We start from the raw sequence: 144,179 nt of genomic DNA, 5'->3' as shown, positions 1-144,179 counted from the left end.
AAATTCACACAGACTACAGAAGTCCTATGGAGAAAAAGGCACAGCATGGCCACTCTCTAAGTGAGAGAAGGCTCCAACACTTGCCTGGACAAGCTTTTATTGTTTTCTGGGCACATTACATCAAGGATGGTCCTCATTTACTATGCACAGGTACACTTTAGGTGATTTACCTTTTATAGGCAACAAAGGAAAGAATGTTGCTAATTACTTCAAAGAAAAGGATGTTGCAGATGTGAGGGGAAAAGTAGTTGAACTGGTTACACTCCATACTTGGGAGGTTTAGCACAGATTTTAGGAAGTTACTTTAGAGATATGCAATAAACATTTGCTGCCTCCATTCAGGGTGAGGGAGTTTTAGCAAAAAGCAAGCCTCAGAGTACAATGCAGACCTGATTCCCCACGGGAGAACTGATCTGTGGGCTTGGTTCCTGTGTGCCAACTTGCTTCCCATTGGTTTTCCCAATCAAAAACTGGGCTACATTCACCACTGCCACATGGAACAGTTCCCTATAATAGAGTACTTTTCAGCAGATGAAAAGAACAAACTATGGATACAGGCTAAGCAGGAGAAGTGAGACACAACAAATCACATGCTTCCATTTACATGACATTTTTATAAAAGGCAAACTTAAAGAGATAGAAAAGAGATCAGTGGTTGATGGAGGCTAGCTGTGAGAGTGAGGATTGGTCACAGTCTGGCATGAGAGACCCTTTTAGGAAATGTTCCCTCATTTGGAACATTTGGAACTTTTAAAACATTTGGAAATGTTCTAAAATGGATTGTGGTGATGTGTACAACTGTGTAAATTTATTGGAAATCATGTAATTGTTCTCTTATAATGGATGTAATTTATAATATGTGTTTTAATAAAGCTGGTTAAAAAGAAAGCATTTTGAAACACAAGTGTGCCTTGGCAAAGAATAAAAACATATCATGAATGAAAAAAAATGTTGTCAGGCAAATTGCCAAGGACCCAATGTTTGATATAATATTAGTTGCTCAGCAATGTGGAAGCTGGGTACTGAAAACTCGGTCTTTGAATACATCCCCACTATGGCTGGGAACATGACCTTCCCAAGAGCCTCCTCTTGACCCATTGTCTCTTGGCTTTCTTGGCTTTTATCACACAGAATTGTGCTGGTAGGCATGTCAGGTACCTGGTCTTTGGGGTCTAATAGACTTGGATTTGAACTCTGGCTCTGTCACTTAGCAGCTATGTGACATGGGACACATAATTTGATCTCTCCAACCTTTGGTTCTCTTACACATAAATTGGGACTAGTAATTTACATCTCACAGAGCAGTTATGAGGACTAATGGGATTGTTCCAATTATCTATTGCTATGTAACAAACTACCCCAACCTACTAGATAAAAACAACTATTTTATCACATCTAACAATTCTGTGGGTCAGAAATTCTGGAAGGACATGTTTGAGTGTTCAGTGTCTGATCCACATGTGTCAAAGGGGGCAAGTGGGGCTAGAGCATCTACTTCCAAATTGCTTCTCCACTCGCCTGTACAGTGCCTCCCTGACCCTTGTTCTCTCTCTCCACATGGCTTTTCACCTTCCAGGGCCTTTCCATGAAATTTGAGTTTCTCACAACATGGTGGTTTCAGGTAGTTGTACTTCTTATGTGGCAGCTGGCTTCTAATAGACAGAGAGCAAAAGCTGCCAGGCAAGTGAGACTGTCCCTGTAATGGTACAGCATTACTTCTACTCTGTTATTGATCAAGGAAGCCACAGAGCACACCCACCAGACACAAGTATGGGGGTAGGGTAAGAAGTTTCACATACTTCTCTTGATGGGGATGGGGTAAGAAGTTCACATTTTCACCAGAGCATGTGGATTGGGAGATACTATGTGGAAATATTTGGAAAATAGTTTAATGACCACATGGCACACTTTTACAGTAAGGGCCAGATAGTAAATATTTGGACTCCACAAACCAAGTGGTCTCTGTCATGATTACTCAACTCTGCTGATGTTGCACAAAGATAGTCATAGGAAATACCTAAATAAATAGTTACAGCTGTTTTCCAAGGAAACTTTATTTACAAAACAGGGAGCAGGCCAGATTTGGTCCGTGGGTCATAGTTTGTGACTTTAGACATATGTGTGACAAATGATAAGTGCTCAGTAATAGCATAAGGTATTATTGTCACCGTTATTAAGAACCTTGGGAAATCACCAAATGACTATTCACCTCCACTTCTATTTACAAATGGAACCTGACTTAGCCAACATTCACGGTTTGGTACCAGTAGTGACCCAGTGTTCACTCTTTTCAATTGACTGCATAACTTGCGCCTACACTTCAAGTCCTAGTAAATACCACCCTCCTCCTTCCTGACTCCCCATCAGCCTTTGTCTCTCGCACTGCTGAAGAGCAGCAGGTTTGGTGGGACCTGAAGCCTATTAAATATGGTCAGGTCCTCTTTAAGAAAGATAATAAAAATTATGAGCAAAAGTGAATATTTATTTAGGATGAAAAAAGAAATCACAGCAAATAACAAATTTTAAAATGCTAATAGATGCCACAAAGTCCAGAAAAATGACATAGCCTGACATCTCTGTAATACTTTTCCCTAAGATCTGATCAAATTTTTAATTTGATTTTGTAATATTTACTATAGAAAGACTAGAAAAATAATATAGTTTTCTTCTGACATGGTTAATCAAATTTTTGAAAATTTATTAATAGTTAAAGAACTCATTAATGATGCCACAAAAAATTTTAGAACTATTGTGAAATAAAAAAAATACTTTATCAAATTTCTTTAATATGTGAGTAAGAAGTTTTCAGGGCATTTCAGGTTCCTTGTGCAGTGACTCATCTTAGATACTCTGAATCAAACCACCCAGTGAGCCTGTTATTGGTGTTCTTATTGTAGTTTCTATTATTAATTTTACATTCTTTCATTAATATTATCATTTCATGTCAAGTAGACAAAATATTTTAAAAATGTCCAGTGTGTTTATATGACTCACTTTACTTCATTGATTATCAAACCATACAGAAACTTACTCACTAATTTTATTGGAAAGTTATCTCTTCCTTCTTATTAATTACTTCCTTTGGTAGTTTTTGTTTTTGGTGTAATTTGCCTTTCAATATCCGAAAATTTCTATTAATTTCCTTAGTTTTCTTGATCACTTGTTCTATATTCCATTAATTTTTTAAAAAGTCCCTGAATCTTTATTATGAAAAAAATTTAATACAAAAAGTTTTAAAAATGCTATAATAGCCACCAATTTTCTGAAAATTTTGTTTTTAAAAAATAATTTTAAAGCATAAAACAAGGTATCTTTCATGTATATTCAAAACAATACATTCTCACTTGATTTATTGAAATCTTTATCAATTTGTCTTTTCAAATGGCAGTTAAAATGGTATACTCAAATGTTACCAATTTTTTTGCATAACATTTTGCATTTCATTCACGTTCAGATACATGAAATGCACAAACATGTCCCTCCTCAATACAGACTAAATCTCCAATTTAATTTCCTCATAGCTGAACCCAAAAACCTACCAGCCTATCTGCTGCCACCTGATACTAGTAAATGTGAGATGAAAGCACAGTGAGAGTGAGAAAATATCATAACCTTAACTCAAGGTAATTAAAGTACCTTTCTTTGGAAAATTTACAAGAACAAGTGAATACATTGCTAACCTCTCCCATGCCTTTGTTTTGTTTTGCAGGTGTGGGGGAGGTTCTTTAAAGGAGTGCAGAAATGGCAGGCAATATAAGTACAGCAAAAATCATGGGCTAGGGTAAGCTACCTTTTTTGCTAACCAAACCAGTAAGACTCACTGCAAATCTCTTTTCCTCTCTGAGCCTGGCTGTATACCCCAGCTCAGTAAGAATCCATTTTAGCCCACATATGGTTATAAGGACTGAGGAGGAATCCACATACTCAAGCTAGTGATGAGAAATATTTTGTTTAAATGATTCTTTTAGCAAAAGGTAAAAAGGACTCCTGGACATGGACCACGGTGTGGTGATTGCCAGGGGGAGGTGGGGAATAAGGGGACTAGAGGTAATGGAAAAAATATAATAAAGATGAAATAAAAAAATAAAAATAAATTTAAGAAATGATTCTTTTGAGTTTCATTCTTTGGGATTATTTTTCTCTAAACTTTATCTTTCTTCAAAACAAAGGATTAGAAAGTTTATACAAAGTCTCCATTTTCTACATCATAAATATAATCAAAACATACCCTTTAGCTAGAAATATGTTATCCCAGATGCCAAAAAAAAAAAAAAGCCCATAATTTTCTACACAATGGCTCCACAGAACCCTTTGTAAAAGACAATTGATTTTCATCAGCACACTCATTAATTTTCATGTCATTCTAAGTTTTGGAAACAAATGAAGTTATTAATATTTGAATACACTGGGCAGTATTTCCTGGCCACCCCATTGAAAAGGTCTCACAGTTGACTAAAGGCAAGTAGGTTCTAGACCTAAAATCTAGAATGAGAGCTAGGCTGACAAAAAGCCAGGGCTCGGCCACTGTGAGGGAAGTTGAGGTTTGGAACCACCACAGGCATCAAACTGGTTTGCAGAACTCGTGATTCGCAGTCTCAGGTGAGCAGAGAGGAGAGTGTGTGGGAGCAGGCCAAGGGAGATGGCATTCCAGACCTGAATCTGAAGTGTGGCCCTGGATAGGCTAGACTGTGTCTATCTTTCTGAAATAAAAACAGCAATCCCTACTTCCAGAAAACAATGTTAAAGGAGACCAGGCTATAAAAATGCTTTTTAAACTATAGAGAAATGTGAGTGAAGATTGCTTTTAAAATGGCTGCTTATTTAGAAAGCAAAGAAGAACCATCAAATTACCCAGCTTTTTAGCGATAAAGAGACATCAGAAATAAGTAAGAGGCACATTTAAGAAAACAATGGGACAGGTTGCTCAGGTTTTCCCATCCATTCAAGGGTGATTGTTTAAATGTCACTTTAACAGGAAATCCTTGGATGGGTTCCTGCTTCCTCTGCCTGGGTTTTCCTCTTTCTCTGCCTTTTCCCCTGCTGAAAGGAAAATGTGGCTCTGTGACCTTTAACTTTCTTCAGCTCTCATATTCCACGGTTCCAAAACTTGATGAGGTAAAGTGGCTTCTGTTGTCCTTACCCTCTCCCACCATTTCTAAGAACTTCTCTATGAGCCAGGGCTGTGGTCTTTCTCAGCACAGCCTGAGAGTGGAAGAGGGGTCCTCCCCTTGAACGGAGCTGTGTGACAGCCCAGTATGACCAAGCACCAGATGGAGGAAGAGGGGGTGGGGAGCACTCAGAATCCAGGCTGACAGGATTTCACTATGAACACTAAGATGTATTCACTAGTGAACTTTAGCACACTATCATGTGTAAACATATTTACTTTCTTGTGATTTCTGGGAATAATTCTGGGATCAGTTCCATGAGAGAGGAAACATGGAAGCATACTACATCATTTGTCCTTGAAAGATAACACTCTCATCCAAGGATGCATAGAGCCTGTGCCTGAGAGATGGCCTGTAGAGAGGAGAGGTCCCCAGGAAGTCAGAAGAGGGAAGAAACAAGACCCAGTGCTAAAGCAAAGCCTTCCTGTGGGGGGTCAACTTTGAGCCAGGGTGTGAAGGATGGGTGGGATTTGGACTGAGACAAGAAAAAAAGAGAACCTCAGGAGTCAAAATCAGCCAATATTTATCAGATTAGTTGCTCAACAAACAGTCCCAGGAAAAATGCACCAGATTCTCAAAATTTCCGGAGGTTTTGTTTCAGATTTTCCATTCCCAGCACCTCCCTTTGTACTGGTATGTTCAGTTTCCCTCCTGTTGTTTTGCAGAGTGTTCTTCCCTCCCTATCTCTTTTGTTTTACTTTTATTTATTTTTTATTTTATTTATTTTTAGAGAGAGGAGAAGGGAAGGAGAAAGAGAGGAAGAGAAACATTAATGAGAGAGAGAAAGAGCAATTGGTTTCTTCATGAATGTACTCTGACTGGGAATGAACCTGCAACCTAGGCATGTGCCCTCACTGGGAATTGAACCAGTGACCTTTTGCTTTTCTGGGCCACATCCAACCAACTGAGCCACACTGGCCAGGGCCATACTCAGTTCTTTCAGATTGATATTTCCATTGGATTGTCTATTTGACTCTTTTATTCTCCCCTGGATGAGCTAAAACATTTTTTTAATTTTTAAATTACAGTTGACATTCAACATTATATTAGTTTCAGGTGTACAGCCTAGTGTTTAGGTATTTATATAACTTATGAAGTGTTCCCCCCATGAATCCAGCACCCACCTAACACTGTACATCATCTTAACCCCTAGATTCCATGTGGCTTAAACAGACAGGGTGCTATGACAAAGTCCAGCATAAGGCAAACTTAGAGTTCACACAGGCTGATAGCCCCAGCTCTGCCTTCCTCTGAGGGTTCATCATCAGCCCACTAGTGAGATAGCTATGGACATTCCAGACTTAATTCTGGGCACAGGCTTTCCACAAAAAAATGGAAATTCTATTGGAAAAGTGAGGAAGGACTTTCCCAGAAGCCCTCTGCAAAAATCCTCCTTGCATCTCATTGACCATCTTTATATCAGATGCTTGTTTATGAACCAGTCACTGGCAGGAGAATGTGATTTCACTTGGGTAAACCAGGCCTTTCTTGGGAGCTGGAAGTGAAGCATGTGAGCTTTGTGAGACAAAAGTGGATCCCTATCAACAAAACAAACAAGCAAAATATAACCAAAGACACTGAAACAGAGAACAGGCTGACAGTGACCGGAGGGGAGAGGGGAGGAAATTTCAGGGGAAAAAGGGAAGGGTTTACAGGAACCAGTATAAAGGACACATGGACAAAAACAAGGCGGGGGGCGTTGAAAAGGGAGGGAGGTGGGGAGGGCTGGGGGGTGGGCTGGGATGGGAGTAAAAGGCAGAAAACTGTACTTGAACAACAATGAAAATTTTTTAAAAAGAAAAAACTATTAATAAAAAAAAGTGGATCCCTAAAATAAATCGATGCTCTGTCAGGGAGAAAGTGGAGAACAAATGCTGGGCAGAAACCCACAATGTCCACGAACTCAGAAGTTTAGGTCTCTCTTGACTCTGAACTCGTTCCATTCCCTTTTCTGTTGTTACAGAACAGAAAGAGTTCATCCACCCAGCACTAGACACAGCCAAACACTAAACATGGAGAATTTCACTGGAGAAAGACTGGCTATTTTATTATGAATGGCACCACCCAGGAGAACTCAAAGCTAAAGCACAAAACCCACACTCCTGATTCAAGTTTGGGGTGGGTTTTTAAGGGTATAAAAAACAGGAGAGAAAAGTTTCATTGGAGAACTTGGAGCTTGGCCATTTATGGTAAAAGAAGTCAACACAGAGTCTTCCTGGACAAAGAACCCTTTGCTTCTGAAAGAGGTCAGGTGTTCAAATTCAGTTATATTCTGGTCCTTTGCTTCTGTGGGGTGGGGTTGGACATTGGGGAGATTTAGGTTACAGGTGCAACTAGAGGTCAAAGTTCTCTCCTCTGTGCATGCTTCAGCTGCATGACTTGCACTTTCGTTCTGTTGTCTCTGAAAAGCAACTTAGTATCTCTTTAAACAGGATAGGACCAGTTTCAGCTGGTTCTGTGGTAACAGTGTTTCAGATTTTTCTGATTCCAACTTGGATCCAATGAAAATGGTCCCACTTATCTGGAAGTGGAATTCAGTCACTAGGGAGGAAAGCCAGGTGAGGGAAGGGGTGGTCTTGAGAAGACAGTATTGAGTGTGGGAGACTGCAAACCACAGCACTTAAGAGCAGAGCTTAGGAGTAAGATACCCAGCTATTCTGTCAACAGCTGTGGGATCTTGGGGACTCAATCTCAGTGCCCAATGAGCCTCAGTTTCACTATTTCTAAGTGAGAATAACAGTACTACTCAGTGTTGTTGTGAAGATTAATTGAGATACTAGAAGTGGAATGCTCTGAGCTTGCCACATCCATGGGCATTCGATAAAAATGGCTACTTTGTTATTATTTCTGAGGAGAAGAGAGGAAACAGCCCATGGGGAAACTTAGGAATGGGTCAGCAGGAGACCACAGTGGGTCCTGGGGGACTGTGAGCAAAATCTTTGGAGTGAGGAGAAAAAGATTTGATTTGAGAAGAGAGGAAAAGGGCTGTAATCACTCCTTTCAGTGTGTTTTATTTTATAGCTCAGGCCTCAGAGAAATATCCCTCACCAGTGGCACAGTTCAATAGACACGGTACTAGCCCATACATCTTAGAGCATTGTTCCTTCTGCCACATCCCCTATAAATCACAAAAAACAAATACCTTAACACAGCTGTGTGAACTTGGGGAAATTATGTTTCTTCTGTGGGTCTTCATTTCTCAACCTACATAATGCTGATCTCTCATTCCTTTGGCCCTAATGTACTGTGAGCCAAAGAACAAAATTAGAATTTCGGCACAGCATTTCCAAAAGGTTCCCATTTCTGTCCCAGACTTGTGGTCTAAGTATTATGATGGTTTTACTAGGCATAAGGAACGTATCCTTAGAGTTTCTCTCTTTATTTAGAGGATACAAGGAATGTAAAACCAGCCTAAGAATTGGGGCATACAGATAGATGATTCATTCTCATCATATTATCTTTTGAATAGTTAATAGCTACCCCTGCACTACACTCATTCCTTATCTACCTGAATTTCATTTCAGACAAACAAACAAAATAATTACCCAAAAAAGAGGACAATTTTAGAGAGACACTGGCAAGTCTGATGGACTCTGGTGATGACATTATTTCTAACTCTGCCACCCACAGGGGGTGTTCGTGCAGATGCCCTGCCATAGTCGGCGAGCAGCACAGGGTCACTCGCCTCAGGGCCCCGAATCTCTTGGCAAATAGAAAAACTCCATCACTTCAGAGCCCTCTCAGAAGGGGGGCATTAGTATTCACTTTCACGAGAAGCCAAGAAATTAGAGTTTTACTAAAACCAAAAATTGCTGGCAGCTTTGCCAACCCACCTGAGGCCTCCTAGCTTCCAGGTAGGTAGGTGTACCTTGTTTTACTGCGCTTCGCTTTACTGCACCCCACCGGTGTTGTGCTTTTTTATAAACTGAAAGCAAGACCCCACCAGCAAAAAGATTACAACTCGATTTATTGCGATACTGCTTTACTGTGGTGTTCTGGAACCGAACCCACAACGTCTCTGAGGTGTGCCTCTACGAAAGTTCTCACTCCCATTTGGGAAGTAAACTCTTACAGAATTCTTTAATTTAAGAACTGGGAGGACTTTAACAGATCTTTATGCCAACCCAGCACATTCAGAACTTAAATCCCTGTAGTTAATGTCTCTATCTGCCAAGGTGTCATCTAGCCTCGCTTGAATGCCTCTAATGAAGGTTCCAACAGAGAATATGCAGAAAAGGAGCCCAGAAAGACTGGATTATGAGAACTAAGTGTGTGGAGGTGGTGATGGGGTGATTAAGGAATCCTGCTGCAGGGAAGGAGGGTGTTGAGACCTCACCTTGGGTCTGGCGCCTGTGGAGACAAGGACCCAGGGCGGGCTTCCTCACAGGTCAGCGTTTGCATATGCAGCCTGCTAAGGGGAGTGGAATGGATGGGATGGGCAGGTTCGGAGGGGGAAAAAAACTACTTACTTCCCTAAGCAGCACTTTCTCCAAGTAACAGTTTGGCACTTGTACATCTTGGTCTTTCTGAATTGTGTTGCAAGGACAAAAATATTGGGTCGGACATAATGAGACTTCGGTTACTATCCTACATCTGCCAGCAATTACCAGTTCATCTTGGACATGTTCAAAATATTATCTGAAACTTAGAAATAGGTGAAAGAGATTATTGGGTGTTCCTTCAATGCTGGACTTTTTGGACTGTCTTACCTCACCTTAAGGCAGAGCCTCATTTGGAGAATTTTGTTCAGTAGAAATGCAAATAATTTCTTCCCGGTGAAACTAATAGCTTCGACATTTACAGTTTATGATCCTGTTAAACATAACCCAGTTTTTGAATAGCTTATAACCCAGCAAGCCATTCAACTGCCTATTTGTACAAAGCTCTTCATATGCTCTTTGGGCCAGTCTTAAATCTCACTACTTTCCTCATTAATTAATGAGCTCAGTAAAAACTTTGAAACCTGTTCATTTAACATCTGTATGGGGGACACAATTTTACTTTTCTGAAAATGAATCTTTAACAGGCAACTCACTGACTCCTGCTTCCAAAGATCTGGTTTCTGTATTTGTTAAAAAATGCATTAGGACTAGGGGATCTCTAAAGGCCCAGTCTAAGGTGTCTGAACCACTAAGCTACCTGGGACCCTCTTTCCCAGATTCCCAGGGTCTCCAGAGAAAGGGTCACTCCAACTCTTTGCTGCAGAGAATTGGAGCCTGACAGTGCCACTCCTTGCCACTCAGCCCCCAGAAAAGTGGTCAGATCACACTAGAACACTGCTCTGCTCACCTGCAGCAGGTCTACGATTGTTTAGAAGTTCCTAGGAACCAGACTACAATGTTTTGCTTGATTTACTTCCATTCCCCTGCCTCTCTCTTCCCTAACTACCACCTACTCCCCACTAAAAGCCTCAAAAATTTCAAGCTCTGCATTCCCAGGCTTTTAGTTAAATCTGGAGGGTAAGGCATCCCCACTGAGTGCTCACCTCCTTGACATTCTAAATGGAAATCAGTGTATTTTGGCCTCCGCTGAGGCAGCAGGGGTCAAATTGCTTCTCTCTTCACTCCCAGGGCTCTAAACCCACTTCCGGCTCTGACATCTGAGGAATCTGCCCTTCCAAACCTCCAGAGGCTTCTCTTCCTCTGCATCCTTGGCCTGAGGATGTTCAGCCATTATACTCCAGCTAGAAGTACCTTGAATTCACCAGGGCTGAGGAAGTGAAGGGTAGACAGAGGCATAGCATATGAAAGAAGAGGCAAGAAAGGCCACTGGATGTAGTTAGCATTTCTTGAAATCCATAGCTTTTGGTCTTGGCCTATAATTAGTAATCAACACATAGAAAAAAAATCCATTTTAGAGGATAATGGCTTTGTTAACAGGAGTTTTTTGTTTTTTGTTTTTCCTGCATCTTCCCAGGTCAGATCTTCATTTGCCTGAGAATCATCTCAGGGCTTACAGTGTTCATAAAATAAATATGGTTCTCTTCTGATCCCAGCTTGCCTGTGTGACCTGACTGATAATACTCGCTCATGGCTTGGTGAAGTACTGCTGTACTTCTCTCCACTCCTTTCTTGTTTTCAGCAATATTCTAGTCTTCTATATCAGGATTTAGGCTAATTCTTAGCAAGGGAATGAAGTCATGATTCCCAGGCTCCCAGGCACATCTGGCCTCCCTACTCCTCAACTATACAGTTTGTGGAAGGTGCTGGAAAAGGGGTGTTGGGGGATAGATGGTTGTAATTTGGTATCAACAAATTAAATAATATTTATTTGGTGCTGACAAGGTGCCATAGAAACAAAAGCATCAAATGCTTGGATGTGGTTATCCTGGAAATGCAATTTTAAATCAATTAGCAATATACCTATTTGACATCTGGAATGGGTCTATTTTTTTAAACGCCTTCCTCCTTTACCTAGCAAAGAGTTTGGGGATCCTCTTCTCCAGTTAAAGACAAATTTCTCCAAGAACTTTTGGGGACAAGAGCATTTGTATTCCTGAGAAGAAAGGCCAACTCCAAATGGGTCACATACCTCTTTATAAAACCCTTGAATCTTAGGGACATGTTTCTCTCCAGGGTCAAATTCCAGGCAAGAAAAAGAGCCAAAGGAAGGGCCAGGGTGGATACTCCTGCTTCACTCCACAGCAGGAAGAGAGGAAATGCAGGAGGAGGAGCAGGGGACAGGGGTGTGGAGGGCCCAGCCTGGCCTGTTGTCCCCTCTGGACCTGCCATCCTAGTGAATCCAGACCCCAACCTCCCTGGAGCCCAACCCCTTAATATAATAATGACAAAATTAGAGCCACCCTTAAAATTTAAAAGATACAGAGGTAGTGATCTCCAGCACATCCTTGTTTAATTCACCAGTCTGGCCCTTCAGAAACCAATCAAATCCTAGAGAGTGACATTGGACTATCTCAAACTCAACCAAGAAGAGGTCCCAATTATGACTGCTGTGCCAGAGTGATATTTCTGCTAGAGCAAATGCACATTGCTTCAGATACATGGTATATGGAGATTAATCTAATGAATGTATTCATTTTTAACCCTATCAAAGATAATCAGAAGTACTTTGTATTCACATAGAGAGGATAGCAGCTTGCATTTACACTTTTGTCCCAGGGCCATGTTAACTCCCTCATCCTGCATCATAATGTAATCTGCAGAATCTGAACCATCTGGACATTCTGCAGAACATCACATTGGTCCACTGTATCAATGACATCATGTCAATCAGAGCAGATCAGTAAGAAGTGGAAAATGCATCAGAGACCTTGGTAAGACACATGTGCTCCAAAGGGTGGAAAATAAAACTGAAAATGATCCCTTGCCACATCCTAAAAGTTGTAGAGGTACATTAATTTGGAACTGCCAGGATAACACTTTCAAAGTAAAGGTCAGTTATTGCATCTTGACCCTCCCATCACTAAAATGAAGCACAGTACCTGGTAGTCCACACTTTGATTCATTTACTAAATGATAGAGAAAGCTTCCAATTTAGAGTGGTCTGAATAGGAAAGGGCTCTGCAGCAGGTCCACAATGCTATGCAAGCATTTTTGTCATATGGGCCATGTGGTATTTATGACCCAGCAGATACTTTGATATTACAGTTGTCTGTACTGGGAAACAGTGCCATGTGGTATTTATGGCAATACCAAGTTGGAGAAACACAATTTATAACATTTGTATTCTGAAGCAAGGCCATGCCATCTGCATCCGAGAATTACATGCCATTTAAAACACAATTCTTAAATGCTATTTGGTGGTAATAGAGGTAAAACTCCTGATCAAGAGATATCAAAAGATGATGTGGCCAGAGATGCCCATCATGCTCTAGGTTCTGAAAGGTCCATTAAGATAAAAGGTTGAGCAAGTCCAACACAATTTATCAGAATATGGAAGTGTTGTAGCCAGAATGACCACAAGTCAAGGCTAGAGATACAAGTGAACTGGGTAAACTGGTGGCCCAGCTCCCATGATGACCACCACTGGTACACTAGTGCCTCTCCTTCATCTCATAGCTGATTGCATGGTGGTCGGGCAGAGGTGAGGGTGGGGTTCTATCACCTAACACAAGCCAACAGGGGAAGGAGAAGGTCAATCTTGGTTCCCCAATGGTTTTGTGGTAAAAGCTGAAAACAGACTGTGGCTACACTACAGCCTCAGTCAAGGATGGTATAATGCATTATACTCCTTTCATTCTTAAAGGGATAGTAATGCATTTTTACTAGAATCAGCACATATTCTGATATGGGCTTGCATTTCTTGCTGGTAGGACTTCAGCCAGCATGAGTCTCCAAGGGCTTATGGAGTATTTGATCCACAAACCCAGGATCCCACATGTTGTGATCAAATTGTGTCCCCTCAAAACTCATCTATTGAAGTGCTACCCACTAGTATCTCAGAATGTGACCTTATTTGGAAATAGGATTGTTGAAGATGTAATTAGTTAAGATGAGGTCTTACTGGAGTAGGGTAGGCTCTAATCCAATTTGACTGGTATCCTTATAAAAGGGGGAAATTTGGAACACAGATATACACATGTGAAGAATGACCTTTGATGGGTAAAGGAGATATCAGGGTAGTGTTTCTACATGCCAAGGAACTCCAAAGATTGTCAGCAAACCACCAGAAGCTAGGTGAGAGGCATGGAACAGATTCTTTCACAGACTTAACAAACTAATAAAACACATAATATCACATTAGATAAATGATCAAATTTGTAGCAGAAGAGTTACAGCAGAGGTGATAGGCCAGAGGATTTCCTGGTCTTGTCAAATACAACATCACCCAGAAGCTGCCAGCCTGGAAAATTAATGATATAACCTCTTAAAGATGCAGTTTGGTACAGCTCAGAGATGCTGTCTTGTGAAATGAGTCACCATCCACCAGGATGTAGTACATCCCAAATTAATGACCATTATATGATCTGTCACCCATAATAGGTGAAATATATAGGCCTGGAAATCAAGAGGTGAAAGTAGGAGTGAGTTTGTTTACCATTACCCATGTTAAATCTGTTGTCATTTTTGTGGGTCCTATAGTCAGAATTCAAAGTTCGGCAGGTCTGGAGATCCTAGATAGGGAATGCTTCCACTAAGGAACTCAGTAAGAATCTCATGACTAGCTATGACTGGTCTTTTCAGAGATCTTTTGCCAAGAGATCAACAGGCAAGAAAAAGAGTCACTGTCCTGATTATCAAAGGGAAATAGACTGCTGTTACACAGTGTGGGTAAGAAGAACACATTTGACACCCAAGTGTTCCACTAGGGCACTTTCCTGTCCAAGTTTGATAGCAGATGGACAAATGTAGATGTCACAAACTGAGAAAAGCCTTGTGACCAAGGGCTCAAATTCCTCATGGGTGAAGGTCTGGATAATCCCATTAGTTAAGCCACCTAAACAGCAGAGGTACCAAGGTAAGGAGAATCAAGAATGGGTAGTAAAGGGAGATCAGGAGTAAACAGTTGCCATCCCAAGACCAGATGTAGTGGTGGGGTTGGGGGCTTTGATTGCCCACTAAATTTCTCTCTTCATTGTTTTTTTTAAGACAAATAAAAATACTGGAGAATCTTTTCCCAGATGCAGAACTTTTTATACCTAGGAAATAGATTCAAGTGGTCCAAGGCTTGAGTTGCAGTGGATGGAGGCTGTGGTGTGCTCCCCTGATTCCTCTTTCAGGACTAGAGCACTTATCTCCCCAGCTTCTGGAAGCATAGCCTGCTGTAGGCTTGTAGCTGAGACCCTCCCAAGGACTTGCTTCAGCCACCGGGAGATGTCCCACCTAAGGCTAACCCAGAGGATCATGTCCAATTAGTTTTTCATAAATATTATACCTTCTCTTATCTTTCTGAGGTACCAATACTAGTTTTACTTTTTAAATATTTTTGTCTTCTTATCCTTGAATTATCTCTTTTTAGTCGGATTTCCCATTTTTAACCTTTATTTCTTCTTCTTTACCTTCACATTAGGGGATTTATCAAATATTTGATACTCCCTTGGCTCTGTCCAAATGCAATTGTGAGACACTAAAAAGCTGACTGGAGGCTCTGCAGGGTCTTAGCATCTGATGGGTTTACTCTGGAGCTGAGTTGATCAGTCCATTGGAGGAATCTCCCTATGATCTCCCATTTCACTATATGTACTTTTTTTCTCTTGAACTGATCAGTTTTCCCCAAGAGGTACCATTCATTCTCCCGTGGGTTTGAGAGTTGGGTGGGTAGGACACAAAGTTGGCTCCTAGGTTTGGTAGTGGGCCAAGGGATTCCCACTAGACAGCATGTAGACCTTCAAGATGTTTCTGATTGTTGAACCATGCCTGGGTCCATGTGCCCAGAATCCCTCTGTGTCAATGTCTTCAGAGTATAAACCCCCAAACTCCCTAGAGTAAGTTAAGAGTGATGACTAGGCTACTTAGAAATGGGGGAAAGAAACTTGGCATACAGCGTTCAGCCAGTACTCCTACTTCAGCCTTCCTAGGTCCCACCTTCAGAGCTTTTGTTGCCTACTATTTTTAAGCCCTCTGAAACTGTGCAGCATGAATTGCCTTGTACCTCAGTTTTCCCTTACCTAACTTATCTTTCAGATCTCTCTACTCTGCTAAGTCACTTGCCTATCATTAGTCCATCAGCTTTCTAGCTTCGACCCATTCTCTTTGACCTTGTGTATTGATGCCTTTTTTCCCCTTTTAGGGACAGTGGAGTTTCCAGAGAGATCAGTGGGAAATACATGTGTTTAGTCCTCTATATTTCTTTGGAAGATGTTAATTTGTTTTACGGGTGGAAAAACTGAGGCCCAGGAAGGGATAATGACTAGTTCCAGGTCATAAGCATAACAAGGCTAGAAATAAAGTGTCTAGTCCCCAGGCCAGTGTTTTTTGTGAAAGAACCAAAAAGTATGAAAACAAAAGGAATGCAGAAATCCAGTAGGGTGGTTAGGGCAGAGTGGCATTTTAAAAAAGGGAGTGCTGGTGAGAATGACCTAAGAGAAAATGAAAAGAGAGCCTTGTCAAAATACCTAGTAGACAGATGGAAATAAGGAGCGAAAGATGTCACCATACATCTCACCATCTCAGGATTAGCAAGTTCTTACATTCTTCACAATCCAATTCTGGAAGTAGTGAGAGCATATGATAGATCCAAATTAAAAAATCTAAGGTAATCTCTTTAGGGTGGAAATATTGGATGGCTTTAAGTAGGAGAAAAAGAAGAACAAGGGGATGGATATACAAATTTTATATATTTATTTTATTTTACTATTTTTTTAGCAACGAAGAGAGAGAGACATCAATGTGAGAGAGAAACATCAATTGGTTACCTCCTGTACACTCCCTAACTGGGGATTGAACTCACAACCTAGGTGTGTGCCATGACGGGAATTGAACCTGCAACCTTTCGGTTTGTAGGATGATGCTCCAAGCTCCAGGCAACTGAGCCACCCAGCCAGGGAAATATTATTCATTTATAAAATGCTCTTTTTCTTGTTAAAACTGGAGCATATTCCAAACATAATAGCCTGATCCCTGCAGTACTGTTGGTAACTGTATTTGCTTCTTATTGTTGTAAAAGATTACCACAAATTTAGTGTCTTAAAACAACATAAATTTATTATCTTATAATTCTGGAGGTCAGAAGTTTAAAATCAGTCCCACTGGACTAAAGTCATGTGTCAGAAGAGCTGGCTCCTCCTGGAGGTTCTAAGGGAGAATCTGTGACTTTGAGTTCATGAGCTTCTAGAGGCTGCCTGCATTCCTTGGCTCATGGCTCCTTCCTCCATCCTCAAAACACATCTTTCCAGCCTCTTGTTCCATCATTACATCTCCTCTTTCTAACTTTGATCCTCTTGTTTCCTTCCTATAAGGTCCCTTGTGGTTGCATTGGGCCCATCTAGATAACACAGGATAATTTCCCAGTTTGGGGATCCTTAACTTAATCACATCTGCAAAGTTCTTTTTGCTATGCAAAGTAATACATTTGTAGGTTCTGAAGAACATTAGAACATGAACTTTGGGGGACCATTATTCAGCCTACACAGTAACTTTCTAATAACACTCATGACCCCAAATTCTTGTGAAAATACAGTCTATATATATTGATAGCAATGAATAAATGAGTGAATAAATGAACAAACACCTTTAGTTATTCCACAGATATTTATTATTGGGCTTATTATCTGCTAAGTCATGTTTTCGGCTACCTTCAAAGGAAATCCAGAAAATCAGGGATGAGTCTACAAACTTGACCCTGCTTGGTCTCAAAGCAAATTCTTTGTCATAGTAGTTCATTGATTGCCATGAAATTAAGACAAGAGGAAAAAACAAGCTTATTTACATCATTCTATTTAAATTATCTGCCTAGAACCAAGGCACAAAGAGCAGCAACACAGATGATACAGCCCCACTTGAGTAAGTTATCCTGGCCACGGGTGTTACGTGGCATCATTGGGGTAAAGGATCTGGAAGAGCTGTCTGGAACAGGTGGTCTGTGTGAATACCTGTCCTGGCTTCCCCAGGTGGCTGGAGTTCTCCTGAAACTCCCACATCCATTTGTAGCTGCCCCCACTGAAGGTAATGGGCCTACTGCCCGTGTGGGCTGTAGGTCTGTCCACCCTGGGGGAAGTGATCCTGCTGCTTGGATGGGCTGAGACCCTGTTCCACGTGCAGCCTGCCGGTCTGCCCCTGGTGTAGGCTGTCGGCCTATGTCCTGTTTGGACTGAGGGCCTGCCCCAGGCACTTGAGTTCCAGCAGTGGCATGGCTGGGCCCCTGACATCTTATGCTCAAAGGAACGCCCACTCCCCTGAGCTTCCTTTGCTCCAGCTGAATGGTCCCTACAGCTACTTGCTCTCCTTGTGGGCTGTGGGTCTGTCCCCTTTGTAGCCTGGAAGACCTGCTCCTGGTGTGGCTTGTGAACCTGTCTCCTGTTTTGACTGTTGGCCAGACCTCCTTAGAGCCTGAGAGTATGTCCTCTGAGGGATCTGTTGTCCTGTCCCCAGGGTGGATTTTGAATCTGTCCCCACTGAAGGTAATGGGCCTACTGCCCGTGTGGGCTGTAGGTCTGTCCATCCTTGGGGAAGTGATCCTGCTGCTTGGATGGGCTGAGACCCTGTTCCACGTGCAGCCTGCCGGTCTGCCCCTGGTGTGGGTTGTCGGCCTATCTCCTGTTTGGACTGAGGGCCTGCCCCAGGCACTTGGGTTCTAGCAGTGGCATGGCTGGGCCCTGACATCTTATGCTCAAAGGAACGCCCACTCCCCTGAGCTTCCTTTGCTCCAGCTGACTGGTTCCTAGCTTGTTTTTGTCCACAAATGTCACCAGTGTGAGGCAGGGAGCTCCCAATCTCCATGTAGGGGAGAGGGGATTTGGATGGTTTTGTCATGCAGTTTTGCAAGCTCTGAACACAGAAGCCCAAAACACATGCCTCACAATTGGCAGTGTCATGGGACCCTTCCAAAGGCAACTCCGGGATCACTGGTATCTCTGAATACTTCTTGACACCGTCTCCGTAGTATCTCTCCCGAATACGCTGCACCAGGTTGTTCAAAATCCTCATGGTGCTATCTGAGGAGAACTTGGGCTTCTCAAATCGAGACCGGGAACACTTCTGGCACCTCTGACCAAAGAGCCGCATAAGCACCTGACCCTGGGACTTCCGGGGCTCCAGGTGCATGTGACACAGGATCTGCACTTGGGCAGAAGCCCAGTTTCGCTTGCATGAGGAACACCAGAACCTGCAGATAGAAGGAAGAAGCCCATTGTTCCCTCAGTTGATTGTTGACCTAGGGAAATGTCCAGCCTTGGCCTCTAAGACCCCTTTCAATTTGAAAAAGTATATGTGATATTGACTAATTGACCAACGAGAATAAGAGAAACTGTGTTTCCAATAAAGCTTTTTTTCTGTGACCTGTTGAGCTTCCACCCATACATGATTCTAAGTCTGCCTCTTTGCCAGTAAGACATCTCTGGGAAAAATATTTCTGCCATCTGCCAGCAAAATTTAGTCCTCACAATGGTCAAGGCAAACTCTTATGCAGTATGGTGGTCCTCACTTATCCACAGGCACATATGACCTCCCACAGTGGGTACCTGAAACTGTGCATGGTACCAAGCCATGAATGGACTTTTTTCCTGTATATACATACCTATGATAAAGTTTAATTTATAAATTTGACACAGCAAGAGATTAACAACAATAACTAGTAACAGAATAGAACAATTATAACTAATACCTTCAGCAATTATAACTAATACCTTCAGCAATTTTTACATTGGTTAGCCCAAACCTATTCTTGAATCTGTATGACCATCCCTTACTCATAGTAAATGTCCGCTGTTTCAGGGATCTGTTGCTGGAGTCTTCCTCCAGGCTCAAAGCTTTCTGGCACAATACATTGCAGTCAATTGTGGTATAATTTTGTTTATGTCTCTTAACCACAGATGTAATGCCTTTTCCATATTAACTTAGCACTTACCAGGCACTGTGGCTGTAAGTTTTGCAGTTGGAGATGTGACAGCAAAACTCGCACAAATTTCTTTTTCCTTCCTCACAATTTCATGGATAGGAGATTCATTCTTACCTTAAGTCGTAGCAACCTCAGCATATAATTTTTTTCTTATTAAGCCAAGAACTTTCACCATTTCACTTAAAGGAAGCACTTTGGCATATCCAAATTGCCAGCATCACTACTCTGGCACTTTGGGGCCATGATGAACTAAAATAAGGGTCTCTCGAACACAAGCTCTGTGAGAAGGCTACTAAGTGACTGATGGGTGGGGAGTATATCCCATGTGAAGACACAGGACAAGGGGATAATTCACATCCTGGGCAGGTTGGAGTGGGACTTCATGAGATTTTATCAGGCTACTCAGAACAGCATATGATTTAAAGCTTTGGAATTATGTATTTCTGGAATTTAACATTTAATATTTTGGACCAAGTTGGCTGTGGTCAACTAAAACCACAGAAAGTGAAACCATGCATAAGGACGAACTACGTGCCTATTTTGAAGCAGGCACTGTAATTGGTGCTTTACGATGCTATATGATTTCATCTCTAAAGCCCTCCTCCAACAAAGGTATCATTGAGCCCAATATCTAGATGAGGAAATTGAGTCATAAGGGTGATAAAGCTTGCTCAAAAACATACAAGGTAAATAATAGTATAGTCATGTTTTAGTTCCCAGCCATTTTGCAGACAACCTTGTTTACTTACCTACTCTACAGCATCACCTCTACTGAGCAATGTGGCTACTTTTGCACCTAGAAAAACTGACTTAGGACCTGGGGTCATAATACTTGGCTTGGACACCCTAGTCCAGAGTTTACCTCAGGGGGACCTTGGAGAAAGCACTTCCCTACTCAAAGCCTCAGTTTTTATATCCATCAAGTGAAAAATATTCAAAGATTATATTGGCATCATTAAAGGAGATGGCACATGTAAAAGCACTTTGTAAACAACAAAATGCGTTTCAAAAACAGGTTGATACTTTTCAATGGTATGTTGGTAAGTTGCTTACCCCATCTCAGAATGACTATCAAATCAATTCATCTGAACAAGAGAAGCACCTTCCTGTTGGGAGAAGTGCCTCAAGCAGCCCTGGCTGGTTAGAGACACTTGCACAGCTCATTGGCTTAAAAAGCAGAGCAGAAGGACTGCTGCATGGGCTCGGGCCAGTGCCTTGAAAACTGTTCTGCAGTGCCCCAGGGGCTTCATTTGGATAATGGATTCTGCCACTAAAAATATTACATACATTCTCTGTATTTTGTATATGCTCTATAATATGTGACACATATATATATGTTATCGATACATTTATTATAAATAAATTAAGTGTGTGTGTGTATATATATATATATATATGCATTGTCATATGGGAATGGAGAGGGAAACATTGCTCTGCTTTAGGAGGAGCAGAAAATGCTTTAAGGAGCAGGTGGCACTTGAGTTGGTTCTTAAAGGATGAATAAAGAAGGAGAAAGGGAAGGGTCTTCCAAACAAGCAGAAATCATGGACAAGGGAATAGAAGCCTGAAAATGCATGGCATGGCTAATAATTCTTAAGGAATGGAGCAGAGGATACCTGAGGCAGGATAGGGCCAGGCAGGGGAGCAGGTGAGGTGGGAAGTAGAGGGAAGGGCCCTGAGTGCCATATCAAAAGAAAAGACTTGATTGTCCATGTCAGCAATTCTCACCCTCCTGACATGGGCAAGGAAGCTGGTTCCTGCCACCTGGAGTCTCACTAGAGGCTGAAGAGAAAGATGGCCAGTAAGAGAAAGGCATTGGTTAGGGACTCCTGGCACTAGGGTTTATATTTCATTCTTGTAGCATATTTCGCTTTTATTGTCCCAGGTTTTTTAGTAAAGCAATGTTCAAAGTGACTGCTTGGCATTCATCAATTCTTGGGGCTTTAATGGAAGGCCCCAGCCCAGGGCTGTTCCTGAACAAGCCCAGCAGGGCTGCTGCAGCCTGGGAAAGCCAGTCAGAACTGACAGGGGAGATAGCAGAAGGTACTAGATAGAGGCAGTCTGGAACAAATGAGGTGGTGTGGAAATAGGAGGACAGATTTACAGAATATGGAAATATTCCTCTGGGTTTCAAGAAATATTTAGGGAGGAAACCTAATAAAAGAAGAAACTTCCTCAGGTAAGCAAAAAATGGAGGCTTGAAAGTCTAATTTAGATTTTAAAGAACACTGTGACCACAAAAGGATGAAAAGCTTAGTGGTATTTATTCTTCTGCTTCTTTTTTTAAAAAAAAATCTGCATCAGAAGATATGTTTATTGATTTGGGACAGAGGGGAAGGTAAAGAGAAAGAGAGAGAGAGAGAGAGACATCAATCGATTACCTTCCATATGTGCCCTGACCAGGGATTGAACCCACAGCTGGGCTATGTGCTCTGACTGAGTATCAAACCCACAGCCTTTTGGAGTATGGGACAATACTCCAACCAAATGTGCCACCAGGCCAGGGCATGACATTGTCCTTTTAACAAGCTCTCAAAGGAATCAATCAATGCTAAGCTGAGCCCCTTTGCCTAGGAAGGTTCACTACCAAGCAAACTCTCACCTACCTGCCAAATGCTCTTTGCTGGTATTGTTTCCACCCTTGGGCCACACAGTCTGGCTGAAGAGTCTCATGCAACTTCAGGGTCCATCTGGCCCGGGGTTTTACCTGCTGGATCAGTTCTTGAAATGTCTTTTCCCATGTCGCAACATCCAAAATTATTTCCTCTTGAGGTTTGGAGTTCATGTTTAGTGAGTAGCTCCCTCTTTTACTTGATGTGCAGCAGGAAATAAAAGCAGTTTCAGTTTCCCCAACCACAACACATCACTAAGTTTCGTTTTAGACTGAGTACACAGGACAAGTCTTTTTCCTGAAGACAGGGGGCAGCAGAGTTTTGCTAGTTTGTAAACAGGCAAATATCTGAGAGACATCCAAGTACAGAACTCTGTTCCAGTTTCTGGGGGGCACCAATGTTAGCTTTTATTTAATTTTTCTTTTATTTCACATCATGCAAAGCACTATGCTCAGCACTGAGGCAAGTACCATTGACTAAGACACAGTTCCTACCCCTAGTGATGCTCAAACCCTTACGCAGACTCAGGCAGTGGGTGGGGGGAACATGTGTCCCCCACTTGTCTCATGCACCCAGTGAACTCTCACCGGTGTTAGGAGAACCATCTTGATTGAAATCCTTAGCTAGTGTTTTGGTCTTGTGAAATCTCTGGGGTCCAAGGGCAGGACACCGGGTAGAATGAAAGGACTATTTAACCCTGCCTTTCACTATGTAAATTATCTCGGGGGCAGTATACAATCACATGTGGGAGGCATATTTTAGTGGCAAGATAGACAGAATTCTTGTTCATGAGGTGAAGGATTGAGACCAGATGTGCTTTAAAGTCAGTTCTAACTCAAAGAGTCTGAAATTCTAGTAAGTAAGCTCTGTCCCTCTGAAGTTTAAATTCAAATGGGGGAGATAAGACAAGAGGACACTTATGTCCTTGGAAGCCTGATTACAGTTACTGCATCCCAGATATGACTGGCCTGTGTTCTTAGGCTTTTTAGACTTTAATGTGCTCTGGAGGCAGCAGCACCCTCCCCTTCTTCCCTCCCTCCTGGGATACTCTGTTCTAAACAAATTCTTGCTGCTTTCACAACTGTGCACATTGAGGGCACCTATGTCTATACAGATAATTATAGGAGCTTGGAATTGACCCCACAGAGTATTAGAACTGAAAAGCCCTTAGGAACCAACTTGTTCTATTTCCCCCCTGATTAGTATGTGTAAAGAAAACTGAGACCCAGAGGAAAGATGTTTCTGGTCCAAGGTCACACAGCAAATTAGTGCCAATACTGGGTCAGAACCCAGACATCGGGTGTCCTACCTCTGAGTTCTGCTCATCTGCCCCAACTGTACATAGGTCCTTTCCCCACCCTTTTCTTCTACTGTCTGCTGGATCTAAGAACCCAATTTCATTCTTTTTATTAGTTATCTTCAGAGCATGACCACATACCCTGCCTCCTGACTCCTCCAATAGTCATTTTTCCCAAAATGTAGCCTTGACTGACCCATTGCACTCCCTGCCCATTGCCCTGTGCCTCTGCTTTGTGAGTTTCTTTCAACATGCACAACAGCTCCGGGCCAGCCTGATTCAATGGACAGGGAAGGGGGGAGACTATGGGTATGAGCTGAGATTTGAGGGCTGAAAGAAGCCCATTACCTTCCCTGTTACTACAAGGAAAAAGAAGAGAAGAAAGTTATGGCCCTTCTAAAACCCCATGGATGTACTGTAAAGCACTGGTTTCTTTGTACCAAGGAACTGTGACTCCAGTATAATAGAACCATAGATTTGCTTTTTTGGAAGAGACCTGAAATAGTATCCTGTGACCCTTCCCCCCATGTCACTGAGAAACAAGGTATAGAAGTGACTCACCCAAGTCACACAGTGTGATGGCAGTGACCTCTAGGCTCTCACCAACTGTTGGTGCCTTATCATAGGTTGGTCAAAGAGTTCTTAAAATGACAGTAGGAATAGAGGAAGGATCCCCAAAGCAACAAAGCTCAGGTCAATTCTGTGAAAGGAGGCCATGGGAAAATTTAAATTTTCAGCAGTTCAGAGCTGGAATACATCTACAGGATAATCTAATCCTGGGGTGGCCAGTGATTTTCTCTCCCATTCTTGCCCAAGACCAACCTTGCTAATCGATGCTTGAATACTCTCTGGGTCTGGATGTTACTTCAGAATCCCCTTCATCTCAGTTCTGGATAGCCACTACCGAGCAATTGTTAAATAAAAAAATTTTTTTTTTGCCATTTTTGCAATAGCGCAGATCCCTTATTTTACAAGTTTCAGAAACCAAAGCCAAGACAGATTTGCAATAACTAGAGCTAAATCAGTTTTGTAATCTTAGATATGCACCCATTTACACAATATCACATGATCTTTCACAGATAAGTCTAACACAAAGCTTACCACAAGCAGATGTGTTTTTCTTGGGGATATTTTAGGCTTGGGAATAAAGCAGGGTAGGCATGAATGAGAGGGACTGAGGGTGTGAGACTGAAAGAGGAGGTAGAGGCTCTGCCTGTTGTGATCATCCACTTGTTAACTTATTTCTATAGTTACTTTAGTTTGCAAGTGATAGGAAATGAATGGAGGGACTTGATTTAATTGAAGGAGAAAAACAAGAAACAAGAACGTAGTCCTTAATGTAGCAAGAATTTTACTTATATTTTAAACATCTCTTCAACCAGTTAGCATAAGTTCTGGAGGTATATGTGGAACAGATACAGAAAATTTCATGGTGATTGATCTGGAGAACAAGGAGGCAAGGTGGTTCCTAACCTAAGTCCATTTTTTCCCACTTCAATCAAGGTTTCAGAATAGGGAGAAATAAATTCTGGACTCAGAGTCCCTGCTGTGTTGGTGATGTCAGATACATCTTCAACTCCCAGACCCTGAGGTGGCCTTTCTCATACGTAGCTGAGCAAGGACTCAAATTTCTGATACCACGCTAAAACCCATGAAAGCATGCACATGTCTAATGAAGGAGTGTATTGCAAATGGTAGAAGAACAGGCGGGAGGCACAGGGAGCTATTTTGGGTAATCTGAGTGGGGTCTTCATGCTGCTCCTCTAAAGTTCTTCTTTCTGGGCTGAGGCCCCTGAGCACATCAGAAGAACCACTGATCCAGTTAGGACTATCTCTCAGCATAAGGTCAGTCTGGAGGAGAAGGGTGGTAGTAGGATCACAGCACTCTAGAATGTAATAGAAGGGGTCTGGTTCCCCTACACTGCACAGTATGGATAATCACAACTAATTACAACAAGGAGCAGTGAAGTTTAAGGAAAAGCAGGTGTCTTGCAGTTGTCTTACAAATATCAAAGATCAGTGGGGTCTGGTCAAGATGGCAGAGTAGGTAGACATTGCACTCAACTCCTTCCATGAACACACCAAAACAACTAAATTATAGGTCAATCAACCTGGATAATCATCTAAATAAAGACTAGCTGGACAGCAGTCCTATAATGATGGATATAAAAAAGAAGTCACATTGAGATTAGAAGGAGCAGAGATGCAAAAGGGGCTGACCTCCTACCCATGTGTGGCAGTTGAGAATCTGGATGGATATCTCAGCTGCAGAGGTCCCCTGAGAAGCTAGGGGTCTCAGCTCCACACGGAGCTCCCCACAGAGCTCCCCAGTCTGCTACACCAGAGCTGAGAAGAGGATCCCACATAACATCTGGCTGTGAAAATCAGCAGATTCCTCTTCCTTCCTGGTGAGACAGTGAGAGGGTGAGACAGAAGGCTGCTGGAAACCCAAGCTCTCTCTTAAAGGGCCAGCACACAAACTCTTGCTTGCAAGCACTCACCTTAGGTTCTGGAGGAGAGATGGTGGCTATTGGGGGGAAGGGCACCAGAGACATAAGGGGAAAGACTGAGTTGTGTGACTTTGATGCAAGGGCTGGAAGGATAGCTACAACCGTCCCTGTGTTGAATCTTCCCACATTGCTGACTGGAGCCATCTTTGCTGTTTTGAGCCCTCTCCATACACAGCCAAATATGAACTTGTTTTAGCCTGGTGATTTCCATTAGTTCCCTGAGACCCTACCCCATCCACTTGTCCATGGCTAAGTCTCTTTTGGGGGCAACCAGCCTGGGCCCACATTAAAGTTTTTCTTTAAAACACTCCAGTCAAGCTTTGTGTATGCCAGATATATAGGCTGAAACTGAAGTGTGTGGCTGCAGTGAGAGGGCTAACAAGACAGCTGCCATTGTCCCTCCTTTGAGACCTCCCACTACACAGCCTAACCTAATTCTGCATTGGCCTGGTGAACTCCATTAGCTCCACAATGATGACTCAAGACCCTGACTCACCCAAGTTGTGTTCCACCTGAGGCTCTTGCAGTGGCTGAGCCTTATGGGTAACTGTGTGACAGAGATGGGTCTGACTTGCTCCAGGGCAGCCGGCGTTGGTTCTCAGTGTAACCCTTCCCACATGCATCCAAGCCCAACACAGGCAGCTACCAATTGCATATTGCTCTGTAGCTCCTCACGGGTAACCCTGGGGCAGTCTTAGGCAGCATCTGACATGAACATGCAGCAGAATCTCTCCAAAGAGGCCCCAGAACGAACCCACTGGGTGGCCAGCTTCAGACCGCAGCACAACACCACTCCATTCGCTCCGCAAGTGGCACACCCAAAGGAAGTTTTCAGTAGGCACCAGAACCCACTGACTTAACAAAAAATAATGTAAAGATCAATGAAACGAAGCTGCTTCTTTGAAAAGATAAACCGGCTTGAATTTGTTAATTCCTTAACAAGACTCATCAAGGGAAAAAAAGAGAGGACCAAAATAAATAAGATCAGAAATGAAAGAGGACAAATGACAACTGACACCATAGAAATACAAAAGATGGAAAGAAAATATTATGAACAACTATATACCAATAATTGGAGAATATGGAAGAACTGGACAAATTCCTAAAAACATACAATTTTCTTTTTTAAAAATGTATTTTATTGATTATGCTATTACAGTTGTCCCATTTTCCCCCTTCACTCCCCTCCACCCTGCCCACCCCCTCCCACCCACATTCCTCCCCTTTAGTTCATGTCCATGTGTCATAAGTTCTTTAGCTTCTACATTTCCTATACTATTCTTGCCCTCCCCCTGTCTATTTTCTCCCTACCATCTATGCTACTTATTCTCTATATCTTCTCCCCCTCTCTCCTCCTCCCACTTCCCTGTTGCTAAGCTTCCATGTGATCTCCATTTCTGTGGTTCTGTTCCTGTTCTAGTAGTTTGCTTAGTTTGCTTTTGTTTTAGGTGTGGTTGTTACTAACTGTGAGTTTGATGTCTTTTTTTACTGTTCATATTTTTTTATCTTCTTTTTTCTTAGATAAGTCCCTTTAACATTTCATATAATAAGGGCTTGGTGATGATGAACTCCTTTAACTTGACCTTATCTGAGAAGCACTTTATCTTCCCTTCCATTCTAAATGAAAGCTTTGCTGGATAGAGCAATCTTGGATGTAGGTCCTTGCCTTTCATGACTTGGAATGCTTCTTTCCAGCCCCTTCTTGCACGCAAGGTCTCTTTTGAGAAATCAGCTGACAGTCTGATGGGAACTCCTTTGTAGGTAACTGTCCCCTTATCTCTTGCTGCTTCTAGAATTCTCTCCTTCATTTGTACCTTGGCTAATGTAATTATGATGTGCCTTGGAGTGTTCCTCCTTGGGTCCAACCTCTTTGGGACTCTCTGAGCTTCCTGGACTTCCTGGAAGTCTATTTCCCTTGCCAGATTGGGGAAGTTCTCCTTTATTATTTGTTCAAATAACTTTTCCATTTGTTGCTTTTCCTGTTCTTCTTCTGGTACCACTATAATTTGGATGTTGGAATGTTTAAAGATGTCCTGGAGGTCCCTAAGCCTCTCCTCATTTTTTTGAATTCTTGTTTCTTCATTCTTTTCTGTTTGGTTGTTCCCTTCCTTCTGGTCCCTTCCATTGATTTGAAACCCAGTTTTCTTTCTACCACTATTGGTTCCTTGTGCATTTTCTTCATTTCTCTTATCGTAGCCTTCATTTGTTTATCTAATTTATGAACAAAGTCAACCAATTCTGTGAGCTCCTGATCACCAGTGCTTTGAACTATGCATCTGATAGGTTGGCTATCTTTTGGTCACTTAAAAAAACTGGCTCTGGGGCTTTTAACTCTAATTGAGCCATCTTTTTTATTTTATTTTATTTTTTTCCTTTGGTCTGGTAGTGCCTGTTACGTATGAGGGGTGGAGCCTTAGGTGTTCACCAGGGCAAGGCACCCGGGTCGCTGGGTTGTGACATTGTGTGTGGGGGCGGGTCTGAGAGGGAACAATGGCACCTGCTCTGCTCTCTCTAGGACTTCAGTCCCCTTTGCTGCTTCCCACAAGCAAATTGGGCCCTTCTGGTGCTGGCTCCTGGGCGGGTGGGCTTGTGTACTTTCTCGGACTCTGTAGGTTTCCCCAAGGAGCCTCCTGTGAGGCTAAGAGAATCTCCCAGCCTCAACTCCCACAGGTGTTTTCAGTCGGTGCCTTTAGGCTTTGTTTCCTGGCGCTGGGTCCCTGGGTTGTGCAGTCTGTGTCGCTGCCCATTTTTGCTTAGTTTGTCTGTGCGTAAATGTGTGGCTGTGGACAGCCAGCTGCCTTGCGTGCCTCACTGGGTCTGCCACCGGTCAGTCAGCTGCCCCTGAAATTCTGGGGTCCACCAACTGCCGTCTACGCCCTGCATGCCTGCATCTGCCAGCCACTGCTTTTTCCTGCCGGGACCCCTTGACCCCTTTCCATCGGCCTCTGACTCTGCCCCTCCTTACCGGTCTGGATGTATGGTAGTCAGACTTCCATTCAGCTCATTTCTCTCTGTTTGTAAATTTTTGTTGTCCTTAGTTTGGTTGCATGAGGAGGCACAGTGCAACTACCTATGCCTCCATCTTGGCCGGAAGTCAAAACATACAATTTTCCAAAGCTGAATCAAGAGGAACTAGAAAATCTGAACAGACCAGTTACTACCAACAAAATCAAATCAGTAATCAAAATACTTCCAACAAACAAAATTCCTGGACCAGATGGCTTCACAGTGAATTTTGCCAAACATTCAAAGAAGAATTACCACCTATCTTTCTCAAATTATTCCAAAAAATTCAAGAGGAGGGAAGATTTTCAAACTCATTTTAAGGGAACAACATTTTTCCAACTCCAAAACCAGACAAAGACATTACAAAAAAAATTATAGGCCAATATCCCTGATGAGCATAAATGCAAAAACCATCAATAAAATATTAGCAAACCACATTCAATATATTAAAAAGACCATACAGCACAATCAGGTTGGCTTTATTCCTGGGATACAAGTTTGGTTCAATATCAACAAACCAATTAATATGATATATTACAATAGTGAAATGAAGGATAAAAGGCATATGATCATATCAATAAACACACAAAAAGCATTTAACAAAATCCAATATCCATTTATGATAAAAACTCTCAGCAGAGTTTAAGTAGAGAACACACACTTCAACCTAATACAGGCCATATATGACAAACCCACAGTTAACATACTCAGTGGGGAAAAGCTGAAAACATCTTCCTTAAGACCAGGAACAAGACAAGATTGTTCATTTTCATCCCTTTTATTCAACATAGTATTGGAAGCTCTAGCTACAGCAATCAGAGAAGAAGAAATAAAAGGCATACAAATTGAAAAGGAAGAAGTAAAACTGTCATTATTTGCTATATAGAGAAAACCCTAGAGATTTGGCCAAAAAACTACTAGACTGACAAATTAATTCAGTGAAATGGCAGGAAACCAAATGAACATTCATAAATTGGTTGTAATTTTATATACCAATAATAAACTACCAGAAAGAAAAATTAATAAAACAATCTCATTTACAACTGGATCAAAAGCAATAAAATATCCTCGGAGTAAATTTAACTAAGGAGATAAAAGACCTATGCTCAAAAAGTTATAAGACACTGAAGACACTGAAAAACTGAAGAAGATACAAATAAATGGAAACATATGCCATGCTTATGGATAAGAAGAATTAAGATCATTAAAAAGTCCATACTACGCAAAGCAATGTACAGAGGTTCAATGTAATTCTTATAAAAATACCAGTGGCATTTTTCACAGAACTAGAACAAATAGCCTTAAAATTTATATGGAACCACAAAAGGACCCAAATAACCATAGCAATCTTAAGAAAGAAGGACAAAGTTGGAGGAATCATGCTGATATCAAACTACATTATAAGGCTATAGTAACCAAAACACCATGGTATTGGCATAAAAACAGACATATAAACCAATGAAATAGAATAAAGAGCCTAGAAATAAACTCACACCTATATGGTCAAGTAATATATGAAAAAAGTGACAAGAATATACAGAAGAGATAGTCTATTTAACAAATGGTGTTGGAAAAATTGGGCAGACACATGCAAAAAAAATGAAACTAGGCCAACTTCTTATACCATATACAAGACTAAACTCACAATGAATTGAAGACTTAAATGCAAGACCTGAAACCATAAAACTCCTAGGACAAAACATTGGCAGTAAAATCTCTGACATTTCTGTTAGCAATATTTTTTTCTGATGTATTTCCTAGGGCAAAGGAAATAAAAGAAAAAATAAACATTTGGGACTACATCAAACTAAAAAGTTTATGCACAGCAAAAGTAACAAACAAAATGAGAAGACAGCCTACTGAATGTGAGAAGATATTTGCTAATGATACATCCAATATAGGGTTAATATCCAAAATATACTTAAAACTCATACAATTTAACACTACCACCTCCTCCAAAAACCCAATCTAATTAAATAATATATATGCATAAGCCCTAGACATGGACAACACGGTGATGATGGTCAGAGAGAAGGGGTGCCGAAATCTAGGTGGAGGTGGGCAAAGGTTGGAGAGGAACAGGGACACCTATATTAGTGTTAACAACAAAAATAAAGTAAAAAGAAAAACAAATTGGGCAGAAGACCTGAATAGAAATTTCTCCCAAGAAGATATATAGATGGCCCATAGACATTAAAAAGAACAGAGAAATACCAATCAAAACCACAATGAGATATCATCTTACATCTATTAGAATGGCTATCATCAATAAATCAACAAAGAAATGTTGGCAAGGGTGTGGAGAAAAGAAACCCTCATCCACTATTGCTGGGATTACAAATTGGTGCAGCCCCCATAGTAAAAAGTATAGAGTTTCCTCAAAAAAAAATAGAATTACCTTATGGCCTAGCAATTCCACTTCTGGAAATATACCCAAAGAAATCCAAAACACTAGTTTGAAAAGATATATGCCTTTGAAATAAATAAATAAACCCCTTTGCTTATTTCAGTGTTATTTACAGTAACCAAGATATGGAAGCAGCCCAAGTGCCCATTAATAGGCAATTGGATAAAGAAGAAGTGGAACAGATATACAATGAAGTATTACTCAGCTATAAAAACTATGAAATCTTACCATATGCTATGACATCAATAGATATAGAGAATATTCTGCTTAGTAAAGTAAATCAGACAGGAGAGACAAATACCATAAGGTTTGACTGATATATGGAATCTAAAGAACAAAATAAAGGAACAGAAGGAACAAACACAACAAAAACAGACTCACAGATACAGTGAGCTCACTAAGGGTTGCCAACTGGGAGGGGGAGGGGCAATGGGTGAAAAAGGTGAATGGAGTAAGAAGTTATAAAATAGTCACAGGGGTGTAAAGTACAGCATAGAGAATATAACAAATAATATTGTCATAACTATATATGGTACCAGGTGGGTAACAGAACTACCAGGGGATCACTTCATAAATTATATAATTGTCTAACCACTATGTTATGCACCTAAAACTAATATAAAATAAAAATAAAATGAAATTACAGTCCCTCTTATGAAAAAAGAAAAGTCAAAGAACACATTTATCAAATACCTATAATCTGCCAGCCCATATTCTCAGGCAGTGTACAGTCTAGCAGACAGACAGGTGTGTAAAGAGCATCTATCCTCATTTCAATTCTCACTTTCCTCAGCTTATTCTTTTATTTGAGAGCACAGATTTGGAGTCAGCCTTCCCTGGTAGAGTTCTAGGCCCACCACTTATCCTCTTAGCAGCCTTGGGCAAGTCCCTTAACTTATCTGTTTCTTGGTTTCTCCAAGTGAGGATAATAATATCACCTACCTCACAGGGCCATTGTGCAGCCTGAGTGAGTTTAAAAATAGTTATTGGCACTTAATAAGCAAATAGAAGTGTTTGCTATGTTTTTGTTTTTGTTGCTATGTTGCATGGTTCTTCCTAATTTACTATGAAGTCTTTTTTAAACATGTTAGATATATAGCAAAATATAATTACAAATAAGTATTTTTTTAATTATAGCACAAGGGAAAAAACTACAAATACACACACACACACACACACACACACACACACACACACACACATGTATATATATGAACTCTGAGAGCAGAACAGAATCTGTCCTAGGCAGAGATACACATTTCTGTCACACCTTGTTATCTAACTTTCAGCCCCACTCTGTGCACCTCTCTGGGAGGGGCTGGCTCTTCCCAAGGACTCACATACCACCTTTGTCTTGATAGCCAGCCATCCTGTAAGTAGTGAAATAAAGTAGCATCCAGAGATGGATACTACTCAGAACAAAGTTTGGCCTACTGAGGACACCTTTCAAGAGAGCAAAGATCACACTAAAAGGACAATAAAGTGAACCCCTTAGAAAGGACCAGAAGAAATATGTGAAGTCGAAAGAACGAAAGTAAAACTTCACAAGTTTTCAAAGGGGCAGTTTGTCTCACAATTTCTCTGAAAACCTGCTTGGTTCCAGGCTTCACACTGTCCATCTGGGATGCTGCGGTTTGCCTCCACACACAACTGTTTGAATATCTGGGGGCAGAAAGAACTTTAATGAGCTTAGAGAAAGGTGAGCCCCAGAAAGAAGTGTGACCAGCCCCCAGCTGCCCAGCCCATCATTGCCACCTGCAAAGAGAGGCTCTGACTCCCATCCTGGACAGCCACTCCTTTGACAGCACAGGTGGTCTAAAAACCAGAGTCAGAACTCTCCAGGTAGCATTCCAAGGCTGTGGCAAGGACATGATAAAGCAGTGACTTTACCCACCCTGAACCACTACCCATACAAGGGGACTAAAGTTACACCTTTAACTGACTTTTCTTCCCATCTCTGACTCACTTCATCCAGTCCCTTGCTCCTGCCCCCAGGAATTACCTCTCACAGTCTCACCCTGCACTTTCAGAAGAATCCCAACCAGCACCAAGGCCAAAGACCAAAGAGGAAAAAGCTCAACAAACTGGAAATCAACAACTTTTCTCAGATAATGATGAGAATTCAGATTCATCAGAGAATTCAGGTCATAGGGCCAGCTGCAGCCCTGAGAACTGAAGAGCTAGACGGTGGACACAGAAAAATCACAGCTTGTTGGAGCCAAATGCCTAGGATCACAAGCCAGCACTGGAACCAGTTATGGAAGGAAAATTTTTACATTGTCTTTGGCCAATTGCTAGAGGCTCATTGAGGCAAAGACTGAGAGTTAGAAAATTGAGGGGGTCCAGCTTTAACTCTTTCATTAGTTTGACCTCCAGGAGCATCACCAGGTTTTCACAATGAAGATGGAGAAAAAACTTTCTAGAGCTTCTGACCAGAGGAGGAGAAAATTGGCAATGTTTTAAAAATACTCATAACTCTGTTTATAACAATATCTTACCTCGAGAGAAACTTTTTCACTTCAGCATAATGCTTGGGTGTTACAAAACTGTAACCAACCTTGGGGGCGGGAGGAAACACCCAATGCCAACCCCTTCTAGCCTTCACTGTGGGGCATAGGAACTACCTTACTCCTTCCTGTGTGTGCTTCCCTTTCTACCTGGTAACGAGACCACAGCTCATCACGCTTGCAGTGAAGAGAGGAAAGCAGGGCATATGCTCGAAGAGGCAGGGCCACGCCTGTGTTGTTCTCTGGAAGAGGAGCCAGATCCTGCACGGTTCAGACTAATTCTATGTTTATCTCATCAAATCTGAGGGAGAAATAAAGAATTTAATCATCTATGAAGGTTCTGAACAAACAACCAGAATTATTTAACCTCCAAGCCGTGGGAGAGACTTTAAAGGTTCTCTAAATTCCATTCTTTACTTGCATGCTCAGTGATGGTTAACACTTAATTTTGAATAAAAATTCACATAGTGTCTTTAGAGTGACTCAGAGAGATCTGGACTTAGAAAACAAAGGTTTATGTTCCCTCTGCAATACTTGCTGAGTTAGTTAAGCTCTTTCAACCTTAATGTCCTCATCTATAAAAGAGAAATACGAATACCCATCCCATTAGGTTTCATGATATATACACCAATATGATATAGATATAAACCATAACTACAAAATTTCAGATAGTATTATTTCATTAAAAAAGAATAAGTAGAGGCTTGAAATAGTAGCACTTGAATAAAATAGAGTACTTGGACTTAATATTCAAAGAGTAAAGAAGACATAAGTCCCCACATATGGAAAGCAGAGAGATATTAAAACCAAGAACCTAGAAAGTGTTTATGTCTGTGTGTTGTAGAGAAGAAAAGCAGCAGATATAATAAATGACTAAATTTTAGAGCACTTTACTTCCTAGATTGTACCTTTATCCCCATATCTATGTGATCTCTACAATAACCCAATGGCTTATGATTCTTAATAAAGAATGTTTCACAATAGAGGCATCTAATGCAGCTTGGTAAAATACAGTTGTCCAAGCCCACCTCTGGAAATTCTGATTCAACACGTCTTGGGCTGGGGAGAGTATGTATTTTTTTAAAAGCTCCAAGAATATTACTGAAATACACTTCTGTGTAAAGATCACTATAAATCAAAAATGGGAGGCTCAGGAAGCTTGAGAAACTCGCTAAGATTTAACATAGGCATGACAGAGGGAGGAGGTACAGCCAGGTGCTTTAAGTCCCACTTGTGTTCTTTTTTCCACCCTGTGATTCTGGGAGGCAAGGTCAGACTTCACTAGTCTAATCATAATGGCTGAGTTGACCTGACACCAGAAAGCTGCTTGCTCTCTGGTGGATGGAGCCCAGGAGACAGCCACAGTGTTAATGTATGAATTTAATTAACAACAGTGCACATTGATCCAGGGAGGAGAGCTACAAGAAATGGAGACAGATCACTCAGAGCCATTGCAACACAAAGCTGGGAAGATGCTGTGCAGCCTGCTGATGGTCATACCCATCAGCAGAACTTGGCTGTATGTCTGTGTGGCTTCAGTCTGGCCATGAAAGTGCAGCTCAAGTTTTGATGAGATCCCCACAGCACTGCCCCCCCCACCCCCCCGCCATGATGTCAGTGAGAATTTTAAACCTGTGCAAATAGCAGTCAGGACCTCAGGCTAGTAGCAGGATTCAAACAGGCTCAAAGCCACAGGCTCTCCTAAGGGCGGTGTGCTGAGTGTTTTCAAGGCCTCTTGATCTTGACCTCAATGTAGCTATGTTGTAAAGATTCAGAATCGTGCTCCCAAGGAGAGTTCACAAAATTCAGGCTGAAATACTTTCCACCGAAGCTATTGATTTCTCCTGAGTTCATTTCAACAGGTCATTCTCATGGCCTATTTTGTGTGTCTCTATGGGGCACTCTTCATCCTCAGCCACAAGAATGAAGATTAAGTTTTTCATTGTTGTTGGGGAAAAAGAGGTCAGCTTGCTCTCTCTCCCTGATGACTCTGCAGAGATAATTTTTTCATTTTATTTTTTAAAATCCAGATCCATTATAACCCTGTTTCAATGAGGAGGGGCTTGGCTGGTCCCAAGAGCCTCTTTCAGTATTGGGTATCAGTCACATGTGTCAGGTCTGCAGAGAGGGATGAGTGAGGGCTCCAGCTTTGAAACGAAATCCAGTGTGCACACAATACACTCCGGAGGTGGAGACGCTGGAGATTACAGGTGATAAATGCTACTTGAGTCATCAACGCTATTGCACTGTTTTGTCTCCTTGCTCTTCCCTTGCAGTCCCAAGATTTGTCAGGCCCTGTCGTGCCCAATTTTGGTCGCAGCCTGATGGATGTCATAAGGCTGTAAACACTCCCAGGGTTTACTTTTCTGTGTGCCGTCTCCTACTTTGTACTTGTTATAATCCATGTCACCCAATAATGGATTCGTTTTGGAATTCACTCTTGGTTCTTATTAAGCTCCTGAGGTTTGGCAAATAATTACTGCAAGTGCTAATATGTGGAACTGAGCTGAAAATTATTCTGGCACAGATATTCAGGGAAAAGAAAATGCTGTCCCAGGGAATTTGATAAACGTAAAGAGGATCAGATTTGGGATGAGAGGATCTGGGCTTGAATTCTGGCTGTGCCACTGACAGATCGCCATGATCTGGACAAGTTCCTTCACCTCCCCGCCTCAGGGTCCCTTTCTGCAAAATAAAGTATTGGAGTAGATGGTCTCCAAGTTCACTTCCAGCCTTGACATTCTGTGGTTGGGTCAGGGCTCTGGACCTACATTAAGGGATGCAAAAGAGTCCTCCTGCATCCCTGTTAGTGCTCTTGACAGTGCCAGGTTGTTCCAAGTGTGTAAGACAGTAGTGAACTGGAGTGCAGTTCTCTAGATGATCAGAAACCTACCTTCTGGTAGAGTTTACCTTCCCCTTAGTGAGACTAGGGAGTAGGTAAAGCTGAGGAGCAGATCTACAATGCTCCTGCTGGGAAAGGAGGAAGATGGTTTGTATAAGACAGCATATAAGGATAGTGAAGTAAATGGGACTAATTACTGTGGATGCACTAGACAAATGGCTACCTGGAATTACCAAAGACCTCTCAAGTTTAAGATGATGCAAGGTTATCCCAGGTAACTCCCAAGAGCTAAACTACATGCAGGAGAGTTAACCTCTCAAGAGAGCATTTCATTCAACATAAGGGGTAACTGAACAAAACCATCATTCCAAGCTACCAGCTGCCCCTCTTGGGAAGTCTGGTGCAACATAAAGAGGGCCAGACTAAGAAGTAAAGACCTGGATTGGAATCCAAACTCTTCCAGGAATGGGTTGCAGTGGCTGGTTGGGGTGACCCTACTGTGAGGATATTGAATGGTTCCTCACCCAAGGGCAGCTTGAAGAGATGACTTTAAGGCCTGTTAGAGATAGCTCCTCCCCTTCTTACCACCCTTTCACAGATGGAAACACAAAAGATTTAAATAATCTGTTTATTATCACATAGCTGCTAAGTGACTGAGCCAGGATTTAAAACCTGGTGCTGTAACTCTAGAATCTGGCTCTGGGGGCTCACTCATTTCTGGGCCTTCCCACATACTACTGTCTCTGGCTAACAGGTCCCTTCATCACCTCCTTACCCTGGAAAGCCCTACCCATCCCTTAAGTCTTAGTTAAGATGTCTTTTCTATGATAAATAATCTTTTACTGATTCCCCACACCTGGATTCAGTGCCAATCCTGTGTGCTCCCAAGGCAGATAGTATTTCTACTATAACATTTTCACACACGTAAAACTTTGCTATCACCTCCTCTATGAGCAGGAACATTTTCTAGCTGGTACACTGTTGTGTAGAGTTTAAAGGGGAAAAGATTCAAGGCTGAAAAATCTATCTAGTCAAGTTATTTTCACTTGCTGGGGGAAAAGATATTCTTAACAAGCAAGAACTCAGTATATATATCTGCACTTTCCAAAAATCTCTTTAAAATTATGCTCTGAAAAGATAAATAAAATAAAAACTCTAGAATAAAAATGTCTTTAGTATGCCAATATTTAATATGGATTTTGGTGTTAGCATCTGAGAGACAGTTTTTACCACATTTAGGATGGTTTTTACCCGCCCCCCCAAAATTGAAGGTAAAAGTAGCTGTTATTTTTAAGAAGAGAACTTACAGCATAGTGGGAATCACCTCTTGTGTGGGGTTGCAGACCCCACACAAAATTATAGCTTCAAACCAGCCAGGCCTTTGCTCCTCATGGATGAAGTAGAGGTAGTGGAGTGGGCCTGAGGCCTCTTCCCAACAACCTTGTGAAAATCAAACATTACAGATGGGAAGATACCTTCTTGGAAGTAAATCATGAGAATGTTTTACTACTGATGTTACTATTAATACCAATAAGAATTAGAGTTATGATAGAATAGAAATGGGCTGCCTCATTGCAGCAATAGAATTCCTTGTCACTGGAAGCATTCATAAGGAAGTTGCACAACCCTCTCTTAGGTGTTTGGGGAGACAAATGCATTGGACATTAGAATATTAATCTCTGAGTCCCTTTTTAATTTTCTACAAGGCTATGATTTCTCCAGCACTTGGAAATGTCATAGGCCTGGGAACCACGATTTCCCTGATGTTCAACTCAACTCCATGAATTTAAATCAAGCAGGAGTAAATGTTATATTCCAAATTAGGCTAAAGTGTGACTTTGATATGTGGCTAGTGCACACAGACTTCTCTTTCACTGATAACAGAAAACAAATTATAATGGGAATTCTCTAGTAAAATATCTTACTGCAGCCCATTGACATCACCTTGGTAGGCTGAGGGAGAGACGGATCCCAGGCATCATTAGCAAAATTTGACAAAGCCTCTCTCTCGAGCCCTGCGCTCTAAGCCCACCTGCTCCTTCTTCCTCCTGGGCTCAGAACTCCAAGGCTCTGGTCTGGGCCCAGATGGGGTTGGGTTCACAGACTACAAGTTATTAAGAAAAACCATCCACCCATGCTCAAATGAAAACTGAATAAAAACTGTGTCTCTGTCAGTTTTTAGATCCAAAGTATTTTGAAACTTAGTCTTTCTATACTTATGCTGGAAACTGATAGTAGAGCCTCATCTCCATGAAACCAAAGTGTCTCCCAAAGAATGAAAAAGGAAAGGGACAACCCATCTGACTATTAAAGCTTGCTTGGTTTACTTGATTCACTCACTCAACGGTCACCAAGAATCCTTCAAGTGTGGAGGCACCTGACTCAGCACCATGTCGGGAATCCAGGAGAGAACGGGTGACAAGTTCTGTTTCTCAGATATTTATTGTAATAGGTACCAACAAAATATGACAAAATAGAAAATAACCATAGTGAGTAGAAGCAGAAGTTCAGATAAGAGGTGAGTGAGACATGGGAAGTTTATTTTTTACCAAGAGAATCAGAGAACTTTTGCTGGCCAGTCAGTATTTGAGCTGGGTCTTGAGGAAAGAGAATTATATAGATGTGCCAGGATAAAGGTGAGCCAAGGCCCAGAGGCAGGTACATTCATGGGACAAGAAGCTACTACATGGCATTTATCAAGCGCTTACTGTATACCAGGTGATGTGCAAAGCTCTTTAAACAAATTATTTCATTTGGTTGAGAAAACTGAGGCACAGAGAGGTTGAGTTGCTTCTTTAAAGTTGCACAGTTTAGCAGTGATAGAATTGATACAATGTCTGGTGGTGATTATAGGAGTTGTGTAATAGCCACTAATTCTAGATCAAGAGGCATTAGGTGTCAAGCTTAGGAGACCAGTGTCCCATTTGTTGAGACATTCACTCTAGATATCTTGTTATTAAAAAGATTCAACCAGCCTGTCAGTGACTAAATTTTCTGCTCATGATAGTGGTTTAGGAAATCATGAAAATCTAGACTTCTTTGACAGAGGTGACAATGGTCAACTGCTATTACTTACCTCAGCACATAGATTTCAGCTCTGCATTCAGCAGAACTCTGAGATGATCTAAAGAAAAGCTTATTGAGCATTGGAACACCTTGACCGTAGAGAGGAAGGTTCAGGAGGCTCGGATGGTCCCTTCATGAGACAGGCTGGTGTAGAATGGAATTCTGCCACTTACTTCAGACTGAATGAGAAAGCCTTATTTATTATGTGGAGAATAGATAAAATAGACTAGAACAAAGGTCAACAAATCAGGGGTCAGGATATCAAATTTAGCTTGTCACCTATTTTTGTAAATAGTCTTATCGAAACAAAGCCATGCTCATTCACTCATTTATCGCTGCTTCCCTGCAATGATGGCAATGCTGAGCTGTTGCTACAGACTGTGTGGTGTGCAGACCCTGAAAGGCCTGGCTCTTTACAGAAAAAGTCTGCCAACCATTGAAATAGAAAAATGAAAGAATTCTAACATATTCACATTGGAAGAATGGGGCTCATTTAATCCATACTCTGCTCTCCTCCCCACAATCCCCTCTCCTTCTACCCCACCTGCAAGTCACACACACACGCGCGCACAAATAAAGAGGCTGAGCTCCAGAGAGAAAAAGAGGTGTACCTAATACGGATAACTGTAATTGAACAACAATAAAATAATTTAAATAAATAAATAAAAATAAACTCACAAAACTGGTAAAGGACCATAATTAGGGTCACTAACAATTAGATTCATGTTCCTTCTACCACATGAATTCTGAAAGACTAAGGTAACTTGTTTTCCAAACAATTACTCAGTGACAAATTCCTGAACCACAGTGCCCAGCACCATGCTTTCTCAGAGTGCTGTGCAGGTGACAACAGGGGAGACTTGGCACCTTCCCATCGTGTGGTCTACACTAAAAGTGGTGCTACACCTCCTGCCATGGAGTTGTACCTTAGCACCCTCTAATGTAGGCAAATGGGGGAAAACCAAACAGCACCAAAATTTCCCTTTAAAATCCTTCAGGGAGCCCACACAACGGAAGCTGACTTAATGTCTTTCATTGAATCCAACACCACCTGTGGGTCCTGCAGAGCTCGAACTGATTTCTGCTTCTTGGTGATGTCTCACATGAAGTAGCTGGGTTCAAGACGTCTTACAACTCTGAGTGGCACATAGGAAATGAGCCACGTTGAGGATGTGACAGGCTCTCATCTCCCATCGCACACTCGGCTTATCCTGGGGCCTCTGTTTATAGAGTGGCCTCCCCATGTTATTCAAATTATCTTCCTGCTCTTCTTCATCCTCAGACTGCGTATAAGATGTGCCTGCACCAGACAGGTGAGAGAATTTGAGGCAGTGTGTGGTAAAGTTCTCCGTGCCTAGTAGACAGTCTGTGCCGGGTGTGCATGGAGTGTGTGTGTATGTGTGTAGGGGACTCAGGCATAAATGAACAGAGAGGTGAGATTTTTCCCGAAGAGGAAAATCTTTGTGGAACTAGCAAAACATACTGTGGATTTTGTATTAGTGATTTACAGAATCTTGGAATTAGAATGCCATTTGAGGGCCAAAGGTTCCCAGATGGCGCCCAGTGCAGGAAATGCACCTGCAGCATCTTGGGCAGATGGCTTCTGCCTGAATGCTCCAGATGACACACTCACTAATTCCTGGGGAAGCCCACTTTGTGCTCAAACAGCTTCAAATGTTGAATAATTGTTCAGTATATTAAAGTAAACTTAATAGCTTCTAGTGCTATCTCCCAGACTCACATGGAATGAGTCTCTTGTCTCTTTCCTCATCATGGGTCTTAGGGTGCTTGCCCCAGTCAGTCAGATCACTTCCTGCCCAATGTTCTGTTTTTCTCATCATGGAGCATCATGCATGGATGGTGTGCATGTGTGTGCATGCACATGCACATACATGTTGGGGTGTGTAGGGGAAGGAGAAGAGAGAATTGCAGCAGTTCTGAGTTAGTGGAGTATAAAAGCCATATGAAGGAGGGGGTTGAAAACTAGGCAGGCCATACTGCATGGAGCATTGCGCTGTATGAAAAGGTTGGGCTTTAGATGGGAGAGTAACACCGCCTGGTTGACAATTTAGAAAGATCTTTCTGCCTGCTTACAGAGGAGACATTTGTAGCACCAGGACAGGAAGGAGTCCACATGAGAGCCAATGAGGCCTGAGCAGAGCAAAGGGCATAAAGATCTCCATCAGATGTACTGGAGACAAAGACGTGTCCAAGAAATCTTCGGGGGTTGGTGACTTAGACAAACTTTTGAGGTGCAGAGAGAGATCAGGGATGACACCATTGGGTGATGGGACAGTCAGCGGATGAAACGTCTCCAAGAAGCTGCTGCCACAGAATTTTCATTCTGCAGCCTCAGAGCCCTCCCAGTGGAGTGTCTGCCGAGAAGGAAATGATACATTAGCTGTGGGAGTTGGCAAGAGGAATAGAAAACACTAATTACAGGCCAAGATAATTAACCAGCAGGTCTGGGATCAGCTGCATGTAACCTCAGCTCATCTGCTCCTGAAAATGGCCAAGGGACAATATGAGGGGAAAGTATGGGCAGGACATTTCGCAAATGCTAAGGGAGCAGCTGAGCTCAGACCTTGGTGACACTTGAATTTAATGTGCTGGTCACTTTGGCTCTAGTTTCTGGAGCCCTTGGGGTGCCAAATGCACTGCAGCCAGCCAGCCAGTTGTCCAAACGTCACTTATGCCTCTAGGCCACTAATTACTGGCCCCCTTTAGCCTTATTGCTACTCTCCATTAGGGGCTTGTTGGGGACGTGCACAGGAAATGGATGGGAGGCCATTAGACTGTCCAGGTGGAGAAAGGTCAGGTCTTGCCTCCTGGGAGAAAAGCCTAAACTGTAGCTTTGTAATCTGGTATTTGAAGCATGAGAAATATCTCAGGACTAGGAAGAAGGAATAAATACTCTCTTGTCTCAACCTACCCAGATGGCCTTGAGCAAGCACACTGTTGCATTTCACACAGCTTTCTTTTGCTTCTCTGTTATGTGGGCCTAAATGATTCCTACTGGGAAGATTATATGATATCAGAGGCATGGGAGTATGCATTGAAGGAGCTATTGTCACTGCTATTGATGTTAACTGCTAACCTGGACATTTTCACGCATTTAACTGTATGATGTTGGGCAAGTCACTTCTCTCTCGGCCTGCTTCTTCATCTGAAGAATTGCCTGTGGAGCATCTTAAAAATGCAGGAGCACACACTCCAGTTCAGATAGTATATGAGGAGGGACCCACTGAAACATTGATTTATAAAAAGTTGTGTATTTATTTTTACATGTTTAACTTCAGTCACCTTCAAAGTACTCTCCACTTATCAAGACATTTTTCCACTGCTCAAATCAGTTTTTGAACTTGTTAATTTTGATGCCTTTTAGCGCTTCTGCTGTTTTTTGTTTCACCTCTTCCACATCAGCAAAACATTTCCCTTTAAGGCCTTTTTTCATCTAGGGAAACAAAAAAAAAAGTTTGGGATCATGTAAATAGGGAGGGTAGGGTATAGGGTCATGCTATTTTTGGTCAAAAACTGCAGAACACTCCCCAGGGTGTGTGCAGGTGTGCTCATAAATTACCCATCAAGAAATGGGCAAACGTGTTGAGTGTTCCAAAAAAATTCACTGAAGCCAAACGCAGCCTCTCCCTACACTGCCAGCTGGTACACAGATACAGATGGGTTTCCAGAACACTCACCTACTGGGGGAAGCCTATACTACAAGGGGCCCAGCCTGCAGAAGATAATTCTGTTTTGGGGGGGTCCCCTTCATATTGAAGTAGATTCTTAGGGGATATTAGAATCCCATGCTCACTAAAAACCATTGAAGTAAAGTCAGGCTCCACCTGCTTCTCACTTCTGTATACCTGCTCTCCCCATGGCTGGAGCCATTGATCTCCAGCCTCAGGATAAGCCTGCCTACAGCCTCCACCACTGATCCTGTCCTCAGGCCAAAGCTCTGGAGCTCAGCAGCAAGCCCCCCAGTGCTCAGCTGGCTCAGACCTCCTGTTTTAGTCTGACTTCTGAGCTCTGGCCAGCCATCAAGATGTGGCCTCACCTTGTCCTCTAAAAGAGCTGCATTGCAGGTTCATCCAGCCCTGACTGGCAGGGCATTGCCTTGCTTTTCAGAGTCTGGGTTTTGTCCTTGAACTTGAGACTAATGGGAAGAGACCTGTGATTGACTGAAAGATTGTCTTGTTCTGGACCACATGCTGGGATCATCCAAATACCCCCTGCTGTTGGACCCCTCCTTTTGTCACATTACCTATCTCTGTCTGCCTCACTGCACATGGCCCGTTGCCTGCCCAAGCAGGTGGGCCTTCAGCCTCCAACTTTGTTCCTATCCCACTCCAACTTGACTCTTACTCTGTCCAGCCACAGTTAAGGTCATTTTGACCAGTTCTGCCCCACCATGCAATTTCAGTGGTTTCTAAAACCCCTCTCAACTGAAAAGTCACAACCAGGCTGGTTGCTTTGGACCTTACAAAAAGCACAGGGTCTCTCTGGGCTCAGCTTGCTCATCCATAAAACAGGAGTGCCAACATCTCTCTGCCTTGTAAGAGCACTACCTCTGACTCAAACACTTCTCCCCACCTATCAACTGAACTAGTCCTACTCGTCCTCAGGCCTCAGGTCTTAGACACTGCTTCATAAACCAGGTTTCCTTACCAACATTCCTTCATCGCTGCTGTGTGCCATGATAGCAACCTGTTCTTTCCTTTGCACTCTTTAAATTCACACAGTTCATTGTGAATTATCAGCTGAAAGTCTCTCTCCTCTCCTAGTCCATCAGGTCCCTGAGGGCAGAAACTGCCTTGCTCACCAACATTGAATCCCCCATGCCTGGAGCATAGTAAATGTGAGGCTTGTGTCTGATGACCGACAGATGAGATGTTGGGTGTGTCTGGCACACACACAGCAGGTCCTCAGTGAATATTATTCCTTCCTCTCTGCTCCTACAGAACACTGTGCAGCCCATTCCAGGACATGAGCTGCCAGTACAGGGGAGCACCGGGGTAGAGCTGAGCTGGTTCTCGAGGTCCATGCTGGCTTTCCTTCTGGGCCCTGTGGAATCTACAACCCTGGTAAAGGCCACAAGCAGCTGAAAGTCTGGCAGTGATAACCTTATCCGCAGTTATCAACATTAAAGGACTCCCATCTGAGAAGCTCTTTAAAAATACCAGTGCCTGTATCCAACCCACAGAGACTTTGTTTTAATTCTCTGGAGTGGGGCCTGGGCTTTGCTATTGTTCAGTAATTCCCCCAGGTGACCTCAATATGCAGCCTCAATGTGAGAATGATTGCAAATGGTCCAATGACCACTTTTCAGATATGAAGATGAAGCACGGGAGAGAAAGGAATTAACCCAAGAACCCGTAGCTTAGATGTCCACCCACGGCTCTTCCCACTGCACCAAGTAACAAATTGAAATCCCCTTTACCAATCACAGAGGCGGCTCTCCTGGCATCAGACCAGGCTGGGGGCAGAGAGCTTGTTTTTTCCATCTTAGAAAATCTGTTATTAAAAGCCTGTTTGTGCAAGAAGGATATAATTAAAATTGAATGAGTATAATTTCTTTATCCCAATGAATATTAATTGAAGGTAAACATAGCATCAATATTCATTTAGAGGAAGATGGAGGCTAAAAAGCAGACTGCTCATACCAGGTTTGTCAATCACATCAGAAAAATAGCAGGATGATAGGAACCCGACAGCAAAATGCTGCTCTATTTTCCTCAAACCCTCTTGGATACAGAAATCAGTCAAAATGCAAATCTGCTGCCAGTTGAGTCCCATGACTGTGCATGTCTCTGCCTTGCTCAGGGCTCAGCTCGCAGAAAATTTTAAGCTGTAAAGGCTTTTTAAAAAAATCCTTTGATTTTATTTATTTATTTTTAGACATGGGGAAGGAGGAGGAGAGAGAAGAAGAGAAACATTGATGTGCAAAACAAACATGGATCTGCTGCCTCTAGTGCACCCCCAGCTGGGGACCTGGCCTGCAACCCAGGCATGTGCTTTGGCTGGGAATCGAACCCAGGGCAACCTTTTGGTTCATAGGCCTGCACTCAATCAACTGAGCCATACTAGCTAGAGATGTAAAGGTTTCTTAATGCAAGGCCAGGATGCTGGAGGGGCAACTGTCCTCTTTGACCCTCCTGGAGAGGAAGAGAGGCTAAGCAGACCCAGGCTCAGCCATGTCCTTCTGGGCTGTGAGCACTGGATAAATGGCAAAAGCACATTACTTCCCAAGGAAGAAACCCCATTGTCCTGGGGGGTCCTCAGCTTTGTAAAATAGGACTCAGCTGGGAAGGGTTTTTAAAATGCAGACTGCCAAACCTCTCCCTGGTCCTACTAAATCTAACTTTTTTTTTTTGGACTGACATTTGGGAATAAGCATTTTAACAAACTTTCATGTTACTTCTGATTTTTAGCTAAGCTCAAGATCTTTGTTGTGCCAGGTCAGTTAGGGTCTTAAATCATACCATGCACTGATTCATTCATTTGTCTGGTATTAATCATTAAGTATTGTGTTAGTCATAGGTGAGTACAGGGACTGGTAGTCTGTTTTACGGTTCCTCCTGGTCTCTCAAGAGAAACTAACACATTAGAAATGCATTTATAATACATAAAGATTACCACAGAGGGAGAAAAACAATATTATGGGAGCACAACAGCAAGTAAACCCAACTGTGAATGGGGAGTCCAGGAGCTTCACAGAGCAGATGAATGGAGAACTTGTGTGAGTCACATGTTCTCCCAGCAGTGAAGGTGTGGAGCCTTGGAGGCACAGCTGGAGATGGATTTACTGGAAGGCAGAAAGAGCAGTGTTTTTTTTAGGCTGATGAGTACTGCATTGTGAAGTGCATGGATGTCATGCAAAAGCATGTGGATTTCATCATGTAAATGAGGAAGATTCAGGAGACTAACTTGCACCTTGGCAGATTAGAGTAGGAATGGACTCAGAGGCTGTGGGTTTAAATATTTCTTCATCATACCAGATTTAGGATCAAACAATGATTTGGATTTTAAAAAGAAATGATAACTGGAAGGCTAACATTTAGACACTGTTCACCAGGAATTGAAAGAAAGAAGCACTATCTTCCCAGAGAAGTCAGTGTGTACTGAATCAGTGGGGAGAAAAGAAGGGATTGTAGGCTTTGCACGGCACCCATCAGCAGTGCTCAGCAAGGTTGCCAACCATCATCATAGGCCAAGAAGGCCTGAATATAGGCCTTTTTACCTATGGCCATGGGCAACCACCTAACAAGCTCCTAATAAAAAGGGGACCATGTTTGGATACAACAGCGCAAACAGCTTGGGTACCAGCTCTGAAAACCAAGAAGAGGTGAGCTCTGTACTCATCCTGGTCCCATGTGGTACATTCTAGGAGGGAGTAAATAAATTTCTTTCTGAAACTGAACTTACAGAGTTCCTCAGCTCTGGCAGGGCCCATAGAGCTCCTCCACGCCAATGCTTTCAGCTCAGAAATGGACTAAACAAATGTCTGAGGATGCAAGGACCCTCTCACGGTTACTCTGCCCCCTAATTCCACCTGAATGTGACTTTTTCCCTTGAAGTACCTGTCCTCTAGACTCCTGGTTAGCAAACTCTGCTGCACATTGGAATCACCTGAAGAGATTTAAAAACTATTGATGTCTGGGTCCCAACCCCAGAGGTTCTCACTTAATTAATATATAGTGAGGCCTGGGTATTGAAAGACAAATACTACCTAAGAACAGAGAAGAAACACCTTTATCACATGAGCTAAGATAGGAGAGAAGAGGATTATTTGTCTTTTTGTACCTCCAGTTTCCTCAGGTAGAACCCCTTGCCCCCCAGCACAGGGCCATCTGCTTGGTCCCTGGCCTGGTCTCGGAGTGAAACACACAAGAAGCTTGCCTGCTGAAACCTCTCTTCTGGAAGACTGCTGGTTTGGGCATTTTTTTTAGTTTCACCATTTCTTTTGAATTTTCTTTGATCATTTTTTGTTTGAAATTTCTCCTCAGCAGTCAGCTTGGCCCCCTTCTTGCGGCCCAGGGAAAGTGCATAGTGGCACTCCAACCACTGTTGGCAAGGTGTGCTGTCAATGAGCACGATGCAGTTCCTTACTAGCGTCTTCACATGGACCACTTAGTTCTTGGGTGCATTGTAGACAACATCAGTAGTCTTTTTTTTTTTTTTTTGCATATGGGACACTCTAAGCTCCAGGAGAAGTTGCCCACATCCAGCCTTAAGGCTCAATACTTCTTGTTGCTGCCTTACGCACAGTCTTTGTGTGTGTGGCGGGGCCAGTCTTAGTGTTGGCAACTGGGCATCCCCCCTCATATTTTTGCTTCTTGTGATTGGGCTTTCTCTTGCCCCCAACCTGGAGGTACTTGTGCCAGCTGTCCTGAGAGATGTCCATGGCTTGGCACCAGCTGGATAGAGACAGAGCTGCATTCTTAATCTTGGCTAAATAGTCAACCAGTAGGTATTAGAAGGAAATGAAGGAGTTATTCAGTAATTGAGGTGTTAGCTAAAATGCTATTCCCATTTTAATAGAGGATTCTTTTTTCTTCTACATATTTTGCTGGCTCTCCTTTCAAACTTTAAGAGCAATTCACACTATTACTGTAGTTCAAAGAACACAATAAATAATTTTCTATAATCTAAACTCAAACTGTATCTATACTTTCCCCTACTTATAGCAACAAAAATGTTAACCTCCTCTTTACCACATTAAACATAGGGATCATTTGGGATTTGGGATCTAACATAATATTGATTTTTTTTTCTAGTCAACATCCATTAAGATTTGATTTAAAAACTATCTCTGTTTCTTTACTCCACAATATTTCTCTCTGTAATGATTTTCTCTTGCATTCCTTTTTCACTTTTCTGGACTATACCATTTATTTTTTTCAGAAGCCTAGTGGGCCTTTTCAACCTAAAACATCTTTCTTCAGCACTGCAATATATTCTTCTCTTATCTTGTTGATTTTTCTCTTATTCATTCTGTCTATATTCTCTCCATCTTGAACTCTTATTATATATATGTTTGGCCTCTTGACTCTGTCCTCCAAGTATCTTAAATTTCTCTATATATTTTATCTCTTGGTCCTTCTGTTCTAAGAACTGGCAGAATTGCTCAGCTTTGTCTTACAACACACTCATTTTCTCTTCAGTTACGTCCAGTGATCTCTGTACCTCATTTATTGACTTTTTCTTTTTAACAAACTTTTCTTTATTTGTAACATCTCTAATTGGCACTTTTTCTTAACACCCCATTCCTGTTTTATAAATGTAAATGTTAATTAATTTTTTCCTTTTTATTTATTCCATTTTCTTTTTCCTAGGGTGTTAATTTTTCTGTTCATTGAGTTTTGTCCCTTTCTTATATAATGTTTGTTTTTCTTAAATCTTCAGCAATTCTTGTTAAAATGCTTGACTTTGTATTAGGGATTGATTTTGAGGATGCTTGAGAGTTCAGGTGCTTTTTTTTTAATATTTTTTTTTTTTTTACTGAAATCTGACACCAGTCATGTGGTGGAGGGGTAGGATATGCTCTAGGCAATGAGTTGTGTCTGGACCAGACTTTTGGGTGTGGGGACTCCCAGTTATTCTGGGATGTTACAGTACTTTCTGCCTTTTAGCCCCATCCTTTTCTAAAGTCACTCACCCGTGCAGCTTACTGCTTGGCTCAGTGAAAGGAGGAAGTGATAATACACAGTTCTAGTGTGGGTCTTGAGACATTGAACCTGGGTAAGCACACTGCTGATGCTGACGTAAAGAGGAAGTGTGTCTCTCTTTGAATGTTATGAGCATGGGGTCCAGAGACAGATGAGGAATATACAGACTCAAACAGAACTTAATTCAAAGTCAAATGGACCTTTATCACTTTACCATATTGCCTTCCCTTATTCTATGCATCTATCTATCTATCTATACATATACTATCTATCCATCTAAATATTTATACTATACATAATATATATTTAAATATGTAAAGTGTTTTTACACAAGACTCAGTATTCAATAAATGGGAGCTACTATGAAGAAAAAACTGTTAACAGTATGTATTAGTGTCACCAGAAGTCATAAACAGCCTGTTCATTTTCTGTGTCTCTACTCTTTCTTTAAAATCAGATTTTGAGTTGGAATCTCAACAACCATTTACTTCAGTCCCTTCATTTTTAATTTTTAAGGTTAATTAAAATATTTTCATTTAAAAAGTATGAAAGTACAGAGGAGTAAAAAAGTGTAAACGAAAATATTTATCCATAGTCCCATCACAATTAGCAATATCAACTCCATAATTTATGAACTGTGGCCCAGAGAGGAGAAATTGTCAGCAGGTCATTGGCAGAGTCTTCTCCATACCAGTCCTCTTGTACTTCTCCCTGAAACAGAAAGATACTTTGTTTTTTTCCCGTTGGCTAGAAGAACATACACCTTGGTAGAGCTGCTCTCTCACACAGGAGGCCCAGATGAATGCTCAGTTCTGCCTGCTCAGTTCTTTCCTGCCCGTAATCATCACGTTGGTCACTGCAATGACTGTCTCTTGGATTCCACAGCCTGTTAGAGCTTTGGAAATCATTCTGCTCTTCACTTGTCTTAAAGTGTCAGTGTGGTATGTGTTTTGTCTTTACAGGTGTGGTGGCCACGCTAAGACCAGAGTTGGGGACAGACTGTGGTGCTCTGCAGCTATTCCCCTGTACTACCTGGCAAACTTTTCTAAGAAGCTTAAATGTCACCTCCAACTTGAAGTCTTCCTTCCTTTGTTCAGGCACATTTCTTTCTACAGGCTGTATAGGATATTGGTTGGTTTACAGGTCTGTATTATCTGGTGGCCTATGAACTTTCTGAAGGCAAGGATTCACCACCTAGCATTATCCAGGAACATAGGAAGGCTCAATAAAAGTTTGATGAATCAATGAGTGAATGCTTGAAGGAAACTTGACTTCACTTACCATATGAAACATGATGTAAACAATAGAGAACACCAAAACTACTATTTAAATAACCTTTCTTCCATTAATTTAGACATTTATTCCCTGACTTACCCCAGAGTCAAGGGTGGAAGGCATGTTAGGGTTCTTTCACTATGACACCAAAATCATTACTTGAATTTATTCTACAGAACTCAGAAGAGTGCTAATCTAGGTTTCTGAACTTCTCCAGTGTCAGAGATATACCTGCTCTCCAATTCACCTTATTTCAAATTCAGAAAAACAATATTTTTAAAAGAAAGTATCTTAGGAGAGTGAAAGAGAATTGGATTTAAATTTAAATGGTTAGATTTGAAGCCCAGCTCTACTATTAAGTGGCTGTGGGGGTTATTATTTTATTTTTCTAAGCCTCACAATCTTATCTTGAAAATAGAAATAAAAATTGCCATATCAGGATGGCCATGGACACAAAGTATAAAAATGAATATAAAAGTATTTTATGAGCAACAAAATGTTCTACATATTTAAGAGAGAAAAGGATGGGAAGATGGGAGATTAGTAGAGAAATGGATCGGTGCTCTAAATAAAAGAGAATTATCTGTCAGAGTAAAAGAAAAAAAGTCCTTCTCCAAAGAGAAGGAAATAATTGGAACCATAGAACATTGTGTTACGGGAACAGGAATGCCTTGCTTATAATTACAAGGCTAGTCAGTGGGCAGAACAGTCTCATAACTCTCATCTGATGCTTCATTCTTTCTGCCCCTTTCTGCCCACTTTTCTGGTCCCATGTCTAAGCACATGGGCTCTGAGCCACACAGTCTGGATTTGAATTCTGATTCTGACAAATGATTGAGCCCTCGAAAGTACTTTACTCCTCTATCCATCACTTTCTCATTCTTACAATCAGAGTAATCCTACTATCTCCATGTAGGGTCCTCTCATCCCTCTTACTGAATTTTATTTGCATTGTGTGTCATTATAATTTCCTTGCATTTACTCTCAACTCCCTGGCCCCTCCTACCTCTCTGCACACTGTACTCACTTGGCAAACCCACAACCCTAGCGTGTCAAACTCTCCCCATACTCTCTGCCTGCCCTCATGCGGCTGAGGGGAGCTTGAGAAAAACTCACACCAACACTCACTGTCTTGCTTTAGACACAGGACCAAGCTCCACAGGTGTGTCCTTGAGATGGCCCAGCTGCCATATTGTGTTTTCTTAACTCATGCCCTCACTCTGCTAGAAACTGCTTTGCAACTTTCCCTCCTCATTCTGCCTTCTCTCATGCTCTTGGCTAATGACCTTGCTTTCCACATCTCTGAAGCAATCAGAAGAACATTTCCACAAATCCCCTCAAATATATTTATAAATCTGCCATCATTTTCAAACACGTGCTCTACCTCCCCTCCTGTTGCTAAATATAAATTGTCCATCTCCAATCTGCAGCCATTAAGGGTTGAACTGCACCCTCCAAAAATTTATATGTTGAAATCTTAACCCCCATCACCTCAGAATTCGGCCTGACTTAGAAGTAGGGTCATTAGAGATGTAATTGGTTTAGATGAGGTCAAAGTGGATTAAGTTGGGCTCCTAATTCAATATGACTGGTGTCCTGACACAAAAGGAAATCTTGTTCACAGACAGGCACACGGGAAGACTGTCATGTGAACAAGGAGGCAAGGTCAGGATGAAGTGCCTAAAAGCCAAGAAATGATCAAGATTCCCTACAAACCACCGGAAGTTAGGGGAGAGTTTGGAGACAGATTCTCCCTCACAGACCTCAGAGGAAACCAACCCTGATGATATTTTGACCTTGGACTTGTATCCTCCAGCACTGTAAAACAGTGAATCTCCATTGTTTAATCTACCCAGTTGGTGATATTTTGTTATGGCAGCCTTAGAAACCACAACAAAACCCATCCTTGATCATCAAAAGTGACTAAATTCTGCCCCATTTGGACAATCCAAAGATACTGTTCCAGCATTCTTTGTCTTTTCTCCAATGGAGTTAGTTTTTCCTTCTACTGTACCATCCTTATCAGCATCCACACAAGCTGTTATTTGTCCCATCTTAAAATACATATATTTTTAAGTTTCTCTTGGCCCCGCTTCTCCTGCCTCCCACCACCTCTTTTCTCTTGCAACATTTGCAACAGAAATCCTTATGTTGATATACTCACTGTCTCCCATTTCTCTCCCCCTATTTTTTCTTAAACAAACTCAAACAAGGCTTTTGTGCCCATTAGTCCACAAAAGGTCACCAGCAACGTCCACATTGCTAAACCCAATGGTCAATCCTCAGCTTTGCTCTTATCTGAGAGATCATTTCCACCTCGTCAAAGCACTTCTTTGGTTTCTGGGACAATATCCTCTTCCCTTCGTCCTTCCTCTCTGACTATTCCTTCTCATTTTCCTTGGGTGGTTACTCATCTCCCACACTCAGGATGTGGAAGACCAGGACCCTATCCTTAGTCCTCCTCTCCATTTATACATATTCCCTGGGTTAGCTCATCCAAGCTCAGGGTCTTAATTGTCATTTATGTGCCAAAGATTTATAAACTGATACCTCTAGCCCAGCCTCTTCTCTGAACTCCAGACTCACAACCAACTGCCCACTATAATAGATCCCACAAACTGAACACTTCCCAAACTAAACTCTTGATCTTTCTCCCAAAGCCTGTTCACCAACATTCTTCTTTGTCTTGGTTAAAGGCAACCCCATCTTTCCAGGTGCTCAGACCAAAACCTGGTGTTTGTTTCTGACTCCTCACTATCTTTCATGCCACCAATCCAAAATGCCTTATTGACTCTACATTTTAAATATGTCTGAAATCCAGATATTTCTTCCCACCTCTGCTGCACTATCATCATCTCTCACCAGAATTATTGCAATATCCACCTCACTGGTCTCCCTACTTCTTCCCTTGCATCTTATACTTTATCCTCAACACAGTAGTCAGAGAAAATCTGTAAAACATAAGCCACATTAAGTCAAGTCCTCCAGTGGCTCCCAACTTGATTGAGAGAAAGTTGAGCCCTTGAGGGCTTACCTAAGCCCTTCATGGCTTCTGCCCATTCTTATATCTCTGACCTTGTCACTTCTATCCTCCCTCATCCTCTCTTCATGGGCTCCTTGCTGGTCCTAGAGCATCCAGGTCGCCCTGACCCCAGCGTGTGCACTGGCTGGTCCTTCTACCTGGAATACTGGTCCCTAGGTTATCACATAGACAATGTTCTTACCACCTCCACCTCTGCTCAGATGTCACTTCCTCGGTGAGGCCTACCTGGACCACACACCTGCTCTCGGATACATCTCAGAAGACCTCCCCCTGCCCTGTCACTTCCTAATATACAATATAATGTACTTGTATATTTTTCTGTCTCTCTGTACCAGAATGTAAGCTCAGGAGGGTAGGAATATATTTTTCTATTTTATTTATTTACATGTATAATAAGTGCCCAATAAATGCAAGGTGGGGCAAAAGTAGGTTTACAGAGTTTATTCTTGTACTATTATTATTTACTATTATATTATTTCCACAAAGACAACTATAAACTTACTTTTGTCCCACCCTGTATTTGTTGACTGAATGAATATAAGATGTTTAAAATGGTATCTGGCACAAAATTGGTGCTTAGTAGTTGTTAGCCATCATCTGTATTACCTCCCATTATTCAGATCAGCTTTTGCAGCAAGAAGATCTAGGAACTTGGCTGGCACAGTACCCCTTGAAGGAAAGGCACTGGGTGGCGGGGGGGGGGCGGGACTTGCAGGTTAATGAAGCGTATCCAGGGCTCATTTGTTGTCAGTTGATTTTCACAGGCTCTTTCTGTTTTCCTGCAACTGCTCCCTTGTGCCAGCTTTGGATGGCTCCCTCGGACCTCCCCTGGCAGGGCTCTGCTGAAAATCACTGCTCTGCGCTCCTCAGGAGAGCCTCGGGCCTAATTTAGCTAGTGGGAAATAAAAATTAATAACCTCAGAAATCTCAGCCTATGTCTGCTGTTTCTTCATCTCCAGGAATTCTTAGCCTTTAAGAGGAAATAAAAGAATTAGTCCCCAACCCACAAGTCACCGTAGTTAATGCGGTTGAACAAAGGACAGGTAGATTTTGCTTTGCTTATTAGGATACTTCGATGATCAGTTGAGAATACAAATGGTTTTTAATTTTTTTGATAAGATGTTTTGCAAGGGAACCGACTTAATGTGGCTGTTGTTCTACAGGACCACTCTGGCTGTAATCTTGAAAATAGAGGGCAAGGGAGCGAGGGCAGAAGCAGGAAGACCACTTAGCAAGCAATTGTAATAATCGGGGTGAGAGATGCTGATGGCTCAGGTCGCAGGGGTAGCAGCAGAAGACGGGAGAAGGGGAGAAGTGGCTGGGGTCCAGACACATTTTGAAAGCAGCATCAGTAGGATTTCCTGACCGGTTGGATCTGTCGTCTGAGAGAAAGAAAGGGGTCAAAGACGGCAACACAGTTTCAGGACGGGTGCCGGGGAGGATGGGAGCCTTCCCAGCACCTCACAAGACCCACGGGCAGCACCCTTATATTCAGAGACTGTGAGGGGGAGGGGCAGAGGAAGGGTTGCATTATTTAAGTTCTTTTGCACCCAAACATCACACACATGTCTTCTTTAAAGCAGAACTGACAAATGTTTTTCAATTTTCTCAGAAGAAACAAAGAGTTCATCTTCAAAATTCTGAACCATTAATTCCTCTTTCCCCTCCTTTCTCACTCTGTCCAGGAAAATTCGTTTCCTGAATTTTTACAGAACGAAATATCTCAAGTCTAACATATCCCCCCATGAAAATGCCCCACCCCTCCACACCCTCCTGAGTGGACTCAGACCCTGAACCAGCAGGTCTTGTCCCAACGATCCTGTGTGGATTTGGAGCCCAACTAATACGACAAGTGGCTGGCCATTCAGATGACTGAGAGGTGTGCTGGGGAGAACAGAGAGATTATTCTGTGTTTTTAAACACTAGAAGAGAGGAGGAATCCCATTTTCTGGTTCAGAATCTTCTGGACTGTGGGCTCTGCAGCTGTTCAGCATTATCCTGTCCACAGACAGCTCCTCACCCCAAGGCAGAGCCCTCGCCGGTTGGGAGAGGGCCCTCATTGGAGGTGGAAAGGGAACAGCGTAGAAAAGGGATCCAGAGTCTCCCAGCTCCTCATTACTATTACTTATTTACTTTATATATTTATTACCTATAGCCGTGAGAATTTAAGACCCCCTGAAACTATAGCATGAAATGGAAGCCTTGTGCTGGTTGTTTTAGGAATCAATTTGCCCAGGAGGCTCAGAGCTGTGGGGAAGAATGCATATGACACGTGGCTGTGGCCAGTGCTCAGGACACCCCAAAAGGGTTCAGTCATGGCTAGGAGAGAGCCTTGGCTCCGCCCTGAGCCCCTGCAACAGCCCTCATACAGCGCAGGGCTCAGGACAGTGCTGGGGCCATGCTCAGAGGGGAGCTGTGTTAAAACAGTTTCCCAGTGATTCCTTGCTTTCTCAATCAAGGAGCCATCAAGGCTGTTCCTCGAGTAATATCACCCTCATCCCCTTCCTATTTGCCTTCTTTAAGGAGCAAAAAAAATAGAATTAAAGCTTCATGCTGGGCATGTTTATAACCCTGGGAAAGTCAACAGTAGCACTTCCAGCAAGTAGCAGGCTTTCGGTACAGGGAAGGAGCCTCACACACAGCACCTGGAGATGCTGCTTCTAGTCTTGGGGCTGGCTGGGGCTGCCACTGACTCTCTGTGATGCGAAGAAGTCACTTTGCAGCTCCGGTACTCAGTTTCCTCATCTGTGAAATGGACAAAATGATGTTTTCTTCATTTCCCCTCATTTTTAACAAAGTTCTTTCCCAATACTATACTGAATTAGTTGTGCCAAAAATAAACTGTAGAAAAAAATCATGAGGTGAGGGCTCAGGATGCGGGAGGGCATGAAGCCAAGCACCCAGCCTGAGACAGAGCAAGGGGAGCTGGGTCAGGCAGAGAAAAGCCCTTGAGGGACACAGGCCTGGAGGATGCCCGAGGGGACAACGTCCTGCATGCATTCCCCCAAAGACCGTTTTTGTCTGCCCAAACCTCAGTGGAGAATTTTGTGTTCCCTCTGGATGGTGGAGGTGCCAGCCCGACCAGTTTGTCTTCTAGAAGAAGGACTACAAAGGAGAAACTGAGGACAGGAAGAGCCAGCCCCATGACAATTTCTTACCCACCAAGGGTGAGGTCCTCAACTCTGCTTAGAATGTTTGTAACCCTGAGGCTGCTTTCTTGGTAAAATGGGCTGCAAAACCACGCAAACAAAAACAGTGTGAAGAGTGTGTGTCGGCAGGGCATGCCCTACTTAACAGAAGGTGTTCAATATGTTTTCTGATTGGATTCTTACGCTAGCTACCCTGGACTATCAGCTTCAAGACAGAGAAATTATGTCTGTCTCCTGTGCGTATCCACTGTGCTTGAAGCAGCGAGTAGCAGCTAACAGGCACTCAATGTGTGTTTGTTGAATAAATGAGCTCAATGAAAAGTCACTATTCCCATTTTATAATTGAGGGCAGCAGCCTCACCGTTAATAAATGGCAGAGCCAGGGCCAGACCGAGATTCCCAATCCAAGATCATTGCTATTGATTTTGTCCCGTTGTGCTTCTAGGCCGCCAGCCTTGGGAAACAAAAAAGCCCAGAGGCAGGAGTGTGTGAAGCAGCTGTACAGTGCACAGAAAAGCAGGCAGAACCTTTGGCATTTTCCAGCACAAAGACAGATTGGCAAAGAAAACTCAGGACAGAAATGTGGGCATGGAGCTAGCTGGCAGGAAGCTCCACTCCTTCCGGTGCAGGAGACAGGTACTGGTGGCCGTGTGGAGCTCTCCAGCCTCCCCTGCAGCAGAACTTCAGAATGCAGCCTCTCTGCGGGGCTGAACCACTCACCGGGAAACCCAAACCCAAACACAACAGAGTAATTCACGCTCCTTGCATGGTCCACTATTTAGGAATTAGCCATGATAAGACTCAGGACTCATCACTCCACTCTTTCTTTTCCAAAGAAAATAACCAAGAGTTTAACTTTTCTACAAAATGGGGAGCTGATGTGTATAGCTGACCATCAGGGTGACCACACGACCTTCGGTTCTTATGGTCGAGAGGAACTCTAGCTGGTCCAGGGCCTGGGTCTCCAGAGATGAGGTTTGAGAAGATGTTGAAATAACATGCATATTGTAAATATTCTAGAAGACACGGTCCACACCTTTCAAAAGATCCTCACAGGAGTGTCTGATTCAAATCCAGCAACATAAGGAACTAGAATGACCCCAATTACCCAGCTGTGCTCAAAGCTCCGGAAATGAGACACTGGCCCTTTGCAAATTTCTGTAATCAGTGTCTGCCCCCACCCCCCACCACCGAGATGGGGGCAGGTTATCCCACTAGGACCTGGACAAAATGTCTCTTTCCACATGCCAAACCTATGTCAGAACCAAAGCTCTAGCATAGAAATGCCAAGATAACCTCCAAAATGCATCAGCTAACACCAAAGGGGTTGTTTTTAAATTTGTGTATTTAAAAGCAACTAATAAATAGTTCCGCAAAGTGAGATTTTTTTCATGAGAATTTCTGTTCCTATGTCTCAGAGGACCCTTACATACAGAGGCCAGACCTGGAGCTGGTGGCACCCATCAGCCCAAAATTCTAGTGAACCACCCCCAGGAGGAGGCTTCAGTAATAGAGGAAAACAACAACAAAACAAAACATGTTTCTGTGGAAAGAGATACTCTAGTGCCACCTGGTGGCTATCACTATTAATGCATCTTTCACAACAGTTTTTGTACCAAGTGCCTATTTCTGATCTCTTCAAGGCTTTAGAAACTAAACTCAGTTCAAACTCCCTCCTTTATTTATTTACAAATTGTGGCTCAGTGATAATATAAACAATGTGTCTTACAGTTTACCTGCAGCAGAGCTCTGATGGAGGTTTAGGCCTTCATACTCTTCTTCTAGGCTCTCTCACCCTGTGCAATACTGTTTGTTTAAACTTTCTTGCCATTTTGCTCCTTCCCTGAACAGGAACCTTCCATCTGGAGCCAAGATCTGGGATAACTGTCCTTCTCTGCGCTCCCACAGTCCTCTGCATTTCCCTCTGCAACATTATCCTCTTCCCAGGTTATCCTGCCTGGTTTTTCTGTACCCTTCACTCAACAGGAGTCACTTGAGAGCAGAGACTGCCCACATTTCAGACCCCAGGGCAGGAGACCCTGGACCCTGGATCATATGAACAGATGAGTGAAGTCAGCCGTCACCAAGGTGAAGGATATGACAAATGTCTGGGCCAGGAGCACCCTTGCTGCGCCTGCCACCATGCACTACTTCCTGTTCAGTGCCTTAGAGCCCCTACCCTTCTGGGGTCCTGGAAGGGACAAGATGTGGTCCCTATTGTGCACAGCTCTGGTCAGGCCTGGGGAGGTCAGCCACTGTCACAACACTGTGCAGAGAGTCTAACACGTGGGTGCCCTAAGGGCAGAGACAGAACACTGGTGTGAGGCTGTGAAGCTCAAGGTAGTTTCAGAGCAGAACATTCGAGGTCATTTCTGAGACTTGAAGGTGAATTCAGGTGAACCTTGGTGGAGGGCACTGGAGCAACAGGAAGAGCCAGGCTCAGGGGCGTGAGCACGTGGGCGTGGTAAGGGTACACCTGGAGTACAGACTGCACTGGAGAGCTGGGGGGAGAGGGGAGCCCAACCCACCAGCTGTGTAGGGGCCAGGTGACAAAGACCTTTAATGCTGGGATGGGGGGCTAGGAGTGAGATCCCCACAAAATATTTTAAGGAGAACTACGAGACAGGGTCTGGGCCACAGTGGGGACAGTGAATTGGGAAAAATGAGTGTGACCTGGGGAAAGCCTTTAGAAGTTGCCCTCAAACTTTACTGTGCTTTAGAATCTCCAGGAGACAGAGCTGATAATGCATACCCCCAGGTTCCCTCCAGAGGTTCTGGTTCAGTAGGTCTGGGCTAGCAACCTAGGAATCTGAATTTTCAGCCAGAAGCAAGCTCTTTGAGTGTTCTGGGGGCAGGGGGTGGGGGAACAGTTCAAGGGCCACCCTCAAAGAACCACTAGAGAATAAGAAGATGGGAGAGCCAAGGGCAGAAGGCCACAAGGGAGGGATAGGCTGTGAGAGAGACACTCACAGTGGTCACCAAGGAGGAATAGCTCGGGGGGCGGGGGTGAAGAAAGAGGGAGTAATTGGTGCCAGAAAAACCAAAGGAAGACTGTTTTAAAGAGAGAATGGCTCCCAAAGCCAACTCAACTGGAAAGTTAAATTAAGTATGCACTGAAGATGGGTTATTAGATTTGGACAACCACACGGTCCTTAATGACTCTAGCCAGCAGTGGTTTTACGGGAAAAGTGGGGAGCGAAGCCAGAGAGCAGAGGAGTAGGCAGTAGCTGGAGTTGAAGAACACTCGCCCCAGGAGTCATTCTTCCCTCCAGAAGCTGGGCTGGGACAGAAATGAGAAGAGGGAGGAGGCTGGATGGGAAGGAGACTGTCGTGTTGGAGAAGGATTTTGGTTTCTGGAGGGGAAAGACTTGACTATCTTTCTAAGCTGTGGAGGAGGAGAGGACCAAGGTCTCCAGCAGAGGGTTCATGATAGAGGTGGCTAAGGAAAAGAGGCTCCTGGGGAGCAGGCAGGAGTTGGGGAGATGTGCCAAGCCCCCCACAGCAGGAGGGGACCCCTCCTTTCCTGAGGCAAGAAGAGAGAGAAAAGGGGAGAGTGAGTGAAAAATAGGTTTGCAGGATGATTAAAGTAAGAGACAAAGGAAACAAATACCACATAGACTCGCTTTGTCAAAGAGAGTTCATATAAATCTGGGAGAAATAGTGAGTTTGTTAAATAACTGGATGTTAAATGACTGAAAGAGTCAAAAGATGTTAAGAGCCTAGAGGGAAGAGCTAAAAATCTAACTGCAATAGTGCAAATGTAAACTCTTCACTTGGTTTAAAATCGAGCTTCCCCAAACACAGGAGGGCACTTGACCTAACAGAGGCCAACAGTTAAAAAATTAATTGGTGACACTCTCCATCTGACTAAAAGGAATTATGAGGCTTTTAAAAGCTGAGGCTGAAAAGGTCGATCGAGGATCAACCCCAGGGTTTGCAGAATTCTAGCTCCACCCCTTCTTTCCTGGAGGTATGAAGGCGAGGAGGAGAGGTGGCGTGACTGCTGAAAAACTTTGTACTTTGCTTTATAATTTTTTTAAAGTCACTCCTTTGCACACCTTGAAGTTTAACTATATTAAAAACCCAGTTCTTTGAGATCTATCCCAAAACTGATTACACTGATTTCACCAAATGAAACTCATAAGTCTCTCTGACAACCAGAGAAACTTTGCGAGAATAGAGTCCTAAAACCTGCCTGCCTACCTCGGAGATGCTGATTGTGTAAGTCTTGGTGGAGAGGGGCTGGCCATGAACCGTCTGATGACCAGTTACATTTGGAAGCCACCAAACTAGTTAGGAAATCTTTGAAGGCATCTGGTTCCCATCCTAAGGAAAGACAACATTCTTCCTTGTGCTTCACAAACATTGAGAACCGTTAAGATTGTGCTTGTGGCGAGGATGACAAACTTACATGCTTCACACTGGGGCCGGTTACAGTCTACTAATGACATTGGTTGGGATGACATACAAAATATGGGAAGACTTGCTTAGGTTTATATAATCTTTGTCTTTAAAACGTTTGGTTTTGAATATACATCGATCACTATATATTTATTCTTTTCTAATCTTTTTCAAATCACTAGTCTTTTATGAACAAAACTCTGTGTGTGATGATGCCGTGCATGCTCTGAAGAACTGGTTTGTAACAAACTCATCATGCCCCCAAAATATAGCACAATTGAGCAAATCATGTATCATCTTTCCTTTTTAGGTTTAAGTTTGTTGGTTGTCGTGTCTCTTTGAGTTATAATGTACCTGCCATAGAGCTGGTCCATTGTAAGTGTCATTTGATTATTTTTAGCAAATGGCTCCAGCTGTGCGATCAATCATAACCCCAGTTACTAAACACGGCCAGCACCCCACAAAGGCCCCCTCACACCTGTTAATAGCCCTGCAGCCCACAGAAGCCTCTGATCTGCTTTTGTTTCTGACGGTTTGCCTCTCCTAGAAATCTCATGTAAATGGAACACAAAATATTGCCTTTGATGTTTGCCTTCTTTCACTTAACACATTTGTGAAGACCATCCTTTATGTTATACGGACATAGTTGACTCCTTATTTTAGCTCTTACATTTTAATCTATAAGCCATTTGTAATTCATTTTTTGTGTATCGTGTGTCTGAGTTTATGTGTTTATTCATGTATGTATACATACGGATATTCAGTTGTGCTTCCACCACTTCAAAAGGCTGTCTTTCCCCTACTGACCTGCCCTGGCACCTTTGTAGGAAATCAGCTGACCGTAAATGCACAGAAGTTTTTTGGGGGGGACTTTCTCTTCTGTTCCAGTGATTTACATGTCTATCTTTGTAGAAAAGGTAAGCATGGATTTGTGAAAGCTTTGTTTCAGTTATACATACTAGGTTACTGGTAAAACGTGTTTCTTACTGAGGATAGTGGTAAAAATACTTTCTTGAAAAATATTTTCTAGGCAGTGCCACATAATATTCATTGTAAGACACCAAAAAGGGGGTTATAGAAGAGGCTATTAGGACCCCAGAGATCCTGAAGCAGAATGCAACACCACTCTTTGCAGAAAGGGAAACTGAGGCCCACGGGGAGGAAGTAAGTTACCTAAAGTCATGCCCAAATGCAAACCCAGGTGCCCTTCCTGGAAACCGCATCTTCCCACTGTGCCAGCTGTCCCTCCCTGCTCCTGGGCAACTCCTTATGCTGTTTCCACCTCTCCTCCCTCCACTGAGGTCCTACCGACAGCAGCTGGGAGCCCACGTGGGCATGCGGCTGGGCAGGGTGCCCAGGTGCCCAGTCTTCCCTCTTCTCCTCAGTCTCCCCTTGGAGACTCCCTGGAAACAGTCTTCTCAGGTCCTGCATTGCCCCAAGATGACTGTTCCCTGTGGTCCTGCCCCTCCCTTTTCAGGGACGGTGGAGCTGGCTTTTCTTCAGGGACACTTCTCAGAATGGAAAAAAGAAAGCAGCACCATCGACGTCAAGTGGCTCTTACACAACAGCGGCGTCTTGCTGAGAATCGTGTAAAGAACTCAGAAACATATGGATTGAATTTCCCTCAACTTACCCAGGAATGCAATAAGTCAGGGCCGTGGAGGAAGGCTGCCACTCGGCGGTAGCCCTCAGAGCACTTGAAAGAGCCACCCCCTAAAAAAACCTCCCCAAGGACTTCTTACCCTGGGGCTGTCCCATCCCTCTCACGTTCCAAGGGCTCCTACCCTCAGCCAGGCACAGGCACACTGGGCTTTGTCCCTACCAAGCTGGGCCTGGTGGCGATGGCAGCATCCCAGGCAGCTCCCTGCCGCCTTCCTTCAGAGGAACACTGTGCTTCCAACCTCACAGGCTGGGCAGGGTGTCTGCTCATTACTTCATTCATTCTTCCACTCATTCAACTAGTGTTTATTGAGCCCTGTGGGAGGAGGGGTAGAAACATAACAATGAACAAGACAGCACAGTCCTGCTCTCCTATCTTGTGAAAGAACTTTCTAGCCTCCAAGTTCTCGAGCCTTTTGAACAGGGGTGAGTTCTCAGCTCTGGCAGCGTTCAGGCAGAAGTTGATAGACTCCAGGAGAATGGGTGGCTGACCTCCCAGCTCTCTGCCAAGTAGTAGTTTTCATGAGGTTGTAGGTTCCTGGAACACGGCCACTGTTCCCCTCCGCCCCCTGCCAGCCCCATTCCCATTGGAAGGTGCCTGCAGGAGCTTGGAGCTGGAGGTTTTTGTTGGAAGGCAAGGGCGGTCCCTGGAGAAGCAGCAGTGGGTGTCCAGAAGCGGCAGGTGCCCACCTTTCCTGTGGAGAAAACCAGTATTATTCTTATTCACTTTATTTTCTGCCTTTGTCCCCTCAGAAGAGCTCTGAGAACTTTCTCCTGAAAGAGGATGAACCTGAAGAATAAAACAAAAATACTTAAACAAAAGTTAAAATTCTGGATAAAAAGTTCTTATTGGGAAAACTGCATGAAGGATACATAGGAACTCTGTATCATTTCTCTTACTATGTTGTGAACAATTATATTCTTGTGTGAATGTGCAGGGTACAGGAAAACAAAACAGGAAAGACATGTTATTCATAATTCCACTTCTTTGGTGGTGCTGGGTATGTGTTGTACTTTCTCATAACCAAATGCAAATCTATGACTACCTCAAAATTTAAAAGTTTAATTAAACTACTTAAAAGTTCTTGATAACTAGACTATGAATGTGCAAGATGCTACTTTTAGTGGAAAGAGAATGATGAGTGTGAGGGAACTTTTCTGTAAATCTGAAATTACTTCAAAACAAAAAGTTTAAAAGCAAGGACAGAGTGCTGGGTGAAGAATTGGTAGACACTGACTTCCTACGTAACCTTGGGCAAGTCTCTTGTCCTCTCTGACCCTCAGTTTCCTTATCTATTAAAATGAAGGTGTTGAACAAGGCCATCTGCACGGATATGTCCCACCCCACCTGTGGTCCAGTCTGTGGCCCCGTACCTGTGTGACTCCCACCCTCTTCTCTTCACCTTTTCCACAGCCCAGCATCTCAGATTCTCCATTTGTGTTGTAGGGAAAAACAAAATTAACTCTAAAAAATTGTGAAAGTAATTATGAAAGGACCCAGTGGATGCTAAGTGAGCTAAGTTGGAATTCCACCACCCTTCCCCCTCCCCATCCTCATCCCCTGACCCCTGAGCAGACACAAGTTCTCAACAACAACTTGGGGGTTCTAACCTAGCTGGGCAAGAAGTTAAATGGAAAGGTCAGGTCCTCAGCTGTTTCCCCAGAACGATGGTTTCCACACCCTGGATGCATCCAATTACCTGGGGAGCTGGTTCCATCACAGGTTGCTGGCCCCTCCCCCAGAGCTCTCATTCAGTTGGTCTGGGGAAGGACTTCAGAGATGTGCCTCTCTAGCAGGCTCCCAGCTTCTCTGCAAGCCTAGAGGACAAGCACATGCTCCACATTCTAGAGGGAAAGCAGACTTGCCTGGGAGTTGGGCTCTCAGGGCTGGAGCCAAGGAGGAGAAGGAAATAAAGACCTGGGGGAGGGTGACCAAAACAAGGGGGTCTGGAGATCAAAGTAGGGACTCCTCTCAGGATGGGTAGAGGGAGGAGTTTGCTGCTCCAGCTTTTCCTCTTTTTTCCTCCCTTCCCACCAGAAATGAAGGCCCACAACCCCCTTTCTCCCACCCCTGAGAAGGCGGCAGGGCCAGGTGAGATCTGGGCTTGGGCTGAGGGAGAGAAAGACAGGAGTGCAGAAAATTTCCAAAGCCCAGGACACAGAATCTGGGAGGGAGTTGAAAACTTAGTCAGTTCCAGACTGGTAGGTTGGACAAATGTTCCTGGGTGGTTTGGGGGAGCTGCGTTGAAGCAGGATGTTGTCTATGACTGTGTTTGTTGACACCCATGTGCTCCAGTAGACAGTGAGGGGGAAGATGGAGAAGAAGAGCTGACTGTTATTAAGGATTCAGGTTAGTGCCCAGCCCTGGGCTAAGCACTATATACAATTTATCTCCATGAAGCAAGCATTATCCCCACTCACACACAGTAAGTGTTCCCGGGCTGCACAGGTACTCACACCTGCTGACGCCTGACTTCCGCCCCTGTTCTCTCCACTGGTTGGAAGGCTCTGTCACCTCCCAACAAGCTGAGTGACTTTGACTAAATCAATCTCTTGGAGCCACAGTTTCTCTGCCAGTAACAAAAGGTGATGGCAAATATTCCCCAAAGAGTTTTAGGGAATAGACAAAACAGTAAAGTGGAACTGCTGGGTGAAATGCAGGTTGCTGGGTGAGTCTCCACCACCCACCTGAAGGTTAATCGTAATGAACAAGGCCTTTGATGCCCACAGGGTAGCCACCCAGCAGTCTTATGTTTGGTCTGGGCACCACTGGGTTAACATTTTCGTCCTGTTTTAAATAAAACCCTTACCAGTGTGATGTTTTAATATCACTGATTCCAAAACCATTATACCATGGAGCCAGAGTTAAAAAGAATTTAATTGAAAACCAAAACATGCCCAGTAGCAATACTTGTTTGATAAGTAATTTCTGCTTCAAGTTCTAACTTGGTGCAAAATGTATTTTTTGGCAAATTTCATTTTGTAGTGCATGATATATAATGTCTTTATTGTACAGAATCCTGAAATACTCAGAAAAACAATGACAATAATAATCCTTTTCAGGTTTACAGCACCAAATGGTAGGCTGGACAGCGACTCGTGTCTCTTCATTATAGATGAGGGAACAGGCCCAGGCAACTTACAAGGGATGCTCAAGTTCTCAGAGCTCCAGCCATCCACCCAGATAGCGTGGGTGCAGACCCAGTGCTCTCTGTGTTGTACCGTAATGCTTACATCGAGCACTTGAGGAAACAGCATATCAGCCCACCCAATACCATCCACCCAGCCCCACCCCAAATCAATCAGGTCTCTTTTCATATGAGTGTGTACTAGCCATGCACTGGGAAATGTCCCCCTAGAATCAAAACTATGTCAGAGTTGGAAGGAGCCTTGGACATTATCTAAAGATTAACACGAGGCATAGATGTTCTGAGAAGTCAAGAGAAAAGATTAAGATCACCCTGCCAGAGGGACTGGGGGTCTCATCCCACTGTCCTCAGTACATAGGAATATGAAGAGAAGGTGTTCATTCAACAAGCCCCAGAACTCCTTCGAAGAGAGGATGCTGGGAGGCTTCCTGGAAGAGATAACAAATGAGAGATTCAGAGGGTTTTACAAGTATGTTTGCCTTATATCTCCCTGATTGTCCAGGAAAACCCAAAGGGGTGGCCTGGAAAGGTATTACTATTAGCACTGTATTGCAGAGAAGGGAGCTGAGGCTCAGGGAAGAAAACTTATTTGTCACGGTTTACACCACCAGAAAGAGTGGTGAGGGCTGGACGAAACCCAGATCCTTTGTCCCCTGTCTCACTACTGATTCAGCCATGTCCCTGAGGACATGTGGGAAAGGCTCCTTTATATACTATAAGTTCCCATCCCATCCCACCCCACTGGTGGCTGATTTTATAGACCTTTTCTCAGGCTCTGGGAACGACTTTGGCTGGCAGTGACCAGCTGTGACCGACTCACTGTGTTGTGCAGCTCTGTTGATTGCATTTTCTATAAGCACATCTCTGGGGAGTTGTAAGGACTCACAGGGCTTCAAGAGTTTCCTGTTAAGACCATTGTCCTAGGAAGAGCCTGGAACGACTCTCAAATGACTTGATTTTTTTTCTCAGTAGTTGGTATTTTAGCATGGCAGATCCTTAAGTTAGGCAAAGATTTTCTTGATACATCACCAAAACATGCTATATGGAAGAAAAATGGATAAATTGTACTTCATTAAATTAAAAATTTTTTCTCTGCAAAAAATATTAAGATAACAAAAAGACAAGCCATGGAATAGGATGAAATATTTGCAAATCATACCTCTGATGATGGACTTGTGTATATAATGGACTCAGTGTACATAGCTAACTTAATTAGAAAACAAATAATACAATTTTTAAAATAGGCAAAAGATTTGAATAAACACTTTACCAAAAAGGATATAAGGGTAACAAATAAACACATAAAATGCTCAAACTTATTAATCATTAGGGGAATGCAATTAAAACTCAATGAAATACCCCTACATACATATAATTGGCTAAAGTTTTTTAAAAAACTGACCAGATCGAGTATTGGCAAGAAAATGGTACAACTAGAACATTCATTCACTATTGGTGGGAATGCAAAATTGACACAATCACTTTAGTAAACTGGTTGACAGTGTCTTAAAACATTAGAGATACATCTCCCCTACGATCCAGCCATTTCAGTCCTAGAGATGGACCCAAGAAAAATAAAAGCATAATTCCAAACCAAGATATGTATGTGAATGTTCATAGCAGATTTATCTGCAATAGCTGGAACCTGAGAACAACTTGTTCACTTATTAACAGGTAAATGGACAAATAAATTATGGCACATGACACATGCAACATGGATAAATCTCAAGGTAATGATGCCGAGTGAAAAAAGCCAGGCAAAAATGAGTGCCTACTGTGTGATTCTATTTGCACAAAATTCTAGAAAGAGCAAACTCATATAGACTGACAGAAGCAAGATCAGTTCTTTTCTAGGGAAGCAGGGACAAGGTGGAGTAAGAAGGAGAGATTACAAAGAGATACAGGAAACTCTGAGGGAAGTTGAATGTGCTCATCATTGTGATTGCAGTGATGGTTTCATAGCTGCAGAGATATTTTAAAGCTTATCAGATGGTAAGATTTAAACTAGTGTAGCTTAGTTGATAACAAATACACCTCAGAAAAGCAAGTCTGGAAATAAAATAACATGAGCTACTGAGAAAACAGAACAGGTGAAAGAAGAGTATTTCTTAATTGATGAATAAAAATAATTTCCTGGTGAAGCCTCTATGAAAAACAGTATGGGGTTTCCTCAAAAATTTAAAGATAGACCCAGAGATTCCACTCCTGGGTATTTATCTAAAGAAACCCAAAACACGAATTTGAAAAAAATATGTGTATCCCTTTGTTTACTGTAGCATTATTTACAATAGCCAAGATATGAAAGCAACCTAAACATCCATCTAGAGGTGAATGGATTAAGAAGTGGTACAACTAGACAATGGAATACTACTCAGCCATAAAATCTTACCGTTTGCAACAACATGGGTATACTTAAAGGGTATTATGCTAAGGGAAATAAGTCAGACAGAGAAGATAGATGCCATATGATTTCACTCATATGTGGAATCTAAAAAACAAAATAAATGAGCAAACAAAACAGAAACAGACTCATAGATACAGAGAACAGGCTGATGGTTGCCAGATGGAAGAGAGGTTGGAAGGCTGGGTGAAAAAGGTGAAGGGAGCAAGAAGTGCAAATCGGCAGTTACAGAACAGTCCTGGAGATGTAAAGTACCGTGTAGGAAATATAGTTGACAACATTGTAATAACCATTTATGGTGACAGATGGGTACTAGGCTTATCAGGGGATTACTTCACAAGTTAAATAAGTATCTAACCACTACACTGTACACCTGAAAATAATACAAAGCAATACTGAATGTAAACTGAATTGAAAACTAAAATTTCAAATAAACAAAAAATAAATAAGTAAAAAAAATAAACAAATTTGCCTGAGGCATAGCCAGCTATCCTGAGAGTAGTGTGTGTATGTGTGTGAAGAAGTATTTTTATTTTAAAAATCTTACTTTCGAAAAAGTCGTTGTCACCCAGGCCTGCTGTGTTGTGACAACCGAAGTGTTTAAGTTTGCCCTGCGGTTTGACCTGAGAGTGCCGCCCGCCACAAGGTCCATGTGCTCCACATGCGCTGAGCTTCAGGCCAGACCAGCTCTGGGCGGGGTCTGCAGGGAGGTCCTTCCAGCTGTTTCCCCACTGCTTCAGTGTCATCACATTTTTCCGGGGCCTGGGGGTGGTGTGAGATCAGGAGGCCTGGGTACTTACACGTCATTGGCTCCCTGTTTATTCTCCAGCCTCTCACCAACTAGGTTCCACCTCCCACATTGCTATCAAACATAAACTTTTTAAAACACTATGGGATCACGTTAGCCTCCATTTTAAAACCTTTTCATCCCCCCATTGCCTAAAAATTCAGGGGTCCTCAATCCTTTCAAGATTCTGGATCAGGGGTAAACTTTCCTCCTCTAGCCCGGCCCCTGAGCTCCTTACATCCTGGCTGCTGCCTGCCTTCCAGCTCTTTCCCTCTCTGTCAATGGTGCCAACACCATCTTAAGTCAGAATTCTGGGGGGTTCGCTGGGCTGTCTCCCTCCCCCTCATTCCTCACTCTGAATTTGTGACCAGGTTCAGGCTTTTTTTTCTTACAAAATTGTATTTTGCCTTTGACCACTTGGCTTCATGTCCACTGCCACCACTCCGATCCCTCCAAGTGGCCTCACTCCTAATTGGGGCTATTTTATGACTTTTATGGGTTCCTGGAACTTTTGCCTTTATGGACCCTTCATCCACAAAAGATAAAAAAATTATATTTTAGCGCTGCATTGGTATAGAGGCAAACACAATCCAGGCTGGATTCAAGTTATATATTTATTATTATTTTGTGGGTTTTATTCTGATTTTAAAAGAAATTAAAATTAAACATTTTCGTGGGCCCCAGGCCCTGTGCCCACTGCACCTGTTGGGTGCTGACTGGGCACTGGTCCTAATTACGGGGCCCAGCCCCTGACTGGCCTCCCAGCTTCCCCTCCTCAAATCCATTCTCCCTACAACACCCAGAGAGACCTTTTCTCATTGTGAGTGACACTGTGCTGCTCCCTTGATTAAGCACCCCTGACCGTGGCCTACAAGGCTGGGCACTAAGGGCTTTGCATTGTTACAGACACAAATCAAGCTTTTCTCCACAACACCCTCCAGACAGCTAATGGTTAAGTTTCATACATCTCCTTCCATGCTTTCTTTTATGATATATGGAAAGTATATACAAAGGGTTTTGATATGTACTAAATATGTACAGTTGTGGGGGCTGGCTATTGTTTTCATTAAAGAAACAACATCCTAAGGCACATATCATACTTCAACATGCTGTTTTCACTCAATACTAAGTCTTGGAGGTAAATCCATGTTGATGCTTATAGATCTTTCTCATTTCTGCTGAGTCTCCATATATTGTAGTACGAATGTGTTATATTTAGTCATTACTCTATAATTTTCACCTTGACAAATAATGCTACAATAAACTTGCTTGCACGTATGTTCCTCTAAAACAAATATCTTGAAGTAAGATTCTTGATTTATAAGATGTGTGCATTTTTAATTTACCAATCTTCCAGTTTTCCCTTCAAGTGGTCATGCCACTTTACACTCCCACGTGCCTCGCATGAGTGTGCCCATTTCTTCACAATTTCACCAACACTAACTGTCTCTTACATCCTCCAGTAACTCTTCCTGAAAAGGACCGGCAAATGGTAAGCTTTTAGAGTCTGAGTATGTCTTTCCTTCAACTTCACTCATAGAATCCTTTGATTGAGTGTAGAATGAGAGGTGTAAGGAATTTTTCCTTTTGCATATAAAATAATCTCTATTCCCCTCTTCTTCCAGGTGGAGGGTGAGAAATCTGCATGTTAATCTAATTTTCCCTCTTTTGGTAATTTTTAAGATTTTAATTTTATCCTTAATATGCTGAAATTTCACTATAAGGAATCTAATGTAATTTTATGTATGCCTCCCACTTGGAGCTTGGCAGATTCTGATAGTCTGAGAATTCTTGCCTTTTCTCAATTCTGGGAAAACCAAGACTAAATTTTTTTCCAAGTTTATTTGCTTTCCCTTCTCTTTCTTTAAATTTTAATAAAAATGCTATTAGACATATGTAGGACCTTCTGAATCTATACTTTATTTCTTTATACTTCTGATCACTTTATCTGGGGAAATTCTTCAGCCTAATTTTCCAAATAATTAATTAGCTCTTCACTGGGGCCATTTTTCTATTCATGCTTCTATTTGCACTTTACTTTTAATTTTAATAATTATATGTAGCCCTGGCTGGCATAGCTCAGTGGATTGAGTGCAGGCTGTGAACCAAAGTGTTGCCAGTTCGATTCCCAGCCAGGGCACATGCCTGGGCTGTGGACCAAGTTCCCAGTGGGGGCCTCGTGAGAGGCAACCACACATTGATGTTTCTCTCCCTCTCTTTCTCCCTCCCTTCCCCTCGCTAAAAATAAATAAATAAAATCTTTAAAAACAAACAAAAAAACATAGAACTCAACTTAATTTGTAAAAAAAAATTATTATTATATTTAACATAATCATATTTAATAAAATATATTTTATAAATTGATATTGTTTCAATTTCACTAATTATTCAATTGTCTCTTTTTACACTTTAACCTGTTCCTGTTTCCAATCTTTCTCCTCTTCTTGTTTCATAGATGATATTTCTCCTTTAGGTTTCTGGAGATAGCTTACTTTAAACTCCTGTTCTTATGGTTCTACTGACTCTATTGCCTCCCATGCAATTCTTTTCTTATGGAATTTACTATCTCTTTTCCATATAGAGGTTTTTAAAATATATACTTGTTAATTCTTGCTTGACAACCTTTCCGTAGATGGTTCCTACTCTTTACCTAGTAACTCTATGCTACAGCCTAGTCAGCTTCCAGCTTCCCAGTAAGGCCATCAAGGCTTCTGCACAGTCAGGATGGGTTCCCACTGCAGCCTCAGCTCACTGTTACAGGTAGCTTCTCCTGCCCTCCGTTTACACTTTCTCATTTTCTCATCCACAGATTATTCCTTTTCTTGATTCTGAGTGCAGCTCTTCCTTTATTAATCTCATTTCTATGTTTTTCTTATTGTTTCTATGAATTGGGTATAGGAAGGGGGAATTTCCACATGTTGAAATATAGGTAATATAGTCCATCATTTGAAAACACCAACTCTCCAGTAGCTTATTTGTACTCATTCTATTCAACTTAACTACCACATCACCATGATTTGCACACTACTTTGTATAAATTAGGCCCTTCTATTAGTCTCTGTCATAGAATTCTGTCCTCCTCCTACATAGCACTCACCACAGTTTGCAATTATAGATGCAATTGTATGTTTACCTGTCTTGAGGATGACATGGATTTTTAAAAATTAGTTAAACCTCTTATGTATTTTAAAAAGCATTTATTTGTCCAAAGGTGCAAAAATATTGTTCAGATCCTTAAATTATTGTAGTGAATAAAATGCAAGTAGACAAATATTTGCTGCATAATTTGACACATGTAATAACTTCAAGTATGTGTAAGGAACAAGGTAGTGTTTATCTCTAAGTTGGTTGATCAGGGAAGATTTCCCAGAGAAGCTGACATTTAAACAAGATTTTGAAGGTTAAATAAGAGGAAGTTTTACAGACAGAAGAGGGAAAGAATACCATTCAAGACCAAGGGAACCAAGAGAGGTATGTGAGTGCATGCAAGTACAAAAGACCATGATGGCATCTGGAATACACAACTAGTTTGGTATCAGTTCTAGACATTAACGTGTATGTTACAGTGTGCCGATTGCAGGGGAGAATATAGAGGTAAAAGAGCAGTCCATATAACAGAATTGTGGCAGTCAGGATAGCCTAGATTATCTGCAGTAACAAAGAATACCAGAAGTTCAGTGGCTTCCAATAGCAATTCTTTCTAACTCATACAAAGTCTGCCATGGTCCCAGGCTACTCTTCAGGGCAGCTGTTCTCCACATGTTGGCTCAGCACTGCAGGCTACTTCAATCTCATGACACCTCATGTCAACATGAGTCAGGTTCAAATGCTATTCTAAGACATTTTTATTTTACTCTGTAAACAAAGGAACACTCTGGAAAGTCTGGCAGAGAAAGAGAACAAATAAAACTTGTATTTTTATTAGAGTGGGACTGAAAGCAGAGAAACCAATTTAGGAGGTTGTTGAAATAGTCCAGTGAGACCAAATGAATCCCTTCACAAATGCAAGAGCATGGGGAATGGAAGACATGCATGATGATGGATTTTATAGATATTTATATGTAAACAATAGGGCATTGATTGATGGCATATGAGAAGAAAGAGAAACATAAATCAGGACGACAGTCAAATACCTGGCTTTGGTTTCTGAGTTGATGGTGATTCATGACCACAGTCGGAACAGAAGAATGAGCAGGTTGGGAATGAAAACATAACAACCTCTGTCCACTGTAACCTTCAGATGAAGGCAGGAGTAGACATTTGATTTGTGGATAAAAAAACATGGGGAGATTTGGGGATAAAAATAAATTTCTAAGTGACCACTATGTAACACTATTTAAAACTATAGTGGTAGAGTATATGAGAAATATTCAGAAAGAATGATTAAAACTGAGTTTCTGAGCTTCCTCACCTCACAGGGGCCATTAAGCACCAGAAATTATATGCCAAGCTTTAAGAATATGTGAAGATTTAATTTTTTCTTAGAAGACCTGTTTCACAGATGTTTATTAAGATCTTACTATGTGCAATCAAAGACACAATTCTTGGTACAAGGAATACAGCAATAAACAAAAAATATGAAAAAACTTGTCCACTTGGAGACTGAGTTATTCTAATGGGTGGAAAGCAAGCAACAAATAAATAAATAATTAAAATAAATACTATCTTAGGTGGTGATTAGCGCCATAAGGAAAAATGAAACATGATATGGGTATAGCAACTGTGGGAAGGACTAGAATTTGTAGAACAGTGGTTGGGTAGGAACTCACTGAAAAGGTGACACATTTAGAAAGAACTGAAGGAGCTGAGGGAGTGAGTTCTGAGGACTTTGGGGGCTTATTCCAGACAGAGGGAACCTAGCTTTCATTAGATTCTCAGTGATTCACCAGAAAGATGAAAAATGATTCCTCTGAAGTAAGAAGAGAGCTAAGAAACAGGTAACAAAAAATAATATAGTGAAGAATGCAGGTGATTGGTTGTGGGATTCAGAAAAGATGTAAAGCCAAAAGAATATGATTGACTGGAAGAAAATGGAGTGGGGTCAAATGATTGGATGTGTTGGTAAGGTTGAAGTCTAACTATGGGGTTATAGAAGGAGCCAAAGACCTAGAAAGATAGAAGATGGTGGTCAAAGATTAGGCATTATAAGCTTAAGATTTCAGAGGTGGATATGGCTATGGGTATAGTATATGGCTAAGGTGAAATGGGAAAAGTCATCATTGAAGATGAGGTGGTCAAGGATCAACATCACTCGGGACATTAGGAGAAATTGGAAAGGAAAAATAAGCAGTAGTGTCCTGTACCTAAGGTCTTAATGAAAAGAACAAAAGATAAGACTAAGAGGTTGGAAGGTCATTCACAGAGATGAGTACAGTGTGCCAGAGTGATAAAAGAGCAGGGGAATTTGCAAGGAAGGTGGAAAAGTAACGGTCAAGAAACAGCCACAAAGAGTTAGAGAAGTGAGAGCCCTGACTTCTCTGTGATCTGAGTCCTGCCCCCTGCGCTGTCTCGCCTCAGTCCCCATCTGTTTTTTAAGGCCTAGTCAACCCACCCTGTGGTTTGATCCACTTGATCCATGGAACCTTGGCATCTGAGGAACCTCTGAGAGAGAGGTTATTGACTACGAATGGAGAGCAACTATAACTGGTACAAAATGGATTTAGGCGAGCAAAGGTAAGGGATATGTGTATGGTGTATTAGTTTCCCAGGGCCGCCATAACAAAATGCCATAAACTAGGTCACTTAAATTGCAGGAATTTATTTTCTCACAGTTCTGAAGGCTAAAAGTTTAAGATCTCCAAGGTGTTGGCAGGTTTGGTTTCTTTAGAGACCTCTCTCCTGGGCTCACAGATGGCTGCCTCCTTGCTGTGTCCTCACAAGGTCATCCCTCTGTGTTGTCTATGTCCTAACCTCCTTCCTATGAGAACATCAGTCATATTGGATGAGAGCCCACTCTAAGAATCCCCTTTTAATGTAATCACATTTTTAAAGGCCCTATATCCAAATACAGTCATATTCTGAGATACTAGGGGTTAGATCTTTAACATATTAATTGGGTGGGGCATAATTCAACCCCTGACAAATTATGTAAGTTTCAAGTTCTTAAGAACCCCAGGATTCTCCCTTGTACATCATCTTCCCCCACACTACCATGAGGAGAAATAATCAAATAAGAAACCAGGTACCCTGTGCTACCAGCTAGGCTAGTACAAGGTTCACAGAATCAAGCTCTTCAGTAAAGGTTGGTTAGATGGCAAGGCTCTCTTTGGTCAGAAGTTCAAGTAGACCATCCCACCTCCTGCTAGTTTAAATCTTAATCTTCCCTCCTCCCATCCTTTGGCCAGGCCCGAGAGAAACAAGGTCAAAGAGAAAGCCAGAATTACCTAAAAGGAGCTGGTTCCAAGTTGTTTTTTCAGTGAATGAAATCAGGCAGAAAGCAGAAGTTGGTGTGTGTGCCTGGTTGACTCACTTTCACTGCTCACTAGTAAAATTAGACTCTGGTTTGGGGAAGAAGGAGGAAGACAATAGAAATCAAGTTAGGCTGAAAGGTGGGAAAAGGAAAGAGGAATTCCCTCTTGCATAGATATGAAGGAGGTTCTATAACCCATAAGCCTAATGGCAGCTAAGAATGCATGAAGATTTTGCTCCTCAGGAGAAGTCAAACCACCTTAGCGTACCTCTTCACTTGACAATACTGTATGGTAGAGAGCCAGACTGTGATGGCCAGGCAAGGGTCTTCTTCAAAACAGTTTCTGTTTAAAATACTTAGTCTGAAATAGAGTGGCCTATAACCAGGGGTCAAGTCAAGAACATGCATAAAGGACCCTTGGACAAAGATGACGGGGAGGAAGGATTGAATGTGGGAGGTGGGGGGTGGGTAGGGCAGAGGAGAGTAATGAGGGAAAATGAGAACAACTGTAATTGAACACCAATAAAAACAAAATTTTAAAAAATGAAAAAAAAAGGGTGAGGGCTATGGAAATCTGAGTTCATGGTCTCAGCCTCACCATATAATTTCTATGCAACCTGGACAATGTATATCTCTCCTCAGGGACTAAATTACCTCTTCTCAATATTATTAATCATGCATACAAAATAGAGATGATAATTTATGGCATCTACTGGCTATTTTGAGAATAAAATGAGTCATAACAGAGAAGCATTCTTCTTGGGATACCTTTTCCTGTTTTGTCTTAGAGGTCATCCTCTTTTTAAAAACTACTTTAGGATCTTCTAAGCTTTCATCTGGTCTTAATAGTAGTACAATAGATATCATTCCACACACTGAGACAGAGATGCCATAAAGTGTTTGAGTAGGGATGTACTTAAAAAAATAAAACAAAACACCTAGTCTAACATTATCAGTGTGAATTAGAAACTCAAAACTCAGGAGGACAGAGGAAAAGCTCAAGGCTTCACACTGGGTTGGAGCAAAATGTGGCCTCCATTCCTGGCACCTGGACTCACTGGCCAGTCCTCTTCCCTCAGGAGTCCCCCCTCTAGGCTGACGCTTCCAACACATAGTCATTTGTCTTCACAATTTGTTTCATATACATAAATGCCACCTATGTTATTATTTTTAATTTTTTAAATTTAAACTGAATTTGGATTTATTTTTTAACTAAAATCCACATACTTGAAAACACAGTACTGTCACAAATATAAAAATAATGAATAAAAAAAGTGGTGAATTCTAGCCTCCACAAGACTCTGAAACTGACACCTGCCTCCCCCGGGCAAAAAGGAAAATAGCAGCCATGGCATAATGCACCACCTTGAGACTTTCTTCATCAGGAGTGAAGGAGAAGTTTAAAAGGCAGGACTTTTTTGGCATATGATGGAGATGTACATTGAGAGTTGACCCGTACAATTCCCATTCCACCCCTTGTCTTTACTGCCTGCCTCTGATAATACAAACTATCAAACTCTTGAAGTTAGCAGTGGCTGTAGAATTTAGCTATGGCCTGTAAGACATAAAGAAAAGTATCCCAATGCTACCTTTTCCTCTTCCTTTTTTTTAATCCTTAGACACCTGCATGACATCTGGAGTTACTGCAGCTATTTTGAAAGCATAAGGTGACAAGCATGACCGTAAAAGCCCAAATTCTAAGCCTGGCAGAGCAGAAAGAAAGAAAACAATGTTGAATATCTGCCCCAGAACTACCTTCCTCCTCACTTCTTGCTATGTAAAGACAACAAATTCTATCTATTTCAGCATTAGTCAAAGTTTCTCTTATTACTTACCAAACTGAATCTTAACTGATCTGTTTATTAATTCCTCGTATATGGCACCCCAAATAAGCTTGACACTACTAGTGGTATGTCTTGCATGCTTTGGGAGACCCTTCTGTGAGAGAGCCTGTGTTGGTTTGCTAAAGCTGCCATAACAAAATACTGCAGATTGGGCAGTTTACACAGCAGAAATTTACTTTCTCACAGTTTTGGAGACTAGAAGTTCAAGATCAAGGTGTTCTTTTGAGGCATCTCTCTTTGGCTCACAGATGGCTGCCTTCCTGCTATCTCCTCACATGTTTTTGTTTTCCTGTGTTATCTGTGTCCTCATCTCCCCCTTATTATAAGGACACCAGTTAGATTAGATTAGGTCCCACACTAACAGCCCTGCTTTAACTTAATCATCTCTTTAAAGACCCTCTTTCGAATTAGTCATATTCCAAGGTACAGGGAGTTAGGGCCTCAACACATGAATTTTGGAGGAATACAATTCAGCCTATAAAAGAGTCTAAGAGCTTATTTGTTTAATAAAACCTATTTTTTTCTTCCCTGAAAACTTGTGGTCATGTAACTTGGCTCAGGAATGTTCAAAGTTCACAGAGAGGATCAGGAATTTGCAGATGAGAGGAAAGTGTCTTTAATTTGGGTTCAGGAAGACTGGGCTCTAAATATTGGTCACCCTCTTGCTGACACAGTCTCTCTGAACCTCAGTGTCATGATCTGTAAAGAGATGGGAAAATTACTTGTAATAAGGTATATGGAAGTACCTGGCACATACTAAGGATATTTCATTAAATCCAAAATCCCAGCACTTATAAGATGCACCATTTATGTTATATGTACCCAAAATGGCAAGATTGTGCCATGGGAGTCATGGAAGTTTTTTAAATTACAGACTTAGGAGCCCCACCTCAGACTCCTAAACATGAATCTGGGATGAAGTTCAGGAGTTGGTATTTTTAAATTCCCCAGATGATTCAGACAATCTGATAGGCTCTGAAGCAATGGCTTTCAGCATAGGTCAGTCAATATGTTGAACAACCTAAATTTTAATTCTATGCTGTGATCTTTGGGGCTATTTATCAGTTTCTTGTATATTCTATAGAAAGCTTGGATTTCAGGCTTTGCCAACAAAAACCCATTGCCCAGATTCCTTACATTTTCTAACACATTCACGGAATTCCAGAAGGTCCAGTCTTGGGAGATACATTTAATAAATACTTCAGCAGAACATGTAAACTAAGTCTTTTCTAGTAGTAGAAATGCTGTGGTGTTGCCTCTCCTTATAGTAGTTTTCTGATCCCTCCCCTTGACTATAACCTGAGGGTGTTGAGCCCACATCTCCCATTCTATGCTTTTATGATCCGAAATGACATACTGTTGGTTACCCTTAGTCACTTCTATGCATATTTTAAACTTCTTGGTGAAACTTTAAAAAATATTCTTAAATATTCTTAAAAAGTATTGTTTTGAATACCAGCACTTGAATGCTAATTAATGGGATGCTATTATGACAAGAGTTAAAGCCAGTGTCAAGATTAGAGGGCCACTCTGGATACTTTGATTGCTTTGTAGGTCATTAGCAATCCACCTGGCCACCTTCACTGCGCTAGCCTTCCACAGTCCTCCAGCCCACATTTATATGCGTTCATAATTTCAACAGAGTTCAATCCCGATTTCACAGTGGAGCACAGTGATGCCTCTCCTCCCCCTTCCCGCATTGAGAACCTAGGTGACCTGCCCAAGGTTTCCTTCAAATAAGCCTACCGATATTGAGCCTGTGTTCAGACCACTGCGCTTCCATTCCCCCCACTCCTGCATCTGTTAATGACGCCACAGGGAGTTTTTATCAAGGCCACAGGACAGTATCACTAATGTAGTCCAACCCAATGGGAAATGTCCCCGAGCCACATCGTTCTTGTTTTCATGCAGATTCCATCACAGCCTTGGCTGTCGCCCAAAAAAGCACGTATCAGGTCTGCTGTATATTGGCAGAACTTCGGCTTAGAACATATTTCAAATGCCTCCCATTGAACATTGGCAGCCTTGAAAAAACATGGCCAGGGAATTATTCCAGGAGCCCCAATTGCTCTATGACACTTTACAAGGAGAAGCTGATGGCTTTCCCTCCCAAGCTCTTCCCCCTCTGCCCCAAGTACATGACTGCATTTCCCAGTATGTGCCCTAGATTAGGAGAGGCCAGCTGAGCTGCAGGGTGAATGGGGGAATGTCTTTCATGGGCAGAGCCCTCTGCACAGTGCAGTGTGCCTTGCGCCAAGTTATTTCTCCTTCAGCTTTTAAACCCTTGTGTATTCCAAGAGAAATGTAGTCCATGTGTTTCTGATTCATTTACACTTAAATCATTAAAATGTTGTTTTGTGAAAGTTATTTGATGTCTAAGGAGCTTGTGGGTCTTCTTAATGGGACTTTTAAATGTTTTTTTTCTATTCTGCCTGAAACACAAAAGCAACATTCCGTTGAAACAGTGCCTAAGAACAAACCTATTCTCTCATCCCATGTACTTGTGCCCACATTATCAACCACAGTCTCTTAATAATGCCAGGGTTGGCAATGCTGGCATTTGAATGTGTTAAAATAGAGAAACTGGAGAGAAAATGGAGCAAGGAGGATTTCAGCCAGATTCAAGCAACTGTTGTCTAAAATGTCTAAAGCAAGGTGGAGAGTACATTCATGTGAAATCTTGGTTAGAACAGGTGGTAGCCATTTCTCGGGCACACCCCTGGACAGCTAGAAAAGCATGTTACAAGTATAATCTCACTTAAGCCCCGTAGCAGCCCCCATTTTCTAGATAAAAAAAAAACCAGAATTAAAGATGTTAGCATTGGGCCTAAAGTGCACAGCTGGCAGAGAGAGAAAGGATAGATCACAACTAAATTCTCACTCTGAGTCTAACTCCGTTTTCAAAATGCCTTCAACTGAGGTTTTCTGTGGATGTTGTAAGAACTGGAAATGCTCTCTGCATTGTAATAATGAGAAGCAGTACAATATAATCAGTCAGAGCTCAGATTTTTCCCTCATTGTTTTCTAGCTGTGTGACCTTGTGTGAGTTACTTAACCTCTCTGAGCAATTTCATTATCTATAAAATGGGGACACTATTACTACCCACCTATATGAAATATAAAGATGATCAGATAGAATTAACATATTGCCAGAATAGTACCTGATGTGTAGTGCTTAATAAATGTTAACTATTAGTGGAAGCAGTAGTAAGGAGTAACAAGGAGCTGAGTAATCTTGTCATGTAAACTCTCTGAGCCTCAGTTTCCTCATTTTTAAAATGAGCAAGATGGTATAACCCTCACAAGTTTGTGGGAGTAATTGAGATGACATTTACGTATCTCTCTGTGCCTAATGTAGAACAGCTGTTCAGTACAATCTAGTTTTTACACCCATTTGATTGTTATTACCGTGAGGGGAGTGATTTTCTTATTATTCAGCTCAGCGCAGATGTGCTGTTGATTTTCCCACAAACCTGCATGTAGACCCTCGGACAGGCCTGGCTCTCCCTGCACCCCGGGGTGTGGGGCATCCGTGCTGTGGAGGACCCTCTCTGGCTGTAGCAGACCTCACACAGTCTGACTTGGTAAACAGCACGAGCTCTGTGTTTAAGTGGGAAGAGCAAGGAGCCCGGTGGAGGACCTGCGCTCACTCACATTCTGGACTCTGCTCACATGAAAACTTGTGGTGTTTGTCCACAGACTTGGGGATTGGGGTCTGTTTTCTTTCCCAGTGTAGACTTTAGAAGTGCCTCCTCAGTTGGTTATTTCTGTTTAATTGGTGTCCTTTTGCCTTTTTGCGGTGTCCTGAAAAAGAGCAGAAAGCTATAGCCATCTGGAAAGGGAGACTGAAGAGAAATTAGACTTTGTCCCCCTCCACCCTCCACACACACACACACACACACACACACACACACACACACACACAGTGACAAAAATACCTATGTGAGTGTCTCAGTTATTTTCTCTCAGGGACTGGAGCCAGCCACACAGGATAAAGGAGGGAACTGGAGGAACAGATCTCTCAAGGAAGACAGATTCTGTTCTGTCAGGTTCTTCGGAGTGTGTGTAAGAGGGAGTCAGAGCAGAGAGAGAGACAGAGAGAGAGAGAGAGAGAGAGAGAGAGAGAGAGAGAGAGAGAGAGAGGAGAGAGAGAAAGGCAGAGTGAGAGAGGGGGAGAGGGGATCTGTTGCAGGCAGGGGAAGGCGTGACCTGAATGGAGAATGCCAGCCAATTCCAGAGACACACAGGGACCTCAGAACAAAGATAAGGCATCGCTGACACATCGGGGACGAGCTCACAGACAGCTCAGGTCGGGGGAACCAGGGCCAGGCAGCAAGGAGCACTCAAAGCAGGAAAATGAGGTGAGTGCCAGGGCAGGAGTGGGCACGGCGTCCCTTCGGTGACCTGGTGTCAAGTAGCCCTGCGGGGTCTGACCTTGTCCCTGGGCTGACTCACCTTCGTGTCCTGCGGGTGATACCAAGGGTTTCTATCAATCGTCGGGGCTCTGAGAGGCAAATGTGGGCTGGGGCGCCTTCCCCGGGACTCCGGAGACCTGCAACTTGAAACGGGAGACTTCGTGCAAATCCTGCCCGGGGCTGCTGAGGCTCCGATTTCTCCCCCTGCCAGTGTAGGGTGCTGCCTGCTGGCGAGCGTGGCTTTCCTCCTGTTGCCCACAAGGCTCATTTTTTGTTTTCCTCCTCTGCAAAGAGCATTGGCTTATCTCTCCCAACACTTTGTGAGTTAGGTATGTTTGTATGTTTATTTGTTCTGACCGGAAAAGAAACCAGCTTCCCACAGCTCAGCTCTGCGGTTTCTTAAACCTGCAGGACTTGGCCAGTTAAAGCCTCAATTTGAAAAACTAAAACCCTGTCCCCATTTTATAGTTTCCTATGAATTTCTAAATTCCTTACTGAAATCAGAGGTGGCTGGTGGCATGAATTAGGCTACCAATTGAACCAAATGGCTCTTAAAGGGATACCACTTTTTTTTTTTTAAAGAAGCGTTTGGAGTTCTGAACCTAGGACTTTAAATTCTAATTGTTTTTATGCTCTTCAACATTTCCTATTCCTCAGCCTATACTTAGAGTTACTGGATCCTTTCTACTGGACATTTTTTGTAAGTTTTCTTCTGTAAGTCTCAAAACCCTAACACTGTAATTATTTTTACTACTTATAAGTGTTAATGCTGTTAAAAATACCCAAAAAAGAAATGAAAAACACTTCAGGTTTGTTAGGTCCCTAAACACCTCTTTTGCCATTAATTTTCTTCTCAATTGAAAAAGGGGTTCTGTTTGTTTCTCTTTTGCAAAGTCACCTAGCAACTTTCCTGGGTCTGGGGTCAGTGTGGACCTTCAGACTGTGGACCCTTTGAACTCAGGTCACCTGTGGTTCAGAGGGGTGATCAGGTCTCTAAGATTAATTCAATCATTCTGTTCTTTTTAAATCCATCATAATTTTAGATCTGCCATCTAAGTTCATTTTCCTTTCTCCTAAAAGAGATGAAATTTATGCCATCTCCATGGAATGACAATTTGATTGATCTGTCACTGCTTGAACCCCACCCTACCGCCCAGCGCCTCAGTCATACCAAACTCCAGGGCCGATTAGCAGTTCTGTGTCTTTGTGTTTACTTTTCCCTTAACCCCAAATGTCCCTTCCCCTTGTTTTCTACCCAGGGGACCAGATTGCCCCAGTTGAGTCAGACATCGCCTCCTCTCTCCTAGCCCACATCCCCAGAGTAGGCATCCCTTCCTTTGTGCTGTCTCTCTGCTTTGGGGCTACATCTCTTCCTGTCTTTGTAACATTTCCTTGTTTAAAAGTCCACCATCCCTCCCAAGACTGAATGTTTCTTAAGGAACAGAATCTATGTCTAATTCATATTTGTATGCCCGGTACCTAGCATAAAATCTGCTTTCTATTAGGCATTCAATAGATATTGGCTGACTTGAATTCGGTTGTTAAATTGGAAAAGTGCTATTGAAAAAGTGCTCCATTAGAAGTTTTCAAGGAGTCTTGCCTCACATAGAAGGGCATTTCAGAGTTTAAAAAACCCTTTTTTTTTATAGACACTGTCTCATCTGGTCTTCAGATTTTGGATAAGGTAAGGATTTACGGAAAAGTGAGGATAAAAGCAGGTAACAATTTACCCAAAGCCACACGGATGGTTTTTGAAAGGCTCAGACCTAAACTTGGATCTTTGGTTTCCCAGTCCAGGATTTTTTCTACTATATTCTATCAGACTCTCAACCGAGTGTAACATTCTATACTGGCAGCTCTCACTCCTAGCTGCACATTAGAATCATCTGTAGTGCTTTAAAGTGCCAAGGACTAGACCACACTTCAGACCAATTAAACTAGAATCTGTTGGGCAGGGGCTTTGGTATTGGTATCTTAAAAAAATTTTTTTTCACATAAAGCCACGGGTTTTTTAGTTATTTTTCACAGGATTAATTGCTTTGGCCAGATGCCTGGGTATATGGGCATGGACCCAGCTTCCTCTGTGAGCTTTGGTTATTCCCTTCTTCTGTTGAAGCTAATTCACCATATGGTATTGGGTATGCCATGTCACCTCTTGGGGTATCCTTTTCATCATCTGTCAAGTAAGGGTGTTGTCAAAGGGATCTATACAGTCCCTTTCAAGTCTTCAATTCAGAAACAGTCTGGGTGTAGCGTAGGTTGAAATGGGGGGACTGAATGGAGAGGATAGAAACTGCCACACATTGCACAACCACTGATCTGTGCAGGCATTTTCGTGCATTCCCGATAGCCTGCTCCTACAGTGGAGCCAATGAAATCTCATCTTTAGATGCTACTCTTGACATTTCGAGCAAATGTATCTAAACTTTTTTGATTAGCGAGAGAATAGATAGCAGGTGTCAGAAATTGTACAGCCGGTGCCTGGTGCATAAGAAGCCAAAAACTCTCAGAGAGTGTGATGGGGAATGAAAACCGCCACTTACATTCTTTGATTTGCAGACCCTAAAGCAAGGCAGCATATGTTCAAGCCCATTATGTGCAAGGAGATATTTGTTTCATATGTTCAACTGTTTTGAGATGCAAACAAAATAGAACAGAAAGATTCATAAGCCTTCCTCCCACGCTAACCAGTTGTCTACACAGCACGGTTCCGGGCCTCCAGGGCTGTCAGCAGCCAGCCCTTGACGGACCTGCATTAGGAGGCTCAGAGTTTCCTCCATGTGGTCTGGAAAAGCAGACATGAAGAAAGCTGACCTTTCATCCTTGCATAATCTGGATGTTGCCATTGCAGGGAAATCCGCTTTGGGAGCCAATGCTAACTCCTACCCCTTGCTTTTCGGGAAGCAGCATGATAAAGTAATCATAACTAATGTTTGCCCAGGGCTGGACAGTTAACAAAGTACTTTCTAACCCTCCTTTACTCTGAAGCAGCCCTAGTGGGAAGTCATTATTATCACCGATGGATAAAGAAATTGAAATCTTACATGACCTCCCCAAGATGGGTCAGATAAATGAAGTCAAAGCTAGGATTTGAACCTAGTTCTTCTGACCCAGGACCCAGCACTCTCGCCCTCACCCTCCCCATCTGCCCCCGCACTCCCCCTACCCCAGGCAGCACTGACCAAGAGCTCCCTCCCGTACTGACATTGGTACATTCCTCCCTTGAAAGTGGGGCTGCCTGGGCCCTGAAAGTGAGAGTTTCAAGACTCAGCTTTCCTACAAATCCACAGAGTACTTGGACTCATGCCCATTGCCTTCTCTCTGCCTCTCAGGCCCTTCCTCCAACAGAGTGCTTTAAAAAATATTGACCCTGGCAATTGGATTAAAACATTTTGTTTCTTTAGTTGCATCTCACATGTTGCTATTGTAGAGGACTCGGAAAAAATTTAAATAACTTTATTGTTTTCTTTTTATTGAAAAAATAGTGCAGGTCCTTCTAAACAGATTTTAATATTTTGTATACACAAAAATAAACTTAAAAATATTCATATTCCCCTTTCGGTGATAACCATTGTTAACACCCTACTGATATCTCTCTAGGTACTTTTGTACTTACCTATTAACTTTTATGTAAATACTATATGAGAAACTAGATAATATATATGTATATATATACATATATATAGCTATCTTGTGTTTACACACTCAAAAATTCATGTATATGTATCTGTATACTTGGTACAGAAGGTTGAGGACAGCTTCCTGATTAGCAAAGATGTAACTATTAATCCTAAAATGCTCATATCATTTCCCAGCATTGACTTTTTTGGTTATGTAAGACTGTGCCCCCCCCTTTCATTCACTCATTCATTCATTCATCCATCGACTTAGTCATTAAGTCATCATCTATGTCAGGCTGTACCATATATAGTTATATATACAAAATCTTGAATGGTGATGTGAGTCCTATAATTAGAAATTATACTCCCCATTTCACATATGAGGAAACTGGAGCTCAGAGAGACTAGTTACCCAAGATTTCATGGCCTGTAAGTAGTAGAATTGGGATTTGAACCCGAATACATCTAATTTCAGGGGCTGTGTCTCTAAAGCAGTGTAGTTTGATACATGCTCTAGTGGAAGCATATACTACCAAGAGCTATAGAGTGAAAGATACTCCATAGCCTGGGAAGCTTTGAGCTCAATGGTGGGACAAATAAGACAATCAAGTGAGGAATGATTGGCATGTGCAATGGGACACAGGCATGGATGGGCATGGCATGCTGCCAGAATGACATGCCAGAGCATGGCTGGCACCAAGATGACGCTAGTCAGGCAGATGAGCACTAGATCAAAAAGGGCTCATCAGCCATCCGGGGAGCAAATGTTTTACCCTATAGGTACAGTGGAGCAGCATGGTCACATCTGTGTTTTAGAAAATCAACTTTGGTGGAAGATTGGTGAATGGTAATAAGTGGGGGCAGGGAAATCACTGAGGTTGCAGTAGCACTAGTCCACAGTAGAACATTTAAATTAATTGACCATGGATGGCAGAATACATAGGACTTACAGGAGAAGTTGATGAGCCAGGTTTGTGATGTTTGAGTTCAAGGTTCTTAGGTCTTGCTGCAAGAGAAAGGAGGTCAGTCTGTTAGATCCCTGGTGTGGTGTGCATTGACCATTAGGGCTTTGACCAGCCTTGGATGTTCTGTCTCTTTATTGCATCAGCCACTTTAGGTGTGTTCTGTACATTTTACTGAGTTTTCCTCATCCCTTATGCAACTCTTGTAATAGTCCATTGTCTTTGATTCCTACAACTAGAGACAAATGATAGGATTTTGATCCTTTTATAAGAACATACACCAAGAGAGAAAAAAAAACTTGCTTTACTCTTTTTTTTTAAAAAAAAAGGATTTTATTTATTTATTTTTAGAGAAGGAGGAATGGAGGGAGAAAGAAAGGGAGAGAAACATTTATCTGTTGTCTTTCATGCACGCCCCAACCAGGGGCTGAACCTGAAAACTGGCCATGTGTCCTGACCAGGAATCAAACTAGCCACCTTTCACTTTGCAGGCTGATGCCCAACCAACTCAGCCACACAGGTCAGGGCTACTTAATCTTTATTAATTAAAAATGATTAAATTTAAAAAAGAAAAAAACTCATATGCCCTCTGCTGGGTAAGACAGTAGTGAAGGCCTGTGAAAGATGGCGCTGGTGGCCGGTGGCCATGAGCTAAGCTGTCCTGGAATCGACACTGTGCCTGGGAGCTCAGAAGAAGAGCCACAGTTGTGTCTGTCCCCTTCTTCCGTGACCCATGGGCATCTTTCAGGGCAAAGGGGTCCATCTAAACTATTTGAGGCAAAAGGAAATCAAAAACAAAACTGAAACTGCTCACAAATAAATCCTACATTTTGGGAGAATGGATAATTCCTTCACTTAGATTTTTCTTTCTATTACTAATACTGTTAGATTTGACAAGCAGAGAAGAATCAGGAAAAATGACAGGGGCTTTGCTGACACTTCCAACTTTTTCATCAAGACAAAATGTTTTGTGTCTCAGGGAAGTCCTGGCAAAGACTGGTGGCTCAGGGGGCCTGTGTGGAGTTGGTGGCCAAGTTCATCTTCATTATTAAGTTATATTTTCTAGTCAAGACATGATTAGAATGAAAGAAGGTGCTATTAATGATTATACCAGATCAATGGAATCCCAGATCACCAGGGATGTCCCAGGTGAGTCAGACAGCCTAGTCACATTATTTCAAAAGAATTTTCCAAGATGATAAAAATACTCTAGGTCTGTGCCATCCAATGTGCAACTGTTAGCCACATGTGGCTACTGAGAATTTGAGATGTGGCTAATGAAACAGAGATGAATGTGTAGCTGCCTTTCATTTTTGTTCATCTAAATTTAGGTTTAAATAGTTCCATGTGTCTACTGGCTGGTGTATTAGACAGTAGAGCTCTTCAGTCCTATGATTCCTATGAAAAGACCAGAACCCTGCACGGCAGCAGCTAAGTCCCCAGACAGGGGATGTGCTGAGAGAGGCCCTCAATAAGAATTCTCTGGACAACTAAAAACTCCGTCATCATAAGTCACTATGATATGTCTCCTCAGTGGCAGGAATTCAGACCAGTTCTCAGAAACTTCCAGGAACTTCGAGAAACACAAATTTTGCCTGGGGACAGCCAAGAGCCCAGCGACATTTTCCATCAAATGTTTAAGCCTAAGCCCTGGCCCTGAGTGCTATGGCACGTGGCACTGGGACCAGCAGTTGCAAAGATTCTTTGCCGCCTGTTCCCAGGGCTTTCCTGGCAGTGTTCTAAAAGCCAGCAAAGTTTCTGTCTGGTCAGAAAATACCTCTCTTGTTGAAAAAATTTTTTTTGCATACCTTGATTAATTTTGTTAACTTTGTTTAAGGTACTACAGTTCCCACCATTGAGTATAAATCTCATCCCAATATTACTATGTTACTATTACTTACTTTTTAGAAAATGGAAGAATTTATGAGTCTTAAATGAAGCTGAGTTGAAGAAATGATAACTTTCACCTAATTATGAAATTTACATTTTTTAATAGAAAAATGATATGTGTCAGAGTCCCAAATGTGGTACTTGCTAGGAAACTTTAACACTATAATCAAATCTTGAAAAGATCACAACGGTAAGAAACCTTAGGAATCACGGAGTTACCACCTTCCTGGGTTTTAGACCGGGCATGCGTGGCCTATGGGGGAAAAGTAGTGACAGAAGGTCGGTGACAGACACAGGCTGAGAACTTGGTCTCCAGGCTGCTGATTCAGTTAAATGGTGAGGTACCTGTGTCCATGAGTGTGAGCAGATCCATTTGTGTCTTTCAGGTGGCTCCCTCTTTATCATGCTCTGTGCTTCTCCTTGTGGAAGGCTTTGGCCCACACTGTGGAACTTAACAACATGTTTGGCCAGATCCAGTCACCTGGCTATCCAGACTCCTACCCGAGTGACTCAAAAGTGACTTGGAATATCACTGTCCCAGAAGGATTTCGGATCAAGCTTTACTTCATGCACTTCAACTTGGAATCCTCCTACCTTTGTGAATATGACTATGTGAAGGTAAGACCCCCGAGGTTTCCTAACTGGACCAGGATGTCTACTGGAGAATCTGCTGGGAGTTAGGGAAGCCTAGGTGAATTAGATGATGCTGCGTTTACCCTCCCTTGTGGAGCCCAGTGAGGGAGATACACAAGGTTACACATGGTGAATGAAGGTGTGGATGGCAAGCTAGGTACAGGATGAATGTATAAACCTAGAAAGGACCACAAGGGAAACTGAGGCTGGAAAAGTGTAACTCAGCCAAACACAGCTTCCCCTTTTTTTTCTGTCCTCAAAGTCTTTAATGTTTTCACTAGCCTCTGCTCCAAGGACACCTTTAATTAAAAAAAAATCAGAAAAGGGCAGATACCCCAGAGTAAACATTAATCAGACTGAAATGCATCCATGATTATGCCCAAATGTGAGGCCTCAGAAAGCATTGCCCAGTTCCCTAAATAATGATCAAGTGTTTGGGAAGTGTAGGGTATGTAGTGGTAGACGGTCGGAGGTGAGATTGGAAGGTTGGATTGGGGAGAGATTCTGAAGGGCCTTGAATGTGATGCTTAGGAGTTTGTATTTTATCAGCAAAGGGTATAGGCAAGGGTGGAAGGTCACTATCAGAGGTGAAGTTAGTAAAAAACATGGAAGAGGGTTGTGTTGATTATTTGTGTTGATTATTTGTGTTGATTATTTGTTGTATTGTGTTGATTATTTTCTGGCAGAAAATAATCAACACAATAGTCCCTGGGATTTAGAGAAAATCCAGAAATAAGGTCCTAGGTGGGAAACTGTTCTTTAAAAGTGGTGCTGAGAAAGGTTGGAGTTCTTTTTTTTTTTCGAATAAAAAATATGGTTTGAGTACGTTTGGGAGATCAAATTTATTAAGGTTGTATCTGATTCATAAAAATGAGCACCTACTTTCTATACTTTCTCTGACTTCCTGGAAGAAGTGCTCACCAAACCACACCAGAGTTGACTTTGCATATTGTTATCATTGTCTCATTCTTCCACATCCAGAAATCTAGCAAGAGTTACCCTTGTATTAACCAGGATGTTTGATCAACAACAAAGTAGAGATTTTGCAAGGTGCTTTTACATTTACAATCTTATTCAACCTCTAAAATGATCTTATGAGATGGGTACTACTATCTCATTTAACAGGCCAAGAAACAAACCCATGAAGGTGAAGCAACTCACCTAAGGTTGTAGGGCTAGAAAGTGGTGAATTGCGGTCTAAACCCATGTCTTGTGACTGTCAATCCCATGCTTCATTGGCTCTACAAGCTGTGCTCCCCTGAGCCCCAGGATACTACAGGGCTTTACAGGGGCCACTAGGGGCAAGGCAGGCCTGCTAAGCAGGGCTGTGAATGCCTACCCTGCTTAATAAGCTCATTTTAATTGCTGGATGTTAATTATTATTTATGTTGGGTCTGCATCAAAAATCTCACTTCAAATGAGGTTTCTGTGACTTCAAAAACTTCCAAAATTGGTACTCCATGGCAAAGTTTCTCAATTTCAGTGCTATGGACATTTTGAGCCAGATAATTCTTTGCTGAGGAAAGCTGTTTTGAGAATTATAGGGTTTTTAACATTATTCTTGGCTTCTACTCACAAGATGCCCATAGCACTTTCCCTTCCAGTTCTAACAACCAAAACTGTCTCCAAATATTGCCAGTGTTCCAGAGAGACAAAATCTCCCCATCTGAGAGTTTCTGCTCTGTGGGATGCTGCCCCTCTTCAAATGTTCTGTGCTAGGGACTGTGAGAATTTGGAGGTACAAAAGATCTGGTCCCTTACAAAGAGAGATGAGCCCAGAAAAAATAGCCATTGGACAAGAGGGAAAAGAATGATGACAATAAAAGACTGAAAAGTGGAGCCAACCTCTTGTGTCACAAGGACAAGGCAGGAGCACTTCTCCAAGTCAGGGTTCGTCATCCCAAATTCAAATTTCTGACAAACAAGTCACTTACGTCTTTCAGGAAATAATCTAGCCTCTGCCAGAACCAAACTCCAAGAGAAGAAAGATTATAGCTGGGGGGCACTAGGTTGGCAGAATCCCCCAGCCCATTTCCCCAACTAAAGTTGGTCATAAAACCAAGACATTCTTAAATATTTGGGTTGGAAAGTAGGCTTAACCAGCAGGAAAATGACCAAACATTGGTTTAATAAGATAGTACATTCCACAGATTTAGACAAGGCCAGATGTGAACTTTCTAACTGCTTCCCCTCCCCCTACTTTCAAACATGTCAACCATCTAGAAACTGTGTCAGTGAAAACATTTGCTTTTACTGGTAGCTGCAGCCTCATGACCATGAAAATTACAGATTTTTTTTCTTTAACTGTAACAATGGCTTATTTTTGTTATTCCTCCCTCTCCACCCCTAGAACTATCATTTCATTTGCACTGAGAAATCATTTCTCACAGGTTTTCTTCTTATTCAGACAGATGCCGGGTTTGACTTTGTTAGGTCGCCTTTATCAAGATGATAAATACACAGTAGAGGATTTAACTTATTCCTTTGCCCCAAATAAATGCAGCCTCCTGGCAAAGCAGATTAAGGAGCTGACATCAGCTGCATTTGGTAGTGGAAAAAATGACAAGGTACTTTTCAAGGGCAACAACAGAACCTGAAGAACTTTTCTGACACTGAATTAAGGACACTGGAATATATTTCTACCCAAAGCTTGGCCTTTCTGACTGGAGACTATTTTTGAAATTGATTGATGGTTTCTAACCACAGAGGTGAAACACCTTCATGAAAGCCCAAGGAGATGGAACTAGATCTTCTGGACAGGGAGCATGGTCTTGGGTTTTTGCCTGGGTTTCAGAAAATGCCTGGTTTAGTCGCATGTCTGCCATTAATTCCCCAATGATTGGGAGTGGGCAAGAAAATCTTGTAGCACTTTCTCTGCTCCAAAATTAGACTTGTAACCAAAAGAGCCACCAGCAATGCAAAGACTGAGTTGCCTATCTAAAGTGCCCTACGTCCTTGTCTCTCTGATCCTGATACATTTTTCCAAAATCTTTGGAGGAAGGGATTAACATACTGGGCTGGGAGGGCAAGATGCATTTCTCTGCTTGTGCTTGCCCAGCTGACTGCCTTCTAGATGCCATCCCAGCATCAGCATTGGCCTCCCTACAGGGGCTGCAGCAACCATGGGGCCTGAGAGGGCCTTCCTTTGCAGGACACTGTGCTCTGGCCAGTTGACAAGTGGAGCTCACATGGAGGTGGGCCCTGTGTCCTTGGCCACACATGCCCCATGCTCAGCAGAGTCCCCTTCCTAGAGTCGAGAACTCACAGAATGGCAAACTGCTGGGGCCCTCTGGAGACTCCTCTAGTCCCACGTTGCTGCTTGTTATTGTTGTTTTTCAAATATTATCTCCCCAGGGGCTCTGAAGCTCACTCTGCTCACTCATGCTCCTGGTCACCCTGAGGGTCACACCTTTCAGGAATTACAGCTTGACTGTTGCTTAAGTTCCCGTTGGACAGAAAAGGAGACAAGGTCATTTTCAGGAACAAGACTAGCACTCTGGCTTCTGGACTGCCAAACCCAGAGCCTTCCACATACAGTTGAAACTTGCTCATTTTTTCTGATGTCCCCCCACACTTCACCCCCAGAATATGTATCTTTCCTGCTACAAATGAGAGGGAAGCTCTTCCCTTTTCCCAACTGCATTACATGTGAGAATGCTACAGCATGCCTGGGTGAGTCAACACTTCTCTCCAAATTCTGGTTTTTCATCTGTTCCATGAGGGGGGGAGAGATGGGATGATTCTTAAAGTCCCTTGAATTCCAGAATTCTAATCCCAGTCCTCCTTGCCAGAACTTTCCAGATGACCCCACCAAACTCTCATTCTCCTAGTTAGGGTAATGCCAGAAACTAGCAATAGTATGTTACGACAGCCACTTTCCAGAGTCCCGTGACTGTAAGCCCTCCACTAAGAGCCTGCAGTCTGCTGGGGGCGCTTTAGTGACAGGCTATTTAAAGAAAATATGTAAACACATTATGCCACTGCTGTCCTTTTCCAGGCAGTTTCAGATATCACTGATTTGATGGGATAATATCCCCTGTTTTGAGGCTCATTCTGTGACTTGATTCACTTGGCAGCTTTAAAGTGGGTTTAAAGAATGCTCTAGTTCACAGGAACCTAGCCCAGCCCAAGCCCACGGACTGCCCTTCCCACCTTGGCCCATCTGGGTACAGATGACCACACCGCTGACATGCACAGCAGTAGCTTAGAGAAGAGCAGGACCCCAAGGCTGTGGCCCAGATGCTCTCATTTTATGAAACTTCCTCTCTCTGATTTCCCTGATTTCCCTCAGTCCTTGGTCTTTAAGGTGCTTGCACATCTGCATAACAGCTTCTGATTCCTTAGAATATGTCTGCAGTGTGTTGGTTCCTGTAGTGCACAGATGAAGCATACAAATCATAGCTGGTTAACGCTGCAGGCGAGGGGCAGAGCACAAATGCTGGCCAGGGAGTCAGTAGGCCTGCATTCTTGTGGCCGTTCTCTACTAAGTACGTAAACCGTGGGCAGGTGACTACTTCTAGAGAGGACTCTGTTTCCTCCTCTCTCAAACACAGGGAGTTGAACAAGATGGTCTCTAAGGCCAGTCTAGCCCTGATATATATGCTTCTAAGACAACAAAAATCATAGTTCCACTCTATCATCATTATGATCAAAACCTAGAGAAGCACATCGCATTGGCCAAGGTCACACTGGCACCAAAATTGGTATCTCAAGATTCTCAGTCTTTTTCTTTAAAAATTAAATGACAGTGGAGTCCCATTTTGTGGATACTTAGGTTTTTTAAGTGTAATGTAATATAAGAATAATGGAAAGCAAATATTGTCTATAGTCAAATTTACTCAATCTCTTAAATATAGTAGGACACTAACTTTTAATACGCCCAGAAGGGACTTCTCAGAAATGTGACAAATTACAGTTCCTTTGGTTGAGCATCAAATGAAGTGGTCTACTTGTGCTTAGACAGGAGCCCTGGAGCTGTAGTTGCTGAAGCATGTTTTTAGAATCCAGAACCACCGAGGGACAGCATATGCATACATCCTACTACCAAGTTTACTCCATGACATCTGTTCACTGGAAAGGGAGACAATAAACACCTGCATTCTGTTTTTATTCTCTTCTCTCTTTTACTCACTGAGTTCATATAGCTCAGGTGGCATCTGTTAAATGCTCATGATGTAACACCACTGTCTTCTGTTATCTCTGTATCTTCAGTGTATTCAACATTTCTTCTATTCTTTCCACTGTCAGCACCATAGTTGCAATTATTATTCGTCTCACCCAGTCTGTTGCAATAGACTCCTAAATGTCTACCAATGATCAGTCTTTCCCCAACCAGTCCACCCTCTATATGTGTCCAAAGGAAAACTATTGCTTTGACTGTGCCACTCTCAAAATCTTTCCCTGTCTCCACACCATCAATGCAGTGAAGTACAAGGATGCTATTTAAAACCTACCATAAACTGGACACTGCACCAAAGACAGGGCCCATGAAGATGCAAACTAATACCTGTCCTCAAGGAATTCACACTGTTGTAGTGTTTTATAAGACACATACATAATTAATGAATTTAAGCTGGGTAATTAACACAAGGGGTATGAGGTAGTATATAAGTTGGGGAGTGGTCATTTCTGGGTGTTCAGGAAAGGCTTTGGAAATAGTTAATGTTTGAGAAAAGTCTTGAGGGGTAACTAGGAATTCAATAGTGAAATTATATAAGCTTCTCGATTTCCCTAAGCATTGGTTTTGTCATCAGTGCAGAAAAAAAAAGAGTTTATAATGATACAGTGCTTTTCTCAAAGGTTGTGGGAGGGTTTGAATTAGATACTGGCAATAAGGGGAATGAGCACTGCAAAAGGCAGTCATGCTCAATGGTTCACAAGTCAGGCTCTGAAGCCAGTCAGACCTGGGTTCAGGTCCTGCCTCCATGTCTTAGAGTAAAATGGGATAATAATAAGGCTTATCTCATGGGCTTCTTGTGAATGCCAAATGAGATAAATGCTTTAATGATATATGTCCAAGACATGTGTGATTAGCTCCATAAATACTATTATAGTGGTAATGATGGCAACGGTGTGAATAATGGAGTGCCTGCTGGTATCACTGGATGCTCAGTAAATGTCAGTTTTCTCATCTACTCTGACTCTACTACCAACTGACTATCCATGACCTTGCTCTTGTCAGGCAGTTTATAGAAAGGTACTTTGAAAGGGCTGCCCAAATTCAGGAGGTTATTTCTCCTGTGTGTTACCTTATAGTAGCACAACCTTGTGTCAGTTTCTTATCTACTGCTTCATTCTCATGGAACAGGAAGAGCAGGGATTATTATACTTAATTTAAAGAAAAGAAAACTGATCATAGAAAAACTTAAAATGGATTTATCCCAGTCTCCACAGAAATCCAGGTCTCAGTTCCTGGTCTTCTTACTCCCAAGTCATGATATTTATCTTCACTTGGCCCTTCTCAGAACAAGTTTTTATCATGGAAGAGACCTTGATATGCTTCCTGGCTACGCATTTTTTCCAAGGTGATACTGCCTTTGAGAGTAATTTAGTAAAATTTAGTAAAACAGAAGGACTGTGAGTGTCCTCTATTGTCTAGATTTTGTTAAAGAATTCTTTTATTCTGATTTTGAGAGAAAAAATATTTTACAAAAAAAGATGGAAATGGAGTCTGAGCTATGAAGGATGGGAAATGCCAGATTTATCTGTTTGTGGTCCACAAATTCCCATGGTGAACTCAAGGTTATTCTACCAGACTATCAGCCTCAGGAGTTCAGGGCCCATGTCTGTGTTTTATTTCCCAGCAGTGAGCACAGTCTTGGGGCAGAACAGAAAAAGGCATGTCTCCTTGCAGTGAGCATAAAGGAAAGGATTATAATCTAGAAATTAGCCACTGACTTCTGCTGATAAATTGGGCAAGTCACCTTGCTGCTTTGGTCCTCAGCTTCCCTACCTGCTCAGTGAGAACACTGAACTGGCTGGCCTCTGCAAGCCCTTCCAGTCCTAAATGGTCTGCATCTCCCAGGCCACCGCCTCTGCCCCAGGCCTCATTGGTCCATCTGCATCCTGCTGTGTGACTGAGAGCTGAGTTCCCGCTCTACACTGAGTCCTCTGACCCCACCCCTGATTTCTGTGCAGAGCTCTGTGTTTGCTCAGCACATGCCCTCGACCTTCAGGCTGTGGCTGACCCCATCTACTGCAGTAGTTCTGCTAATTCTATGGGGGTGGACAGGAGACCTTGAACCCTGAAAGAAAAGAGAAATGGGTAAATGTTTCTCATGAATGTTAATTGTATTTCCCTGGGGGAATTCTTTCACTCGGGTGATGGCAGGTCCCAAACACCAATTCTAGCTGATTCAAAAGAATCAAGAAGTGAAAATGAACTTCAGAAAAGTGTGGGGAGAAAAAGTTTATTTTACGCAGGAAGTGCAAACAGCACAGGCTATGGCGTGATGAAAAACAGAAGGAAGGTCACAGTGCTGGGGCAGAGAACGTGCTCAAGTGTGGGGGGTGTGAGGTGGGAGCGCTTGGCGGTGTAGATGCACCTGGCATGCAAGTCTGTGTGCTTGTGGGTGCACAGGCTGCTCTCAGATGCCCCTCAGACACACCAAACAGAACCTGGATTTACTCTGGTGCACTTATTCATAGAGGAAAAAGTTAGGGAATAGAAGGTATTCATTCACTCAACAAATTTATTTATTGAATGCCTATTTATCAGAGCTTGGGGTATAACACTAATTAAAACAGAAAAAAAAACACCCCTGCCCGTAGGGTAGTTACATTGCACTGGGGGACAATGAACATTAAACGTAACTCGTAAGTAAATTATATAGTGAGTCATAAGATGATAGGAAAATAAATGAAATAAAGCAGGGTAAAGAGGAGCCCCTTGAGTTGGGGTGGGGGTTATGACTGAGATACATTGGTCACGGTGGTCCTCATTGAGAAGGTGGCTTCTGAGCAAAGATGTGTGACTTTCTGGAGAAAAGCATTTCTACCAGAGAGAACAGCTGGGGCAGAGGCCCCAAGGTGGCCAAGTGCCCCGTTTGAACAACAGCAGGGGTGGCGGTGTGGCTGGAGCAGGAGGGCAAGGAAGAGAGAGAGGTGTGGTGGGGAGCAGTGGTGCAGGGTCTGACCATCAGGCGGGCTGGGAAACAGGGTCCCGGCCAAATGCTGACAGGCAGTGACAGATGCTACATGCTGTTTTCACGCCAATGTTTCTTTCGTTTGACCTCTTGACTCTTAGAGAGGAATGAATTCATGTCCACGGTGTATGTTTATGAAAACTCAGCCTGAACACAATTGTGTGCTTGTCAGTGATTAACAACTGGATCTGGATGGGGCGGTGGAGGGGGACGGGGCTGGGAAGGTGGGAAGAAGGGCACACCGCTCAGCACTCAATAGACCAGGCACTGCCATCTCAAGAGCAGAGATAATAATAGAATGCTAAAATAGTTAGGAGGTGATGAGTTTTTGTATAATTTGTTTTTAATATATATTATGTATATGTAAGTTTATGGAGCTTAGTTTTTGATGAAGGCTGTATTTAACAACAGGGTCACAGAAAGCCCTGAAAGGTTGGCAGTGGGTTCCTGGAAGCTGATGCCAGCCAGTTCCAGTGCACCGCTGCCTGGGGAGGTTAAAGTGACACACGACACAGGAGTGGCTCAGCAGCGACCAGAACCCAGGTTGTTCGGTCCCTGTTGAAGCTCTCTGGGAGGATTCCCATGGGAAAATTTGAGGAGGTACACTTGGGCTAGGGTGAGGCAGGGTCCTGGGAGGTAGCAGAGGGACACACTAACTCACACATTCCTGGAAACTGCTGGCTGACACCGGCACCTGGCGGGTCCCTTCTCTCCACTAGGCACTTACTTCATCAGGACTTTCACTCCAGTCCAGACTGTGACATACCTGGAGCCTGGCTGCCTCCGCTGTGGAAGGAGACAGCAAGGCTTTGTTTTTCCGCTGTCCTCCAGCAATTTTCCTGTCTCCCACTGTTTGGGGCTCAGCTTCCAGTCCCTGAGGAAATTTGCATGTGAATGGGCCTGAAGTCACCAAGGGGTCAGGTGGGGAGTCTGAACCATTCACAGGCCCACAAGGATACGAATTCTTCCTGGTCCACTTTCCCAGCCTCATTCCCAGACTCCTCCCCCCCACCCCCCTCACCCCCGCACTCCACCTCCAACCCTGCTCCCGCAGAGATGCTGAGATGGTGGGTACTGCCAGCTTCCCACCTGGAGGAAGCCTGCTTCCCAGGCTCCCAGCGACTCCTCCCCAGGCAGCTCTTTCCTCTCCCTGTACATGCTGCCTGGAGACCATGCTCTTTTCTGGCCAGAGCCCTCCCTTCGAATCGGCAATCCTTGCTATAGTAGTGGGCATCTCGGACTCCAAGGACTCGGGAGGGAGCTGTGTCTCAGACCCCCAGAGCATTAATGTTGTCAGCATGTGCCTGTGCACAGTACCTTCTTAGGGGTTCCCCACTGCAGGTGTTTACTCTGGCTAACAAATAAATAAGAACACTGGACTGGGATGGTCAGTGTACCTTGGCCCTGATCCTGGTCTGCTGTTATCTGGCTCTGTGACTTTGAACCAGTTTGCTTCACTTCTCTGAGCCTCAGCTTCCCCACCTAAGAAAGGAAAGAGTTGGCCTTGATAGCCTTTAATGTCTTTTCTATATCCAACATTCTGTGGTTGTCTGATATCAGTGACTGATGAGGCCTGGAAGACAGGACATCTGGAGTTTGTCTCAGGTCTACCACTCCTAGGACATGTGGCCTTGGGGACTCATGTCACCTCTCTGGTCCCAGAATCACAACTACCTGAAGTACATTCATTACAAGACTGCCATCATACAAATGTGAAAATATCCTGCTAAGTGGAAAGCTTCACACAGAACAGGGGCCTATTACTACCAATGGGCTGGCCAAAATGTTTGTTTTTCTGTACGATGGCTCTAGTAGTGCTTAGGTGTCTTTAACTTTGTTTGAAACAATTTCGTTAGATTGTATTGTGACAGCTATCATATCAGCGTGTGTTAAAAAAAAACTTACCAAAATTGGTGAATTTTTGTGCAGCCATTTTAACATTGAAGATGGAAGAAAATATGCAACACTTGGGGCATATTATGCTTTATTACTTTAAGAAAGGTAAATCACAACTGAAACATACAAAAAAGATTTGTGCAGTATATGGAGAAGGTGCTATGACTGATGGAATATGTCAAAAGTAGTTTGCAAAGTCTCTTGTACTACTGACATTTTGGCTAAATAGTCCTTTGCTGTGAGGCTGTCTTGTGCATTGCAAGATGTTTAGCAGCACCCCTGGCCTCTACCCACTAGAAGCCAATAGCAGGAGATGGTTGACATACTCAAAATATCCAAATCAAGTTATTGGTGAAAATAAAAAATGTGTTTTTTATTTTACAAAGAAAACTAAACAGACTTTTTGCCAACCCAATACAACTATTGTCGTTATTATTTTCATTGTTTTTATGGCTGAATGACTTGGGCCAGAACTTAAGAAGCATCAACCAAGGCCACCTTGGATCTTAGACTTTTTTTTTTTACTTACATGGCTTTCAAGAGCTTCTGATATAGAAAACACATACACACATGCACACACGTCTTCTTTTCTTCTAGTCCCAGGTTCCCGTCTGGCATCCAGTACCTTTAATTTGCTCCTTTTCATCATCTTTGCCTGTAATTTGAATTGGGTAAAATAGCCAAATTGGGCTGTTAACCACGAGCGCAGTCCCTGGAAATGGCAGGCTTACAGTGAGAGTGACCTCAGGAGCACTGAACACTCACGTGTGAGTCAGGAGTCCTGGGCCCAGGGCTGTCACTGAGTCGTTGGCCTAAATTCACGCATCTAGCAAAACTCTTCACAAGAAAGTGAAGAGATTCCTGGACTTAATACTGTTTTCTTGTGGGTGGAAGCTTTTCGAGATCCCTCGCATTACTCTCGTCCTCTCTCTTGAAATAAGGGTAAGATCCTTACTGTGTCACCCACCTCTCAGGACTGTGAGGATGCTTGTAAAGTACAGAGAGTCAAAGGGACCTAAGAGGCCACCTGCCAAATAAGGATGCTGGGCTGAGAGGGATCTCTGGGTTCCCTTTCTGCTCCATCAGATTGGGACCTGGGAGTCTCATAAAAAGGGAAGTCGGTGCTTATGGCTTCAGTGAGGTCAGGAATGGAGTAGAACCTGGAAACAAAAAGATATATCCAGGGCCAGTTCCAGTCTCTTAATTCTTTAGATGCATGAAATTACCCACATCCTACTGGGACAGCTGCAAGTTCAGAAAGCGATCATTTCAGTTGGCTTGATCCAGCAGTCCTGTTCTCACTAATTTACTGAGTGCTGACTATATTTCAAGTACCTTTCTAAATGTTTCACATATATCAACTCATGTTGTGTTTACACATTCCTGTGATATGAATACTCTTACTTTCACTATTTTACAGACCAGAAAACCTGTATTGAAACTATATTAGTTTCCTTGGGCTGGTGTAACAAACTACCATAAACCAAGTGGCTTATAACAATGTAAGTTTACTCTCTCATAGTTTTGGAGGACAGAATTCTGAAATCAATGTGTTTGCAGGACTCTACTTCCACTGAAGCCTCTAGGGAAGAATCCTTCCTTGCCCCTTCCAGCTTTGGCACTCCTTGGCATCTCCTTGGCATCCCTAGGTATGCAGCACATCTCCAGTCTCTGCCTCTGTCTTTATACTTTCCTCTGTGTGTGTCTTTATGTTCAGGTTTCCTTCTTCTTATAAGGACAGGAGTCACTGGAATGGGATCCAAGAGAATCCAGTATGTTATCATCTTAATTACATAGGTGAAGATCTATTTCCATATAAGGTCAAGTCCAGTCCAAGGGTGAGGACTTGAAGATATCTTTTTGAGGAATACAATTAAACCTACAAAGAGAATTTATTTCCCAGATATCTAATAACTGGTGAAGACTCATGTTCAGCTCATATAAAAATGCTGTCCCATATGATTTGGTCTCAGTAAGGAGTAACATGCAAAAAACAGGAAATGTAAAATATTGAAAGTAATGCACAATTAAAGTCACTCTCTTGAAAAACAAACAAAAAATAAGGGAGAGATGTTCTTATTACATTCTTAAATGTTCAATCCTTCCCCCACTGATCTCTCTCTCTAGCTGTCTCTCTCTCAACTCTTCCTACCCCCAAAAGTCTTCATGAACTCCATACCAAGGAATTCCTCTCTCTCCCCTCATTCATCCACTTATACCCACCCATTATCTCCTTGTCTTGGTGACATAAGCACAAGATGACCACAGTAGAATTCCCATTGAAAAATGGGAGGAGTATGAGGCATATCACAGCTACTGATCTATAAGAATCTGAAATCCAGCCAGGTACATGTTGCCTGCTCCAGAGACCACACTTCTGGATTAGAGCCCAGTTCTGCTCCCTGAGAGCAGTTCCCAGTCTACTGCTCTCTGTGGCTCTTGGCTCGGCCGCCTGGCTTCTCAGTATCACCTGCTGAGACAGCCTTCCTTTTCCATAAGAAACAGCCCATTTGCAGCTGAGTAGACCTTTCCATCTATTTCTTGTGCTTTGAAACTGGGAGTCTACAGACCTCTTTCTATTTAGAATTGTCTCAGTCATTTCTAGTCCCAGCTGGTTGGTACATCTCTCTTTAAAACTTTTTGATGTCTCATCTGTCAGACTCCACTAAACAAAAACAATACCTACAGTTCTTTCCCAAATAGGCTTCTCTCTCTACTTTGAAGAACATGTCTGGGTGCAATGGGACTGTGCTCTTAAGATTCTTCAATACCCTTTTGTCTCTGCCTTAAATCTTCTACCTTTTAATGAAGGATCTTAACAGCCAGAGCTTTGACATGATTTTTATCCTGAGGCCATTTTTGCTTTTAAAATGTTTTGCTGGTATAGAGACTAGACATGAGAAATAATCTTAATTTTCTAACCCAGCTGGTCCTGGGCCCTTGTATTTCCTCTAATTTCTGCTTGTACACCAAGGACTTAACTTCTTCCTGAAGTACCGTGCCATCCACAGCTAGAAGCACACACTGACACTTGCAACATTCTACATAGAGATGTCCTCAGCCAGATCCACAAGTTTATTACTGTATATTTTTCTACCTTCTAAGTGGTCACAGGTAAGTTTTGCCACTTGTTTCACCACTATGTGACTCAGGTCACCTCCTGTGAAGCCTTCTCTAGCAGTTTCCTCACTGCTAGCCAAACTAAAGCCATGTGTTCTAGTTTTTGTTACCAGACACCAGTTTTTGACACCTTCATTGACATCCTACTTCTGATGTCAACAAAGGTATCTGTCAAAGTACAGTCAAGAAAACAGAGCCTCTATGAATATTGAGATAATGGCTATTGATGGGCATTAGAACTCATATAATTATAGGAGGAGCTAGGAAAGTGAGGGTCCCAGCTTCTCATAGATAGAGAGTTGGAAGACCACAGAAATGTTCCTAATCAGTAGTCCTGAACCTCTGGCATGGGTGGGAATGATGGTATCTGCAGAGGAATCCAAAAATTAAACCCATCCAAGGAACTAAAGTGGGGCTGTGAAAGGGGAATAATGGGGGGAGGTCTATGAGAAGCTGTTGACTCTGAGCAGCTTCCACCACTGTGGGTCCATCTGCAAGCATTAGGTGGTCTGGGCCTCTGTTGGTCATGAGAGACAGCAGTTGAAAAAAAGAGCTGGGTGCAGATTAAAGAGGGTGAGGACAAGTTATGACCTATTTGGTACATCTACATCTGTTTGTGTCTGTATATGATCACGTAAGAATCTTCAGAGAGTAAAAAAACTGTTGTGTTCTCAACTCACACAAATTTGTGTTTTGGCCAGACCTACCCTGGAACTATACAGTGAAGGAGACTCTGTGAATATGGTTCCCAGATTAATTAACAGACAATAGGACAATGCACCACACTCTCTGAATGTCTGCCTAAATTAACTCTGAAAACCTCTTCAAGGGCCCAGAGGAGATATCAGAGGGGCTCCAGGATGTAGCTTTTGAATAATGACCAACAAAGCCTTTGAGTCTGTAGGACAACCTCTGTTGGTTGGCCTCATGCCTTAATGGGACATGAATGTCATTGTCTATGGAATCAAGATGCTGCAACTGTGGGCCAAGAGCCTTCACTCACTAAATAATGACCTTGTCTGATTCATTTAAGCATCATCTAGGCTTCAGGTTTTTCATTTACAAAATGAGAACGATTACTCCTAAGCTACCTTCTTTACCCATTACTCCAAGGAACTAATGGGTAGCTGTCAATGTATTTGTTAAATTCTGATAACTTTATGGACATGTGGAGAGTAGCTATAGCTGTCCTCCCACAGAAATCTGGCCAACTTTTCTGCTTTCCTGCCTTAGTTTCGTAGGGGTTTTGTGCCGATTCTACTGAAGTAGAAAATTCATAGAAAACAGACTCGGGCTTCTCCCCCTTAGATCTCTCTTTCCAGCTTTCTGTCCTTAATGGAAGCCCTTTCCTACATTAGGTGGTGGTGGGAAGGGAGGGGTGGTGGAGGTTCTGAATACTTCCAGACCATCAATTCCCTCTGCCTGGATACTGTCTCTAGGATCCCTCAACTCTCCATCTACTATTTCTACCAGCCTAAATCCCACTCACTTTTCAGTCCCCAACTCAAAGAACATTTTCTCTTTCCTAAATGTTTCTGATTCCCTTCAGCTGGGTGGTATCTTTTCCCTTTTTAAAACTCCTGGGTCTTTCTATCTTTCATTGCAATAACTATACCCTGACATGCCCTAACACATATACATTTGAGTGCTTATCTTATTGTCCTACTAAATTTCACATTTGAAGAAGCAAGGGACTTGCATATTAAGCTCATGCAACAAATAAGTATTTTGAGGGCATTCTCCAGATTATAGTCCAGACAGAACTTGGTGTATAAATAATTTCTGAATTAAGTTGAAAGAAAGAAAATTGAGGACATGCATCCCCATGTCAGTGCCCTAAATAACAATGCCCGAAAAGGACACATAATAAGGTATAAAAAAAATGAAGAGTCTATGATCCCTGACTGAATGGTTCTTGGTTCTCTATTATTATTAGTTTTATGTCTTCATGTGACAAGGTATTTTCCTCCATCATGGTAACATGAAGACCCTAGAAATGGAACAATCCAAACAGAAGCCAGGGCTCAGTCTTCCACCTGTACTCAGAGGTAAATGATTTTTATAAAATTTTACAATTCATAGCAGCAGCTGCAAATATTAACCAGGGCCAGTGACCGCTCTCTGTTTAGGTTATGGCTGGAACTGTCACTGAGCCACATCCTCTCCGGGAGATAGTTCATGCACCCAAGATAAGGTTTCAAGAAGCCCTTGAGCCAGAAAAGTTGTTTGTCAAAGTGTTTATGTCTTTTGTCATTGATGCCCTGGGTTGATGGGTTTCTTTCTCCAGGGTCAGAACTGTTCCCAAAGCACAACTGATATCAGAAAATGCTTGTAGTTATCTCTCTACTCTTAAGCGAGTCACTTCCCTACTTCCTCTCTCTAGACCTCAGTTTCCTCTACAAGGGCATATGAAATAGCTCTTAAATATCCCCCCCCCCAGCTCTGATATTCCAGGACTCTGTTATGAGCTGCAGGCTGACTTCACAGAGTCCCATGACCTTCTCTTTCCTTCTGCTAAAGGTGTACATAGCTCAGATATTCCCATGGGTCTCAGCCGCCGCACGCTTACCTGTTGTCTAAAATAATGTTACTCTGCAGGTGTTGACAGTTTATCTGCCCTCTTGAAAAGTTCCCTAAACCTGGAAGATATAAGGTCTCTCCCTAATCCAAATGATCTCTGATCAGTTTCACTTGAAAGTGTCCATGTTAAAGGCATTATAGAACCCAAAAGACATTGGGGATCCCAAATTACAGGAAGAGGGTGTTGTGTCTGGAAGTGTTAACGCTCAGGACGTCAATATTCGTTAGTAATTGATTTTGTATTGTATGGTTATAGACCACAGGCAAGTTCAAGCTAATCAGATTCTTCAGCAGGAAACAGTTTGTGTATTGAAACTCCTGCTCAGCATCTTCTAGTATATATGTATGGATCTGTATGTATGGATATAATAATGACTTCTTAGAATACTAGTATGTCAGAATTGGAAGAGAACATAGAGCTCAACTATTTCAAACCCCTGTTTTGTTAGGTAGATAAACAAGAACTAAAGAGGAGATGGCCATACAATAGTTAACTGCAGATCAGGAATAGGGTTCAGGACCTCCAACCACACCTTCCATTATTCCAAAGCAGTGGCCACCACCGTGACAGTGCACTCCAGCTCATGGAGTCACTCGTAGCAGAAACACTTTCCCAGGCTTGCAGCCTAAACCTACTTAGTCTTAGTTTTATTAAGTTCTAAGAAGAGCAGTTTAACTGTTTCCTGTTTTATGACATATTTCAGCTAGTAAACTCATAAAAATACAGGAAATAAAATAGCACATAAAAAGATATAAGAATTGCAAAAGCATTGTTGTCTGAGGATGTTCGATGTAGGGCAAGCAACATTACACAACGCAATATCCCCAAGATGGTTGATGTTCATAACAGTGTCCCTGAATCTGCAAGAAAAGGTTAGTATGTTTCACCTAAGAAAGCAGATTTGTATAAAGCACTTTATTAAATAGTATTACAGCAAAAAAAGTTTAAAAATTTTTAATTATAGTTAAGTAAAACTTGAACTTTCTGGAAAACTCAGATAACAGAAATGAAAAAGCCAGCTGCGATGTTCCAGGAAGTGACATCTCAGCTGCGTGCAGATAGGCACATTCTACAGTAGAAAGTCTGGTGCAAGTTTGGCTAGTGTCTGCAGAGGAAAGAAATAAATAGCAAAGCCATGATCTCATCTTCTGTTTACACTTCAATTCTCAAAGTTAGTGATTAATTGTCCTTGTGTTTTGTTGCCAGGGAAAATTGTTTTCCTTTAAAACATCCACTTATTTTAAATAAATAAATCGTTAGTTTCAAAACAGAAGTGCCAAATGTCAAGATAATCTGGCATACTAAACTAAAGAACAAAACAATGAATTCATTAGAATCTACTAGAGATCGGCAGCCTCTGAGAATGTTCCTTTAATGACTTTGGAATGCAGCAGAAGCCATTCTTGGTAAGAGATTTTCTTATGCATCTTGGCTAAAACATCAGTCTAGAAGTTGCAAACACAAATACAAGCTTAAAAGAATTGCGATAGGTGTAAATGATGGAGTCCTGAGTAAGCCAAGTATTTGTGGTCAAATAAATAATACAAAGCAGCTGCCACACTGTGCTTCCCAAACCAACACACACCATCAGCTTAGACAACTAGTTTAAGATCTCTGCTTGGGCCTCTGAATTTACACAGGGCCTCTGGCTCTTCCAATGTAGTGAATTCTTTCGGTAAACAGGCAATTTTTGCACTTGAGTCTTACCACAAACATACACAAAAATGAACTATTTTTGGATGATTCCAGTAGTTTTGGTATTATTAAAACTACGTATTAAATATAGTTCTGATGACATGACTCTCCTGTTCAAAAGTTTTTGATGTCTTCCCTTTACTCACAGAAGGAAGAGTCACTTATCATTATGGCATTCAAGGTCAACCATAATCTAATTTCAGCCTATCCTTCTAAGTGCATTTCCTACAATCCTCAGACTACCTGGCTTCTCATTGTTTTCAGAATGGATCTTGTACTTTGAGTTTTGACAACAAATAACTATGTGCCAGGCCACGTTCCAAGCACTGAAGACACATCTGTAAAGAAAAAGTCTTCTTGTCCTGCAGCTTACCTTCTGATGGGGATATTTTACCTCCTTCTGAGCGCACTCTCAGAACTTGTTTTCCATCAAACCTCCTGTCACACTGTATAGTAGCTTTATGTGTGTTTTCATCAATTTGAACGCTATTTCCCCATGCACAGCTCTGTGTCTCATTTTTATTATCCCCATCATCTGCTTTGCCCAGTGTCAGACACACTCTGAATGCTCAATGAATGACATGTTGTATATAGTTTCTTTTCTTTGGAAATGTGGTAAGTTTCTGTTGCATATAGAATCCATCTGTGAGGTTATTTAACTCTTTTGAATTTTAGCATGGAGTTTTTAACAAATAAGCCATTTGGTTGTCAGCAGGAATGATGTAGCCATTTTTTCTCAATGGGAATGACAAAGGTCAAGCTACTCCTTATGCATCTAAACAAAATGAATGAAACAATGATTGAATGGCTGCTTTGATTTAACTTATAACGTGTCTTTCCTTAAATCCCAGAATCCCTAATCCCCATTCTTTGGGTTCCCCAGGCTGCCTGGTCTACTCATGGGTAACCCCTCCCTCTTTTCTACAGGAGACCATCAGAGAAGCTGATTTGGGAAGCTATTCATCTTGTTCCCTTTCTCTTTGACCTCAAAGGTAGAAACTGAAGACCAGTTGCTGGCAATCTTCTGTGGCAGTGAGAACACAGACACTGAGCATACCCCTGGCCAGGAAGTGGTTCTCTCCCCTGGTTCCTTCATGTCCATCACTTTCCAGTCAGATTTCTCTGATGAGGAACGATTCACGGGCTTTGAAGCCCACTATGTGGCTGTGGGTAAGTTAAAACTTGATGCTCATCCCCAGGTCTCCCTTTCTCACTAAGGATTATAAGTGCCGTGTGCTTTCTTCTTCTCAATGAACACGTACACTCGGCACACAGATTCTGCCATGAATGTCTTACTGCATTTGCTCTATTACATATACTAGTTACCATCTGGTAACTAGTGACATGGAGCATCTTTTCATGTGCTCCTTGGCCATTTATATATCCTTTGGGGGGAAATGTTTGTTCGAATTTTTAAACTTGATTGAGAACATACATCCTTTTTATCTTTATATTTTCAATGCTTACAACAGGGCTTGACCCCCATAAGCAACAAATAAAAGGGAGCAATGGCATGGAGTAGAAGTTAAGGGTCCACACTCGGGAGCCAGCCCACTTGGATTTGAATGCCTGTCCTCTCCACCACCTTTATCTGTGTGCCTGGGAGTCAGTTATTTAATGCCTCTAAGTCTCAGTTTTATCATCTATAGAGTGGGCATAGTAAGACTCCTGCTTGCTATTATCACAATTCTTAGAGGATAGTAGTACCATTGGGAGTCAGGTTACTCGGGTTTGAATCTGGCTGTCTGTAATCTTGGGTAAGCTTCTCACTTCTCCGAGTTCCAGTTTCCTCACATAAACAGAGATAATGGCTACTTCTGGGCTTCATGCAAGGAGTAAATGACAACATGCTTGTATCTCCCAGCATAGTGAATAGTCCATGCTAAGTGCTCTGTGTATGTTGGCTGTTGTCTTCATCATCCGACATGGATGGACTCACTGAGAGGCTCTGCCTGTCCCGCAGATGTGGACGAGTGCACCGAGCGTGAGGACGAGGAGCTGTCCTGCGACCACTACTGCCATAACTACATCGGTGGCTACTACTGCTCCTGCCGCTTTGGCTACATCCTCCACACGGACAACAGGACCTGCCGAGGTGGGGCCTAGGGATGATCCTACTCATCACCACTATGTGCCACTTTCCAATCAGATGAGGGAGGCCTGGAGGAAGGACAGATATGAAGTAGGAACAATTAAAAATGAAGTCAGAGAGCTGTGCTTCCAGGAACTGCGTAGAAGATGCTGCTGCAATGCCCAGCAGCCCTAGATGCTAGGCCACCTTTCTTCTGGGTGGCAGGAATCTCCGCCCTTTTCTCCCTCTCCCCTCTCCTACTGCAGGCCAGCAAGTTAAGGAGAAAAGATTTCCCCTCACTCAGAGCCAGGAACTAGACCTCATCAGAAGTAGTTGTTTCTCTTCTATTCCGTGGTCCCTAAGTGCCCCTGTGACAAAGAGAACCTCGGTCCAAAGGAAAGAAGAGGGAGGAGGGAAGCAAAGACTGAGAGAACAAGAAAACCTCCCATTCTTGCTATCTGTTTGCATTGCTCATCAACATGCCTGTTTGGCCATTGTCTCTGCCTGAGCAGAGCTGGGTGCACAAAGGGGTTCAGCTACTTTCCGGGAGGACCATCCTGGCAAATGGGCGACACAAGCAAATGGTGAAAAGTAGTAAATGCTGTACCAGAAGTGTGGTCACAGCACAATCAGAGCAGAGTCTGCCTGGGGAGTGGGCAAACACTTCCCAGAAATGGTGACCCTGACCGACATGAAAGAATAAGGAAAGGAAAAGGAGAACATTTCAGGCAGGGAGAACAGCTTCCGCAAACCTTCCAAGGTCTGATAGAATTTGGAATATTTGGGGAATTATCAGTAGATTAGTATAAGCACAGGAGAAGGATCTGTGTTTTGGAAAAATCCCTTGGAAGCTAAGTGAGGGATCACTGGAGGAAGACAAGGCTTGAAACAAAAATTCTTTCCTTTCTCCTTCTACCTTCTTCTGAATAAAACCCCTGTATGACTCATCAAGAGAGAGCAAGCACATAGAGGGTTATATTTTCTATAGTTTCCATTCAGTAAGCTTTTATTGAGTATCTACTATGTGCTAAGTACAGTGGAGGCTAAAAATGAGCATGGTTTCTTGACCTTTTTTCTTATTTTTACCTGTGCCTCCAGGAGCTTATTAAAACATTGTCTTTCTAATCTCCCTAATATCTGCCCCTCCCCATGAAATTTTAATACAACAGATATGCTGTATGTATTATTTATGTACGATATACCTATCTATGTAAATTCATAAAAAGAATAATACTTGCCCCCCAACCAAGGACCAATTTTAACCACCTTTGGGGCAATATCATTGTGATGAGAATGCCTGGGGCAGAAAATAAAAGCAGATGGGAATTCAGGTGACCTCATCCTAAACCATGTTCTACAGCTCAGAGTGGTGGAACTTCAAGTTAGTCATGCCCCCTTTTCTGGTCCATAGTTTACTCTTTTGCAAATTAGCAGGATAAGCAAGTGGTTAGAAAGGATTGATATCCTAGATCCAGGATGGGTCAGCCCAAGAACAAAGGTTCAGTAGCAAATAGAAGGACTTTGGTAGATGCCTGGACTGGGTGGCTCAGTTGGTTGGAGTGTCATTGCCAAAAGGTGGCAAGTTTGATTCCTACTGAGGGCACATAGCTAGGTTGCAGGTTCAATCCCCAGTCAAGGCACAAACAGGAGGCAACCAATCAATGTTTCTCTCTCACATCGATATTTCTCTCTCTCTCTCTCTCAAATCAATAAACATATCCTCAGGTGAGGATTACAATAAACAAACAAACAGGCAAAAAAACCTCAGTAGTGCTAAGCCATGGCCAGGATCCCAGAACACTGGCTCTCTGGTGCAGCAGATGCAGTGGGAACAGAGCAGGATCCCTGAGCTCAGAGGACCTACAGTCTAGTCGGGGCAAGGGAGTCCACAGATAAATATCTCACATAATGGCAAGTAGTGGTCAGCAGCAGGAAAGGAAATAAAGCAAGGCCAGGAGGGAGAGTGAGGGTGTGTGAGAGAGATCGAGGCAGGCTTTAAGCAGAAACCTAATAGAGTTCTAAGCTGAGGGGACAGCAGGACAAAAGCAGTCCACACATGCCCCCACCAACCAATCCATCTCAAAATCTTCCCATCTAAGGTCCCTTCCCCTCCCCCCCCAATGGCAGAGTATCTGATGAGAAAGCTTATCAAGACTCACTGCCTTTGAGTCTTGATTCTGCAAATTACTAGGTATGTGACTTCACTGAACTTCAGCTTCCCCATCTGTGAAATGGGGATAATGATTCCTGTTTCTGCTTGCCTCTTGGGACCACCAGGAAACCATGCAGTAGCAGATAAGAAAGGAATGTCTATGGCCATGGTGTGGTGTGTCACTTTGCTTGGGTGTGTTTCCCACAGTGGAGTGCAGTGACAACCTCTTTACCCAGAGAACTGGAGTCATCACCAGCCCTGACTTCCCCAACCCTTACCCTAAGAGCTCCGAATGCTTCTATGTGATCGAACTGGAGGAAGGTTTCATGATCAACCTGCAGTTCGAGGACATTTTTGACATTGAGGACCACCCAGAGGTGCCTTGCCCCTATGACTACATCAAGGTAAGCCTGCAATAGAAATTTGCCCTGGGAATGTTAGAAAATCTTGCTGAATTGGGAAAATTGATCTTACCCTCCACCTTCTCCCAGGATGGGGGCCAAGCAGCTCACTTCCCAAAGGATAATTATTTAAAATAACATCTACCAGTTTAATCAGATCCAGTCTAGGTATCTTCCTTAATCCAAAATTAGCTGCTTTACCACCCACAAAATCCTTTTTATCATGTAACGTAAGATCATCATGAAGTCACACCAGGGGTAAAGGTCATGGGGACCACCTCAGAATTCTGCTCACCATGCACAATTTCCAGGGGCTATGCCATGAGCTTTATCCAGGTACTTAAACTCTTAGGGCTTTACTTTTTCCTCTCTCTACATTAAGGGTGATGAGATGAAGATATCATCCAGGATTCTAGAAGTCAATGAATGAGGGTTAAAGAGTTCTCATCCACAGAGGTGGAAGGAAAAGAGTTAAAGACATAGGAAGGACCCAGGACTGGGAGTTGGGAAATCTGGATCAGCTAATAGTGTCTATTCCCTTTCCTCTATCCCACTGTCTCTATCCTGGTTGGAACCCCATCATCTCCTGGTCAACTGTGAAGCTTCCTAGCTGTTTTTCTTCTGTTCTTCTGTAGCATCCAGGCTTATCTTTATGAAAGTTAGATTAGATCAAGGTTGCTCTTGGAAGTAAACATAAACTCCTCAATATGCTCTGGCACTTGCCTGCCTTTCACCCTCATGCACGCCATGGCACTCCCTCTACTCCAACCACACCGGTGTCCTTCCTGTTCTTAACATTTTCCAAGATATTTCCCTCCTTTGGCTTTGACCTTCACGTATGCTGTTTTCTCTGCTTGGGAAGTATTTCCCCTCCTCCTCCAGTGACAAGCTCTTACTCATCTTACATGTCTCAAATCCAATGTCACCTCCTCAAGGTGACCTTCCCTGGCCACCTATTTAAAGTTATTATTTATCACATTATTGATGAATTATACAGATGACATAGATTTTACTACATAAATTATAAACATATTGCATATATTTATTGTTAGATTCTCCAAGCTAGACTACATGTTCTTTGAGAGCAGAGGCCTTTTCTATCCTGTGCACCTGGACAAGACTCTGCACCTTTCTGAGTCATAATATGTTCATCTTTGAGCAGAGGATTATCAGCCTTCCTTGTCCACTGTCAGGGCCATTATACACTGTAAATGGGGAAGAGGAGGTGGAACAGTCTAGTGAATAGTAATGCCCACTACAAACATGAGTATGTACTAGGGTTCACTCAAAGGCTTCCAGAAAACCCCAGGTGCAGTGTAGAGGGGGTCCCTGGATCGGCCACTGCTGCTCTGTTCTGACCCTCTTTTTCTCTGTCCTGCCTCTTGCAGATTAAAGCTGGTCCAAAAGTTTTGGGACCCTTCTGTGGAGAGAAAACCCCGGAACCCATCAATACCCAAACCCACAACGTCATGATCCTGTTCCGCAGTGACAACTCAGGCGAGAACCGGGGCTGGAAGCTCTCGTACAAGGCGACAGGTAACTTGGTCATCATGCTCAGCCCTCGTGGAGTAGAGGCTGAGGGATAGGGGGGTGCAGGCCTGGGACTTCTCTGAGGTTGTGGCAGGACCCCCGGTTATACCAACGCACAGGCTCTCTTCTGACTCTGTTGCTCATCTATAAAATGGGGTTAAGGACAGCAATGATGATGCATTTGGACTTGCTTTTCTTAGAATCACATGGGGATTAAAAAAACAAAACTTGGTTTTGAATTGCACCTGCTCATACTGTGACTCACTGGGCCTGGAGAGAGAGCTCCAGCCCTTTGCAAGTCTGAGGCAGGAATGTGGGCGTGGGCCTGCAGCTCAGCATGTTCTATTGTGGCAGTTCACCTCCTGTGTTTCCCCCAGACTGGCAGAGCCCACAGCCCCCAACACCCCAAGGCAGCCAGTCCCCACCCAAATGCTCATAGAGCCATTTGACCCAAGGGATATGCAATAACTTGAAAAAGAAGAAGTGGGACATCAGTGACAAGACCACAGCTGGGCATGACTAATTCAATTCATAAGCTCCAATATCCTGGCCTGGCCTGCATTATCAAATTCAGTGCCCAAAAGTGAGGAGAATATTAACAAAAGAGAGTTTGTCCAGGAAAAAATGTCAGGCATAGCCCCAGGCCTGGGAATCCTATCTGATTTAGCCTTTGAAGAGAGGACTCAGAGGTATATGATCACAGTTTATCACTGAGGAATGGTCTTGGGAAGAAAGAGCCATCAGAATCATCCTGAGTTCCCCAAGAGGGCAAACTACACCTGATGAGTAAAAATGACAATGGTATAGATTTCAGTTGAATATGAAACCCCTCTTACTTTAATCAGAGGAATCCAGTATGAAAGGTACAGGTTTGAGAGGTACTGAGCTCCCTGTCACTGTAGGAATGCAAATATGTTTAACATCTACTTTGGGAAATTTTTTTTTAAAGAATAAGATGAGGGTTGCACTCAATGACATTGAATAGGCTATCCAACCCTGAGTTTTGATGAAATCTTCTGGCCAACCACCTCATTTTACAAATGAGGAAATAGACATCCAAGTTGAAAAGTGACCTTCTCAAGGTTGCAGTAAGACTTTTTCATGGCTTATTAGGTCCGGGCGCCTTATGCCCAGTTCTTTGTGTGGTTTTTCCACCTCCATCACACCTGGCAGTCTAGGGACTGGCCTCTCACTGCTGGACTTTTGCTTGTTTTCTCATCTTCTGCTCTTCCATTGCTCCCCACCAGGGAAGGAGTGCCCAGAGCTACAGCCTCCTGTCCACGGGAAAGTCGAGCCCTTGCAAGCCAAGTACTTCTTCAAAGACCAGGTGCTCATCAGCTGTGACACAGGCTACAAAGTGCTGAAGGTACAGGGTCCTGCCTGGGGAGTGGGAGCCACCAGGCCAGAGAAAGTCTCCAGAGCCTCCCAGACCACACGGGCTTCCAGAGTTTGTAATGGTCTCACCATAGTGTTTTCTAGCTTCCCCATAAATCTCCAAAACCTTCCAGAAATTCCAGTCTTCTGAAAATTTAGAGCATGTGTTAGAGGCTCTCACTTCTGGAAGTGGTGTGAAGTCTTTTGTCAGGGTGTGGGCTGGTTTGAATTTCAAAATATCTAGATCTGCTCAGCCCTACCGTCAGGACAAACAACCTTAACACATTTGGGGCTTGCTGAGGGAAATGGGGATGGAAACCAGAGATTTTAGAGATGGCAGAGAGGCACTGCTCACTGCCCCACCTGATGAAACAGTGGTTCTCCTAGGAATCACCTGCTCAATTTAAAAAACAGAGCCACCTCCCAGGCCCACCTGAGTTCAATGAAAGCAGAATCTCTGGGATGGTACCAGTGACTGGTGTTTCTGTATGTTGCCCAGGTGAGTCTGACATGATCCAAGCTAGAGGACCACGGCTCTCAAATAGTGGGGTCCCCACTGCAGCATCACCTCACTTGTTAAAAATGTAAAGGCTAGGTCCCCAGGCCAGATCCAGTGAATCCAAAACTGTGGGGGCAGGACCCAGCAACCTGTGCAAAAGCCCTCAGGGATGCTGCTGCTTGCTCAGGTGTGGGAGCCACTGCTCTGAAACAATAGTCAAGGGTATCAGTTTTCCTTCAGGGAGAGTTGCCCAAACACCTTTCCACAGCCAGCCCTTGACTCTCTCCAGGGTAGGAATGAGAAATATAAACTCAGCAGCTATCCTTTTCTTATTGTCAAGCTTGACCTTGGAGGCTTTTGGTTGGAAAGTCTCAGTTTAGGACACCAGGTTTGTAGTTTGAGCTGGTTTTACTGGGAAACCACCAGCAGCCCCACCTCTTTTCCTTCTTCCCACACCTCCTTTGTGTTTCTCCCTAGGATAATGTGGAAATGGACACATTCCAGATTGAGTGTCTGAAGGATGGCACATGGAGTAACAAGATTCCCACCTGTAAAAGTAAGAAAACAAAATGGGTTGATTAGAAAGACCATGAGCTCCCCAACACTGGTGGGATTTGAGCAGAGACCACACAAGGGGGACAGCTTGGCAGGTGCACTTTAAGAGAAGGGGGCCAGGAATTCAACAGACACATGAGAGTTGGACAGAAAAGACTACTGATGTTCCTTTCAGCAATAAGGCATTAGGAGTCCAAAAGAAACTTCTTGTGGATCCCAATGTACTTTCTAAATACTAATTTTACCTCTGCCTGCAGATAGGTTGCCAAACTTGCTAAACAAATAGCATGTCTCCAGGTTTGAAACTAGCTCTGGCAATAGCTAATTCAGGAAACAATTTTGTCCCCCATGCCCACAGCCAAGTGACCTTGCCAGTCTCTATGTGGCCATCAGCCATAGCCACTAAGTCTTCTGGAACAGCTTATGCTTTAGGGCTGTGGTGTCAGCACAGTGGACATGTGTGAGGCAGGGAACACAGTTCAGCATGGCTCCTGGGGCCCCCAGAGTTTTTGCCCTGTCTGTGATCCCAACCCACCCTGTGACCATGGACAAGATCCTTCTCCTTAACTGTAAAATAAAGAGTTTAAACTAGCTTAGTATTCTAGAATATATCCTGAAGATCCTAACATAATGTAGCCCATATCAATCACCTAGTGAGTTTTGTAAAAATACAAATTATTAGCCACTATCGCTTCTCCCCCTACCCAGGTGATTTTGATGCAAGATTTGTAAGGACCACAGTTTTAGGAAATTCATCTATGGCAACAGTAATGAGAGAAGGCACAGGGAAAGAAAGGGAAGGAAAGGGAAAGAGGGAGGGAGGAAAGAAGGAATGGACAGGTGAGATGTCAAGAATTAGGATGGGTCCTGCCCACCCCTCGTTCATGACTTCATATAAAATTTGGAGTTGTGTCTTTGTCCCCTCAGTGGTTCATATCCATGGAGCTGGCAATTCCACTCCCACTGCCCTAAGGGGGCACTGTCAGGGTGGGACTCCCTTAAGACAAATCCCAGGCAGAACTTTGGAACAGAGCAGGTTTGTTTTTAAGTTTCCTTTTTAAATACGATGATGTGGATGGAGTCAGAGGCCAGTGTGGGAAAGGGGGGGTCATTTTATGGCTTCAACAAAATGTTTATACGAACCTTTACTAGATGCCTGTTCCAAGATCTAAAGGGAAATCACATGGAAAAGACAAGGTTCAGACATGGAGGAACTCAAATGCCAGCAGACACATCTGCCACCTTCCCCAGCATGTGGCTCACATGTAACGCTGTGCCTGAGTTCTACCCAAGCAAGAGGGTGTTCAGAAGGAGGAGGTAAAGGAAGATGTGGGGTGTAGAGGACAGAACTTGTTTTTGGAGTCAGAAAGTTCTAGATTCAAATACAGACTCAAACAGTTGTAGGTCTCTAAGCAATTTACTCACACTCTTTTGGCTTCAGTTTTCTACATTCCTGATTACTCTGAGGACTGTGTTAACATGCATATCATTACTGAAGAGCAACGGTAATAAGTAAAAACTCAATAAAAGCTTATTTTCCCCCCACCCAACTCCCTCACTAGGAAGAGTTTTGGTTTCTCTCACTCATGCTTTTGGAAAATAGGAAACTTTAATAACAATTTTCTTCCCTGATGAAACACTTTTTATTGTAACAAGTGTTGATAGAATAAGGCACTAGTATATTCAATAGTACTCTTTTATGTGACTTTTGTTAGTATACAAAAGAGCCTGTCATTCTGTACCAAAGAAAAGAATGTTTTCCCCCCTAATATGGCCTGGTTCTCCCAGCACAGCTTGGATTAGGACTATGAGAATCCCTATTTGGACAAACCTGGCACCTCTGCTCATTCACTGAGTCGGTATTCATTGAATATCTCTCTGTCCCGGGCATGTGCCAGGTCCTAGGGGAGATGCAAAGATGAACGAGACTCAGAAGTTGTGAGTCCATAGGGATTGCGGGGAAAGGGTTTGGGAACATACAGGAAGTGTGTGCTGTGAGGAAACCTACACTAGAACAGGAAGTAGAAATTACTGGTGGCCCCGCCACAACCTTGCTGCAGTGACCACAGACAAGCCCTGCTCCACTCTGAATGTCATCTGTTAAATGAGGGTTGGGACCAGAAGAATCTGAAGCTTGCTCCAGCAGTAGAATGTTTTAATCCTCCTGAGCCAGCATTTACGGCTGTGCAAATTCTCTGAATGGCACAAATTCCACAATACCAAACTGTCCTTCACACTGGCTGTGCCTAAACTGTGCATTCTCAATCAATTCTGGTGGAGTGATTTCTGTATTTCCTGCATGAACTGCTTCTGCTTTGCTTGCTAATTTTTCCCTTTCTCTTCTTTCTCTCTCTTCCTTCCTCTGCCTGCTTTCTTTCTCTGGACCCACTGATCCCTCTTTGATCTTCACCATGGTGGCAGATACCGAAATGGATGTGGAGAGCGAGTCTGAGCAAGTGACGAGTGAATGACTGGACCCCTACACAGTGGAGACGTCCAGGAACGGACCACTCACAAGACCCCCCGGGGTCCCAGAGTTACTCTGCCTCTCCCCACCCGCCAACACTCCATCCCCCATTTCAGTGTGGATTAGAAAGGATGCTAAATAAGGCAACATAGTCTCAAGCAGTTGAAACTCCTGTGTGTATAAGAACAATCCCTTTTGAGGTTTCACCGATTATTCAAATATTACTCTAGAAAATAGTGAAAAGACAATGGGAGATTATTTTTAACATCTCTAAATGGACTGTATTCTTCTCAAAGGAAAAATGACTTTGGTCCTAGAGACATGAGATTTAATAATATACAATCACATGGCCTTAGATTGACCAGGTCAAAGTGGGCCCTGGTTTTTCCAATCCACTCTGCACTCCAAGTTTAAATGGGCCAGAATGCCTGTGACTTTATGATTTTACTATTTTTACCTGTTGCTACTTTCTTAACATAAGTAGGTGGAACTAGGAATAATTCATGTAGCCTAGATTTTAGGGAGTTTAGATATATCCTCATGCCTAAAAATTTCCCTTCCACCTATACAAAACACAGGGCTGAGAGTTCTCCATCAGGGGTTCTTTCTTCTGGGGCGTACACATTTTGCATTTCTGAAAATTCACTGATTAAAGTTTTTCAAGAGATAGGCATCACACTTGAAAGCAGCAGTCCTCAGCTCAGGGGCCATGGGACACCCTTGGTCATAAGCAGTAACAAGGGCTGCAGGTGGCAGCCAGCATGCCGGAAATCTCTGCTTCAGCCTGAACAAAATCGGGACACACAAAACAGAGAAGCCTTGCATTGCATTGTGACTACTAGTCAATTTGGTAATGAAATGGCCTCTGGAGGAGGGAAGAATCCTACAAGGATGGACAAGGAACAGTCCAGAGACTGCAGAGCCAGTCTATGGCAGGAGCGCCCCTAAGACAGGACATGGGATAGCACTAAATACAAGTGCCAGTTGAATCAGTATTTTTAATCCCACAAAGTGTAACAGATATTGTACTTGATGTGGCAGAGGGAATCATAATTTAAGCAGAAGGTTTGAAATAGACCCAAATAATTGTAATACCAGGCAACATAAGGTACATCCATCAGAGAGAACTTAATAAATAAAATGCTTGGCAAAGAGAAATCTGGAAGCAGCCCTATCTGATTAGAAGAATGAGAAAAGGCCTTCAGCAAAAAGCAATCTATAAGGCTTGGAGGGTGGCCAGAGCATGGAAACACAGTTTCCCATGTGGGGAAAGCAGCAGGTGAGAGAGGTACAGGAAGGGCCTGTGATGCTGGAGCATCCATACACCATGGGAAAGGATGGAGATGAGGCTGGGTGGGAGAGTGGGCCATCCCTGGGTTGAGCCAACAACTGTGATTCTTTAGGAAGCCCCCAAATTGTGGCAAAGAGTGCTCAAGGTGGCAGGTCAAGAAACATGTGTCTGAAAGAAAATAAATGGCAACAAAAAGTGACAATGGAGACAAGATGGAGGGTGGTGAATCCCACTCCAGAGAATAATGAGAAAGGGTTAGAGGTCAAGAGAATGGGAAAGGGCACTTTGATTCCAGAGTGTGGAAGTGGCCAGAGGAAGCTTTAGAGAAAAGGATGAAACTCTTCCTAAAGCCAAGAAGGTAGTAGACTAGCTAAGAAAGCGGAGTCTGGATATGGCATCTTTGATGGTGCCAGGCTTCTCAAAAAGGGAAGTTGTTGCCAGGCCACAGAAAGACATGGACATTTGCCTGCCACATAGACTTGGGGAGATGGTCACCCCTTCTCTGCTCATTCTACCCAAGCTGAAGTGACCTCCATTTTCCACTATGTTCACCTCCTCTATACATTATAGGGACAGCTTTAACAGTAGGCAAAGTTCCTTTTCTGGCGTGATGTGGAAGCAGAGCAGACCCTGTACCCAGAAAGTTTCTCCCCACCAGCGCTGGCCACATCACATAGCCTCACCACCTTGCCATGTCTAGGACCAACCCTGGAATTTCTCCACCTGGAATTAGGTATCTGGTTTTGAGGCTACCTTAGGCAAAATGAACTATTAGACCAAAGTTAAGGTAGACAAGACTAATACCAACATCCAGGCACCAATCAATGGCATTTCCTAAAAAGGGAAGAAAAATCTGATTTGAGACTCGGCAGGAAAATACATTTAAAACTGTTGATAGCTTTCTATAATAAATACGACCACTTCTTGCTGTCCTAGTGCTGACCTTCACATGCTCTCCTCGCAGACTAGAAGAGTGTGTCTACACTGAGAGATGGACACAAATAGGAACAATTTTTCCAGAATGGTTGAAGGCCAGGACAAAACACTCCCTAGTTCTCCTGGCTTTTGCTTTCCTCATGGGTAGAAGGGACCTACATCTACTCCTATCCTTCACCCACTGTGTCATCCCAGAGGACATTGAAATTAACTACATTTTAAGTTTGACAACTCTTTGTTCAATCAAACAGTTGAATATGGAGTGCTAACGTTAAAAGTCATAATATCTAAATATAGCATTTCAGGAATAAATTGCTCCCTCTTTGCTTTCCCAGATGAGCAGGTAAAATTCAGGAAGAGGAAAACTCTGGAAATACTACCAGAGCCTTGGAATGCAGTCCTCTGAAGTTATCAGAAGATTACAACCGATGTCCATCATTATCCAGCTAATATGATTATAGACAGTTACAACTAGAAAATAGATCCTTAAGAATGGCCAGTTTGGTTTACTTAAAAACCACTGAGGATATGGTCAGGTCTAGTTCCCTGACCATACATGCTATATGACCTTAGATGAGTCAAGTCTACTCTCTGAGTTTATCTCTAAAGCAAAGATGATATTCTAGATGACCTGTGTTAATGTTTCTTGGCAACTATGAAGTTCTGTGATCTTTCTATGATTCCTCAACTCTGATAGGGGTTGTTAGACCCAAGATCAGGATTTCCTTGGAAATGAACAGCACGCCCTAATGGAAAAACACCATCCTCATGAAGAAACACTGACAAGTTGGGTCCTCAGCCTCTGACCTGGCTCCTGACAGACTTGTACTGGACTCCATCAGTGCTGGAAACTCCCCTGAGACATGACTGGATGAGCAATCTCCCCTAAGACCACCTCTGAGGAGCAGGCATCTTTGGTCTCATCCCACAGTCAGCCCCAATGTCCAAACACCAATGACTGGAGAAAAGAAGCAGGTGAAGGCTAAAAGCTGGTCTGCCCTGACCCTACCTCCTGACTTCTGTGTCTACAGAGAGCCAGGAGGGTGGTACTGTGGTGGGTTTCTTTCTGTCAATTTTTTTTTGGCACTAAACTCCAATATGAGCACATTAGTGGCTCTTACTCAGCATGTGGTTGGATCTGGTAGAACTGAATATTCTTTGGTTCTTGTCAGCCAGAATTTTTTGGCTGAGCTGTAGGCTTTGTGCTTGGGCAGGAGAGACGAAGAGGATTGCACAATAGACCTGGAAGTCAAGGAAAGGGCCTTGGGAGGAAGAAGGTGGGGCTGCTTAAATCTCAGCAGACCTACCCTTGCCCTGAAATTGACATCAGGCCAGGTGAGTTGACCACACCGTAGATGGTAGACACCTCAAAAGCAAGGCCACTGGTGATTGCACAGGTTGTACTCTCCACAATCCCTGAAGCATCATTCTCATGGACTATAACATGGCTTACTGAAGTTGTATGCAGGGCACAGCCTGCACACCTGTATGAGACAGATGTATGAGATAGACCCAGGAAGAAGAACAAAGGGTAATTGAGGGATCTCACTCTCTTCTCTCTCAGTTGCCAACTGTGGAGCCCCTGAAGAGCTAAAACATGGGCTGGTCACCTTCTCTACAAGGAACAATCTTACCACATACAAATCTGAGATCAGATACTCCTGCCAGCAGCCCTATTACAAGATGTACCACAATATCACAGGTGAGCCCTGCATGCTAAACCAGCCCCCTTCTACCTCACACCCTCTGGGCCTCAGGGTTAGGTTGGGGCTGGAACAGCCTGTCAGCTGGCCACAGTTTGGGAGGAATGGGAAGGAAAAAACACTTGGAGACATGCCTTGTGTCTCCCTGGCTCAGGCCTGTACCACAAGAATTAGGCCATATGCCAACCCTATATCCACATATACATACCCACAGCCTCCCACAGAGAAGGAACCCTCAGGGAGATGGGAAGGCTGATCAGTTCTGCCTCTGCCACAGACTAGCACTAAGAAAACTCTCCCAATTTCTCAAAGCCTCCAAGTCCTCACTTCAAAAAGAGAACAGTGAAATAGCTCACAGAGCTACTATAACAGTCAGATGAGATGGTAGACATGAATATGGTTCATTAAAGAGTTTGTTAAGTGGAGAAGGAAGGGAAGGGCATGTGTACCACAGAGTACTTTGTGAACCAAGGCCTGAGTGACTAATGATGAATGAGAAGTGCCTGCCAGGGGCTGGGCAGGGCCGGGAGGGGATGGAGCAGCCCCCAGACAGACCAGGCGGGAGTCAGATTGCACAGAGCCTTGCACAACATGCTGAAGTGTGTGGTGTTTGTTTTTGAGGGTGATAGGGAGCTCTTGGTGATATTGAGCAGAGGAAGAACATGGCCAGAATCTCCTTTTAGAAAGAACCTTCAGGTTGCAGAGAGGACTGACTCAGAGGGAATGTCATTAGAAAGACATTTTGGAAGACTTGCAATGATCCACAATAGAGGAATTAGAAACACAGATCCATTTTTTCATGTGCTTTAAATCAACCATTTCTCTCTTTACTTCAATCTTTCTTCACTCTCCCAGGTATATATACCTGTTCTGCCCAAGGAGTCTGGATAAATGAAGTACTCGGGAGAAACCAGCCCACTTGCCTGCCAGGTACCTCATCCTCAAGACCTCTGCCTCAAGGTCTCCTATTCAAGGCCTTTGGGCCTCAGATGCTCTGGCTGTTAGTGTAGCGGGGGAATAAGGGGCATGATGCTTTGATTGTTTTTTAAGCTATCTTCTTTGGTTCAAAGGTCAGAGAAGCCCAGCCTCACACCTTCTCAAACCAACCAGCCTCTATATTCACCTGTTCTATCCAGCCGGGAGTCTTTCTGTCTCCTCTCTCTGCAGTTCTGCTCCCTGCACAACATGTTTTTATCGCACACAGTTTGTGTGTGTTGGGAAAATCAAGAAAGTAGGCACACCATCCTCAAGCACTCACTGTACTATAGAGGAAACAAATAACATCAGGTAACAACTCTCCGACAGAGTAAGTTCTTTCAAAGATCAGTGCATTCAAATCATACTAACTGCTGCCTCCCTGCAGCTTACCTACTGACCCACTTTAAAACGAAAAAAGACTTTTGGTAACAAAGAATATCACCATGCATATGGATTTAAGGGATATTTTGTAGATAGTTGCATTAACATTAAAAGTATGGATGATTTGCATCACAATCATGGCACATGTATTATATATTGCAATCGACTTATTAGAAAATTCTAGTCCTAAATGCACACTGTAGGGTTAAACAAATAACCCACAAAAATTGAGGTTAATATTCATAACACAGAAATATATGCTTAAAAAAAGGAAGAATGGCAGTAATTGAAAGACAAAACCATCCAAGACAGCATGAAGAGCAGTACTGATTCTGTCTGCTCATTTGCTCCTGTAAGGAGCTTCACAGTGTGGTCAAGTGTTGAGTAGCACTGGTATTTTACTGAATTTGAGTGTTAGGTAGAATGAGATAATGTTGTTATTTGACTGCTACATTTTAGTAACCCTCAATAACACTCAGTAGGCTTCTAGATATTAAAATGGAAAGGCTATGGAGTCATCTACCATTGCCCTTAAGAACTGAAGAAAGTGTTGGCATTTGGGAATCCATTTTGGCCATCACAGGAGCTGTGAGGTCCCAGAGAAGGAGGAAATCATGGCATGCACTTGTCTGGAAGTGGAGGAGTGAGGGCTGGTTAGGAAGACTTCATTTAGGAGGGCTTTATGTTTAAGAAAGAATTCTTGAGGTGGTAAAACAGGGGAAAGGTCAACCTACCCACAGTCTACTGATCCCCAACATCTCATTGAGGCTTAGCCAGAAAGACACCCAAGGCAAGACACCCATTGGTCAAGCTTCAGAGAAAATGTGGAATGGTGGAACTGTGACAAACTGGAGGAACAAATCTCTACCTTGCTAAAATACCATATGGGCCAAATAAACAGCGCTGGAGGTAGATTCCATCCTGGGCAGCCAGGCTGTGACCTCTGGAAGGGGAAGAGGCACTGAGCTGGCAGTCAGGGGCCTGGGTCCTAGTCCTGGTGCTGTTATTGTCTCATTGTGATCTTTGGTAAGTGATATCACCTCTCTGAAGCTAGGATTCCATACCCCAGAAGTGAGAGAGCAGAAACATGTGATCCATGACATTCTATACCTGTTAGTGGTCATTATCCTCTATATTTATACAAAACATCTTAGATATAATGAGTCATCAAACTATTTTAACACTTGGTGTTGGGCAAACCATGGTGTATCATTGGAGCAGGCTGGAGATTTATAAATTCTCTCCTCCTAAAATACTGAGATTGAACCCAGAGGGAAGCCAGAATGGAAAAAAACATTTCATTGGTCATCATAATATCTACCTTTCCAAGAACACTATTAATCAAATAGTATTTGTCCCTTGTTTTACAGATGAGAAAACTAAGAGTAATTGAGGTATGATTTATGCAAGGATACCCAAAGAAAGCTAGGGGCAGAGCTAGAAGGCGAACACAAGACTTTTGATGTCAGCACAAGCAATGCTGAGCCATTCTTGATTCTGATTATATTTTATGCCATCCTCATGAACCCCAAATTTTAGAATATCAAATTTTTGTTTTAAAAGTCCTCCCTCAGCACCTCCAGTCTCCTAGAGCCCAAGTCTGACTTCAGCACAAAAGCTATAATATGTCAAGAAGATTCTTTCTCCCAGGAAAGACAGGATGTAGAATGGTGTCAGCCTAAAAGAATAGCCTCATGTCAATGAGCTCTCTCAAAAGCTTGTTTCATTATTCAACCTTTCAAAAGTATAAGGGCATATAAAAAATCAGTCTTTTGTAGAGAAAATGAAGCTAGAGTCACAAGAAATGGGCTCTACTTCTGGCTTAGCCACTAGTGACTTTGAATATATCTCTTTCTCTGAAACTTGGTTTCTCCATCTGTAAATTAGCTGTTCTCCATGTTTCCCCATCTCAGACATTCTGTGACCTGGGTTATGCCATTGGCACCTTAGTTGGAAAAAGGCACCATTCAGCACTGGCTTTGTTATGATCATGGACTAAGCCACAGGCATGTCTTTCACCAGATGAGGGCCTTTTGGCACTAGATGAGTCATTCTGTGAGCTAATCACAGACCTGCCTTGAGGTGTCAACTTGTAGGCTGCTGTTTGTATTTGGGAGTCTGGCCTTCAACTGTGAAAGGCCAGACCACAGACAGTTAGCAAAGGCCAGCTCACATCTGGCCTGGGGTGAACACAGGTTGCCTCAGGATCATATAAGACACATTTGGAATCAGGAAGAACATCTGAAAAGCATTAAGTTTATGAAAGCCTGACCTACCAAAGTTGCCAAGAACACTCAAATGCTTTTTGGTCTTTAAAGGATTGTTGATAGTTTCCAGGGCCAAGAAGTGTAGCCTGACCATTTGAACCAAGAGGAGGCCAATGTTTATACCAGGTTTACCTCCCAGGCCTAAGAACCAGGCTGGGAAGGGCCCATGTGAACTCATTCTTAGCCAGCAGGGTCTGATGTTGAAGACCCTCTGTTCATGAGCCAAAGGTGTTTGGCTGCAGGAGGCTGGTGGTGCATGTGCATGCTCGGGGTACAACTCAGTGGAACGAAGTTTGATCAGACCTTTCTTCTTCCCCTGAAGGTACTGCAGGGTTCCTGGGTGCAATGATGTGTGGCTCAGAACAGGGCCCACACATCATTGCTTGTAGATTATGCCACCTTTCCCTATCCTTAGATGCCCTGGGCATCCATTCATAGCATGAGTCCTTTGTGCTAGAGAAGAAAAGGTTAGAGGGGCCTGCCATGTGACCTTTACATGTTATGACACATTGTAGGATATAGGCCAGTACATCAATCTTAGAATCTAGTTAGGCCCTTGCTACTTATTTTAATAGCCACATGCCCTTGGACTAGTCACTTAACCTCTGTAGAGTTTTACTCACCTATAAAATGAGGGTGGCCAGGGCAAATGAACTAAAAATGAAAGGAATTTGAAAGGTCCATGGCGATCATCCTGATCAACTGCCTCATTTAGCGGATCAAACATTAAAATCTAGAGAGGGAAATTTACTTACCCAGAGTCACACAAGACATAGGAGAGAAAAGCCAGGTCAAGGCCTCCGGTGTCTTGGCTCCCAGTCCAGTGTTTGTTGTGACCTGCTAGACGGTCTTTTAGTTTCCTTTTATCTCTCAAGGCTCATGACCTACAGTTTTCAGAAGTTTTCTGAGTGCCCACAATATCTACCACTTCTGAATATGAGGTGCTGTTCTAGAGAAAAAAGGGGAGAGGTGACCACTGCTAGATACAGGTCTGGCTCAAAGTCCAGGTCGGAAGTGATCCTGGCTAGAAATGGTTCAAGGTAGTGACAGTCCATGCATGAAATGGTCTGGCCCATAGATGGCCCTGACTACAGAAAGTCTGGACTACAGGATGGCCAGACTAGAAAGACTTACGTCAAACATGACCCCACACAGAGCTTTCCCAGGCTAGTGTGATCCCATGACGTAGATAGAGTAGGGTCCTGTGTTGGCATAATCTACAGTGGGTGAGATGTGAATTTCTTAGTGGCTCTCTTCACATGGCTGACCTAACCAGTCTTTGTCTCTTGTCCCCACTCCCTCCTTCTCCGTACAGTGTGTGGTCAGCCCTCTCGCTCCCTACCAAACCTGGTCAAGCGGATCATCGGGGGCCGGAATGCTGAACCTGGCCTCTTCCCGTGGCAGGCTCTGATAGTAGTGGAGGACACCTCAAGGGTACCAAATGACAAGTGGTTTGGGAGTGGGGCCCTGCTCTCTGAGTCCTGGATCCTCACAGCAGCCCATGTGCTGCGCTCCCAGCGCAGAGACAACACAGTGACACCAGTCTCCAAGGAGCACATCACTGTCTACCTGGGCCTGCATGACATGCGGGACAAATCAGGTGCTGTGAACAGCTCGGCTGCCCGAGTGGTACTCCACCCAGACTTCAACATCCAGAACTACAACCATGACATAGCTCTGGTACAGCTGCAAGAACCCGTGCCACTGGGACCCCACGTCATGCCCATCTGCCTGCCAAGGCCTGAACCTGCAGGCCCAGCACCCCACATGCTAGGACTAGTGGCAGGCTGGGGTATCTCCAATCCTAATGTGACAGTGGATGAGATCATCAGCAGTGGCACACGAACCTTGTCAGATGTCCTGCAGTATGTCAAGCTACCTGTGGTGCCACATGCTGAGTGCAAAACCAGCTATGAGTCCCGCTTGGGCAACTACAGTGTCACTGAGAATATGTTCTGTGCCGGCTACTATGAGGGCGGCAAGGACACGTGCCTTGGAGACAGCGGTGGGGCCTTTGTCATCCTTGACGACTTGAGCCAGACCTGGGTGGCCCAAGGCCTGGTGTCCTGGGGGGGCCCTGAAGAATGTGGCAGCAAGCAGGTCTATGGGGTCTACACGAAGGTCTCCAACTATGTGGACTGGGTGTGGGAGCAGATGGGCTCCCCACAAGGTCTGCGGGAGCTCCAGGTAGAGCGGTGATCTGACTGACCTCCTCAAAGCCTGCCTGCCCTGCCCCAGCCCGGGCGAGGCTGACCACACATTTCCGACGGCACACTCCATGTTACTCACCAGACCAAGTGGAATGGAACCTGCTGCTCCCATCTCCCTGAGACAGCCCCAGGACTCTGAGAGGCAGCAGAGTGGGATGGGGCAAAGTCTGTACACAGGAGACCTGGGTCCATGGCCCTGGGCAAGTCCCTTCCCCTCTCCAGGCCTCGCTGTCCTCAGCACTACGAGGGAGCTGGATGACTGGGCTAGTCCTAGCACTCCTCCCTTTCAGGACTGCTTTAACCCAGGGGCTTCATTCACTCCTATGCACTTATCAAACCCCTAACTGGGGGCCTAACTAGGCTTGATTGTTAGAAAATGTTTCCTTATGTTGAACTGAACTCTGAGTCAATATATTTTTCCCAGTTTTGTCATTTGGGCACAGACAAGTCTGGTTCCTCCTCTAGAAGAAAACCATTCAGGTCTGGGGAGATGGGGATCATACCCCAAGGCCCCTCTCTCCCAGGGTACCCTTCGCAGTACTCTTAGCCCTGAGGTTTCTCTCCCAAAAGCTTCCTGCAGTCCAAGCCTTAGCCTGCATGTTTCCTGTTAAAGGGATTTCAAAGGACAAAGAGAAAGTTTGGGTGACATGGGGAGGAGAATAGCAGTTGGAGTCTCCCCGACCCTGTTAAGTTCCTTTTGTCAACTCAGAACATGTCATTTGGGAGCATATGTCACTCTAAAATACCAGCTGACAGCAACAGGGTATCCATACCTGCTGCTCCAGACAAGCATGAAGCAACCTTCCAGCCTTGAAATGTATCATCTGAAAAGTCCACCTGAGCCCCAGCCCCAGGCATGGAGATTCATCTGGACTGCTTGGAAAAAGAGAAGGCCCCTGATGTGCCCTGCTGTGTTTCTGGGCAGGAAGATGGAAGAAGGGTGGGTTAAGGACATTAGGAATGACCTCATCCCACCAAGGCTGCCTAGCGTACCTGGAGTCTGAGCCCTTCAGAGAATCCACCCAGCATGGATATTCAGAAGGATGCACTCCTCCGGCTTCCAGGACCCTTAGAAAGGGCAGCAGAGACTTGCCCGTGAAAGGCAGTGAGAAGAGACAGAGAGCCAAGAGTCCTGGGCTCTAGCCCCAGCTCTGCCCCCAACCAGCTATATAACCTTTGACAAATCACTTTCCTTTTTAGGGCCTCAGTTTCCCCATCTGTAAAAGGAAGGTATTAGATCTCCTTTAGGGTCCTTTTAGCTCCATCATTCAGTGCTGCCAATCACCAACAGCCTCTCCTTGGCCCTCACGGGGATAATGGTCCTCCTGGGATTTTCCACCAGAGAAAGGCAGCCAGAGAAGCACCCAAGAGGGATTCCAAGAGAACAGTTGTGGAGTGTCCACTTTTCTAATGGGTTCATGAAACCACACTCCTTTGTCTTCGACTGGTGCATGTAGAGGATGCTATATATTGTATATTTTATATCACAAGCTCGCTATTCTGTAAGGTGCTTCTGCACTCCATTCTTCCTGTCAGGGGTCTAAAGTGGAAATAAAACCTCTGTGGATAATCAACAGCCTTCATTTGGGGGTTTGGTTATTGTTAATATTTGTTTGTTTCGTCTCTGTAAAAAGAAACTTGTGTCTCATAAAGCTAAAACCTCTCGAATTATAGAGAAAGTACAATTTTTGTCACCTAGATAGTATCCAAGAAAAAGTGATGAGGAATGGGGCTGGTTACGGGCATGTGTCCTCGAACCTGCACATCCCTTCATTGCAATGCCAGCTAGTTAAGTCCATGACTTCAAAGAGCTCAAACTAGCATGCAAGGCAAGGTTCTGTGCTTCTAGGTCTCACACAGGCAGAAGGAGGTGAGTGTCATGAGAGGAGTGGAGATTGCAGTATCATGGAAACTTAAAAAGAACAAGAAGTCCATATGGCTGGAGGGGGCCTGGGGAGCTTTGCAGAGGGTCTGCAAAGGCTGCACTGGGGGACAGAGGGGACCAGGCAGAGTGGGCAAAGATGAAGTGTGTGTGCATAGCGTGGGAGCCGTGGGGATCAAGGGAGAGCAGAAATAGCCCTGAAAGCCATACTAGGTTTGCACTCTGTCCTGTGACTAGTGATTCTCTAACTTCTAGTACTTCTGAGAATCACCTGAGATACATTTCAGAAATGTAGATTCATGAGTCTCCCCACCAAAATTCTAAAATTAGCAGGGCTGAAGGTGGGCAGCATAGAGTGGAAAGTGGCTTGTGGGGAGGGACTGAGCTAGAGGGAGAGATTGGAAAGCTACTGCCATCATTCTGGAGGAGATGGTGAAAATCCACCAAGCCTAGTGCTATGAAGGCCCAGGTGTGGGGGTGGGGAGTTTAAAAACATTTCAGTGAGGTGTTCAGCAGGGCTTGGTGTCTAGGCATAGAAGTAGAGGAAGTGCAGGGTGTGGGGGCAGCACAAGCTAGCCTGCCGGCGAGGGCTTTCCACAGGATGCACTCATGCTGTGCCTGTGTTTAGAGTTTATATTATAATGACAATGTCATGCTTTTTACACACTGGGAGCTAAAACAATTCTAAATTATGTTTTACAGTTTATATGTAGCTGGTTTCAAGGATTATCATGTCTTGTGTTCTATACATTTCAGATTTTTATTTTCCTCTAGGTATTTGGACTGTGTGTTCTGACACATTGAGACACTGAGGGGTCATGAGGTTACATGGAGAAGACACACTACTCTCTACTTCTCCTGATGATTTTTTTAAAACCGGTTTAGTTACTGGATATGGGAGTGAAGAAATGGGAGGCAAAAAAGAAAGGCCAGTGGAGACAATAACAAATATCCAAATAACAAAGAGGAGAAGGTTGGTGAAAGGTAGAGACAGGACTTGGTTTTGCTGTACTTGAGAAATTTATGAGCAATCCAGCTGGAGATGTAAAGAAAAGCTATTTAACAGGAGTGAGCAGATTGAGACACTGATCTGAAATCCATCAGGGTATAGGTGGTGTGATGGCATGGGAAGCAATGGTATTATCTACTGGAAGTTTGCAGAAAAAAAGGGGAGGGGGCGTGAGGACTGAACAACAGAAATACCAGCATGGGAGGCATAGAGGCAAGAGAAAGAAGAGAGACAGAAAGAAAGAAAAGAAAGAAGGAAGGAGGAAGAAAGGAAGGAAGGAAGGAAGGAAGGGAGGAAGGAAGAAAGGAAGGAAGGAAGGAAGGAAGGAAGGAAGGAAGGAAGGAAGGAAGGAAGGAAGGAAGAAAGAAAGAAAGAAAGAAAGAAAGAAAGAAAGAAAGAAAGAAAGAAAGAACAGAAAAGAAAAAGAGGAATCAGAAACACAGGAAGGGAAGTGCTTCAGAAGCCATGGAGGAGAAGTGTCATTAGAGATGAAAAGTAGTTAACAGAGCAAATGCCACAGGATGGTTCAGAGGAACACCTTAGGCTGGACATTCCCCAGAGAAAGGGACCCAGTCTCTACTGTCAACTCTGAAAGAATAGTCAGGGAACAGGCCTCATGCTGATGTTTAAAATCCCTAACCCTCCCTCTCTGGCCCTCCTTCATTCTCCTCCACCCCACTTTCTCCTCATCCGGCCTCCTCCTCCTCCTCCTTCTTCTTCTCCTTCTTCTTCCTCTTCCTCTCTGTCTATCTTCCTGCCTCCTTCCCCCACCCCCCACACTCTCTCCAGGCTTCTCCTAGGTTTTATCTCCTTCCTGAGGCAGGACACTGCCTTTACATTCTCCCTTCTCTAAGGTTTATAGTAAAAATTATATGCTCAGTTCTTATTGTTGTGATTCCTTGAAATCTACAAATTTTTGGCTGCAACCCCTGACTCTTCAAATGACGATCCATATTTCCAGACTTTGGTGTGTGCTGTACTCTTTCAAAAGTCAAAGCTGTATCTAGCCTCACCTAAAACAAGGTTGCTCCAGCTTCAATAGTAAGCAGCCACAGGGCAAGGAGACTTCCTAGTGATGAAAAATACATGAAAATAGATTTCAAACAGTATCTTCCTATACAGGTATATATCCCTGTTGAATTTCTGTTTATGGGCCCAGAGCCATTCTATCTCCATTTATGGCTGTGGGTCTATTAATATTCAAATAGCCACTTTACTTCCAGGTACACAGAGCATAGTACTTCTTCCAAATTCAAAGGAGAGGGAAGGATGTGGAGACTGTCAACTCTCCTTTCCAGAGGCTTGACTAGGGAAAGGAGGAGGAGAGACTGAAATGAATAGGAAGCAGAGAGGGTAGAAGTTTGATTTTAGGATGAGAAGGCCTGACCATGTTTTAGAGGCAGAGAAGAAGGAGAGATTAAAAACACAGGAAATGAATAAGAATTCCCAAAGCTAGGTCCCCAAGAGTTTGGAAGTGAAGAGATACAAAGCCAAGAATTAGTTCTGAAGAGAAGAAAGTTTACAGAGGGAACAGACGGAAAGAGGAATAGTTGGAGCACTTCACACCCAGTAGACTCTGAGTATCTCCTGGGAAAGAGAGAATTATAGACTCACAAAACTGAAGAGTCTATACCAAAAGGCTTCAGGTATGGTTAGGTCAAGGAACTCAAATATCAGGATACAATCTCTCCCTTACTTTACTCCTCACCTTCTAGCTCCACTTTTCACTGTTAGTAACGTTATTCTGAGCAGACTGTCTATGAAGACCTAGGCTTACAGCCAGTAGCTTAGCAACCTTAACAGAGAAAGGCCTTTTCTCTCTCTATGTTTAGCAAAACTCCCAAGTCAGGCTGTCATTGGCTTGGCCAGGGTTACATTCCTATCTCTGAGCAATTGTTGTGTCCAGAGAATGAGAGGCATTAATTAGTCAGGTCTGGGTCACATCTCTACCCCTAAAACCGAAGGTAAAGTCATTCCAACTCGGGATATATAGACTGGGAATGGAGGAAGGCTGGGTCCCAGAGGAAAACTGGCATGCTGCCTCTGGATGGGGCAATGGATACTGGGAGATCAAAAAGTAACAGATGTTCCTAACAGAGAGAAACGAGCTGGTAGCTCTGACAAAGGGCAAGATGGAGCCAAGAGTGTGACGTGTCTCTCCCTCCCTTGGCTGCAGTGTGTGGGCTCCCCAAGTTCTCCAGGAAGCTCTTAGCCAGGATCATCAATGGACGCCCAGCCGAGAAAGGCACCACCCCCTGGATTGCCATGCTGACACACCCAAATGGGCAGCCCTTCTGTGGAGGGTCCCTTATAGGTAAGGAGAAGGTGGAAGGGGCGGGAAACCCAGGTTAGAAGCCAGGGTAGAAGCAAAAGTACCCAACCCTCTTTTTGTAGACAGATCAACATTTCTTCATAAAGAAACACTGTCTACACTAGTAGCAGGGCCCAGAAGTACAGCGTAGAAAGAGCCCTTAGCTGGTTCCAGGAGACATGTATTTATTCCTATTCTATCTGCCTCCTTTAGTCAACAAACACCTACTGAGTCCTGGCCGGTCTCTGGTACTTGGAAGGGTCATAGAGTCAGCCCCTCAAATGTGGATAACAACACGTGGCTCAAAAGGAAGGGTGTACCAGGGCTGCGGGATAAGGGAGAACCAGGAAATCCACCCTGGAGAAGTTAGGGAAGGGAGATGTACAAAGGCCTTGAATGCCCTCCTTAGGAATTTAAATTTTATCCTGAACACTAAGGCAGATTTATAGGTATGTTCTCTGGAAAGTTCTCCCCAGGGTAAGTTCTCTCCAACATGGATTGAAAAGGGGAATGACTCAGGAGCCCAGAAGTTCAGTGAGGTAGCTATTGCAATAGTGGGGAGGGAAGTCATTAGCTTCAGAATAAGGGGATGAGGGATGGAAAAGAGGCAGATTGAAAAGCACTGGGAAGTGGAATCATCAGGAGTTTTTAAGTCCTCACCTGAGGCTATATTCTTGATTTGAGAGAGAGAGAGACGGAGAGAGAAGAGAGAAACATCAATTGGTTGAGCCACCTGTTCAGGGCAAAAGTGTCAGAATTTTGTAATGGATTAAATGTGGTGAGAGTAGGAGTAAGGGCAGGAAAGGAATGGTCGGCAGCTGCCTCCTGCTGCAATTTTTGATCCAAGGTCAATTCCATCTCTGACATCATAGAAAAATTAATAGCATTCTAGAGCCCACAGCCAGTTCCTGGTTTGATCCCATCACAGAAGACAAAGGTCTGGATGGGTCCATGTGTGCCTGGACAGCTCCCAGGGCTGCGGGCCTCACCCCTCACTGACCCACCTCCCCCAGGGTTCAGTCAGGTGAGGACAGCTCCCATCAGGGATCCATCCCTAAGGGGTGGCACAGGCCACCCTGGGAGATGTGAAACTGCAACCAGGTGTGAGCGCTCCTCAGGGAGGAAGTGATCCTTGCAGTCCCACAAACCAAGCTAAGTGTTCCCACTCTATGGAGCCTCCCAAAGGGGCACAGAGAGTGATAGAAGTGACAGAGGCAGCCCTGTGGGGACTGGGCAGGGGAGAGGACAAAAGAACTGAAGGGGGGAGAGAGACAGAGATACATAGACGGAGAGGACAGAAAGAGACATGGAGAACAGGAGAGAGGCCTGGAAAATAAGAAAGAGGGAACTTGAGAGAGGTAAAGGAGAAAATAAAAGTAAACGAATATGATGAAAGGAAGAGAGACAGGTAGGACACATGATACCCAAGTGACAGGAGACATCAGGAGAGACATAAAAGCATGGAGGAACCAGAAGTGAGGAAGAGGTCAGAAGAGAAGCAGAGAGATGGTGAGGAGGAGCAGAGGGGAGAGTGGGGAAAAAGACCACTTCGTCGGCCATTGCCAATATTGTTAGAATGTGAGTGAAAGAGATGGATTATTGTTCATGGTTCTAAGAATTTAGTTTTCTTAAGCCTTGAATTTTTAAGTTCTATAATATTCTATGTTAATTCATATCTACTACATGTTTATCCCCTATTATGTTCTGAAGATGTTAGAAGTCTGTTTCGCTATCCTTGGCTGAGCTGCAAGTTCTCTCATGCTCCACCCTGCCCAGCTCTCCCATCTAGAATCTCTCTCTTCCTCCTGGTACTCATTGTTGTAGAGGGAATGTGGGGTGGGAGAGGACAGAGAAGCAGAGAGGTAGGGAAGGGGCTGAGAGATGGAGGAAAGAGGGAAAGCGCTACCCTTTTGGTGCCCACACTGAAAGCTGGGTAGAGGGAGCCTGGCTCAGGGACTCTTGCAGAGCTGGGAGGTAAAGTCACATCTCTGGACTCACCATGACACACCTCTGGGTTCATCTAAATGGCCCAGAGCCCTGCTCTGAAATAGGCTCTCCCACCTGGCTACCTTGTCCCACTTTATCCACCTGGAAAATTTGGCCAACAGTCCCTGGCTATGGACAGGGATCAAAAATGTCTCCAGTGAGAGAGGGTGGCCTACATGGAGCTCTACTCAGAACCCAGTAGCCAGAGCACAGAGTGGGTCCCAAGAGAGCCAAGTAGGGCCTGAGACCTGTTGCCAAAAAATACCTCTGCCTGGGACTCTGAACTCTGACCTCTGACCTGATACCCCTACCCCTAAGCCCTGGTGCCTTTTTTCTCTTTGATTCATCCTGGTTGTGCCTCTAGGTTTAGTTCGTTATGGGTTTATCATTTGCTTTACCTACAGGCTGAACCAAAACCTGACCGCACATTAAACAAAGGGAAGGAACCTGTCCATTGAGGGGAAGAGACAGCCAAGATAGGAGACATACTCTAGGCTGATGGTCAGGAGACCCAGGGTCTGGCCCTGGCCTGTCACTAACCTTCTGGGTGACCCTAGACATCCCTGCTTTGCTCCAGGCCTCAGGATCCATATCTACAAAATGAAAGGTTAGGACCAGAGCAGTGATGGCATAGGGTCACCTGGGAACTTTTGAAACATACTTATGCCTGGGACATACTCCCATGACCTAGCTGGTCTGGTTCCAGGCCCAGGCACTACTTTTGTTTTGTTTTGATTTTTGTCTTTTTAGTTCCCCAGGTGATTCTAAAGTTTATCCACAGTTGAGAAGACTATGCTAAAGCAGTGCTTTTCAAACTTTAGTGTGCATAGGAATTACTTGAGGATCTTATTAAAATTCCCAGATTTTCCTACTGAATGCAGATTCTGATTCAATAGATCTGAGGTGGGAACCTGAGAGTCTACATTTCTAAGAAGTTTCCAGATGAGTCTGTTGATGCTGGTCCAGGAACCACAAGGCTGGAGAGGTGGGCAGTGAGCACAAGGTTCTGTGTGGGCCCACCTTGGGCTGTCGGGAGCTCACCAAACCTATGCATTTAAAGGAGCCCTAAAACCCAATTTAAGATGTTCAGCTTTTGTTTTGGTTGGAATAGGCAGATAAAATCACAGATTTAATTCCTCCTCTTTAGATTAGGGTATGAGTGTCTGACTAAGGGCTTTGAAATGCGATGGAGAAGGGTACCCTAGAGTAGTCTGAAGGCCCTTGGCTCAAGACAGGTGGGGGTAGTGCAGGGCAGTCTGTGTGCACAATTCTCTTCACAGGCTCCAGCTGGATTTTGACCGCAGCTCACTGCCTCCACCATTCACTGGATCCAGAGGACCCAGTCTTCCACAGCTTTTACAGGCTCACCCCTTCTGACTTCAAAATCATTGTTGGTGAGTGAGGGGCAAATTGATTCCTGAAGCCAGTTGTGGTTCTGGGAAAGGGGTATGTCCACTAACTCATTCACCAGGGCAGGACACCTGGGGTGAAGATCCAGCTGAGACTGGAGTCCAGGGACCTGAGTCCAAGCTCAAGGCAATGATTTCCAGGTACAGGGACCATGAGCAAGTCTGTGAAGCCTAGGCCTCAATTTTATGATAGGAGAATAAAGAGCCCAGTCTAGTTTCCAAAGATGCTTCAGGCTTCTATGAATCCATGGTTTCAAGTGGACAATACACATACAACCCAAGCTTCCCCTCCCCAAGACCACCAGCTAATTCAACTCAATTCCCTACTGATACTATGCTAGGATCTAAAGACACAAGCATTCTTAAGATCCAGCTCCTTCCCACAAGGAGCTTACAGCCTAATAAAGGAATAAAATATGACCAGGGAGACCTCTGGTATAAGAAAAAAAGCAGTAAGTTCTGGGGGAGAGAAACAGATAAAGCATCTTGGGAGTACAGAGGGAAAAGACTTCTAACTGAAGAATCCAACTCAAGAATTGAAGAGGCTTCATGGAGGTGGCAACACAGGATCCAGGCACTGAAGGGTGGTTATGTGATTTGAACATGTGGCAATGAGCACTGGAATGAGTATTTTAAGGCAATGAGATCATCTTATGAAGCAAGACAGAGATGTAAGCCAATGAGAATATGTGTGGAAAAGAAGGTAGGGCAGGATGGCTGGGAAGGGTGTGAAGGAAAGTATTAAAAGAATTAGAGCTGAAAACACAGGCTGGATGGGACAGGGACCTGCAGGGAGCAAGATGAGACCTTATTTTCTGTGCCTCCATTGTCTTCATGCCTCATGTGCCTTATTCTTGCACAGGTAAACATTGGAGGTACCGGTCAGATGGGACCGAACAGCATCTCGTGGCCAAACACATCTTCCTCCATCCCCTGTATGACCCCAACACATTTGAGAATGACGTGGCTCTAGTGGAGCTGTTAAAGGGCCCGGTGCTGAATGACTTTGTGATGCCCATCTGTCTGCCGGACAGGCCCCCGGAGGAAGGTACCTCTCCCCACCCCTGATCTCACCTCTGCAGAATAGCAGTTGCCTCCACAGAGACTTCTTCTCTGGCATCAGTGAGGCTCAGGTGCCAACAAAGCCAGCTGACAGCGTCTGCATGATTCCTCAGCTACCTCCCCTAAAACAGCTAAGTCAGAACTGGTTCCAAGGTAGCACATAGTAAACAGGCAGGCTTGTTCAGTGCTGTAAGTACTGTATCAGTCAGAATCCAGATGGGAGAACAGAAACCAGACCAATTATTGTAACAGAGAGACTCTAACATAGGGTGTTGGAGGACTGGAGAAGTAAAGGGGGATGCTGAGATACTGGGGATAGTACTTGCAGGAAGAAACCACCACTCCTGGGGCTGAGGGAACACATGGAAGAGGATGGAGTTATAGAACCCAGAAGCTTGGACAGGGAGCCTGTGGAGCAAGAACCCAGACCCCTGTGCTGACAGTGTCAGGGAAAAGAGCTGGAACCAACCACCACTGCTTGGGTAAGAAACTGTTGGTAGGGTTATGCCAACAGTAATGGCAAGTCTTCCTGGAATTGCCCCCCTTTTTGCAGAACCACCTGTGACAAAGCAGAAATGCCATTTTAGAGTCTCATTCACTGCATCATAGAGCAGAGTATAGAAGGCTAAGTTTGGAGCTGAGGGACAATATCTTAATCACCAGCATAGACTCAAATTCTCATGCCACTATTTCCTAGTTGGTTGACCTTAATGAAGTTGTGGAACCTCTGGCCCTCTGCCTCTACACTGAGGATAATACCTCAGGGGGTAGTTGTGATATTTAAATAAAATATTATAATTAAATATATCCAATATAGAGTGAGAGCCCAACCCAGGGCAGTTAGTTAGCTTCCCTTCTATTAGAAGTGCAGTAGTGCCATATCACAGCTAAACTCCTTTAGTTCAAAGAAGTTATAAAAAAAATACTGAGTAGAATTTGAAAAGTATTTAAGTGGAACAAGCCAACAGGAAAGACACAGGTATGGCTCTGACTCATCAGATGCCATGTGCCTACTCTGTGCAGTTGCTTTATATTCATTAACTTATTTACCACTTATAAAAGCCTTGTGAGGTGGTATTGTAGTCCCATTTTCCAGACGAGAAAACTGAGGGTCAGCAAGGTGAAGTGACTTACCCAAGGTACAGCTTGTAAGAGCAGATCAAGGGGCCAGAATCCAGGTTTTTCAACTTAAAAGTCCACTGCTATTTTCAGGATCCAGGCTTTTTATTTTTCTTCAAATTAAGAAATAAGTTCTCTCTCAGTGCTCAACCCATTTCCACAACTCTCTGAGATTTGCCAACTTTATAGACTTCTAGAATATCAAAGCTGGGAGGTAGGGAAGTAAGAGGATCCCAAGTCCGGCCTCTTCATTTTATGGATAGAGAAACTGGGGCTCAGAATGGGAGGGAGGAGTGAAGGCTTACTAAAGGTAGCATAGTATATTGTGGACTAGGCCAGACCACCCCCGACAATTATTGATTGAGCACCTACTATGTGCTAGCAATGTTGCAGGCATAGGGATATAGCAGTGAACAAGACAGAGGAGATGACTGCCTTTGTGGAGCCCAGGGTCCATGCCAGCTGGCAGTGGGGAGAATAGACAACTAAACAAACCAGCTAATGATTCATAGAAACAAATTCCTAGACCGTTGTTACAGGTAACCTCCAACCCAGCAATCTTCCGCCTCACCAAACTGCCTTTCTCAGAGGGTAAAAATGCAGCCCTTCTTCCTCAGGCAGAGGATGATGGGGCTGTAGGGCACTCCCTTCTGAAAACCCCACAGACAGCCTCTCTGCTCCCACTGTGTCTTTTCTCCTCCAGGGGCCATGGTCATCGTCAGTGGCTGGGGGAAGCAGTTCTTACAAAGGTTCCCAGAGACCCTGATGGAGGTGAAGTTCAACTTATGCCCTGCAGAATGTGACACCTCTGCCCTGCATGGGACCTTCCTGCTCCATGTTGCCACTCGGGGACTTGGAGGCTTGAGCAGAGGGTGGTTGAGGAAGACACCAGGGGCTCACACTCACCTCAAAGTTCACTGGAACTGTGAACCCAACAAGTTTGATCTGTCTGTTCTGCATAGCATGGGTCTCCAGTCTTTAAACATTGTTGGCTGTTTCTGTAGCTCAGCTCATGGAAATTCTTGCAGAAAACAGCAGACTAGAATATCCAAAAGGATGGTCCATCTGTATATGATAAAGACTCATATAGCAAATTAAACATGAATGGGCCACAGAATAGGCTCTTGAGAGCTGCAGTTCTTGTAGTATACACTTGACTGTTGCACTTAGAACTTCACATTCCTATCATTACATAAAAGAACACTGAACTAGAAATAAGGAGCCATGGCTCCAAGTCCTGGCTGCTACTGACTTGCTGGGTGATCTTAAACAGGTAATTTGCCTCTCTACACGATAGAATAGTATCTCAAGTTGCAAAGTCACGAGCAACACTGGATGTTCTCCAAAAGCTGACTGGCTCTGACATGACTGGGTCCTATGACTGCCATGGCTTGTTTCTAAATCCTTCGACATATGTTATTTTAATGTACTTTAAATTTTTCAAATTTGCAACAACCATCCATCCTTCATTCATTAACTCCCAGGTGTTTATTTGGTGTCTCCCAGTACTAGACATTGTGCTAGCTACTGGGTACGCTGGGGGACAAAAGGACAGCCCTGGTCCCTGGCCTCTTGGCGCTGATAGTCAAGTGCAAGGTACACAAAGTAGTTTTTGATGTGATAAATGTGATGATGGAAAAATGTGGAATGCTCCGGAATGGCTAGACAAGCATTATTATCACCAGTTTACACATGACAAAACTGGAACTCAGAGAGGGCCAATGACTTGCCCAAGGTCACACAGCAAGTTCATGACTGAGACTGTACTGGATTATGCATCTCCTGATTCTCCATTCAGTGTTTCTTCCCCTGTACCACAGGGCAGTTTCTGAGACCAGGTCTAAGGGAGTCCCAGGCTCATCCAGGATGGGGATGGGGATGGGGAGGAGGCAGTTATAAGGGTTGTCAGAACAGCAGGAACTCCTGGTCCTGGAGTGGGGACCAACAATGGCCTTGTGTTTCAGATTGAAATCCCAATTGTTGATCACCACACCTGCCAAAAGGCCTATGCCCCAACGAAGAGGAATGTGACCAGGGACATGATCTGTGCTGGGGATAAGGAAGGTGAGTCAAGAGGCTAGCATATAATAGGGCACCACCTGCCAAGAAGTGGTGCAGAGCCCAGCAATGGAAAGGCTGGAGACCTTGGAGTCTGGTAGGCTGAACAGTGAGAGAGGGGAAGGAAGGTCGAAGAAAGGTCATGAAAGGAAGGATTCCGCTGGAGAATCTGCGTCAGAGAGGAGTGCTAAGAAATTTCCATTATCCCCTTCTCCAAGTTCAACTTTTCACCTATGAAACAAGAGAGTTCTTAACCTGCCCTTCCTAAAATCACTCTGAGGAGGCCTGACCTAGAACTTCTGAGCCCAGATTTGAGTCAAATGATCTGCTTGTGCCCCCTCGTGTCCAATTCTCTGAACTACAAGTCAGCGGTGGGGAGAAGGAGGATCCTTTGGATTTGGGGTTAGGGAAGGGGACAGGTTATTTTAACCTGAGTATCTTTTTTGTTTTTTCATATAGGGGGGAAAGACGCCTGTGCGGGTGACTCTGGAGGTCCCATGGTGGCCCTGGATAGAGAGAGAGGCCACTGGTACTTGGTGGGCATAGTGTCCTGGGGCGACGACTGTGGAAGGAAGGACCGCTACGGCATATATTCCTACGTCTACAGCAACAAGAACTGGATCCAGACAGTCACCAGTATGAGGAATTGAATTCAGTTTTTCAACACCTGTCCGTGGTCAGTCAGCAGCAGAGGATAATTATCTGATGCAAGACACCTTTGCCCTTCACCCACCTCAGTCAGCCCATTACTGGCCAATAATGGGGCCATCTCAGCCCCATTTTCTCCTTCTCTAAAGCAGCAGAGTAGCTGAGTGATCAGAACACAGGGCTGAATCCAGCCTCTATCACTCAGTAAGTTTGTAACAGTGGGCAGGCGACTTCACCTCTTTGAACCTCAATTTCTTTGTCCATATTCTGGAAATGACACACCTTACCTACCTCATAAAAGTTTGGTGAATACTGAATTAATTAGTATGTACACAGCTCTTAGCGCAGTGCAGGCATAAGCTAAGTGCCCAACATATGTAACTTAGCAGTCAATGTGTCTACCAGGCAGGCGAAGTTCTCTTACAAATCCTGGCTGGGTCTTAAGGGTGACTAGTGTGTACCCTTCCCCTCAACTTTGACCACTTCTTTCATCTGCCCCCAAATGCTCTGTGCTTCTGTGCTACCACACACCTTTCCCAACCCCAATCCCTGCCCCCCATAATAAAAGAAAAAGAGAAAAGTCCTACAGCATGTCCCACAGCAATGTGTGAGCTAGACACCAAATTGTGAGAGAGCCTTGCAAGAAGCAGGGCAGGGAGGGAGACTGGGAACAGTCCGCTGGGAAGCCAGACACCAGGTTCTAGAACTAGCTCTGCCCCCAGCTCTCTGTGTGACTATAAGCAGGACTACCCCTCATCCCAAAGGACCCTCCAGCTCTGACTGTCTAAGATGCAAAGAAGCCATTTTTCCTTGAGGAGATGAGTTAAAGCCAAATAACCAAAAGGCAAAAACTACCTTAGGGTTTAATAGAGTTTTGACACAGAGAAAATACTGCTGCTGCAGCAACCTCCACCCTCATTCACCACCCCCTGGTTCCCAAAGACATAGCCCAGGCAAAGTGCTAGTCAAGGAATCTTCCCTTGTTCCTAAACACAGCGTCAGCCCTAGACCCCAACCCCCTTCCCTTTCTGAGAATCTGAGCTGCACAAGGTCAGCCCTGATAGGCTAGACTCAGGCCCCTGAACCCTCCCTCCCTGTGTCCACAGCTGACCCCACACAGCCATTCTTCGGATTCCTCACCCCTATTCCTTACCCTGAACACTCTAGCCCCATGTGGTGATAAGTGTTTCCCATGCAGAATTTCCTTGGAGAGCCAGCTCCTGTCTCAGGAAGTTCCTAGAGAACTCACTCCATCCAGAACTCTGAGATTTAAGCCCATCAGGCATCAGAAGTCCTAAGTCCCTGCCTAGTTCTATGAAAATCTGTCTTCACAGCAGACTTCAGTTCTTGACTTGCGCTGGAGCTGCTGGAATCATTCAGGGTCTCTTGCTGAAAGAAAGCACAAGGAATGAGACTGAAACTTACGGACACTAAGCCTAAGGCTGAATGCTCAGGGATAGCAGGTCACAGGCTGCTTCTGGTTCTTTGAGCTAGTCATTCTACCTCTCTGTGCCCTGCAATTTACTCTGGAAAGGGAAGATGACAGTGGGACCCAACTCCATCAGACATTTGTCAAGCAAGCTCGAGATCCTTTTCTTGCACCAAAGAAGAAGTGTAATGCAAAGCTTTGGAATTGTCCTAGAGCGTTCCAAAACACCATACCTTCCTGATCCGCAGCACAGCCTGGGAATCCTCATGTACCAGGCTGTGCTAACCGCTCCAGACACTGCTGAGATGAGGGGAACATGATTCCTACCTTCCAGGAGCTCCAAAGGGAAGAACTGACACATATACAAATGCCCACCTTGAACAGAATGAACCCCCCACCCCACCCCATCACAGATGTGTTGAAGCAACATGGAGGCACTGGAGAAGGGAACATCAGGAAGGCATCCCAGACAATGTGGTGCTGGAGCTGAACTTTGAGGAGGGCGGGCATTCCACAGGTAAGACAAGGAGGCCTTCCAGGTGCAAAGAGAACAGAGCAAACAAATGTTCCCTGAGGCTTTCTTCAGATGACACTATCTTCACTCACAAAAATGACATGTCTAATAGACTCATGTTCTGATTCTGGAATAAGAACCAACATTTAAGGGGACTTTCTCCTTAAAGTCAGACGACAATGAGACTTAGCCTCAGGATTTGTATACGTATACAGGCTCCCCTCCCCCACTAATCAAAAGGAGAGCCTTCCTGTTAAGCCTCTCAAAAGCCAAAATAGTGCACAGTGAAGGAACAATTACCTTAGGACACATCTTGCTAACTGATGCACAAAATAAACCAAGATAAAGGTGCTCACAGACATGGTTCATAGCTATGGCACCTTGATACTGAGATGCTGGGCCTGGTTCCCAGGCAAGGAGCTTGGTCAGGCCACTATTACTGCTCAGGGTGCTCAATGTTTCTGTAAGAGCTTGCTGCAAAACAAACTCTGAACCCTAATTTTGCTTTTCATCTTTTTTTCTTAAAACTGAAAATTCTCTTCAGATTTCTTTTGGCTAGTGGAACAGGTACTAATGTAATGTACTTTTTTGTAAAAGTGAAGAGCAGTAAATCAAACCTTCAAAAAGCAGAGGATATCTGTCTGTACTAACTTCAGGCTGGACACAGTGTATCCCATCTATTCTCCCAACTGCAACTTCATTCTTATCCCGAGGAAACGTCTACATGTGCTGTATAAACATATGTCAGCCCCAACACTGCTGCTAAGGTCCAAGAAACCTAAATCTCTCACAGAGTCATAGAAGCAGAGAGTTGGCGTGTCTGTTAGGACCATCTTGTCTAACTTCATGACCTCTTTCTTGAACATTTCTGGAGATGGGAAACCCACTACCTCCAAATGCAGTCCATTCTAACTTCAACAGGAGCTGCCTCTTTAAAAAGTCTCTTCTGTGCAACCAAATCCACCTCCCTAGAATATAGTTTTTATATCTAAAGCTATGATTTCATACCACAAAGGTTGTTATTGTCAATAATGATCATGCCAATTTCATTAGCAACAGAAGCTGTTGTTCTTGTGGGTGACTACGCATTTGTTCCAATAAACATCTGCATTGAGTCAAAGCATCCTGTTTGGCTTATGTTTTGCATGCACTGATGGTTCTGGTGACTTGTGTTTTCATTCATCAACATTTCTCTGTATCTGATTAGGAACACTGTACCATGAAGAGAGAGACCATGATGAAAAGATCATACTGTCAATACAATAGCATGTCTTAAGTTTTGCTTAAGACATGCTGTTCTGATTAAATACCTTGTCCTACTTTTCCT

General features: G+C 43.3%; 2 protein-coding genes and 1 long non-coding RNA gene across 5 annotated transcripts; 1 reads left to right on the top strand and 2 right to left on the bottom strand.

Moving 5' to 3' along the window:
- Window positions 1-17,298: 17,298 nt before the first annotated feature.
- On the bottom strand, window positions 17,299-22,468 carry LOC123827103 (receptor-transporting protein 3-like). The gene is given in 4 exon segments (XM_045851419.1): window positions 17,299-17,926; window positions 17,928-18,045; window positions 18,047-18,890; window positions 22,229-22,468. Coding segments are annotated over 4 exon segments (1,557 nt in total). The 5' UTR covers window positions 22,408-22,468; the 3' UTR covers window positions 17,299-17,510.
- A 43,456-nt stretch (window positions 22,469-65,924) lies between these two features.
- Window positions 65,925-82,380, bottom strand: LOC123826787. The gene is made up of 4 exons (XR_006787128.1): window positions 82,110-82,380; window positions 81,309-81,458; window positions 67,034-67,251; window positions 65,925-66,641 (listed from the first exon to the last, which is right to left on the bottom strand). It is a non-coding gene; the product is annotated as an uncharacterized LOC123826787 (long non-coding RNA).
- On the top strand, window positions 81,614-143,972 carry MASP1 (MBL associated serine protease 1). Of its 3 annotated transcripts, XM_045850864.1 has the most exons (16): window positions 81,617-82,015; window positions 88,928-89,159; window positions 107,603-107,780; window positions 108,574-108,705; window positions 111,041-111,237; window positions 112,623-112,770; window positions 114,012-114,130; window positions 115,115-115,193; window positions 121,451-121,588; window positions 122,445-122,519; window positions 132,493-132,630; window positions 135,894-136,007; window positions 136,885-137,070; window positions 138,907-138,974; window positions 140,168-140,267; window positions 140,721-143,972. In XM_045850864.1, exons 1-16 carry the CDS (start codon window positions 82,011-82,013, stop codon window positions 140,909-140,911), a joined length of 2,100 nt encoding a protein of 699 aa, XP_045706820.1. In that variant the 5' UTR covers window positions 81,617-82,010; the 3' UTR covers window positions 140,912-143,972. The 3 variants fall into 3 exon arrangements, 2 of the variants coding, with proteins under 2 accessions (XP_045706818.1, XP_045706820.1); XM_045850862.1 differs by lacking the exons at window positions 132,493-132,630; window positions 135,894-136,007; window positions 136,885-137,070; ... (1 more) ...; window positions 140,168-140,267; window positions 140,721-143,972 and adding an exon at window positions 126,531-128,999 and having other exon boundaries at window positions 81,614-82,015; XR_006787127.1 differs by lacking the exons at window positions 122,445-122,519; window positions 132,493-132,630; window positions 135,894-136,007; ... (2 more) ...; window positions 140,168-140,267; window positions 140,721-143,972 and adding an exon at window positions 117,614-120,861 and having other exon boundaries at window positions 121,451-121,577.
- The last annotated feature ends 207 nt before the right edge of the window (window positions 143,973-144,179 follow it).

Source organism: Phyllostomus hastatus, unplaced genomic scaffold, assembly GCF_019186645.2.
Source record: "Phyllostomus hastatus isolate PE091 unplaced genomic scaffold, TTU_PhHast_1.1 phas_contig_86, whole genome shotgun sequence".
Lineage (NCBI taxonomy): Eukaryota > Metazoa > Chordata > Mammalia > Chiroptera > Phyllostomidae > Phyllostomus > Phyllostomus hastatus.
Note: the sequence above shows the minus strand (reverse complement) of the source record. Positions and strands in the feature narration are given on the sequence as shown.

Bases quoted from the DNA above. Each gene is read 5' to 3' on its own strand.
- MASP1 (XM_045850862.1), top strand. The intron at 107,781-108,573 runs GTAAGTTAAAAC...CCTGTCCCGCAG, and splicing joins AGCCCACTATGTGGCTGTGG to ATGTGGACGAGTGCACCGAG. The intron at 122,520-126,530 runs GTACCTCATCCT...TTCTCCGTACAG, and splicing joins CCAGCCCACTTGCCTGCCAG to TGTGTGGTCAGCCCTCTCGC.